The sequence below is a fragment of the Taudactylus pleione genome, unplaced genomic scaffold (assembly GCF_031769625.1).
Source record: "Taudactylus pleione unplaced genomic scaffold, aTauple2 ptg000095l, whole genome shotgun sequence".
NCBI lineage: Eukaryota > Metazoa > Chordata > Amphibia > Anura > Myobatrachidae > Taudactylus > Taudactylus pleione.
In genome coordinates, this window is record NW_028284497.1 from 17,323,156 (window position 1) to 17,467,334 (window position 144,179).

General features: G+C 42.9%; 1 protein-coding gene across 1 annotated transcript; it reads left to right on the forward strand.

Moving 5' to 3' along the window:
- The first annotated feature begins 8,808 nt into the window (after positions 1-8,808).
- Positions 8,809-83,831, forward strand: SPTLC1 (serine palmitoyltransferase long chain base subunit 1). Its single transcript, XM_088470040.1, has 15 exons — positions 8,809-8,968; positions 15,183-15,290; positions 19,057-19,151; positions 22,523-22,616; positions 30,863-30,935; positions 46,220-46,352; positions 48,664-48,793; positions 61,096-61,185; positions 63,574-63,681; positions 71,747-71,842; positions 72,878-72,974; positions 75,669-75,723; positions 78,174-78,291; positions 78,890-78,963; positions 80,090-83,831. The coding sequence occupies exons 1-15, from the start codon at positions 8,915-8,917 to the stop codon at positions 80,181-80,183; spliced, it is 1,419 nt and encodes a 472-aa protein (XP_088326166.1). The 5' UTR covers positions 8,809-8,914; the 3' UTR covers positions 80,184-83,831.
- Positions 83,832-144,179: the final 60,348 nt, after the last annotated feature.

Consider the following 144,179-nt stretch of genomic DNA (forward strand, 5'->3'; position numbering starts at 1 on the left):
GTTAGCACTGCACCTCCTCTAGCTACCGACTGATCTGAATGAACGATCGAGTCAATCGTAGTCAGGCGCTGTCAGTCGCTGAATGCTAATTATGTTCTGATGTTTGCGGCCGTATGTGCTGTTTTGATGGTCACATGTCATGTTTACATGGACTATCGATCAGCTTGTTATTAGCTTGTTGGCAATTATCTAATTAAGTGTTTAACTCTTGCTGTTATTTAAAACGAGTTTTTTCTGAAGTGTCAATAAACTTTATTGTTCATTTCGTGTTTGTTTTCTCCGTTCTTATTTTTTCACACAATCTTAAAAACAAAGTAAGGTTTATTAACTGTGAATGTCCGTTTGCTAATTGTGTTAACTTTATAAATGCATGTGCATTTTGCGTTAGGATCATTTGCACTCTTATGTTTGCAATTGCACACTGCGTGTCGTAGCCAATCAGATGTCACCTTATTTTTCGGCACACGTGATTAAAGGATTGGCCAATAGTGGTGTTTTTGATGAAAGTGTAAATATTTTAGCCAATCATATTTTTTCTACCCCATGTATATTTCATATTTTCTGTAAAAACGCCCATTGCCATCATGAGAGCCGCAGCGTTTACCAGGAGAGAGCTGCTTATCCTGGTGAACATTATGAACAGGCGGATTACCCAGCCTGTGCCGCCCACTACAAATAGGGCAAAACGGACCGCCTATGCGGAGGTGAGCCCTCCGATCAGCGGGCTTTCGCAGGACTATTGCTCAATTAGAGCGTCGCTGGTCGGACCTGGGCCGCCGGTCGCCAGCGCTCCTCAGTAATTTGCGTTTGCAAATACACAGATGTAAGTATGCGTTCTTTTAAGTATTAATTAGTGGACTGTTAAAAATGTATGTTCCTTTGCCAATTATTTTAGTCAATGTTAAAAAACCCTCCTGTATGTTGTCCCTATTGTACAGAATGTGTACTTGTATTGTGTAACCGAAATTCAAAACTTTATGTTTGTGTTTTTATGTTTACATTTTAGGAGCCCAGCGGAGACAGAGAAGGGCACGGCGACAGAGAAGACAAGCTTTAAACCATCAGCCCTCACCTGCATCTCCTCAACCCAGCCCTCGCTCCCCACCACCATACTCCCCCAGTAACCCTCCCTCCCTGTTCCAATCCCCCCCAAGTCTGCCTCCCTCCCCTGCCCACTCATCCCAAATATCCCCACCCTGTGATCTTGCCGCCTCCATTTCCCCTTCCACCATTCCCCCAACTCCAGAATATTCACCCCCCCCCGAAGCTTTGCCGGCACCATCTGTTGGTGTATCTGACCACTCTCAGGGTATGTTTTTTTGTTATTTATTTTTTGGGGTGTTGTTGTTAGTCAGGTCTTTGTTTTTTTAATTTGCTGGATGGATGTTTTACATCATTGCGCAGTAATGCTGTTTTTCAGACTTACAACCTTATGTTTATTGTCTGGCCCTTTTTTTTGTTTTGTGGTCCTCAAAATTTTTTTATTTCAATATTTTTTGTAGTTTGAGGAACTAATGATTACATTTGGATTAGTATTTTACAATGTCCAAAAACCTGTCACCAAACTTGCCAAGGTCCTAGGAACCAGACTACCCTTGTTGATGTTGTGTACACTGTGTTTAAAATGTACTAATGTACTTAGGCAAAGTGATGTTTTTTATGTTTGGTTTATCAACAACATTCTAGAAGTGAATACGTGCATTGTGTTTTAAGGATATGGCCATCATGACTTAAGAATACACCTCCCATTATTTGTAACATCATCATAGTGGATTTTGGATTATGCCACATCGTTAGTGTTTAAAATTTTTTGAACAACAGAAAAGTAGAAACCTATTAATAATGTTGTGTGTCTGATACTTTCAAAAACACCGTAACATCAGTGTGTTTAAACACTTTTTGGTACATTGAATAATGTGTAATGTTCAAATGTTTCTAATTGTAATGAAGTATTTAATCCGCATTTGTAACAATTTTTCAACAGATCTAACCCACATCCTGAGGGATATTCGGGCGGAGCTGCGCGAGACATCGGGCTACTTATTGCAGGCATACTGCTGCCTCCAAAGAATAGTGGGGCGTTTGGAGGCTGTGTAGTTTTTTTTTTTTGTTTACATTTTTTTCACATTTGTATTAAAAAAAATAAAAGTTGTGTTATTTCAAACATTTGTCCTCTTTTTTGCCAAACATTAAAGGGTGTAATTCTGCATGGGCAAAATTTTAGGAACAAAGGTGGGTGCCTTTCCATAGTGTAAGAACTTAAAACATGTATTATTAAACCTTAGGAAAATTTGCAGTAATGTTGTTTATTTGTCAATTATGGCTTGGCATACATTATACACCTCAAAATGACTTACAAATTTCTTAAAAAAAATAGCAACAATAATTTTTGCATCATTTAAAACATTTATTACATAACAAACATGTTGCCAACAGGCTTTTAATGGTAAAAATAAATACATAACAGATTCACACATAACAAATGTCCTCATGGTTTGGGCAAATTAAACATCTGGCTTAGTCAAACCTAAACAAGTTTAGTAAAAAACAAACTGATTTTGCAATGGAAAACATAACAATTACTAAAACAAAAGGCAAATTAACTAAACATGTTGGGGGATATCCGTTCAAAATGTGTTAGTAGTCCAAAAACATACAGGGTATTGCCAATGGGTTCCATTTTTTATCCATGTTTTGGAAAGTGTTGTGATTTTGTTGGTCGGAAAAGAAAACAAAAGAAAAAGGGCCACATTAAAATACATTTAGCAAAATTGTATTTTCTTTTAAAAAAAATGTAAATATGCATACCTAAAAAAACGTAAAACAACATCATCGCGTCTGCCCCTTCCCCCGACAGCATCACAACACCTTCCTCTGGGGGGCCATCCTCCGGCAAGGGCTCCTCTGGCTGCATGGGTACTCAACTCCTTATTGCAATGTTGTGGAAAATCCCACACAGGACCACAATACGAGAAACCATATCCGGCGAGTACATGAGTGCACCACCAGAGTGATGGAGACACCGGAACCGGCCCTTTAAAAGGCCAATACAGCGCTCCACCGCCTACCTGGTGGCAGTAAACGCGGCAGTATACTGAGTTTGGGGCCAGCAGCCAGGGCGTGCAAGGATATCCACTGTCACCTGATGGAAATGGGACACCAGAAGATATACATTTAACATGAGAACCTGTTTACACTATTACTAGAAAGACATACTGGATTTTTACTTACCAAGAATCCACGCGTCACCAGCTTGCAGTGTGCTTAATTTGGGCCAAATCACTGAATGCTGGATCACATACGCATCATGGCTGCAGCCTGGGAATTTCGCATTCAGGGAGAGGATCTGAAGGGAGGCATCACATAGCACCATTACATTTAGGGAATGGAAATGCTTGCGGTTCCTATATATTTGTTCCCTGCATGCAGGGGGCTGAAGTGCTATGTGAGTGCCATCCACTACCCCTATGACGTGTGGAAAGCCTGCAATTTCAAAGAACTTCTGCTTTACCACATCAAGGGCTTCCGTATCCAAAGGCATACTAATAAAATGTGCTAGATGATTGAAAAATGCATCTAGCACATGCCTCAGGATCCGTAAAAATGAGGGCAGGGAGAGGCCACCCACCAGCCCCACAGTGGTGTGGAAGGACCCTGAGGCGCAGAAATGTAACACCGCCAACAACTGTGTAAGTGGTGAGATTGCTATAGGAATGTTAATCTGACTTTCTAGATCATTCTTTATTATTGAAAGAGTGTCTAGGATAATATTAGAAGGCAGGCGATAAGTGGTAACAACCACATCATCAGGCATTCCAAAAAGGGTGACACGTGTTCTATATATCTTGGCCCTTGCATGCCTCCTATGCCTACGCCCAGGAGGAGGCTGAGGAAGGTTGGTGGGGGTCAATATGGCCACTATTAGCTGTCCAACATCGCTCTGTAAAGTTAAATTTATATTTTTAATTGGTTCTCCATAGTGTATTGTGAATTTTTGTGCAAAAATACTTAGCTTTATAATAATGGGGCATATTCTTACAGGGTCAGGCAGTGCCATCTTCGGAAATCACTACATGTGTATTTGTTGTTCGTTTTAAAAATGAGAGGGAAAAATAAAAATAAAACATTTTTTAAGGACAAACCAATATTACTACTTTTAGTGTTAATACCATGCTTAATTTTTAATCTAGCAAATATGAATTGTTGTTAAATGTACAAAATTAGAAGTTAAAAATAGAACAAAAAACAATATTCCACAAAAATGTTGTTTTCAAACATAGATTAAACTACAAAATAAGTGTATGTTTTAAAAAATAGACACTTACCGGATTCCAGACCAAAAAGGAGTGTTAAACACCTTTAAGAAATATTTAAAATAAAAATTAGATTACAAAACATAAAAAAACGAAGATTCACATTGATGATCCAAAAATAAAAACAAACAAAATGCAGTAGGCTGGCACACTTACTTGATTCGTCAAATAACGTTGGATTTAGGAAGACAAAAGGCCGGCCAACCAAACATAAAAAAAAACGGAACAAGCCCAAAAACTAACGGTGTTTTGCAAAATCCAAAGCAATCAAATTTGACTAAACCAAACCAAAAAAACACAACCCCCCCAAAAAAAGAACACTAAAACCAACACCACACAAAAACAAACACACACACAAAAACAAACACAAAAACACACACACACAAAAACACACACAAAAACACACACAAAAACAAACACACAAAAACACACACAAAAACAAACACACACACAAAAACACACACACACACAAAAACAAACACACACAAGCACCTCGCAATCAACTTCAAACAAACACCTCACAAACTACACACACAAGCACCTCGCAATCAAAATTAAACAAACACCTCACAAACTACACACACAAGCACCTCGCAATCAAAATCAAACAAACACCTCACAAACTACACACACAAGCACCTCGCAATCAAAATCAAACAAACACCTCACAAACTACACACACAAGCACCTCGCAATCAAACACCTCACAAACTACACACACAAGCACCTCACAATCAAACAAACACCTCACAAACTACACACACAAACACCTCGCAATCAAAACACCTCACAAACTACACACGCAGTGATTAGGGAATGCAGGAAAGGTGTGCATTGTACGTAGGCAAATAGGGATGCACGGGTAACCAATCCAGGGATGCGCTCACATCTAGCCCAACCCACGCAGTCATTAGGGAATGCAGGAAAGGTGTGCATTGTATGTAGGCAAATAGGGATGCACGGGTAACCAATCCAGGGATGCGATCACATCTATAAAAAAGTCTGCACAAGCAGTATTCTTCATGCTCTCTCACAGGTTAGCAGAATGGCAAGCGAGGAGCATGGTGAGCAGAGGCCAACTGAGCCAGGTAAGTTCCAATCACATTTTTTACACAAAACAAGAACTGGTCATATTTCCCATACAATTTAAAAAAAAATTGTACTATTTTATATAATTTGGTAGGTGCTGGGAATCAAAGTCCAGCTGTAGAGGAGGAGGAGGCGGGCCCAAGAAGGCCAAGAAACCCTCCATTTTCACGGATCGAGCTTGAGACATTGGTGACCATGACAATGGAGAACCTAGTCCATGCACCCAGAAATATGGGGGCTGGAGCCAAAGACAGGATTTGGGAGGAGATATCCAGGGCTGTTAATGCTGTGGGGACAACCTACAGAACACAGAAAGTCGTAAAAAAACGGTAAGAAATTTATATTGTGAGTGTACTGAAGGCCAAAGCTTGATCTTATTTCTTAAAAATAACACTTAATTTTTCAAAAATAACATTGACAGCTGGACGGATTTCAAATACCAACTGAAGAGGAAGCTACGGAGTAGGGTGGACCATGCTGCGGGGACAGGTGGTGGTCCCATCCCTGAGGAGCTGGCTTTGACAAGGTTGGAGACGTATTCTCAGGGATGTGTGACGGAAGAGGAGATAGTCGGCATGTCCACTATGGACACTGACATGGCCGACTTCAACGCTCCACATGTGCAAGAAGGTAATTTAATTTTGTAAGGCAAAAAGTATAAAGCTGAAACGTCTGTTTTTTTTGTGTGGAAAAACAAATAACATTTTTAATTTTATATTCCAGACTCAGAGGAGGTAGTGCCTGCTCCTGAGGGTCCAGCACAGATGGGGACTCTGCAGGGGAGGATCCAAGTACTCCATCTGGGGACCCTGTGGAGTCGACTCCAGGGCAAACATCAGACCGAGCAGTGCCTCTCCTCACCAGGTTGGTCTCCCAAACTCAGAAGAACAGATGTGTTCTTCTGAGGATGGAGACCACTCTGGTGAGGGTGGCGGTGGCCCTGGAGACCATTGCTGGGGCCCTAGATCGTTTGGCCAATACCCAGGAGCAGGCCAACCCACCTGCCATGATGGAGCGAGACTCCCTTCCTCCCAGGACCACCACCTCTGGCAGCCCAACAGCCACCCCCGCAAGTATGGAGAGCCCTATGCCTAGGCCAGAGGAAATCCCACCTACCTCTGGCCAGGCCAGTCGGCGTGTTACACGCCAGTCGGCTGTCCGTAGCTTACCTCTTCCTCTGAGCCGGCCCAAACGACGCAAGTAGCCCTGGATATCTCCTCCCTCACCTGTTGCCATATTTCTGGTCACCAATGTCTCAAGCTCTTTTTTTTTTTTAACCCAAAATATAATTTATTATTTTAATTTCTTTATTTTAATTATATACAAATGTTGCCTAAACAATTATTCTTGACATTGTGATAAAAGGCAAATTTCACAAAAATAAAAAAAATTAAACCCAAAAATGTCTATCTTTACCTATAACAATGTATACAAGGTTTAAACAGTGTGGTATCTGAAAAGGCTGCGACGCAAAACACAATGCTAGATGTTTTAAAAAGTGTTTGCTTAAAAAACTGTTTAAAAAGCACAAAGAAACATTTTGGTAACAAATTCCCTAATGCACACGCAAGTGAAATGAGTTACAAGGTAATTAGCAGTGTTAATAGTTACAATGCAGCAATCTTAGCTGCTTGGTTTGTGTGGTTCCAAATCGAAACATCGCAGGTAACATCAGATTAACGATTGTACTGTTGTGGCTTACGGACGCTTCTTGCCTACCTTAGCCTGGACGATCAGCCTGTTCGTAGAGTGACGTTTTCATGCATCCGCAATTCTTGGTCGTACGAAGCAGGTAATTTATGCACTCCCCTAAAATGCATGGAAACGCTGAAGAACACCTCCGTTTCCAGACCTCCACCCCCGTATACTCCCACAAACGGCCTTTCCTGTCAATCAAATTTAGCAATCCACTTCCGTGTCGGTAGCCCTACGCCCGACAGAATTTGTGATCGGTAGAGCTCGTACGCACATGCGCACTGCTAGCTGTGCGCAGGCGCAGAACGAAAAACATCGTATGCGTACGACCGTGCGGCCGCAACGACCGACTCTGAATGAGGTCCTAAGTGCTTGATTCTGGCTATGTTCCTCAGATGAAAGAATGATTTGATTGTGGCTGATACCTGATGTTTAAGTGTCAAGCCACTATCCAGGACGACACCAAGATTCCGCACGTTTAGTGTTTTGTAATTCTGAACCCCCAAGCGTAACTCCTGTTGGTTGGCTATGCTGTAGCCCTGTCCTGTGACCTATCATAAGGACCTCTGTTTTATCAGGGTTCAGTTGCAGGCAACTGGCACTCATCCACTCCTGAAGCTCAGCTAGGCAGCCATTTAGGGTTGTTATTGGGTCCTTTGTACCTGGAGCAAAGGACAGGTACAGTTGTGTATCATCTGCATAGCAGTGGTAGGCCAGGCCATGATGTCTGATTAATTCACCCAATGGTAGCATGCATACTGCAAAAAGCATGGGAGATAGTATAGAACCCTGTGGGACACCACATGGAAGTGGCACTGGTGATGAAGAGTTTACTCCAGAAGAAACTCTCTGGGACCTGCCGGTGACAAATGATTTGGACCAGCTAAGGACTGTGCCATCCAGTCCACAGAAATTTTTCAGGTGCTCAATATATATAGAACCCCCCGGAAAATCCTGCGTTTACCCCTGGCCACAAAGGGTCGGTGTGACCCTGCCGAGGCTCCGTGTGGCTTGGTGGGGGCCCCCACAACTTAGTTGCCTCAGGGCCCCCACAAGCCTTAATCCAGCCCTGCTGACCAAAGATATCATATGTTTCGTCTACGTTTACTTACAGTGAAGTGCGCTTTATAAGGGAGCATCTAGTTATGTCGCTTTGTTTGTCTAGAGAAAAGATACCTTTTAAGGAGTTATTTCACTTTATTTGCTGTGAGTAAGGTGCGTCCTGAGAGGGAGCATCCCGCTTTTCTAACATGAGACTCTGGAACGAGAGAAGAGGAATACAAAACAGAAATTAGAATCAATGCTGTGTTCAGGTCACTTTGAAGTAAGCACATTAGCAATGGCAACCAATTCACTAAGGAGGAACCCATAGTGCTATGTAGAGCACATGATAGGTTTCCATCCATGTCATAGTACAAGCACAGCTATGCTGCAGATGACATAAACTGAGAAGCCAAACATCAACTAACCTCTAGAGGGCGACAGAGACAAGCACACTATTAATTCGGCCAGATAACCAGGATCCACCCCCACACTCGGCTGTAACTATAGCAACAACACACCCAACGCTGAAAACGACTTCTGAGCAGAACAGTGCCCTCTCGTCAGCTGCCATCATTGGTCAGCTGCCGACAACGCACCGCCTTCTTTTACTACCAAAAGGAGTTGTCTCGCCATTCGCTACCTTCATCGTGACGCCTTTCAACAGCCACCAATGACCGCGAACTTCTCGCAGAGCCACGCCCTCCGACCTCTGTCACGAGAACTCCAGGAAGTGTCCTGCTCCTTGTAGGCGCTGCGGCCGTGTCTCCGGTGTCATGGCGGCCAGTCAGCAGTGGGTGCTGGTGGAGATGGTACAGGCGTTCTATGAGGTGAGTTACAGTTCGAGTAACCGAGCCCTACACGGGTGACTCTTGGTGAGACGGGTAGTCAGCGTTCCGGCCCAGCAGCTGCCTCGGTCTCTTATCAGTCACAGGCTCCGAGTCCGTGTGACTTCCGTGTCTGCTGCCCTGCACCTTCTTCCGGTGTCACTCGTCCTGTCTCCTCGTGTGTCAGTCACACAGCTGAGGGAGGCTGCGGCAGGTGTGTCGGGTATTGGGAGTCTGTCACTGTCACATTCATTAGTACATCATTTATTGCTGCAGAACTTCATTGACTTCTGCTTTGTTAGTGCCCCTAATATCGATAACTTTTCCTATATCTCTGTTGTGTGTGTGTGTGTGTGTGTATGTATGTGTATATGTATATGTGTGTGTGTGTGTGTGTATATATATATATATATATATATATATATATATACACACACACGGATAGAGAGTGTCACCACTGGACAAATCCTAATGTGCTGTCAGAGATTACTTACTCTTTAGTGTATGGTAAATGATATTTTGAGGTGGTCATAGCTGGTTTTTTTAGGGTTCTGGTCTATTTAACAGCCAGTGATAAAGCCTAAATTAAGTTTTTCGGTGCACCCTATTTATGAAGGGTTAACGCTGGGAAAAACGAGTTCCCCGATGCCATCCCAGTTTTCAATGATTATTGCTGTCCCCATAGAGCTCTATAGGGACAGAGCAAAGTGCCAATTTACAAGAACAAAAAATCTTATATTTCCTCCCACTTGGATTGCTGCTGAAAATTTCATGCAATCTGTGGTATTAACCCGCTTGCAATTTCAAATGAGTTATGCATGCTGATGATGTAGAGACGTCTTTAATGTGACTCCTCTCCAATGTTTCTGAATCTTCAGTGGGCATATACTGACCTAGCTTGGTGCGTGTGCATTTTCCATGAAGGAGGCTGTCAGGAAGATGGAGCTGTTGCCATAGTGTTAGGCTGTCTGTGAAAACCCCTTTTGATCACAATCTCGGGTCTGACCCGGGATTTGGAACATGCTTCCAAGCCAGGTCAGACCTGGGATTTGTCCCATTTCCACTGCGGCGCCGTTCACATGGCACATTTATTTATTTTTATTTATCAACAGTTTCTTATATAGCGCACATGAATGCAGTGCTGGCGTTTGGAGATGATGTCATCACCAAGCGCCGGAAACTCCAGATCTCACCAGAATGCCAGACCGGAGGGGATCCTTTCCAGGGGGGGTGTCATTCGGGAGGCTGTCTGTGACAAATGTCATCAGGGGAGGGAGCATTTTTTACTGAGCCGCTACCCGGGTTGACACTGCAATAACCCGGGTATTTTGGCTGGGACAGCAGTCTCTCATCGTCTGTCTGGGGAGGTAAGCTTGTTAAATAAGAGCAAAAAAATATTCTGTTTTCTTCATAAGTAGTGGAAAAAAATAAAATATGTTTTTGCCAAAAAACGGATATTCATAAATAGAGCCGTGTTTGACTTATATAAAGGACTAGTTTGAGGTCTTTGTTTCTGTCTCAGGTGGCATAGTTATTATGGTCAACTAATGAGTATTATCCATATATCTATTCATAATGTTATATTAATAAGGCAGATTAATGCAGCCTTCTGGTAGGGACATGAGAAAGCTGGCGCTAGTATGCCGGCAAAGCTGTAATTCTACTTAAAGCATTTTACCTTTGCGAGTATTATAACTTTAAACATGCTCATAAAGTGGCAAGCTTAAAGTTACAATGCCCTCACTGTTAAAATACTTTAACATTACAATACAGGAACATAAACATTTGTTTAGTGAGACTAAAGGGGCCTATCCATTACCCAACATTGTGAACAATCCTACAAAAATCAGGAGGTTTTGGTCGCATTGTTCACAAAGTCGGGTAATGGATAGCCGGCAAGGAACAGCGATGCGCATGCACGCCGGGTCCTTGCCGTCCCCGACTGTCTACTGAGCATGCCCGTCAACCTGACGACGCTCCTCAGGTTCGGCATGTTCAGGAATAGGTCGGGCTCCATCACTGAATGCCCGCACCTCGGCGACCTGAAGACGTTCAGACTTTCAGGTCGCCTAATGGATGGGCACCATAAGGGCCGTATTCAATTAGGCTATGAAAACCCGTTATCGGCGATACTTTATTGCCGATTATGTAATTTTCGCCGTTTTCACTTTCCCCATATTCAATTTCAAAGACTTTGCGAAAAGTCTTTGTCAAAAACCAGGGATAACTTTTCACCATAGAATAGGCGAAAAAAAGTGCAAAATTGGGGGTTTTTTTGGCTACAAACTTAAAAAAGTACCCTGCACCCCTTGGAACATATTCTGTGTAGAAAAAAAGTCCAACTCCCCAGGGATCCCCGGTCTGGGCTGACTAGTGGCCAGGGGTAATGCTTGGGCTGGACGACTCGGTGAAAGGGTTACACCCCCCCTCCCCCGCTAGAAAAAGTTTTGTGCTGGTTATGGCAAATACAGGGGGCTCCTGTGCTTTTTGTCCCCTGTATTTCCATAACCAGGACTGGATCAGAGCCCAGTGCTGGTTGCGCTAAATACAGGGGACCCGTACGTCGTTTGTCTCTTGGATATAGCATAACCAGTATTGGGTCTCTAAAAGCCCGGGGCTGGTTGTGCTTTGTGTGATATGTCCGTGCATCTGTGTAATTTATTTTTTTTTTTTTTTCAACACAGATGCAAGTAGCATGGATCTCCCTGATCCGTGGTATGAATGCTGTTCAGTCACTAATTTGCGGTGCACGTCGCTTTAGAAAGAATTGCTTTTCAGAAAAATCGTGTGGTTCCAAAGCACAAAAGTTATTTATGTAAAAAGGGGTAACACGATGTAAGTTTAACAATTAGAGTAAAAAGCAATTAAATAAATAATGAATACAGCCGATACATACGCGTGCGCACTGGTCCCAGTATACAGTCATTCAGTCCAGAAGTCTGAGGTCGCAAAAAAGATGTCTGTACACTGGGGTCAGGAAACAAGCCTATATACCATACAGGTTTCAGAGTTAACAAAGGGACAAATTGACAGGTTTTCATTGGTTCTTGCTTCTGGTTAATCTGGTCATTGGTCAGTTCATACGGTGTCATCAGGGGTATGGCTCAGTCTTCCAACAGTCACATTGTGTAGCTTCCCGCTGAATAACTGGTTAAAACTGGCTACAACACTGCATATAAGTAATAACATTCTATACAATAACTCCCTATCAGCCATAACTAGCGGACGCATGATGCGACTTCTTTGCCGATAGAAACGGATGTCTGCAAATAAACGGATTTAGTATGATACCAAACATGCAGGGGTGTTTTAAGAGAGGAGGGGGCCCGTGTGCACTCCCCGTGCGGGGCCTCCTCCTCCCTTCCCGGTGAGCTTCAGCCGACTAACGCGGCTGGCCAGCCACCGGAGCATTAGTAGACTCCGGGCACTAGAGTGTGCCCCGAGTCTATTGCGCATGCGCAGAACATCGGGAAAATGGCCATGGTGGCCATTTTCCGGTGTTCTGAGCAGCGCTGACACCCGCCGCGGGACCACAGACAGGTAAGTTTAAAATAATATGGGTGCAGGGTGTGCGGTGCGGGGCCCCACTGGACCCGTGGGGCCCGTGTGCCCCGCACACACTGCACCCATTATAGATACGCCACTGCAAACATGACATGACCACTGTATTCTGAACCTTAGATCTCCTTTTAAGTACATTTCACATTATAATTATTAGCTAACAATACGTTTAATAACTGGTCATTAACTATAATGTGTGGGAATCATTTTATATGTGTGTGGAATTCGCATATGTGCGTATGTGTATGTGAATACATGTGTGCATGCGCATTGTGCGCATTGGATTGCACCGACCAAAGTAGCATCCAAGTAACTCGTCAGACTATAGACGACTATATCGCCAGATAATAATTGTAAGCGATCATTCCCAATTATTTGACTTTGACAGTGCATGCTTCTGTCTATCGCACACGATCTAATGAATATGCAAATCATTAGATCGTGCACAATAGATCTGGTGTACATCATGCAGCTTTTGCTGCGCATTGTCCACTGGAGCTGCTGGGGAGAGTTCAAGGGAGATGGTTAATGAGATTGGATCGTTGCATACATTGCACCATGTATGGGGCCCTTAAGACTATTTTACAGATCATGTACAGTGCTTTGCAAAAGTATTCACCCCCTTTGCATTTTTCATGTTTTGTTGCCTCACAACCTGGAATTAAAATGGATTGTTTGAAGGTGTGCATCATTTCATTCACAGAACATGCCTACAACTGTGAAGTTGTGTTTTTTTTATATTGTGAATCAAACAACATTTAGTACAACATAACAGAAAACTTCAGCATGCATTACTATTCACCCCCATAAAGTCAGTACTTAGTCAAGCCACCTTTTGCGGCAATTACAGCTGCAAGTTGCTTTGGATAAGTCTCTATGAGCTTGCCACATCTTGCCCCTGGGAATTTTGCCCATTCCTCAATGAAAACTGCTCCAGCTCCTTCATATTGGATGGTTTCCGCTTGTGAACAGCAAGTCTGCCCACAGATTCTCAATTGGACTAAGATCTGGGCTTTGACTAGGCCATTCCAACACATTTAAATGTTTCCCCTTAAACCACTCGAGTGTTGCTTTAGCAGTATACTTCGGGTCATTGTCCTGCTGGAAGGTGAACGTCCGTCCCAGTCTCAAATCACAGGCAGACTGAAACAGGTTTTGTAAGAATATCCCTGTATTTAGCACCATCCATCTTTCCCTCGACTCGAATCAGTTTCCCAGTCCCTGCTGCTGAAAAACATCCCCACAGCATGATGCTGCCACCACCATGTTTCACTGTGGGTATGGTGTTCTTGGGGTGATGGGATGTGTTGGGTTTGCGCCAGACATAGTGTTTTCCTTGGTGGCCGAAAAGTTACATTTTAGTCTCATCTGACCAGAGCACCTTCCTCCTTAAATTTGGGGAGTCGCCCATATTTCTTTTGGCAAATTGTGTCTTCTTATTTTATCACTAAAGCTGCATACACACACAACGATTTTTTTAATGATTATCGTTTAACGATAATCGTTTGCAAAAATCGTTCACTTTCTGAGTCAAACTATGAACGATTATCGTTCATGCGCGTTCACGTTTGTAGTTTGTCGTTTGTAGTTCAGTCAGACTTGTCAACTCAACGATTTTCATTAAGGGAATATGCAAAAATCGTTTGTAGTTCATAAAAATCGTTCATGACATTTAGTAAATGAACAACTTTAGTAAACGATTTTAGTTAATTTTTTCAAGGGAAAAAATCGTTTACTAAAAATCGTTCATTAAAAAAATCGTTGTGTGTGTATGCAGCTTAAGTAATAGATTTTTCTGGCCACTCTTCCATAAAGCCCAGCTCTATGGAGTGTACGGCTTATTGTGGTCACATGCACAGATACACCAGTCTCTGCTGTGGAACTCTGCAACTACTTCAGGATTACCTTTGGTCTCTGTGCTGCCTCTCTGATTAATGCCCTCCTTGCCCGGTCTGTGAGTTTTGGTGGGCGGCCCTCTCTTGGCAGATTTGTTGTGGTACCATGTTCTTTCCATTCGATGGTGCTCCGTGTGATGCCTGTTGCTTAGTTGTGTTGCAGCCTCTGGGGCCTTTCAGAAAAGGTGTGTTTATACTGACCGATTATGTGACAGATTTCACACAGGTGAACTTCATTTCACTTATTATGTGACTTCTGAAGGTAATTGGTTGCACCAGAACTTTTGAGTGCAAAGGGGGTGATTACATATGCACATGCCAATTTTCAGAATTTTATATATAAAGATTTTTTTATATATATTTTTCTAATTTCACTTCACCAAATTAGACTATTTTGTGCAGATCCATCACAAAATTCAGATGAAATAAATAAATTACAAGTTGTAATGTAACAAAAAAAGGTAAAAAGCCAAAGGGGGTGAATACTTTTGCAAGGCACTGTACATCAAGAGTAACCTTTTTTTGTTCCCTGCTTACTATAACAACCTGCTTACTATAACCTACCTATCTTCACCTATTTCCCCAGGCTCACATTCATTTTCTATCATGCTTCCTGCACAGCTTTGTGAAATCCCCAACAAATACCATTGTATAGTAATTAATATAGTGTATTTTACAGTAATAGAAGTCACCTACGAGTTTTTGTGACATGTATCAAAACATGTAGAGTATTCTACAGACCTTTGTGTTTTACTCCTTAGGCACCTGCTTACCACTTGATTTTGGAAGGATTTCTTATCCTGTGGATTATTCGACTCTTGTTCTCCAAGACCTACAAACTACAGGAACGATCTGATCTCACTGAAAAGGTCATATGAAATGACTTTGCTTTTTGTTTGAATTCTGTTAGTCTATTTTATCAGTTGTAATATCATGTAATCGCCTTCGTTATGCAGTATGCAGATCATGTAGGTTTCTAAAGATTAATATGCATGTAAGTATTGTGCTTGCATTATCTTAAAATGTAGACCTAGTTTAATTGTAGTGATAATTATGCATTTATTTGTAAACAATGTGTATATTGATGTAAATGGGGTATTTGAAATGTAGAAACAAATATTGATGATCTCTGTAAAAATTAAAAACGACCTCCTTGACTCTGCCCATGACTTAAACATTTTCATAAGAACCAGATTAGAAAATGCAACTAAGGTGGTTGGTTTAAATATTTTTTTTACAAACTGTTGTAGTGGAAAAACATGCATTGTCATCATAAACAAGCAGAGGGAAAGCCAATCGCATGGATTAGTAGCAGGAAACTTTAGAAGTCACTAGTAAGCTTGATTGCCGGATTTCACAAATGTGTAAGGTACGACTGAATTTGTGGGAGACCTTCATAGAGAGCAGACAATTCTCCTGACTTGCCACAAGTTAAGCGGAATCATTACACTCCACCCAAGTCAGTAAGCACTGGTGCCGGTACGTATCTTGACCGCTGGAAAGACGAAACCGTTGGGTTTGGTTCTGACACAACACACCAACATGAAATGTCCCTCTCGAGACCTAAGTGTCAGAATTTTCTTTTATAAAACTCCAGGAAATTAAGACAATTATTTTTTTTGTCGGCGTCGAGTTTATCAACTATGCTGTCCTCCATATCCTGGTAATTTGAATTAAATATATTTCGTATGGAACAGAGAGTTTTCTACATTTCTAGCCCAGAAGGAAAGATGGATTGCTTAAATTAGGGTTTTGGTAGCTCGGGAGGTTTTCTCTGAGTGATCTGAGCCTTATGTATAGGAAGGTAGTGCAAAAAGTCAGGAGTCAGAGTAGGGAGGAGTTAGAGCTTCCTGAGGACAGGAGAGGATGTGTAATTGTGCGAAAGAAGGATGAGAACGAACTCCGCAGCCATATGTGATAAATATGTTGTAACATTGAATGTCAACATCAGTTGACAACAAATCTAACCAATAATCTTTCATAAATCTTCACCTTCTGGACTAAACCAATATTCCTTTGCAAGCAGTCCAGGCCAGAAAGAGAGTGACAGATTTGTAAAATCATGTTAAACCATTTCAGTGATCAAACAGAGACCCTATAGCAATTTACTAATATTCCTAAATCCTTATTCGAAGAAACCTATCTGTGGTTTCTTGTAGGGATCAAACCAGTCAACCCTATGGGTATGGTCCGAAGCCAGTTGTTTTATGGTCTCTGGTTGGAGCTAGGAGAATAAACTCTAAATAGATTAAGATATTTGTTGCTTCAGTGTATTGTGGCACATTCCAGTTGCTGAGATTATTGCACCTCGATCTGATCATGAATCAAGTAATTTCTAAGGTCTGTAAATTCTTAATTCATGATCTCTTGGAATTTTGAGAGCTCATCTGTCTTTGGTCCTAGTAGTGTATAGTTCTAGTTGAAGTTGTCCTTTTTTCAGACAGAACTCAAAGCTGCAGTTCAAGAAATAAAAACAATATTTTTTGCAAAAGTATGTTGAATTGGTTCAATTCTTTTGTAGGGTCTTCATTGCTTTTTTTTTTCTATTTTGTGAAAAATTATACAGTGGGCCTAATTCGGACCCGCTTGCAAGCGCGTCGATGGTGGCCCAGTGTGCACGCGTGAGCCCTGGAGCGAGCGCAAAAAGCGCTCACTCCGGGACTCACTACAAAAGGGGCGGCTGTCGATGTTGATCGACAGCTCGCCCCATTTTGTAGGCGTGGCAGGGGGGGTGCCTTCACAAACGGAGGCGTTCCCATGCGAACGCCTGCCGTTTGTGGGCGGCCCCATTGAAATCACCAGTGATGTCAGTGAGAGAGCTTCCGGCTCTATTTGAGCCAGAAGCTCTCTGGGGCTTGCGGACACGGGACCCTACCACAAGGGTCTCGTCGCAAGCCCGATGGTGACCAACGCGACCATCATCATGGCTGCTCGCAGTAGGTGTGGGTGGTAACCCACAGTTATGCGAGCGGCCAAGAGGCTGCAACTAAAAAACCTGCGCCCGCCCTCATTCAGAGCGAGCGTTCTCTTTTTGCGAGCGCCTCTGATTCAGGCCCTGTGTCTCCAGCATGAGTGTGTTTCTCTGGTGTCATGGGTTAAAGACAAGTCCTAGCTGATTTAGGGGGGCATTTATCAAAAATCGCATTTCCAATGCTCTCTGGGTGCAATGTTATCTCCCGAGAACACATTTCAGGATGCGATTTTACTGATGTCATGTATTAACTGGCACCCGCAGAGACAGGGTCGCAGATAGGAGCCCATCCCTGCGATGTCCTTCTGGTGCTACTGCGTAGTCCCGCTGGCTGCTTGGGAATGGTCCTGGGGGAACCCTCCGCCAGCTAAATTTGCGATGTGGCGCCTATAGCGGGCTGCTGCCAATCTCTGGAATGCATAGCATTCTGGAAGGTGGTAAATAGGACAGCATCACATCCCCCATAGAAACCGAAGGGGGTTGCAGCTTCCGATGGGAATGGATTGCAGCAGGTATTGGAGATATCTGCTTCAGTCCCTCTGTCATACATTTGTGGCATACTAAATATTTGCGGTTACCCCTGAAAATTGTGGGTTTTTTTCAGAATAAGTTGCAAATATTTATTGAGAGAGTACTGCAGTTTATGATTACTCTATGGTATTGTGGTTGGCTTGTTGTGCTCAGTTTCTCATCCTGAGGAACACAGGTTACATCACATTATTATGCTCTCTGATGGTTTAGGGAAACGGAATAAAAGCCACCACTTGGGTAAAGTGAGGTGGTTTTATTTATTTTTGTCTAGTGTAAAATCAGCGCTTAATGGAAGTCCTGTGGAATGTAGGATTGAAGAGTACAGCCTGAGGGCTCCCTCTTGTGGGAAAGGAGCAATATAATCCAGTAATTTCAGACCAACTGACATAAATTGTTAAGGCCTTAAGATGGTTATCTAGGCCAGAAGGTTTCCCTAGACGCAGAAGCTACACACACATGTTTATGTGGCTTATTAGTGTACTAAGTTGGCAAACTCACTTTGAAGTTTTGAGGTTATCTGTGAAAAGCTCTGAATTGTTATGAGTCCAAAAGCAGATTAGATACTTAAACATGACAGCTGTGTACCAGGTAGCGGGGTAAAGAGTCTTTAAGATGGTTTAGTAGATAGACTTGGCTGGGACAAGAGGAATCTAGCATAAGTTCTTATAATTATGTTAGGTAAGTTAGAATTTAATGCCGGCTTTATTATATTAGGCAGACTGAATATTATTTGCAGGTGGTATAACTGAAATGCATAGCAGGATAACGCTGGTTTGTATTTACAGCTTCCCTTGTTAATTTCTCTTTCATCTTCTGACTCCAGTGCTTTTGCTATCGGCGCTAACTATAATATACTGCAAATCAAAAGTATATGTACATTTTAGAAACTAAACTAACCACATCTTAACTATTTCTTTCAGCTTCACATATCATTCCAGTATTATTTATAAAAAAATATACTAAAATACATAAAGCAACAATTGCATTGTGGTGCATGGACTCCTGAACTGGCATAAATGTGTTGCCGTATGCTACTTGTGCACTATAGCTTTGGATGGTCATAGTGGAACATCTAATTGAGTTGGTATTTTCTCTAATTTGTCATTCACTATTGTATTGTGTTGTATTTGCAGGAGAAGGAAGAATTGATCGATGAATGGCACCCAGAGCCCCTTGTCCCGCCTATCTCTAAAGATCACCCAGCTCTCAATTATAATATTGTTACTGGGTAATTGACTCTTATTCTATTGCAGCCAAGAAAACTGTACTTCATGAAGCACTGTACGGGCTTATAGACCTTTCAGGTTTAGTTATGTATTTCTTAGGTGCAGTGGAAAGCTTTAAATGGCTCTAGTTCACAAAACCATAGTAGCTTGAAGGTATGTTGGAATTAACTATATGATGAAAGTGTGACTGGATGGAAGTTGGTGGCCATCCAATTGGTTGCTCCATGCATTAGCATAACACATCAGACCTGCATACTGTCTAAAACAAATGAGAAAAAAAATAGTGGCACAGTATATCTTCTTTCTTGCTATAATAAACTTGTTTTATGCCATGTTTTAGCTTATGGCATTATTAAAACAGTACTCAAAGCATCAAGTGTGTACGCAGTATGCGCGCTCCCTCGTCGTCGTCCGTCGCATCTTCAGATCTTCTGTACATGTTGCTCAATCTGCCAATCTCGTTAACGATTCCCTGCAGATCGTGCAGTGTGTACGCTCTACCGGACGACCAGGCGATATGGTTACATTATATAGATAACGATCTAACCACCCAATGATGCATGATATATAGTTTGGTAATTTGTTAGATTGCACAGTGTGTATGCAATAGATCATTTGCTTGAGAGTTCAAGGGAAATCATTGACGACATTGCATCATTTGGAAGCCGTCTAGTGTGTACCTAGCTTTAGACATAAACTTACCATTGCACTTTTGTTGTGGCTAGAACATCACAATGGAAATTCTTCATTTAAAACTCATACATAAAGAGCAAGTAATTTGTAAATGCGCACTCAGGAACTAATGTTGAGTTGGGCAATACTGCGACACATAGTGAAATGGAGTACATTTCAGTCTGTATGCAGGCTGAGACTTATCTCCTTGTCCCATCTCTTTACACTTAGGGGTATATTTACTAAAGTAAGAGTTTTGAGAAGTGGAGATGTTGCCCATAGCAACCAATCAGATTCTACTTAACATTTCACTAGCACCTTCTAGAAGACCATAGCTAGAATTTGGTTGCTATGGGCAACATCTCCACTTCTCAAAACTCTCACTTTAGTAAATATACCCCTTAGAGAGGTGGAACTCGATAGAGAAGGAGTGGTCACGCTCCCTACATAGAGGCGAAGAAGCTGCAGATCAATTTCTGCTGCTCCCTCTCCTGTGCAAAATCTGTGCTGATGGTAATCAAACTGCTGGAAAAACCATTGAGAATACAGACTTTATAATACAATAGAACATTGGTGCAACGCTTATGTTTTGACCATTAGAAGTATAGAAACCCTGTATTTGCTAAGTGGTGGCTTTAGAAACTGCCACCAAATCTGCCCAAGTGCCAGCATGCCCTGGCAGACAGGCACTGTTGGCACCAACAGTGTACCTGTAAAGGAAATATTTAAAATAAACACAATACAGACACCGAATTTCAAAATGGCTTTATTGAAATAAGACCTCCAGACCCATTGTTTATTTGCTTATTACATAATCCTATGAGATTGATCCTCTTTGGGCCATGTAGGCATCCAAGGGTACTTGTCAAAACAGAAAAGGGCTGCTATGTCTCCCTATGGAAGCTTGATGCGAATGAGAGGTCACTCGTTGATGCACTCATAGGTATGAATGGGGCTGCTCTGATTGGTCAGAGCACATTTGCTAATGCTGCTTTGGACAATCAGAGTGGCCCATTCATTCCTAATCAGAAAACAAATATTTGTAAATGAGGGGTCTGGCGGTGTTTTATTTCCATAAAGCTGTTTTGAAATTCGTATTTTTTATTTAAATCTTTCTTTACAGGTGCCAGTGGTCACTTTCCGCCAGGGCATGCTGTCACTTTATTATTAATACTAATAAATAATTATTACATCTGTACCCAAAGCCCTGGGGGTACAGAGAATGGTAGTATTCAAATGATAGTCAAATGGAAGATTAGTAAATAAACTATATTGATGCACAAAACCACCAGCGATTCCCATTGGTTTTGAATTTATGGCATAAGCACCTCTTAGCCCCTAATTCTGTAAGACCACAGGGAATCCCGAATCATATTGAATGTAGAGATATGGCTATAGTATACCTTAGGCAATTTGTCGAACTGTGTCAAAAAATAAAAAGTTAGCATTTTATGCAGTATCCAAATGCCAGCGTTTTTGTTGTAAACTGCTTTCAATTGAGCATGAACCTCAAGAGTTGTTTATAGGTTTCCTCCTCCTCACCTTTCCCACTTCTGTTTTATCTTCGCAATACTGTTAATACGCATGCCCCGCATTTGCTAATATCAGCGGTGACATGTAAATGTTTGCATTCGCATTGCGATCACAGCCTGACATAAGGACGCCCACTTCCCCTTACGCACATCCCTATACTAGGGCAATATCACAGAACAACCGGTAACATCGGACCTATACGCACAATTAAGGAAGGTCAGACCTCACTCAAGAATTGCTTACTTCAGCATCCACAAATGGCACTTCCTGTCAATCACTCTGTCTTGGGTCTGCATATCCTCTGCGATTGCTGTCCAGATCAGTGTCTGGCACGCACACTGCGATTTAATTTCCCGATTGCGTGAGTATAAGCAACTGCGTTTCTTGCTGAATAAGGCCCTGTGATATTTGACAGAAAGCATACCACTGACCGTTGCACAGAGAAATGGCTTTAGTTTCATATTTGATGCTATGCTGGACATTTCTGCTGCACTTGTTTGATCAGGAGGAGCGGTGTCCATGCAGTTATGTGCTTGCTCTGAACTTTTAAAAAGAACTTTAGAACAATACTAGCACCCTTGTATAAATACCATAAAACAGTGCTATTCATGCTTGAGTACAAATGGTTAAAATCAAATTGACTGACCTGCTAATTAAGCCACCTCTGCTCAGGTATGGATATCCTGAAAACCTTGACTGTTAGGCACCTTAAGGACTGATTTTGGAACCACTTCCATAAAACATTAGTGGGTATTTTTGCTAAGCCTGCCACTTGTAGGCGGTTTTGGCTGTGGAATTTAAAAGGGCTCTTATATTAAATGCCAAACGCACCTTTAGTAATTTTATTCCTAGGTCTCTAGAATTATAAACACTTAATTGCACAAAACTAATCTATAGTATGTTAAAAAAAATTTTTTTAATAATTTTGAAGTGCTGATCTAGGCTGTAATGTTAGAGCCGAAGAGGACACCCAGGGTTTTGGGATTTATTTGGTTTTGTTGTGCACACGGCACTGTGTAAAATTGGATTTTACACACCGTTACAAAGGTTCTCAACTTTCTGCATTTGTTTTTCTAAATGTTAATTTAAGCAAGTTGCAGATTAGGTTTACTTGTAATGTGAGTAATGGCTAATCCTAATGTGTTTCCCATTATGACTTGTTTTACAGCCCTCCAAATCACAAGATTGTTGTCAATGGAAAAGAATGTATCAATTTTGCCTCTTTCAATTTTCTTGGTCTTCTTGATAATGATAGGGTTAAGGTTAGTAACATTGTTTATTCTGTTCAGTAAATCAGGTGCAATGTCCAGGTTTCAAAAATGACTCTTACTCGTATCTGATTGGCTCAGTGAGTTGCTGCTCTGGTTATACAGCATACCCTGCAAATGGCTAGATCCATTATTTGACACTTATATCCGGTTCAGCGGATGGGCTGTGCATTTAAATGGGCAAACCATGATCTTTTTCCCAGAACAAAGGCTTTGCATTTGGGTCAATCCCCTTATCGCCAAACAGGATTTTTCATTCTGTCCTATCACTATCCTGAAGAAGCTTATCAGATTTTTATTGGATTGGACAAGTTAGTTTGTGCCAGGTTTATCCAAAACCGCTAGCTACACCAATATTTCTGTGTATGCCCAGTTTTAGAAATATATTGAATTATTTATGATAATAAATATAAATATTTCTTCAGGGTCCATAGGGCTCCACAGGGAGACAATGGGGTGTAGGTGGTACTTGGAGGACCGGACACCATCAGCAAAGCCCCTTTCTGTCCCAGGATGTTCCTCTCCTTCCCCCTATACCCCGCCCACAGCCTGAAAGCTCAGTGTCGTTGGTGTCCAGCAGGAGCTGAATCACCGTTGTACAGTGGGGCTGCTTTTAAGCAGCCCAAGCTTTATATTATGATTTATTTTTACTGTAACTGAGCAAGCAGTGCTAGACAGTCCTCTGGACATCTGCACTGCTGCTCCATCACCCCTCTGCGGCACCGCGACTCCAGCCATCGGCTAGGTACTCTCGGCGGGGCTTCTCGGGCCCAGACTGCAGCCGGGACTCAAGGGGACAGGTAAGGCGGGTTCCCGCTCGCGTCTATGTGCAGTCTTACCTCCGGTCTCAGGAGACAGACTGGAGGAGCTGATGTAGACACCGATTACACTAGACCACAAGGGCATAACTTATACTGGTGCAGGGGACAGCTGAGGCCAGGGACCTGGTTGTTGATTTCAGCATAGGGGAGACTGTCCTCTTCCTGTGGCCACTCCCCCAGCTCAGGGCACCATTCCACTGCAGTCTTGCTGCTCCTCCCTCACCCTCCGCCCCCTCACTCATGGCGGCCATTTTCTGCAACAGCCACAGGTCTTCGGGAACGCTGGGTCCAGTCTACCTGTATAAATCTTCTAGGAGCTAACTTATACAGTGCTATTTCCTACCAGCCACTGCGGTCTGGGTAGTTGAGTTTAGTGCCCCGCTGCAGTTATATTATATTCTCTGCATTGTATGTGACTTGTGCTAGCGCTGCTGCCGGTTTATTTTTCTCAACTGTCAGCTTATACCTTTTTTCCTTTCACTATAACACTGCAATACTGAGGTATAGGGGTTCACTGTACCTCACATCTACTTGTATTTATGTGGGCTGTCACATACTGTATATCTGTGTTGCGCACTGCACTGTGCCATATTGTACGTATATCTGTGTTGCTCACTGCACTGTGCCAGATTGTGTGCTATACTATCCTTGCAGCTATGTCTAGTAAAGGCAAGAGTAACAAGCAGGCTACTGCTCCCACTCTGGTTTCTTGTAAGGCCTGGTTAGCAAGTATAGCTTCAGAGGATCTAATTCAAGATGGTCTATGTGCATCTTGTTATACGGCACCTGGCCCATCGTCTCCTGCAGCCTCTCCTCAGGACCCCCACTGGGCTACTTTCTCACAGGTGTTGGCAATAATTGCAGACCACTTAGCGGTCCCTGTGGTAACTCCCCCTATGGTATGGCCACAACAGTTACTGCCTGCAAATCCAGTGCCTCCTTTGCCTCCTCCCATGGGTAGATGTACTTTCTACCTCAGTGCAGAGTCTGGCGGCTACCTCTACAGCCTTTCAACAAATGTTGCAAAAGGAGTGACTCTTACCTAATAAAACTACTAAGCCTGCTGTTATCTTCCCAGTCCACTTTAAGAACAATGTTCCTTATTTTCAGGCGCTCCTAAAAAAACAATTCCTATAGCAGCAGTCACCTGTGCAGTCTGTGTAGACTTGCTAATTAAAGAACTAACCTCGAAAAAACAAATTGGTACTGTGCTTTTAAGAAAAATACCTATTATAGCAGAAATAGTAGCCTCCAAGACACAATGGTGTATATATTTAAAAAAGGGAACAGTTTTATTCCATCAATCCAAATATATCATATGTATCAAATGCATATAAAAAAGTAATTACACATATATATGGTTCTCTATTAGTCAATTCTATAATTATAAAAACAGCACAATACACGTTTTAATCTACCGGGGAATTAATGAAAACTTTTTTTTTTTCAAGGCTAATAATTGTCCAGAAGAATAAATGTGATGATAAAGAATCCTTTTTGTATCAAAATTCAATACGCTGTGATACTGTAATAGGTTTCAACACCCAAACTCTCTCCTTAAGATAATGTAAAAGGTGCTCCTGGGACAAACAGTATTATTTCCGCAGTCCACGATATTAAACCGAGCCACAGTGATGTGAACATGCAAAGGATCAGTCCCGGCTTATATAAGGCTCAGCTCTTAAATGGTAAGTTGCATTCGCTAGCAAGCTAGCTGCATAGTGGCTAAAACTGTTACTGTTACTATGTCTTGGAGTCTACTATTTCTGCTATAATAGGTCTTTTTCTTAAAAGCGCAGTACCAATTTGTTTTTTCGAGGTGTTAGCTGGGTGGACTGGGAAGATCTATCAGATTCTGAGTTATCATCCGTGGAGGCAGAAGACACAGAGCTCTCTCACTCTGACTCCCCCTCGGGGGCAGAGGAGCGCCCTTCTAAATTGAATACACCTTCACTAGTGAGAGCTGTAAAATCAATTCTTCAAATAGAAGATTTAAAACCCAGAAGGTAGTTTTGCTACAGTTTCCACACTCTGATCAGCTATCTGATCTAATGAGTGAAGCATGGAATACGCCAAATAAAAAGTTTCAGCTGCCTAAACACTTGATTTCTTTTTACCCTCTTCCAGCTACTGATTGCACTAAATGGGAAGTTCTCCCTGTAGTAGACTCCTACGTGGCATGCCTGATTAAGAACTTTACCTTACCTATCCATACAGCAACCTCCTTAAAACTATGGATAAAAGGATTGAAGCTTGCCTGAAGTTGTCTATATACTATCTTACAGAAGCTATTACTCGTCCTGTCATGGCTACGACCTGGGTGGCAAAAGCCATTGAGAGTTGGGCAGAGGCCCTAGAAGACACATTTCCTTCTGATGCTTCTCGGGAACAGCTGTCCTACATCTCTCACATTAGGGATGCAGCCTCCTAGTTAGGAGAAGCGGCTTTAGATACTGGTCTCCTAGCTTCCAAAGCATTTGCTACTTCTGTGGTAGCCCGCCGTATCATTTGGCTTAGCTCATGGAAGGCAGACTCCGACTCTAAAAAGTCTTTGTATTGTCTGCCTTATCTTAGCAGATTCTGCTTGGCCCAGAATTGGACAAGATTGTGTGACTATCTTGGCAGCTTCTAAGACTGCGTTCTTGCCCTCTGCATCTACCACGAAGCCTCGGATATCATTCTTTCGGCCCTGTCATCCCCAGGGAAAAGCTAAAAGTCAGTCCTTTCCACGGCAGTCGGCATCCACAAAGGCCTCCAAGCCTAGGACCAAAGAGGCCTGGGCTACTAGATGCCCACTTACCAAATCTGAGGACAAACCTTCAGCCTGACTGGGTGGGGCTCCCAGGGCGGGAGGCTGACTTTCAGTTCTCTCAGTTCTGGCGTTGGACCACCACAGAAGCCTGGGTAGAAGAAGTGGTCTCCCACGGGTGTTCCCTCATTCCTGAGGCTGCCCCCCCAGCAGTTCTTTTGTACAGGACCTCCATCGGACCCAAGCAAAGCCCTGCTCCTCCAGAAGGCCATTCAGTCCTTGCTGCTCTCTGGGGTAATAATTCCGGTCCTGTCATTACAGCCATGGATGGGTTATTACTCTAACCTATTCTTGGTTCAGAAGCCCAACAGGTCTCATCGGCCTATCCTCAAACTTGTTCAGAGACCTGAGGTTATCAAGGTGCCCAGGTTTCATATGGAAATCCTATGCTCTATTGTCCTGGCTATGGAGCCTGGGGACTTTATGGTGTCTCTGGACATTCAGGAAGCTTACCTACATGTACCTATAGCGCCCTCTCATCAGTGATATCTCTGGTTTGCTGTCCTACAGCAACGTTGCCAATTTCAAGCACTGCCTTTTGGGCTTTCTACAGCTCCACAGGTCTTTACCAAGATCATGGCAGTTATGGCGACCTATCTCCATCGTCAGGCGATCAAACTGCTCCCATACTTGGGCGATCTCTTGCTCTTAGCCAGCTCTCGAGAGATTCTTCATCGCCATTTACAGGTAACCATTGTTTTTCTACAAACGCACAGCTATCTGATCAACTAGAAAAAGTCTTCCCTGACCACTTCTCAAAGGATGGTGCATCTGGGAGCCTTCCTGGACTCTCAGGCTCACTGAATCTTCCTGACAGGAGACAAAATCTCTGCACTACAGCACCGAGCACGCAGGTTACTCCACAGTCCGCTGAGTGTCAATTCATTCTGCAATGCAGACCTTAGGATCCATGGTGTCCACCTTCTATATGGTGGAGTTCGTTCAGTTCCACTCCAGGCCCCTACAACACTCGATCCTCTCCAGGTGGCATGGGCTGCCCCATCTGCTCAGACGATGGGCGCCTCTCCGGACGTTGGCCTGTCCCCATACTGTTGGCTACAAACTCCCCATTTAAACAAGGTTTGCCCATTTTGGATCCCGGACTTGGCACTCCTCACCATGGATGCAAGCCTCTGCAGGTGGGGCGCAGTGACTGGCCAGCACTCCTTCCAAGGATGCTGGACTCCAGCCGAGGCAATCTTATCAATCAACGTCTTGGAACTCCGAGCCATCTACAGAGCCCTCACTCTGGCTCAGGATATTCTTAAGGGTAGGCCAGTACAAGTACAGTCCGACAACGACACCAGCCTAACGCAATCACCAGTCTGTTTGCAATGGCAAAAATGTCCCGCATTCTCACATGGGCCGAACACCATCTCCCTGCCATCTCTGCAGCGTTCATCCTGGGAATTCTCAATTGGAAAGTGGATTTCCTCAGTCATCACGACGTACATGCAGGGGAGTGGTCTCTACATCCAGAAGCCTTTCAGCTGCTGGCTAAATGGGCTATACCGGACCTCATGGCCTCACGATGCAACCACAAACTTCCAGTGTACGGGGCCAGGACAAGGGACCCAGACGCAACCTTCGTGGATGCATTGTCAGCGAAGTGGACCTCCATTTAGCATGTCTCTTTCTTCCAGTCTCCATTCTTTCTCAAGTTCTTCTGAAGTTCAAGGGGGCACGGTCCTGTTGGTAGCCTCGGCTTGGCCCAGATGCCATTGGTACTCTATTAATCTTCAAAGTCTCTCCATAGACTCTTCTCTCCAACTTCCTCAACGACCGGACCTGTTGTCTCAGGGTCCCTGTCTACATCTGGACCTGGCACGTCTGTCTTTGACGGCTTGGCTCTTGAGAGAGCCCTCCTAAGGTCTAAAGGGTTTTCTAGCTCTGAACCTCATTCAAAATGCGGCCGCTTCTCTGTAATGAGCCAGCCTCCTGGCCGCTCGCTAAGCTGTGGGTGACCACAGCGGCCAGGTTGATGGTTGCGATGGTCAAGACCCCCGCGACCATCGGGGCTTGCGACGAGACCCTTGTGGTAGGGTCTCGTCTGCCACAAGCCCCAGTGAGCTTTCGGCTCTAATAGAGCCGGAAGCTCACCACTGACTTCACGAGTGATGTCAGTGGGGCTGCCCCCAAATGCCTCAGTTTGACCAGCCACCCCCCCCACCCCGTCTACAAAACTGTGCGAGCTGTCGATCACCATCGACAGCCGCCCCTTTTGTAGTGAGCCCCGGAGCGAGAGAATTTCTCTCTCGCTCCGGGGCTTGCGCACGCATGCGCAGGGCCTCAACATCGACCCGCTTGCGAGCGGGTCTGAAAGAGACCCTCTGTGTGGTCCAGACCATGCTCAGAGTGCATAAACTGGCCTCTGCCTGGATTTATCACTGGATGTGGTATACATATTTCCAGTGGTGTGCTAGCAGAAACTATGCCTCTCAGGTTTTTAGGTTTCTAGAATCCTTGCTTTTCTTCAAGTTAGATTGTATCTCGGACTTCCTGAAAGTGCAGGTTCCAGCACAGAATTGCTCTTCTGCCGCATGTTCACACCTTCTTGCAGGGTGTTCTCTGTATACAACCTACCTTTGTCCCTCCTGTGGCTCCTTGGGATTTGTCAGTGGTAAGGAACCTCCATTTGGACCCCTGGATTTAGTAGACATCAAATGGCTCACTGCGAAGACTTTTTCTTCTGACTATAGCGTCTGCCTGTAGGGTATCTGATATAGGGGCGCTCTTCTGTTGCTCCCCATTTCTGATCTTTCATCAGGACATTGCTGTTCTTTGAACGCGCCATGGCTTCCTTCGCAAGGTGGTCTCTAGTTTCCACCTTTTTTATAGAGGAAATTTTAGTTCCGGCCTTTCAATCACCAGACCTCTCGGCAGAAGAGTTCTACGTGGACCGTACTGGTTCCATCAGGAAAATAAATTCCCTCTTTGTCCTATATGGATTCAACAAGAAGGGATGGCAAGCTAACAGACTCTGGCCAGATGGCTTCGTATGACTATTTCACAGGCTTACACGCAGGCTGGCCTTCCTGTGCCGGATATATTATCTGCTCATTCTACTCTGTGGGTCCCTTGTGGCCAGCCCGCCGTGGTGCGTCTGCCGAACAACTATGCAAGGTGGCTATGTGGTCTTCTGTCCACACCTTTCTTAGGTTCTATACCTTTGATACAGTTGCCTCTCAGTTGCCTTTAGGCTGTTGGTGGGGTAAAGGGGGAAGGACCGGAGCATCCTGGGACAGAAAAAAGCTTTGCTGTTGTTGTGCGGTCCTCCCGTGTACCACCTACACTCCATTGTCTCCCTGTGGACTTCGAAGAAAGAGTTTTACAAAGGTAAGTTTTAACATAACTCTGCTTTTTAGGACATACACACATTCTTGCTGTGTCCACTGCAGTGAATACAGCTACATACACAGGGCATTAAACACTATTGTTATACCTATATTTTGTACTGTTGATTGTTTTCTCAAACTTACAGACAAGTATTTAAGGCCGTTTTCAATTAGGTGCGAAAAGCCGTTTTCTGCGATAAAGTATCGCGAGTGATGTCATTTTGCCATGCGATAAGTTTCCTCCGTATTCAATTCCAGAGAATTTTCGCCAAACTCAATGCAATGGAACCTGCGAAAAAGTTTTGCCTATGAATAGCTGTCGAAAAAAAAAAGTGCAGAATTGGGGTTTTGGGGTGCAAACCTCGGAAAACACCCCCTGCACCCTTGGGACAGTCCCCCAAAGGTAAACTGCATCAAAAAAAGTTTTAAAAATACTTTAGATCACCCCAAAAAGTACTTTCATTTTGGGGGCGAAAAAGTCCAATGTTGGGGACAGATTTAAAAACTAGCGAAATAGACTCCAGGGGGGTCCCCAAGTATTCCCCAGGTGTTTTTAAGTTTACAGGTTGTTGCGGCCGGTGTATTTTTTTTTTAATGTTTTTTTTTTTAAATCTTCACTTTAGCAATTTTAAATTTATGCTTACACCCATTTTCGTGTACCCCAAATTCGCTGGGACTACTTTTTTTCTGCCAAAAAACCTGATTCAATGCTATTCTTCACCATTTCTGCAAAGATGCTAATTAGCAGCTATTGAGAGCATTTAAGTACCCCAAATACCTTCAGCAGGGCTATTCTGAGGTACCTATAGTGATCTCCAATGTCAGTGCAACTTTTGGGGGGGGTGTCAGGATTTTTTCCCCAAATCCGACAGCACTTTTCGCCTGTTTGCGTTTCGCCGGGTCCCGTTGTGGCCGATTTCTATTTGAATAATGGGATGAGCGGGGACAAGCACGATATTTTTTCGCATGGAAAACCAGCGATGTTGGCGAAAAGTCTGGCATGCGAAAAGCACTGGACTTTTCGCACCTAATTGAATGTCCCTTAATCTTATTTTAATGTTTGTATTTTCTGATGCTGGCTTTTCAGCATGGTAACATTGTCTGTTTAGTATATTACCTATTTGAAAAGTTGTAGATGTAACACTGATAACATGTACAAATCATCCTATTTTGTAATTAAGTACTGTAGTTATGGTTAGTTTAGTTATTTGCAATAGTGTTGGGGTCAATTTTTTTATATTTATTTTTTTGCTTTCCTTCTCTCCATCACTTCAGAGTGCAGCATTGGCATCGCTTAGGAAGTATGGTGTTGGGACATGTGGTCCGAGAGGGTTTTACGGTACATTTGGTGAGTAGCCCCTTTTGTGACTTAAGGCAAATACAGAACAGCAAGGAGCAGTATCTTCTTCCACAAATTTTTTTTTTTTTTTTTTTTTTTACAAACATGGTAAAAAATTTATAGTGAAAAATGCCTATCTGTACTGACAGAAGATAATTCTCACCAGACAGCTCACCTGGAGTACAACTTGTGCCAGACCACACCTCTGCGTTTCTTACGTGGACTTTGTTATGGCAGGTTTTACTTAATTCTGTATATTTCCACTTTATTTTTGTGCCCCTTGTCTTTCTTTTTTTAGTTGTTTGACCACATATGGTTGTAGTGCCTGCCTGGGGGCGTTAATTATCTTGCTGGAGTGTCTCCACTTGGGAAAACTGCCTGGACATTTTAAACACATTTGTTATTTTATTGGGACCAATTTATTTTACATAATTAAGGAAGTGAACCACACTGCAAATCTGTGTATAGATCTAGTTAATGTAAGGGATACAAGAAGACCACTGCAAATTCATACGTTTAGTCAGGGCTGAAAAAAGTATTTAAAGAGAGCTCCACACTCCCTCCCCCACTCCTATTATGCCCTTCCCCCTGGTTGTTTCATCACATGCAAATAGTTTTGTTTGGCTGCCTGAGAAGTTATTCATAAGTGGGTATCTTCTATCATGTATTACTGAATTATTGATCCCTATGGTATACTCTGGGTATATTGGAAAATGGATTTTATAGAAGATTTGGAAGCAAAGCAATTACCAAAGCTGTTTGGTATGGGCAATATATTTAGGGTAAAGCCACTTAAATGTTTTTTCGGACAATATTTAAAGTTTATTGTGCACTTCTTTAGGCTCCAACACTGCATTTACAGTCACTATCCCCATTCACTCGCATGAAAACACAGAAAATGTCCCTAAACTTGTTATTGCTTTGATAAACAAAATGCAGCCTCTATGCTTAATATATATTTCTTCTTCGGGTTTCATGGGGTCCACAGGAATATCATTGGGTATGTAGTTGGAGTAATCCGTTGCACCAAACGGCTACAGCTTTCAAGCTCCCAGCATGCACAGGACCTCCTCCCTATATACCCCGCCCCCAGCCACAGGCATTCAGTTTTATTTGTTTGGTCCTCGGCAAGTATCCAGACGCACCTTTTAGAACAGCGGGACTGCTTAGGAATTCCCAGGCTTAGTTTTTGGTTTTTTTGGGGGGTTAAGCAGTAACAAGCATCCTGGGGAAGCTTGTACTGCGACTCCTTCTACCTCCGCTGATTCCGAAACGTCAGTAACGCTATATGCCTCTGGGATTTTGGCGGGTCACAGCGAAGCTTAGCTAGTAGCAACTCTGGGGCCCGGACTGCAATAAGATCCAAGGAGATGGCAAGGTAAGGTGATTCCTCGTTTTAGGGGAATTGTGCGCTGCAGTCCTGCCTTTCGGTGTAGGAGACTCACCAAATTCTGCTGCTAGTGAGGGCCTGCGAGCCGCTTCCTCACTATGACCGCCAGGGCCTTATTGTCTGACGCCGGGGACAGGTAGTAGACACTAGCAACGCACTAGTAGTGTCTACTACTGTGAGGCCAGCATACCCGTGCCGTTAAGCAGCTTAGGGGAGATAGGCACTCCCCCGGCTGCTCCTCCTCCAACCCAGATGCAACTTCCTGTGTGAATTCCCACGTTTGGTTTGTTATTTCACACCACCTCGTGTAGTGAGACGCTCACAGTCCACCTATGGTGCTCTGCTGAAGACGGTTGGTTCTCAGAAGGTCTGGGTCAGTCTTCCTGTATACCTCTCTTGGGTCTGGTATATAGTGCTCTATATATAACCAAGCCTCTGGGGGTTTGGTCAGTTGATTCAGAGCCCATTTGCATTTATATATACCTTGTATGTCACTGTAATGCTAGCTGCTGTATTCATACTGCAGTTTATTTCTAAACTGTCAGATATATCTATCACTGTGTTTCTCCTCATCCTTATGAAGACAGGTGTGTGTGGGGTTTTTCATTTGTCTTTTTCACATTTACTTGTGAAGACTGTCAAATTGGATTTATACCTTATACCCATTATACATTGTTATGTCTAAAGGCAAGGAGAAAAGGAAGGTTGAGCCTTCTGTGCTGGTATCATGTAAATCCTGTTTGGCAGGCCTGTCAGAGCAGGATTTTGTGCAAGATGGTTTGTGTGGTGCCTGTTTTATACCGCCACCTCTCCAAACAAGCACCTGCACAAGAACCACCTTGGGTGGCTTCTTGGTCTCAGGTTTTGTTACATTTAGTGGACCGTGCAGCAGCTGCACAGGCTCCGGCAACAGTACTGACTCCCACTATGGGGTACCCACAGCATTTACATCCTTCTATGTATGTCTCCCATGAATCGTTTTTGGTTTGATGCTTATGCTCACTCTAGTCAGAGCTTGCTGCCGTCTATAGCCGGTCAGCTAGTAATGCAAGAGAATAGACCAGTTGCAGTAAAACAAGGGCATAAAAGAGTATCCCTTCAGGGGTTGCCTCAGGATCCTGACACTGCATCATCATCACACTCTGATACTCAGAGTTCTGGTTCTTACTCAGTTGAGGAAGACCACCAATCCTCGGTGGATGTCCCCTCTCTGGTGAGAGCGGTTAGATCTGTCCTGTATATAGAGGAAGAGGAGGTACCATCTAAGTCCAAGACTCCGGTCTTTAGCATGGAATACTGCAGATAGGCGTTTCCATGCTACTAAGAATTTTACTTCTCTGGACCCTTTTTCACCTGGTGAATGTAACAAAGGGAAGTTTCTCCAACAGTAGATGCTCATGTGACAAGATTGATCAGGAGCTCTACATGCCTCACTCAAGGAGGTTACAGATAAAAACACATTTCAAATAGTTTTCTTCATTATCCGGAGCCATTACCAGACCGGCTATGGCAGAAGGGACGACATCTCTGGAAGATAGTGTATGCCAGATGCTACCAGAGAACAGCTGTCTTATCTCTGCCAAATGTGAGAAGCAGCTGCGTATGTTGAAGAAGCGGTTATTGATGCAGGTTTTTTTGGCTTCTAGAGTGTATGCAGCTTTGGTTGCTGCTCGGAGAACACTTTGGCTGAGAACCTGGAAGGCGGGTACAGGGTCCAAGAAAGCTCTTGAATCCTTGCCTTTTTCCTGGGAAGGTACTGAATTGGATAACATAGTGACTACTCTGGCAGCATTTAAATCTTTAGGGTTGCAATCTACAACTACCCCTAAGTATAGGCAGTAGGCAGTCGTCATTTTGGTCCTTTCGCGCGCAAGGAAGGGCAAAGGGACAGTCTTTCTCCAGACAGGATAATTCACGCAAGAAACCGCAAACCAAGAAATTTTGGTCAGTCGGACGTCCAGCCTCCAAGCCGGATGATAAGCCCACTGCCTAATGGAGCGGGCCTCCCCCTGTGGGATCTCTGGGTAGGAGGCCGACTTTTCCAGTGTTCTTACACCTGGCATCAGACAACTACGAATGCTTGGGTTCGAGAAGTGGTCTCCTGGATACGCCCCCACGTTCTGGAGGCATCCACCACAGAAGTTTATTTATTTATTTTTTTTGTACAACTCTTCCTTCAGACCCAATCAAGGCCTTGGCCCTCCAAGAGGCTATTTGTACCTCCTGAAGTCAGGGGTTATAATCCCCGTTCCTGTGACGCAACAAGGAAAGGGTTATTTAAATTTGTTTTTGATTCTGAAACCAAATGGGTCTCATTCCCTATTCTGAATCTGAAGTTTCTCAACAAATTCATCCATGTGCCCAAGTTCCGTATGGAAACCCTACGGTCAATTATGCTGGCAATGGACCCTGGAGATTTCATAGTTTCCCAGGACATACAGGATGCGTATCTGCATGTACCGATTTGCACAATCCTACCAAAGGTTTCTGCGGTTTGCTGTGGGTCAGCAACATTACTAATTTCAGGCTCTGCCCTTCGGTCTGTCCACAGCCCCTCGGGTGTTCACCAAGATAATGGCAGTCATGGCGGCTCATCTCAGATGACAAGGAGTCTGGATACTACCATACTTGGACGATCTCCTGATATTGGTGCAATCTCCGGAGGTTTTTACGACAGCATCTCCAGATGACCATTGCCTGTCTACAAGAGCACGGCTGGATAATCAATTGGAAAAAGTCTTCTCTTTCTAAAACTCAGCAGATTGGGCAAAGGATTCCCTGGGGCAAAGGATTCTTCTACCAGTGAACAAGATTGCTGCCCTACAATTACGTGTGCAAACTGCTTCGCAATCAGAGTGTCAGTTCACTTAGCAATGCAGGTACTGGGGTCCATGGTATCCACTTTCAACATGGTGGCTTATGCCCAGTTCCATTCCAGGTCCCTGCAACAATGGATTCTGTCTCATTGGGATGGTCAGTATCATCTGAAACGATCCGCATCTCGCCAGAAGTTCGGCTCTCCCTCGCATGGTGGCAGCAAAGATCCATTTAAACAAGGGTCGCTCGTTATGGATCCCAGATTGGGTACTCCTCACCACGGATGCAAGTCTGTGAGGATGGGGCGCGGTGACAAGTCATCACACCTTTCAGGGAAGATGGACAGCTCAGGAAAGTCACCTGCCCATAAATATTTTGGAGCTTCGTGCAGTGCACAGGGCGCTCATTCTGGCTCAGCACCTCCTTCACAGCAGGCCTGTCCAGATTCAGTCCAACAATGCAACTACAGTGGCCTACATCAACCATCTAGGAGACACACGAAGTCAGGCAGCCATGAGGAAAGTGGTGAACATTCTGGTTTGGGCAGAACGCCATCTTCCAGCTATCTTGGCAATAAAATCTAAAATCGGAGAAAATCTCAACTGGGAAGCGGACTTTCTAAGTCGTCAGGACATACATGTCGGAGAATGGGCTCTTCATCCGGACGTTTTTCAGCTCCTGGTGGACAAGTGGGGACTACCGGGATGTAGACCTTATGGCTTCATGTCACAACCACAAGGTCCCCAGGTACGGGTCCAGAACACGAGATCACTCGGCCGCCTTCGTGGATGCTCTGGCAGTGAGGTGGAACTTCAGGTCGGCATACCTGTTTCCTCCAATCTCCCTCCTCCCAAGGGTCATCAGAAAATTCAAGCAAGAGGGCGGCAGGATGATACTAATAGCTTCGGCCTGGCCTAGGAGACATTGGTTCATGGATCTGACATGTCTATCCATAGACAGTCCGCTTCCGGACGGATTTGCTAGTGCAGGGTCCCTGCCTATATCCGGATCTACCTCAGCTGGCTTTGATGGCATGGTTCTTGAGTCTTCCATCTTAAATGCCAAAGGTTTTTCTACTTTTGTGATCCAGACGATGCTTAGGGCAAGGAAGCCTGCTTCGGCCGGCATCGATCACAGGATTTGGCATTCATTTTTTCGTTGGTGTGCCCACAGAATATATGACCCTAACGTTTTCAGGGTCTCCCGAGTTCTTGCTTTTCTGCATGCTGGACTAGACCTCTGCCTGGCTACTTTGAGAGTTCAGATTTCTGCATTGTCAGTTTGGTTCCAGCACAGAATCTCTCTCCTGTCGGATGTCAACTTTTTTTGCAGGGTGTTCTCCACCTTATGTCCCTCCGGTGGCACTCAGGGATTTATCCTTTGTCCTCAGGGCGCTGCAGGCTCCCCCCTTTGAACCCTTGGACACAGTGGACCTCCAAATGGTTGACAGTGAAGATGCTTTTTCTACTCTCTATCTCCTCAGCTTGCAGAGTTTCTGATTTGGAAGCACTTTCATGTCGCTCTCCATTTTTGATTTTTTTTTTTTTCACCAAAATAGAGCTGTACAAGGACGGGTTACCTTCTGAAAGTGGTATCCCGTTTTCATTTGAATGAAGAGATTGTAGTCCTGGCCTTTCAGTAGGCGAAGCTTCACTGGATGTGGTTCAAGCTCTTTGTATCTACGTGAATCGTACCAACTCCATTGAGAAATCAGATGCGCTTTTTTTATTTATGGTTTCCACAAGGGAGGCTGGCCAGCTAACAAGCAGACACTGGCTCGCTGGCTGCGTATGATTGTTTCTCATGTGTATACTCAGGCTGATCTCCCTGTTCCGAACACGGTGACAGCACATTCTAGTCTGACTGTGGGACCATCGTGGGCGTTTAGACATGGCGCCTCTGCAGAACAGTTGTGCAAGGCAGCGACTTGGTCTTCGGTCCACACTTTCATCAAATTCTATGCATTTGATACTTTTGCCTCCCAGGATGCTTCCTTTGGGCGGTGGATTCTCCTCTCTGCTCAGGAGCGTTCCCACTCTGAAGGGAACTGCTTTAGGACATCCCCATGGTATCCCTGTAGACACTATGAAACCTGAAGAAGAAAATAAGAGTTATGGTAGACTTTCTTATTTTAACTCTGTTCCTTTCTCTTTTGTCAATTCCCTCTTTGTTTTTTGAGTGTTTCTTGTGTACATTGTACTTCCTTCTCCACTTTCCGTCTCTTGCCATTAGGCTTGTTTACAAACGGAATGGCTGGGGGCAGGGTATATAGGGATGAGGTCCTGTGCATGCTGGGAGCTTGAAAGCTGTAGCTGTTTGGTGCAATGGGTTACTCCAACTACATACCCCATGGTATCCCTGTGGACCCTATGAACCTCGAAGAAAAATCGTTAACAAAGGCAAGTCTTCCGACAAACGTCTGAGTGTATGGTCAGTTCCTATGGCTTTGTCTCGTCATTTCCTAATAAGGACTATAAACACTATTACCACATTTTTCAAGTGCAGGTATCTAATTTATCACTTTATTATTGCCATATTATCGCTATGATCCATGCTTCTTTAGCCTTTATATAATCTGTAGTTTGCAGCAATTCTGAAGCATTATCAGCATGCCTGCATGGTCTCAAAAGCAGGAGCAAATGCTAGGAAACCACACTCATCTGTACCAGCCTGTACAGATTTTGGAGGTTGCTGGAACATCCTAGCGACCACTGTAACGACATTAAGCAAAGTTGGTATATTGACCCTTTATTTAAGAGAAGACATTACATTTATATATTTTTGAAACACCCGTGATTTAGCCATTGTCTGCTTCTCTGTTGCTCTGTGATGCATATACTGCAGGGGGTGCAGCATTTGTACACCTTTAAATGGTCAGCAGCCATGATTTCACTGTGGGTGCATAAAGTGTAGTGAATCCTCTCAGCAGAGATAATACAAGAGGAAAAAAAAACCTTGAGATGCTGCATCTACGACCATAGATACTAAGTAGTACTCCTTCATATACAGTCAGGTGGATAAATATTGGGACATTGACAGAATTTTCATATTTTGGCCTCTATTCACCACCACAATGGCTTTGAAATGAAACAAACAAGATGTGCTTTAACTGCAGACTGATTTAATTTGAGGGTAATTACATCCAAATCAGGTGAACGGTGTAGGCATTACAACGGTTTCTATATGTGCCTCCCACTTTTTAAGGGGCCAAAAGTAATGGGACAAACTAAACAATCCTAAATCTAACTTTCACTTTTTAATACTTTGTTGCAAATCCTTTACAGCCTGAAGTCTGGAACGCATAGACATCACCAGACGCTGGGTTTCATCCCTGGTGATCCTCTGCCAGGCCTCTACTGCATATGTCTTCAGTTCCTGCTTGTTCTTGGGGCATTTTCCCTTCAGTTTTGTCTTCATTAAGTGAAATGCATGCTCAATCGGATTCAGGTCAGGGGATTGACTTGGCCATTGCATAACATTCCACTTTTTAGCCTTAAAAAACTCTTTGGTTGCTTTCGCAGTATGCTTCGGGTCATTGTCCATCTGCACTGTGAAGCGCCGTCCAATGAGTTCTGAAGCATTTGACTGAATATGAGCATATAATATTGCCCGAAACACTTCAGAATTCATTCTGCTGCTTTTGAGGTGGTATGTTTTGGATCATGAGCAGTTCATTTCCTTCTCCATACTCTTCTCTTCCCATCACTCTGGTACAAGTTGATCTTTGTCTCATCTGTCCATAGGATGTTGTTCCAGAACTGTAATGGCTTTTTTAGATGTTGTTTGGCAAACTCTAATCTGGTCTTCCTGTTTTTGAGGCTCACCAATGGTTTACATCTTGTGGTGAACCCTCTATATTCACTCTTGTGAAGTCTTCTCTTGATTGTTGACTTTGACACACATACACCTACCTCCTGGAGAGTGTGCTTGATTTGGCCAACTGTTGTGAAGGGGTTTTTCTTCACCAGGGAAATAATTCTTCTGTCATCCACCACAGTTGTTTTCCGTGGTCTTTCGGGTCTTTTGGTGTTGCTGAGCTCTCCGGTACGTTCTTTCTTTTTAAGAATGTTCCAAACAGTTGATTTGGCCACACCTAATGTTTTTGCTATCTCTCTGATGGGTTTGTTTTGATTTTTCAGCCTAATGATGGCTTGCTTCACTGATAGTGACAGCTCTTTGGATCTCATATTGAGAGTCGACAGCAACTGATTCCAAATGCAAATGTCACACCTAGAATCAACTCCAGACCTTTTACCTGCTTAATTGATAATGAAATAACGAGGGAATAGCCCACATCTGTCCATGAAATAGCTTTTGCGTCCCATTACTTTTGGCCCCTTAAAAAGTTGGAGGCACATATAGATAACGTTGTATTTCCTACACCGTTCACTTGATTTGGATGCAATTACCCTCAAATTAAATCTGAAAGTCTGCAGTTAAAGCACATCTTGTTTGTTTCATTTCAAAGCCATTGTGGTGGTGAATAGAGGCCAAAATATGAAAATTCTGTTAATGTCCCAATATTTATGCACCTGACTGTATAAAAGACCTTTATGGATTGAAACTGTTTTATTAATGTGTGCGCAATACCGTACATGCCCATTAGAAGGCGATCCTTAGCCACTTTTCTCTATTATGAAAGCACATTTAATGTTTGATTTTTTTTTTTTTTTTTTTTTAATATAAACTCTCTTGCCCTTGAATTCCTTGTTATGCTTCAGGTCAGAAATTCTCACTCACTCTGAGAAGTATCATTGGTAATGTGGTGTAACGGCTTAAGAAAGCAGAGGTGTGCATCTATCAATACTAAAATGCACCTAATAATTTGAACAAACCTAAATTAACTGGCTTGTAGCTTATGTCCATCCCCAAGTTAATGCTTTTTGTTATTATTTTAGTAAATCTCACAGATTTTTTTTTTTTTTTCTTTGTAAAGATGTTGCGGCTCTAGTTGCAACTCACTATTCAGTAGTTTTTTAATATTTTTAAGGAGCATATTCAATTAGGTGCAGGATTTACCGTGAATGGAAAAACTACGTATTTCACTAAGCTATAAAATTATTTAGCTTTTTCCCCGCACAGTAAAACCTCTGGTAATGCGCAGTAACCCACTGATTCACTCTTAAAATGTGGAATAAAATGCATTTTCCTACACTTTAATTATCAGAGGTGCATATGCTCAGTTGATGTTAATGGGCCTGATGTGTGCCAAGAAAACATTGCCTTCACCATAACATCACCAGTCGGACATATTGACAAGACTGGATGGATTCAAGTTGTTTATGCCAAATTCTGACTCTACCATTTCCATGTCACAGGAGAAATTAAGATTTGTCAGACCAGGTTATTTATTTTTTTACAATGAGCCCTGTACCCACTGTAGCATCAGTTTCCTGTTCTCAACTGACAGAAGTGGAACCTGTGTGGTCTGCTGCTGTAGGCCCTCCACTTCCAGTTTCAATGTATTTTGCATACATAGATTCTCTTCTGCGTTACACTTATGTTATCCCATATTTACCATATGTTTGGCTGAGAAAATGGGAGAAAGTAGAGGAGGGAAATACTTGCTATGTTGTTCAAATTCAGAATGACAGGGAGAAAGTCTATTATTCATGGGTGTGTGTAGCCTGACCCATTGAGTCCATTATCTACATATGAAGGGCAACCTACTACTACTACCCTAATCTCGTTAATAAATTAAAATAATACGTTTAATTAGACTACACATTCCTTAGAAATTATTCCACATGTTCTCCAAAGGGGTTGGGTACGGGATTTCGGCGGTGAGAATCCAGACGCCGGAATCCCGAATGGGTGACATTGCCGACCCCAATTGGTAAATACCGTAACCCTCCCACTAGTGCCCCACCCTAATACGTACCGTCGGGTTGCTGGTGCCGGGATTTTGTCTGCTGTCGGGATTCAGGTGCCAACATTCCAACCGCGGGATGTCAACTACATCCCCTTCAAAGCACCCATCAGATTTCTACACTTGCCAAAAAAACCCTCTTTGCACCATAATGCCCATTCCTCCAAACACCTCTCATACCTGCCACTTGCTCTAAAACAAAATCCGGATACCAATATCTCTCAGACTCCAAACAAAACTCTCAATCCTCCATTGTGACCAATCATTAATATATTAATAAAACACTGCCATAAAATAACTGATTTGTTCTTTAGTGTATGCAGGAGTCTTTCAGCTTTTTCCCATGGAAGGAGGTGGTACACTGACCTTTCTTTGATTTCAGAAGTACTGCTTGTGTGTTGTTCCTGTATTGTGGAGGCCACATGATGCGGAGGTTATTTGGTGAGGAAGTCAGCTGCTCTGGGCAAATCATGATATCAGAAGCAGTCTTCTTCTCCACTTTGACTCTCCAGGCTTCACGTTTAGCCCCAGCTTATTATTCATTACGAACTGGGCCACGGTTAAAGCTTGGTGGGACATAAAAAGAGATCACTAGTGTTTGGGCATCAAGTGGAAAGAAACTGGGGCCACAGGTGGTCTTGCAGGGCTGCCTGTTGCCCATCATGTGTAGGGAAGAAGTGAGCAAATAATAACAAAGCTACTAAGCTTCTAACTACAGTATAAATACTATGTAGAAGATGTTTAATAATACTCTTCATTGTTCTCCCAAGAATTATTTACAGCTGGGCCGCATTATGAGGTAGCGGGGTGGATGGGTGTTTGGGTCATGTACTGACCCGATCAAAGGAGGTAAGTGGCAAATCGTGTGTGTCCCCCCCCCCCCCACCCGGCATCTCACTTACCGCTAAGCTGTGTGTCAGCAGCGCTTGCGTCTAGTAATAATAATAATTTTATTTATATAGCGCTTTTCTCCTAAAGGACTCTAGTGCGGGCTGAGGCGGCTGGGATGCTTCTTTCGGCGGGGGCGGCTCCATGCAGTAAGCATTTCTGTTGCTCTCAGTGCCCTCTGGCTGGTGCCAGCATACTCTTGTATAAGTCGGGCCGGCCCTGGGTGTCTAATGTTAGCTGGCTGGTGTGTATAAAATGCCAGGCCTGTGCACATGTGAAAAAAGCCCTGGGGAGGACACTGCTCTTTGATAGATACCACTAATCAAAAGCTGGTCCCATTGATACATTGGACCATTATTTTGTAAACTGTAGGAATGTGGTCCAACTGCTACCCCATCTATCCTGGTCTTTACTAAGGGCAGCTGATTGCTGACAAGAAAACATGCCTTTTACCAAGCAGTGACTCCTACTGCCTGCCTTCTCTCTTATTCCTCTAATTTCCAAACTGGTGTAACAACATCTCAGGTGTGTGAGCATTTCTGTTAGTGATACGTACTTAATACATTTTATGGAAGATTAGCTGAATCTCAAGCCAATCTCCTAATTTTCCTATTGAAAAAGCAGGCAATGATTTAAATGGTGAAGAGATTCAGGGGTCTATTTTACTAAGCAGTGTTAGGAGACAGAGTGATAAGGTGCCAGCCAATCAGCTCCCAACTGTCATTTTTCAAGCCGATTGGCTGGCACCTTATCACTTTCTTATCACTTTTAACTCTGTCTCCTAACACTGCTTAGTAAATAGACCCCTAAGATATGTTCTTTTCATTTCTGGAAACTATATCTAGTGGACAAATCTAGGTTCAGTGCATCCCAACAATAAATATGGGATCGGGGCAAGTTATTCCCATATGGTGTGACTTCTACCTGATCATGCTGCACAGAATGGTCAAACTAATAAATTATTTCAAAATTAACTTTAGGGAAGTAACTAAAACATATGAACATTATCTCTGTTTCCTCTGTAGTCATGTCCTTGAAGTGTAGTGTTGGATGAGTAATTTAGGATGGTATGTTCTTCTGGTCAGGATAACGCAGCATTTGGAGAATAAATCTTCTGAGTGTAATATTAAAGGGAATTGGGATCCCCCATCATACCGGTGTGAGTTCACTCTCAAGGCGCACAACTTTACTAGCTGAATCACTCTGGTATCACAGAGGAACAGCATTCCTCATTGTTTAATGTTACACTGAGGAAAGAAATGGTCATGTGAGACCGCCCACCACTAACCCTACTTCTAAATATGGAGGACTGGTAACTATTCATTACAAATTTACTGTTTCCAAAGTGACTCTTGCAACTTAAATAACTTGCAGCCCAGCAAGTGGAAATCTTAATGTACTTTTTTTTTTTTTTTTTTTAAAATGAAAAAGTTACATGTTTGCTGTGGTTTGTCTAAAGCTTCCATTTGAAAGCTAACTTGGGAAGTGAAGTCATGGGCTGCATTATTATTGCAATGTGCGTACATATGGTAGGGCTTAGCATTTGGAAATGAGGATGGACTGCTGTTTAAAGTATGGTTACAATTATATGCCGTATATGTCTGCTCATAAATTATCAAACACAGATTTGCAGTGCACAAAGCACAACAAATAATGTTCACAGGAACAATTGAAGTTTGAATATATGCTTCATTACTGTATAACAAATGGATGCAATATAGTAATGCCCAAATTCTGTATAAGTAGTATTCTCATTGCATACTGGAGAGAATGGAAGCTGTAGAGAATGGGCAGCCTCTTCTACAGATGATGGTGCAGGCTTTGCCATTTTTATAGCTTTAGGTAATGACCTTATTTCTAGCTATGTTTAGCCTCTATAATGAAACACTGAAGTTCCATCTCTGCATGTATACCCAGTATATACCGAATAGAAGGATTACAGTAAAGGAGTTTTCTGAGATTTAGCCTATATGTGTTTAAAATGAAAGGAAACAAATCGTAACTGCAAAGAATACCTAAAGATACTGCACTGTAATGACTCCTGTTTCTATTATAGCATGTCTCCTAAAGAAAGGAGCATACAAGTCCATCCTTTATCTATTTAGCAAAGCAGTTTTAATATTCATTAATTTTAGAACATTTACAGACTGACCCGGTCAGTATTACTTGACTGATATTCCTAAAAACAACAATTATTTTACTAAATATAACACATTACAATGATTACACTTGAATATATTTACATGTGTGAATAGTGGTCCTGATTCTGAAATTTACACTAATGCAGTTGCAACTGCAATCTCTTACGGATCGCAATTGCTAAAATATGCTAATGCCTTCCAAAGCATAAGCGAGCATAGCGGCACCCACTGCTGCCTCCTAATGTCCGACAATGTATAGCAGCATAAACATTGGTAACCTCAACGCAGATGGCCACGCAGTTTGTCTGACCTACCTCGAGCACTACGGCTCTCCTAACATGCAGAGAGCTCTCATGCTGCAAAGGAGATCGCAATGGCTAATTTATGCACGCCCATGTAATGGTGTTTAACCAGTCCTGACATGCCTGCGATTTTCTAACACCCCCCCCCCCCCCAAATTCTCACTTCATGTGTCTCATTTTGCGAGTGAATCCTCAATCGCTGCATGTGCACAGTGTGGCCTTAGCGCATGCGCAATGACTACCAATCGCTCGATCTGCGTAAATATCAGCATTTTGTAAATCTCTGAATCAGGCCCAGTGTCCTTACTGCCAGACACTATTTAATTGCTCTTTCCTTTTTTTTTGTTACTAGCTTTGAGGCTGCAGTTACCTCCTATTTAGGCACAGCGTTTTGTCTGTCATTGGATATTTTATACTTTTGTGGGGTTAATATACACTGTGACCAAATTATTATGACTACCAGGTGATATTATGCAACTATTCTACAGATCCTGCTGACGTATGATGTGTATATATCTGTATAAGAATGGAAAGGCAACGGTATGCAGTGACTGACGGATATTGACGTGGAATGATTATTGGCGCTCTCAGCAGCGGTGTGGTGCGCATTAGCAAAGTGGCTGCTCTGGTGAATTGTTTGGTGCTGCAGTTATTACAGTGTACAGAGAGTGCAGACTAAAAACTGTATCTGAGCACAAAGCTTGTGGTTGCAAAAGGCTACTGGATGCTCCAGCGGAGAGTTGGCAGACTTGTTCAGTCCCACAAACTGTCAGTAGTGCATCAAATTACGGGTAATCTGAATTTGGGGCCAATACATATGGCCTTTCAATAAACTGTATGCTGCACATTACATCATATGGGCTACGGTAGCAGAAGTCCTGTCCGTATGCCATTGCTATCTACTGCAATCAGGCTGAAACGCCTCCACTTTGCTCCGTAGCACAGGAATTGGACAGTAAATGATTGGAAATGGGTCATATGGTCTGACAAATCTCGTTTTCAATTACACCATGCAGATGGTAGGGTGAAGATATGGAGACCAATGTACTTTGTTGAGAGGCCATTTGAATTGGACTCTGATTTAGATTAATGTAATTTCATGCGCTGTTGCCCATCTGTGGGACCGAAAAAGTTTGCCCACTCTGTTCCGCTGGAGTGTCCAGTAGTCGTTTATGGTCACAGATCTTGTGCTCAGACCCAGAATTTTTTGTTCTGGTCCACTCTGTGTACATAACTTCCTCTCTCTATCAATTCCCAGTGCAGTCGTTTTTATAAAGCTTACACTACTGCTATGTGTGACAAATCTCATTCCATGTTCAAAGTCCGTCAGATTATGTCATTTTAACCATTATTTCATGAGTGACATGCATTAGTCACTGTATACCTTTTGCTTTTCCGTCAGCGTAATCTGCCGAATAGCTACTTGCATAAAATTATCTCATGGTTATAATACATATGCCACTTAGTGTATAATCTAGTTTTAAAAAAATTATTTTGTTTGAAGATGTAATAATAGATTCTTGTTAGTGATCCTTAACACCTATATAGTGTTATTTTCTGGTCACTAAATGCTGAAGTAATAATGGATAATGGTACAATGCTTTTAAAGAGGGTAGAAAATATTTGATATAGATTCTGATATATACATGGATGAATGATATTCAACGTCTGAGCTTATTTGTTTTGTTTCTTTTAAATTAGCTTTGTATAAACTACAAGAAAAAGGGAACTAATTATAAAATTGATGTAAAATGTATGGCATTGGCTGAGTCTGCCATACTGAAAACCCATGGGTGGGCATTGAAAAAGTTCTTCCACATGTTTTGTTGGAAACGGGAGTTGAACATACTAACTCTCCCCTACGCCCTTTTCCACCTTTCTTGCAGATGTGCATTTGGAATTAGAAGAACGATTGGCCAAATTTATGAGAACAGAAGAAGCAATCCTGTATTCCTATGGTTTTGCAACCATTGCAAGTGCTATACCAGCTTACTCAAAGAGAGGAGACATTGTATTTGTGTAAGTACTATTACTTGTCAAAGTACTTCAGTATTACCTCTCATTGTTCCTCTGTATGTTTTGGTTTTAAAAGTGACCTGATAATACAAATGTATATAGCAGTTGTTTAGAATATATATTTTTACTTGTAGACCCTTCTCTGTGCTGTAGGAGATGCTGTTTGCAAAGGGCTGGACGTGTTCTCAAGGCGTTCTTCTTTCCTCCCATTCAGCTCTATGGTCCTGATATCACAGAAGAGAATTGCACTAGACCTGCTCCCTAATAGGCAGTTTTATAGCTGTATACCGAAAATACACAGTGCTATATTTAGGCAGAAGCTGTAGTACTCGTAAAAACTTAATTTTATTAAAACTCACTGGCAATCAATTAATGATCACTTTGTTCTTTGGCAGGTGTTTCTTTATATCATCTGGATACTATAAATCACAGTAATTTATTGCTGTGAGCTATTAATTACTTCGGAGTGGGTTTGAAACATTGTAGCAATACTGTCTAAAACTGGAATAAGTTACAATTGCAGATTTGGCTATAATTTATTGTTTCTCAATAGATTTCAATGAGCACATTCAGCTTGAAGTTAAAGGATTATTTGTATAAAGTATTATTTCAGATAAGTGGATATTTAGTGGATCAATTGTAAATTAATTGGCATATTATATTTGCGTTTTAATAAAATTTATTATTACATAATTATTACTATTTCTGTCGTATTATAACGCTGTGTATTTTCTGTATACATTTTTGTACTTAGTTGGCAACCCTCCACAGCTGCTTAAATTAGATAGTAAGAGTAAGTTATCCACCCCAGCGTCGGGTTATTTCTATATTCATTTTATTGCTGTGTATAGTGCATTTCTCTTGTGTAGTCCATAAAGACAGCTTGAGTGTCTGTAAGAATAGTTATCAATAGAGCATTGTATTGTGAGGGTGATATAAAATATTTTGCTTAATTCAAGTTCAGTATTAACAGCATTATTGGTTAATTGTCTGCGCTACACTTTAACGTACATTTTGGGCGTTTTATCTAAATGGGTCTCTAACCTAATCAAACTTGGGCAAGTGATTTTTTTTTTTTTTTTTTTTTTAATGCAGGGTAGATGGTGAAACTACTCTCTCCCTAATTGCGCCCCCACCCATGCTTGTTTTGTTCCCCCTTTTGCTTGTTCTTATTCCCCCCTCTTTTTTGCTCTTACTACCCCCTCCTCTTGCTCTGTTACTCCGTCCTCCTTGCTCTGTTGCTCCCTCTCCTCCACTTGCTTGCTCTTACACCTCCCTCCTCCTCTTGTGTGCTCTGTCCCTCCCCACCCACCTGCTCTTGCTTGCTCTGTTCCTCCCCTTATTCTTACATTGCTTATTATGTTTCCCCTTCTGTTTGCTCTGTAACCCCCTCCTCCACTTGCTTGCCATATTTAAATTCAGTGTGTGAATTGCAATACAAATTGGCTGTAAACACTTAAGCACGCTCTGCGGAAAATCTGAACTTTCAGGCATGTAGCCATTGAACTGAAAATCCCAGCAAGTTCTGTCAGCCAACATGCTGGAATTCACACATCAGAATTTCGCGGGCAGAGCTGAAAGATGGCTAAACCTGCGCTGCAGCGTCCTTTTTCTTTTTTTTTCGTTATGTTTTTCATTCTCTGTAACCTTACAGTATATACTTTTATTGGTCAAGTGCAGCTGTGTTGCTCTGGGGCAAAATTATTTTATTTTATATATGACTGAAACCATGTGTGTGCACATCTTACAATCTAAACTCCCAAACATATTTTAATATACATGGATAATGATCCAGTGCTGGGAGAGAATTGAACTAGTGGGAGCAGGGAACTGCCAAAAAACCTTTAAATTCTACAGTTTTAATATGTTTTACTAGAATAGCCCAACTGTGAGTTCAGGGTGCAAAGTTTGATCTGTGTATTTTCAGATCTGTTTTTTTATAAAGCTTATTGAGCTTTGAGTTCTAGCTGACATCACCATGAGTCCATAGCAATGTTTTGTAACAATCCAGAGTAGTTGATGTGAGGATACATTAATAGTGTGTTACAAATTGCACAGTTGTGCTGTAACCCTTAGTAACCACTCATTAAAGCAAACCAAATATCAAATTTGCTAGTAATGTGGAAGGGAAGGGTGGTGGCTGTAATTTAATTGCAATATACTGTCCACTCCACCTTTTTTATATATTAAAATATTCTATATTCTTTGCCGCCACAACTGGAGTAAGTGTTAGCAAGGCAATGACACAAATCGGCCTCCTCATGTAGAAAAGTTAATATTTTCCCTGTTGTAAATGTGTGCTTCGTGTTTCCAGGGATGAAGCTGCATGTTTTGCCATTCAGAAGGGATTGCAGGCCTCCCGAAGCAGCATCAAGTACTTTAAACACAACGATATGAATCACTTGGAGAAACTGTTAAAAGAACAGGAACTTGAAGACCAAAAGGTGACTGCTTTATTGAAATTAATTACTAAAATGCAGCAAAATATAAATTTGTATGTTGTTCTTCGTTCTTTCTACCCCATGAATGTATTGGAAAGCTTTAAGCAACCCACTTAAAGAACAGTAACCCCAGGTAACTCATAGAAACCTTATTTATTTTTGTGCTTGACAAATCCAGCAGCCAGGCTTACAGTGGGCCTATACACTTGCTGATTATGCCTAACTTTTGGGATTCGTTTTTTTATGTCTGTCGAGTTGTATCTCGGCCTCATCAAAAACCCTGCTGGCTCTTAGATTTGCTGACTGGCTCCTAAAATCCTCTCTGTTCACTCCTGCCATATCTAAAATAACTACTATGTGTATATGTGTATATATATATAGATAGATAGATAGATAGATAGATAGATAGAGATAGATATATATATATATATATATATATATATATATATATATATATATATGATGCCATAGTGAAGCTGCTGGGTCCCTCAATGGGATTGCTGCCTGGTATTCTGCTGTAGCTACAACTTTATCCCAAATATTGTCAGTTCTCAAATTTTCACAATTAGGTTTTTAAAAGTTTTATTAGAAGCTTTTTTTATTTATTCAATCAATCAGTCTTTCTCTCATTTTATATAGATAAAAACAGTCTGCCTGTCCTTTTATGCATGGCCAGAGTTTTGTACCTATCTCCACCAAATTTGGCATGGTGGTGTAGTTTGGCCAGGATTAGGTTTTTGCCTAGGTTTGAACCTCGTCAGGGCCACACACTGCCTAAAAATGAGAACACTTAAATTACGCAGGTTCCAGGGTTGGCTCCAGTGGAAAATTGGTGGCGCTGCCTCTCCATGTCTGCCTGGCGGTGCATCTTTCGGGCTGGCACCAAATCGACATCACTGCCGCCCCCCTTCTTGGCCTATACTGGACGAGCCTACCGTGTGTGTGTTTGTGTGAGAGAGACTGAGTGCAGGGGGAGCAGCGGGCCACAGAGGCAGCTCGGGCTCCATAGCAGCAGCACTCCTTGTACCCACGGTACTTACGCCACTATTTGCATGCATGTTAGCAAACAGTGGGGTCCTTTTCAGGATCAATGGAATAGTTATAGGCGAGGACAATGTAAGCAAATATAGGCTGCAGGTGTACTTCAGGGTCCAGTCTTCAACCCAGGCAACACCTGGTATCCCAGCTAGTTGAAAGCATGAGAAGTTATAAACCTTCCCATAATCTTGGGAAGGATGTATAAAGAGACATATGAGGCTAGAAAGATCCTATTATATACCCTTAGGATTACAATTAAGACTTAAAAGGAACCAAAGAGGGGTACCAAAATCAGGAAAACTGGGAATGAAGAGGGAAAGGGAGGTGAGAAGAAAACTTCATCCCCTTTTAGAATTCTAATCACAACTGATGGAGAATTTCTACTGTGAAGCTGGTATGCAAAAGCTGCATGACCAAGGGGATAAGGAATAATTACATGGTCAGAAGCACAGAGTGGTATTTATTAACATAACTCTTATAACAATCTGTTTCTTTGAACTCCAGCCATTGTTGCCAAGTGGCACAAAACAATGTGATTTGATCATTTGCAGATGGTATTGTATATTCCAGTGGTTCCCAAATTCGGTCCTCAAGGTGCACGATCAGTCCAGGTTTTAAAAATATCCGTAGTTGAATAAAGATTAAAAGGTTAAATCAAAATGACTGAGGTAGTAATTATTTCACCTGTGCTTATGCTTGGATACCCTTGATTCTCAGCAAAATACTTTTTGCATTGAGTAGGAATGCTACACAAGTTTAAGAGGCAGAACTTTGGTCCATCTGGAACCTCCATCCCAAGAAGTCTGCCATGAATGGCCTCTTCCAAAAGGGAGCAGTTCACTATATGTGTAGGAAACTGCCTAGAGTGGTGTTACACCTCCAGGAAAAGATCTTGTGTAAAAGGCTTGACTGTCTGTACCATCTAGCGATGACCTTGTAGTAAGTCTCTATTATACATTAACTACCAACTTAACTCTTCCTCGTGTATTACTTAATTCCCACATATTTGTAAAGTGGGGTAGAGAGCCCAATTGGTTCCCTAATATTTTATCCGTGGATCTATGTCCTAAGTAGGAACACCTAAGTAATGGTGTAGTTGTAAATATTTCCAAAATTCTGACTCGTCTCGGCTTGTATGTCAGAAAATGGCCGAACCCTCGACTAATTCACCAGTTGATTCACCTGTATGACCCCCACTATGGACCATTTGCAGAAATTTAGCTATAGACATACCGGGGTAAATTTGGAGGTGACCAGGAACACTCTTTAAGTGCAGACAGAAGAGAAGAAATTCAATTGAGGCTCCTCAATTATTTCCACCAAGTTCTTAAGTCTAGTAACTAATACAGGTTGAGTCTCCCATATCGACTAGAAGTATTTTGGATATCTGATTTGTCCGTATTTGGAATATATGCATACCATAATGAGATCTTGGGAGTGGGACCCAAGTCTAATTACAGAATGCATTTGTTTTATATACATCTTATATACATAGCCTGAAGGTAAGTGTATACAATATTTTTTTAAATTTTGTGCATCAAACAACGTTTGAGTACATTGAAACATCAGGAAGCAAAGGTGTCACTATCTCAGTCGCACTCAAAAAAATTCTGTATTTTGGAATATTTGGATATGGGAAAATCAACCTGCACAGGGTAATTGTACCCTGGCCATGTGTGTATATCCATGTACAATATCCTGCCTAAGGCGAGGATTTTTCCCTCCCATATGAACCAGCTCTGAACTCTTCGGAATCAGTGGAGGGGTATATGAGTATACAATGTATTTGTCAGATCTTTGGTAGGTTGTTTATTTTGCCTCATTAATACTTCCAAACCAGGATACTCTTTATATCTAGCCAAATTTAATTTGTAAATGTTGACAGATCTTTATTAATCTTGATTCCCATATATTTAAGATGGAAAGAGTGCCATGCAAAGAGGTAAGTATGCTTCAGCCTCTCATATCTTTGGTAGATTAACAGATTCATCACAATCTATTTTGAGTGATTTGTTAAAAAATGTGTTACTCTATTGCTGGTTTGGAAACTCCGGTATGAGGCTACCATACAAGGGAGCAAGGTGACCATGTTAGAGACATTTGCAAGCAGATTGTAGGAAAAGATGATGATATTTATTCTTTCATCCCCAGTGTAAGATCATAGATATTTTAATTAGACCTAATTGACCTCACCATGGTCTCCTTACAGAGACCAAAAAATAACTGTGAAAATGAGTGCCTGGTCACGTTATGTCACATGGATCAGATAGGGCACCATTCAGGTTTTTGTCAGATGGGGAATTATATAGAGCCAATATTCTCTATAGACAAACAGGACCCAGAACGCCAGTCATAACTTTCCAGCCCACTCTGTTGTAGGCCTATTCTGCATCTGTAGACAGTAGAATACACTGAGTGTATCTCTGAGAGATGTGGTGGATGATCTTAGCAGTTCTATAGATGAGGCCCAGGATAACACAACTAATGCTGCCCATCCACTAGGCGATTAAACCTAGCGATGGAGAGATAACGACGGTCGTTATCGCTCCATCGCTTGGTAATCGCCCACAAATCGGGCAGTAAAAGGTTAAAAACCACCAGCGATGCACGCGCCCGCTGGTCGTTTTTAACATCGGGCGATGATTGAACATGACGGTCAACCTGACGACCGCCGTGTTCGGGGATGATTGATCTGCATACACTGAATGTCTGAACGTTCAGTGTATGCAGTTCACCCTGCGGGAGACGACGGCATCGTAATCGTGCCGTCGTCCCCGCATCGTTAAATGGATGGGCAGCTTAACATTTCTAATGTTTTGCAATCAAAGCATATTGCAATTGTTTGTTGTTATAATTAGTGTTTTAGTGTTGACACTGCAAATATTAAGTAAATAATACTGTAACAGTTGCACAGTAGTTAGCATGGACCTATATGTGTGTAGTTTGTATATTTGTGGGTTTCCTCCGGGTTTTGTTTTTTGTTTTTTTTTGTTCTCCCACACGCCAAAAATATTGGTAGGTGTATATAGCTTCTGAAAAAAATTACCCACAGTGTGTCCTATTTAATTTAGAACGTGAATGACTATGTATTCTCTGTACAGTCCTGGGTAATATAATCAGTGCTACGCAAATAAACAATGATTCTAATAACTGGCTACAGCCCCCGTGGTGATGACCAAACTCTGGAATACTGGGAAGGGTTGAGAACCTCTGTACTCCTACTAGTAATTGTGAACAAGGGTCAAAGGTCAAAATTAACTCTACATATCATTAGCCACACCTTGTTTTTCTTTACAAGTTAGGTTACTTTATTTTTATATTAATTTAGCAGATCAACTACTAGGTCAAAGGTCTGGATTAATAAATGCAATAGACTTTGTGTTGGCAAGTTGCTAATAAAGGAAATTATTTTAAAGAAATCTGTTCTAGATTGCTACAAAGTTGCTCCACCAGGGAAAATTATCTTTTATGGAAACCTCTATACTAAACACACTTTTACTGATGTCAGTTTATGGCGAGTCTCTCTGCTAAATCTTGTATCCATGTAAATCTCACTTGTGGCAATATATGATAATTATTTGACTACTTTACAACACTAGAAAAATGAGGCCTAGTAACCTCAACTGGCCAATAAAACTAGAAGTAATAATAACTTCTTTGGATATAAGGTCAGTCTCTCTTTAATGTGGTGTAACAAATTGCATACAAATGTAACATGAGGATTTAATGTACACAGCTCCAGTAAAGAGGTAAATTATCCCACTAGGTATATAGCTCACGCATCCAAATCACAGAGAATAACTAGTAATAGCCAAATTGTAGATAAAACTGTGTTTTATTTGTTTTTCCTTTGCAGTAAGAGCAGAAGAAAAACAAAGGTGATGGAAACCTATTGGCCTACACTAAAAGGGATCACACACATTTTATTGCACATTTTAAGGGTAGCAGACTTGTGGATTCCTATGTATGCAACAGTACTTGCAAAAGCAGTCAATTAAAGAAAAAATCCTAACAAAAAGTTGATTAAATAAATGTACAGAAATCAGTGTGTTTGATCATGTCTTCACTCTATTTTCTTGGCCATTTCCAAACTGATTTTCAAGTGTTACATGAGAAATGACCACAGTGATTTATGCCATTAGGGAAAGCTCGACATTATTTGTGGCTGACAAAAATGCACAAAGCCCCACATGGGAATGTTAAACTGTAGTAAAGGAATATTTGTGAAAGATTAGACAATAAAGACTGTTTCTACTTCAGGGTCCATAGGGGGTCCACAGGGTTGACCTTGGGGTATAGGTTGGGAACCAAATCTGGGCACCACGCAGTTAAAGCTTTTAGCTCCCAGGATGCACTTGGGTCCACTCTCCCTATAACCCCGCCCCCCAGCCAGAGGCACCTCAGTTTAAGTTGGTGCCCGGCCGGAGTTGGGTCACCGTTACTGCAGGGGGGCTGCTTAGCAGCCCCTAAGCTTAAAAGAGTTTTATTTTATTATTTTTTACTACTCTTCAGAGCGGCAGCATCAGACTGTCCAATGGACGTCTGAGCTGCCGCTCCTACACCCCGCCGGCGCTGCGACGCCAGTACAGATCTGGGGATCGCAGCGGTACCCCAGAGTCTGTACTAGCCGGGCTCTGGAGGAATCCCTGGGCTGCTGCCGGATCGACGGGGACAGGTAAGTCGCGTGGTCACCGCTTGCGGTGATCCACGTGTGTATGCAGCCTTATGCCTCCGGTCTCTGGGGACAGACCGGAGGCGCTAGCGGTGGCGGCGGGCTCCCCCTCCATGGAGGCATACCCCGTGTGTCCACAGCCCACCAGGGATTATAGCGGCAGCGGGAGCCGGCATCCCGGGGGGTTAATTGCTAGCCAGGGGAGGAAGCCTTCCCTGTCTAGCGGCTCCTCCCCTCAGCTCAGCGCGCCTTTCAATAATACAGTCTGGCGTCGCTGAGCTGCTTCCTCCGCGGGCCACGCTTCTTCTGAGGTCTCCAGTGGCCATTTTCTCTCTGTGGTGCTGCAGAACTCTTAGGATGTCAGTGAGCCCAGTCCCCCTGCGTACCTGGCCATTTTGGGTGAGTGTACACAGCGCTTATAGCCTTCCCAGACACTGAATCTGGGCAGTTGAATGTAGCGACATTGTGCAGTATATTATATGTCATGCTTATGTATGTATATATATTTTTCTGCATTGTATGTGACTTATGCTAGTGCTGACTGTCTGCTTTTTCTCTCACCTGTCAGTGTATATCTATCCCTTTTCTTTATCTGCCCTAATACAGGTGTACCTGGGGTGGTTCTGAGACCTCACATATATATATTTGTTAATATCTGTGAGGTTTGTCACATACTGTTGCGTGCTGCACGTTGCCATATTTTAGATGGAACTGTGAGTTGCATACGCTGATAATGGGTCCCTGCAGCTAATCTTAGCGTCAGTCAGGACCGGTATGGCGCTGCTTAATATTTCCGTCAAGATAGTCAGATATATCTGACCAGGAGATTGCACACGATACTGCACCCATTATTGCTATCCTGCAAGTCATAGCCTGCAGGAATTAGTGCGGAGGATTTTAACTCAGAAAGGTTTCTGTATGCGGCACCATCTGGTGCGGGGCCCCTTGCACGACCCCCTTAAAGGGCGGTTTATTTCTCAGGATCCTCTCCTTTGAGGATCGCCGGGCGGGCCCCATTGTCGTCACTCGCTTGGAGTTACTTCACCATACTGCCCTTTTGAACTCGGGGTATCTCGCAATTTCTTGCAATTTACCCCTGTGCAACAGACTGTCGCTCCCCGCCGGGGTTTTTCACAGTACATGAATTACCTCCGATACCACATCGGTCTGTCATTCCCCTTGCAGGGATTGCCACAACGGCCACCCAGGTGGATGTCGTTTTATACGAAATACTAATTGGCGTGATATACGCCCTGTGGTTACTGACCAGTGGCTCTGCCGTGAACTGGATGGTATATTCGGCTCTTTCCCTCTCATATGGGGGGAGCCGATTTCAAGTATTATGTCCCTGCTTTGGGGCTGGTAGCCAGGTTCATTCTGGATATAGAGAATGTCGATCCTGCACCTGTATCATACATCTCCCGTTTTCTGCCCAGCGGGTGGATCTCATAGCGGGAGTCTGGCTGTCGCCAGATACGAGGAGTCACAAAGGCCTCCTGTTTCCCATTCCCTGAGGGTCCTCACAAGTAATGGAAATCCCCTTCTGGGATGGATTTGTATGTTAATCATCGGGTTACAGGCATTAATACGCCTCCCATCCCAACCTGGACAGATTTTACGGATCCGTAGGTGGTAACTTTGCCTGAAATCAATGTACTCTTTTTCAGGGCCTGTTGCCCGTCCTACCATGGCCATCGCATGGTGATGCTTTTGTGACGTTTTTCCCCTCCAACACGTCTGAGGTTCAAATATCTTTTGCCGCTCAAATAAAATATGCAGTGGTCATATGTGGGATTACCTCATGGGATGCCGGTCTTCTAACTTTCAGGGTTTCGGCGGCGTCTGTATCCGCCGCAGTACCCTATGGCTGCGTTATGGGAAAGCAGAGGTGCACACTCTTTCCATGGGGAAGTTCTTGTTTGGTCCTGACCTTGACAAGATCGTTGGATCATTGGCAGTATCACTAATGGGGAGATACCGTCTTTAGCTACTCCCACTACATTCGGACTAACTCTGTTAAGTCTTTTTGTCCTCAGGGTCAACCTAAAGGCCTGTTTTTTCCTAGGCTGTAGGCCTCCATGGGGGCCACCATATCCAGTACCGAGCAGTCCTGGACTTCCGGACGACCCTGTTTCTACACCTGAGGATATACCCTCAGCCTGACGGGACAGGTCTACATCTGGGGAATTTCCAGAGTGAGGTTCTGATTCTCAACGGCCTCTCATTGCTCAGGCAGCCTCCTCACAGGCATTGTTACACGGGCCCTTCTTCAGACCTGATCAGGGCCTTACAATCCCAGAAAGCTATACAGTCTTTGTGGTAAGCAGAGCTATTTCGGCCAACCTCACTATCTCAGTGAGGGACTGGTTATTCTACTTTCTTTCTGGGGCGGTGACCGACTGGTCCTCCTTTGCCTATACTCTTGTCTCAAATCCCTGAATCAGATTCCAACGGTGCCTTGACTCAGGTGGAATCGTCCATGCTCCATCATCCGATGTTTGGAACCTGGGGATTTTATGGTATATCCGAGTATTCAGGATACGTACCTACGGGTACATACAGAGCCCTCTCATCAGCATGGGTTCAGGTTTGCTGTGCCACAGCAACACTTGTAAGTTTCGGGCTCTGCCTTTTGGGGCTGTCCTCAACTCCACCGGGGTTTACCAGCTTTATGGATTTTCTGACAGTTCACCTGTTCAGTGTATCCGAATGCTCCTTTCTCTGGACGGTCTCCTGCTTTTAGCAGGATCACCAAGGTACTTTACCGCCAGGTCAGGATAACCGTGGCTTCTTCTCGGCACAGATAATTAGTCAACGGAGAAAAAGTCCTCCCTGCATCCCTCACAGGGTTTTCTTCATCTGGGAGCACTGCTGGATTCTCAGAATCTGAGAATTTTTCTGGCGTAAGACAAGATCTCCACTTTTCAACTTGGAGTGTGCGGATATCTACGCAGTCGACATATGTCATTACTCTTTGTGATGCGCGGTCTACCAGAGTGTCTACCTTTTGGTAGGGTGGAATGTGCTCAGTTCCATTCCAGGCCTTGCCATAATTGACTCCCCTCCAGATGGATCGAGTTTTTTCCATCGGATCGCTGTTCGAACGATGATACTTTCTCCGGAGGCGAGTTGGTCTCTGTCCGGGTGGCTATGGCCATCTCGTCCAGGGTGTTCTTTGCTAAAGACAGTGTCTGGTCCGCATTCGTTTCGGGGCAGTTGGACGTCTGTCGCTTCTGCTCTGCCACTTAACTTGTTGATACTTTAGGCTGTCTTGGACTTTCACTCTGGCCTAACCCATATGTCACGGTAAACCTGAATAGGTTTAGTCCTACAGTGTCACAACAGTGGCTTCCATCTAGGCAACACTGGTAGTTGGGTGGCAATGTCAGGAATGTCACCCATTCTGACGTAGTCCAAGGGTCTTCTCCTGGCCAACTCTGCAGTGTTTATTCCCGGAGCTCTCCATTGGGAAGCGGGCTTCCTCAGCCGTCACGGCGTGCATCCCGGGGACTAGTCTCTTCTCCAAGAGAGGTTTCAACTCCTGGTGAACAGAGGGGGCCTCCCTGAGGGGATTGATCCCCATGGCCTTCTGACTCGATCACACATTACCGGTGTTACAGTCCAGCTCTAGGAGTACTGAAGCTACCTTCAGTGACTCTTTGTCAGTGAAGTGGTCCTTCCACTTTGTGTACCTGTGTCCTCCGGTCTCCCTTCTTCCTCGAGGTCTTCGGAAGTTTAATTCGAGACGGAGGGGCTTTCCTTCTGGGGGCTCCAGGTCGTCCCAGACATCACTGGTACTAAGATTTTCGGAGTCTCCTCATCGATGCTCCGTTCCTACTGCTTCACTATCTGGACCTGTTGTCTCAGGGTCCTTGTTTTTCCCTGGATCTGGATTGCTTGTCTTTAACTGCGCCCCTACTGTGGTCCTCGGGCTTCCCTGGCTCTGTCTTCATTGAGATGTTTAGAGCAGATAGGCCAGACTTTGCTGGGATCTGCCACTGACTGTGGCATACATAATTCTTATGGTATCGTACCTGTCGATACGATCCTCCGGTGTCCAGGATTTCCAGACATTCTGGCATTCCTTCCGGCTGGCTTGGGTTTCACCCTTGGCCTGGCCTTCCTGACAGTGCGGATCTCTACACTGTCGGTATGGTTAAGATATGGAATTGCTCCGCTCTGGTATCCAGTTCATCCTTTGGAGTGTTTTCTGGATTATGCCTCCACTTGTCCTCCCTAGGGACTCCTGGGGAGTTAGTAGTGGTTCTTTGTTCCCTCCGGGGACAGTCAATGGAACCGCTGGTTGTGATAGGCATTACATGGTCTATTGTTTAATCAATCAATCTCTCTCTCTCTCTCTCTCTCTCTCTCTCTCTCTCTCTCTCTCCTCTCTCCCTCTCTCCCTCTCTCCCTCTCTCCCTCTCTCCCTCTCTCCCTCTCTCCCTCTCTCCCTCTCTCCCTCTCTCCCTCTCTCCCTCTCTCCCTCCCTCCCTCCCTCCCTCAGAGTGTCTGAATTGGAAGCGTTCTCATGTGGCTCCCTCTTCTGGAGGGCATCATGTCAGGGTGTGAGTTGCTCTCGCCCTGTGTTTCTTCTTAAAGTAGTTTTTAGGTTCCATATTATTCTGGAACTTATGGTATGGCCATTCAGTTCCCAGTCCTCTCAGCTGGTGTGGCCTCATGGACTGTGGTCCGGCCTCTTTGGCTTTATGTGATCCGTTCAAGTTCCTTATGGTAATCGGACTCCTTATTGGTGGTCTGCGGTTTCTGGTTTTAACAGGAAACGATGGCCGGCCTATAATGAAAGGTTGGCTGGATGGCCTCGTATGTCTTCCTCAGGGGCCTACCCATGGGTGGGCATTTCTGTCGTTGAGGCTTGTTTTTTTCTCGGGCCGTGTAACCCTCGTGGGCGGCTCGTCGTGGCGCCTCGGCTGTTTTGCCTTACTAGGTGTCCACGTGGTCTTCTGTCCATACCTTTTTAAGGTTCTAGGCATTGGTTTCCTTTGCCTCTCAGGATGCTTCCTTTTTGGCGACGGATTCTCCTCTCAGCACAGGAGCGTCCCCACCCTTGGTTGAACTGCTTTGGGACATCCCCAAGGTCAACCACCCTGAAGTAGAAAACAAGAGATATGGTAAGAACTTACCTTTGTTATCTCTGTTTCTACGAAGTCCATAGGGTCCACAGGGCGCCCGCCCTTACGCACCTGGCTTCATATGGGCTGTGTTACTGGTCACTGGTTTCCCGTCTCCTTTTCTGTGAGTATGGTTCTAGAGTGTTCCAGTTTTCTCTCTCTTTTTCTCTCCTCCTCCGGCCTTTTGGCTACTTACAAACTGAGGTGCCTCTGGCTGGGGGGCGGGGTTATAGGGAGAGTGGACCCAAGTGCATCCTGGGAGCTAAAAGCTTTAACTGCGTGGTGCCCAGATTTGGTTCCCAACCTATACCCCAAGGTCAACCCTGTGGACCCTATGGACTTCTAGAAACAGAGATAACAAAGGTAAGTTCTTACCATATCTCGTTGTATGCAGTATAGATTATATAAATGTCTGTATATATAGAGCTAGACAAAGGTGTGTGTGTGTGTGTGTGTGTGTGTGTGTGAATTTTCTTAGTTTCAGCACTCACAAAAATTATTAAAATTGTCCAATCAAAAAGTTTGCAGCCAACTCCTACTTCTGATCCATTACAGATCACATATAAATGCACACTGGTGCAATATCCTAAAACGATGCAGATTTATTCCATAAATAGCACTCCCAAATAAAATGTGACATTGGGTCAAAATCACGTGCAACTCAATATATGTAATTTTATATGATGACTTGTAGCTGTAATCTTTGTTACATAGGCAAGACTGAATGCCAATCAAAAAACTGAATACAAGAGCATATATGTAACACAAAGCATGATTGAACAACTCATAGTTTATCAAGGTGCTTTTTGTTTTTTGTTAAAGCAATTGCGTTAAGCCAATTGAGATGATAAATGCACATCCCAGTGGAGATGATGGAAAACTTAGCTTATTGTAGAGAGAATCCTTCTGGGTAGGAGTCTAATAAGATTGTTCCAAAGGTGTTAAATGAAGTGATTTTATATAACATCGTTTTAACAGAAATAACATAAGCTAGGAATGTAAACTGGTACTAACATTTGTGTCGGGATCTCCCAAGACCAGGGAACCTGAGCCAAACCTCATTTTCCATTCTGATAGTGGTACAAGGAAATGGAGCCCACATCCGCTTGAGATCTTGTACGCTGATGGCATAAAGTAGAAACATGCAAACTTTGTGAGAGTTATCCAGACAATGGGCCTGATTCAGAGATGTACGTTCATCATTTCCAATGTTTCCGGGTCTGTGCCTGCGCAGGACCTGTTGTGCGCATGTGTAGAACGGGTCCTGCGATTACGCTCGCAGACCCCATACAATCCCCAAGCCGCAGCATGATTGACACGCTGTGGCGTTTAGGGGGACGAAGTAGGGGCGTGGCTGTTCACGTGTATAATTATGTATGTGCATACATATACATTTCTATTATTAGTTTGCTATTTTGTTTCATATTTACACAAAATGACCACTTATGTGTGATTAATCCCAATAGAATCTGCGTAAGGCCAGAGTGACCAGACGATTTATTGTTGCTGAAGGACTATATATGAACACTGGAGATATTTGCCCTCTACCTCAACTGGTATGTGAATTATCTTTGTTTAACATAACGATCTTCCATTTGTAGTCATCGCTTTCTAAAAGAACTTCTCTCCAATGTATTTAATGCTGCATTAATACTTGTTTGTCCTTGTCTTTTTTTTTTCTCTTTCTGTTCCTCTGCCTTTTGCAGATGCTATCCAGAATCATAATTTATCATAAACCCCAATGGCAATGGCAAAGGGGATATTTCACCTCTACCACAGGACCCTTTTCTGCACAGTGGGCCTGATATAGAGATTTACCTAAATCTGATATTTATGTAACTTTCCAATGTTTGCAGATCTGCGGATGCGCAGGAACCGCACTGCGCATTTACAGATCTGTTTCTGCAATGACCATCTCAGTGCCCCAAAAGCTAAAGCATAATTGACATGCTGCTGATGTTTTGGGGGCGGTGACAGCAAGCGTTCCAGAAAACTGCTGCCAATGGCGCTTCATTGGTCCCAGCAACATGATTTACCCGGACATCCTGAGTAACCTGAGGGTTACTCAGATGTCCGTTGTTAACGCAGTTAATCCGATGCATCTTCTGACTTGGCAGTGGATCAGAGAAGCCGGCAGGAGGCGTCTTTTTACGCAAGCTGCTTCCTGCTGCATTTACATTTTGTAGCATGGCTGCTGCGTACAAAGATGCAGCGGCTGCCGCAATAGCGTCCATCTCTGAATTAGCCCCAGTGTCTTTAACAGGTGCGCTGCAACATTTTTAGGTTGAGGGGGGCAAAATATAATTTCATTTTGGCATTATGTCTGTATGCATGTGTGTGTGTATAATATGTATATTGCAAAGGGGGGAGTACAAAGGGGAAGCTGAGGGGGGAAGAGGGGAGGAGTATATGAAGTGGGAGGGGTGAAGGGCGCAGGGCTGGTCCCAGGGGAGGGGCTAGCCCACAGTTACTAGCCACTTTAGAGGGAGGAGGGAGTAGGTGGGCAGAGAAGGGCTGTGGAATGGAAATGGTGGAGCAGCTGAAAAGGGAATATCTCCGCAATTTGCCCCATGGTAACCCAGGGCATATACTGGCGCCTTTCAAATGTTTGGGGGAGGGTGGGTCACCCCCTTGCTCCCTCGTTCAAGCGGCTATGATTGGGCATTACAACTTTATTATGAAAATTAAGCAAATAATAAAAAAAATAAATTGTCACACATTGGGGGGAATTAAATTCAGCGCGATGAATAGGAGGGAGCTCCCGCAGCTATTCAATTCAATGCGCTGTTTGCCTTGTCGGGAAGCAGGTAAGTCATAGAATGGCGGTTCTTGCGACTTAACCTGGGTGTTAAGACGCGGTAACCGGGATTCTTCAACTAAAGTGGCGGGCGTGCGGCTGTTAGTGCCGCACTAAGCAGGCAAACAGCTGCACGCCCGGCACATTTGTCAGATTTCTCCTTGCATCCCCAAGGGGGTGCGTGAGGAAATCCTTCAGCCGCCTAAACAGCGCGTTGTATTGAATAGCTGCGTGAGCTCTCCCGCGGCTATTCTACATCGCACTGAATTGAATTCCCCCCATTGAGGACTATTTTGGTGATATATTAAAGTAGATAGCTTTTCACTTTGTGTCCACTTGGTAGGAAAAATAGATAACTATTTAAAAAAAAAATAAAAAAATAAAATCAACTATTGCCAAATGTGTGCTTTTAATCAAGGTCTTTACTATATGAATTGTCTTGTACAATTACTGTTCATATTTCTTTTTTTTTTTTTCTGTTTTCTTTTTTTTTTTTTTCTTTAACACTTTAATGTTTTTTATGGTTTATGGAAAGAGTTCATAATTGAATTTACATTTTAAACCACTGGCCTGTTTTTGAAGTGCATCGATTAAGAAGACCATTTGTGAGAATGAATGCCATTGTATTGTTTGGCACAAACCTATCTCTCAAACTACATTAGCAATGGCTCGCTGCCGACTGCAGTTTACAATATTTCATCTGATGACTCGTAAAGTGCGTAGTGTTTGATTCAGGGGGCAACTTACACAATTAACTTAATAATAAAACCGTTATCAGGAACGTGTCTGTTTACTTGCCCATACCATTCCGAATGATTTGAGAACTATTCTGAGGGCTGTAGCCTTCCATAAACTGATACACTGTTCACTTATATCTTTCTTTAATTGGCGTGCAACGGTTGCCTTGATTCTTAAGGGAGTCGAGGGAAGAAAATGAATAATATAGATTTGCATACATTTCTTTTATGGTTTATGCAGTAGTTATTTAAGGGTAATCACAGGTTGCAAACATTTCCTTTGTTTTTTTTTGTATATGTACTTTAATATATAGCAGCGCTTCTAGACTATTAGAATAATTTAACGGTGTCCTTTAATTCATGTACATTTTTGTGTAAACATTGTGTATTGATGTCTTTGTAAATTGCAGGTTGAGTTAAAATACAAATACAAAATAAGAATATTCCTTGAAGAAAGCCTCTCGTTTGGCGTTTTAGGGGAGCATGGACGAGGAGTCACTGAGCATTTTGGAATTAGTGTAAGTATGATCTTCTGAAGAAAAGCTTTCTGCCACTACAGCAATTTTTTTTAAATGTCCTATTGAGAAATTTTTTTTTTGTCTTCAGCCTACTTAAATATATAGTTTTGTACTTCTACTAAACACATTGCTTTACCTCTCTGCCTTTTTTCACCAAAGCCTCTTCCTCTTGAATACAGTGCAGAACAGCTCTGTTTATGCAGTTATATTCAGTGTACACATTTGACCCATGTCATATTTAAGGGGAGAAATAAATGGTCTAGCTCATGTGAAGACTGGTGACCGTTCTGAAGGAGTCTGAAAAGGAAAAGCATTATATGAAAATACAAAACCTTAAGGCAATTGTCAGAATTAAAGATATTATAAAATTGCAACTCAGCGGTAAACTTCAAGGGGTAATGCTGGATTCTCAGTAGATAAGAGCTCCCACATTAGTTATACTAAAGCTTTATGCTTAAGCTATAGAAAAGGCATGTGTCAGCCCTCTGTCCAACCACGGAATGGTTCAAGTATATTGGTTTTATGTACTTCAGTTATTTCCCAGGGAGTAGTCTCTCATTAATATATTTGGGAATGTTAAATTATATAATTTAAATGTTGGGTCATTACACCACATCTCAGGTTTACTCATTAAATAAAAACTGTACACACCCTGCCACAGTGGCCATCTCTAGATTCCATATTCAGGGTGTCGGTGAGTTTGGACATGGCGAGGGCGATGTGGGGCTACAGTGAAAGGTAAGGCCCCAATTTTAAACTAATACACCCTGTTTACCATTTTATTTAATGCCTAAATCCAAAGAGAATTTCCATTGTAGTTCAAATGGAATTGTTTTTAATCGTTTGTTTTTGTGTGATTATTTTTGTATTACTAAATATTCCAATGGGCAAACTCTGCTGGGACATTTAGTGTCACAATAGTTTATACTCTGTTTTTTAAATATTTTACACTGGCACCCACTGTACATGCAATGCTTTGATGGGCATCGGCACTATTCGCAACGGGTCTGGTTGGCCTTTGGGGTGGGGCTCACTTTTTTTTTTTCACTTTAGCACCATGCTCATCAGGCTGGGGCTGGTTCATGTTATATAAAGGTTATAGTACAGCTTGTTGGTTTTTTTTTTTTTTTTTAAATATGCAGTAAATGGACTTTCGTCTAACTCTTAATTGGTAACTATATGCAGATCTTATACACCCTTTTGTTAACTTTTTTTATTTGCATGCAAAATGCATTCATTTGCAGAGGGAAGGCTCAATACTACAAATAAACAGTAGTAATTAAACACAGCTGACACAATTAACAAAACAGTTTGCAATCAGTGGGGACTGCAAAAAGGGAAACAGTCTAAAGGCCACCATACATCAGTCGACGTATTGTACGATCTTGCGATGGGATCAGAAACTGCAATCCGCTGGTCAGAAATGCCGACCATCAGACATCAGTGTTCTCCAATCAATCAGAGGGTCACTGAAATTATACATAAATTTTACAGATTTGCAAATCACTATCCTATTTTGATTATGATCGGCAAATCTGTGAAATCTAACCTGTTGGATTTTACCAATCCTCCAACTCTGCATCACAGGAACGCACCATCGCGGCAGTCTGTCGCTGGTGTAGGGGCCCTTTACGTACAAATGACAATTTTATTTTTTATTTCATTTCTGTTACAAAGATGAAGTGCAATACATATGAAGGCATCCTCTCTAGTATGAACTGAATGGGATGTCCTATTGACTACAGCAAAGGAAATCCATTTTATGGGCAGTAAATTGCTTTTCAGACCATTTACTTTGTCAAGTAAAATAGTTTAGGCCTAAGCACCGCATGAAATCTGTTACAAAACTGACTTTGTGCTTTTTAGATCCTTCATGTAAATGAACCGGTATTTAATACATGAACCCTAGATGCAAATTCTCGGTTAGTGTACAATAGGTCAGCAGTGCACTCTTCAAAGGTGTATTCTGTAAGTGTGTAATTCAAGGCTGCCAGTATTAATATAGATCCTGGTCAAGTAATACAGATTTATAGCATTATGTATTACAGGTTGAGTCTCCCATATCCAAATATTCCGAAATACAGAATTTTTTTTTACCTTGACTGAGATAGTAAAACCTTTTTGTTTTTTGATGGTTAACTGTACACAAATTTTGTTTAAAGCACAAATTTATTAAACATATTGTATAAAATCACCTTCAGGCTGTGTGTATAAGGTGTATATGAAACATAAACAAATTTCATGTATGTGCGCAAACTTTGTTTGAGCCACAAAATTATTGAAATATCGTATAAAATTACCTGCAGGCTGTGTGTATAAGGTTTATATAAAACATAACTGGATATGGATATGCTGTGTTTAGATTTGGGTCCCATTCCCAATATATTTCATTATGATATGCAAATATTCCAAAATACAGAATATTCCGATATCCAAAATACTCCTGGTCCCATGGGTTTTGGATCTGGGAGACTCAACCTGTATACAGAACTGACCGTCCTATAGTGTTGTCGCTGATTTCCTTTTCAACAAGAAATGCTGGATCTGCTTGTTAACAGGTATTTTCACAGATCAGCTGCCATAACAATGTTTAATTGTCTGTTTAAATCCCGCCTTGAATTTGGCCGATTTTAATAATTTTTTTGTGTGTGTGTAATGCTACATTGAATCCATTGGCAAAGCGTTCTTTATGTGGTGTTGAAAAGCCTCTTGATGATTAAATAAGAACAAAAAAGTAAATTGGTGTTCTGAATTAGTGCTAACATACATGTATGTACATTTTATGGACTGCCAAAAGATGTTGTATTCTTAATCACAAGTCCATGAAATTGTGCACTTGCATTAGTGTGAATTAGTGCATTAATTTGCTGATAGTGTAGTGACAACTTGTGAATCTCTGGCCAAAGTATAATGCGAGTATCAAATTACGTGCTATTCCTCTGCCAAATGACTCCTAATTTACAGTATAAATTGTATTAAACATGGATAAATAGAAGCAGGTGTTTTGTGTGTTGCAAACAACATTTATATCTGATGGGAGGTTTACAGAAAGACTGATCGATAAAACCGTACTATGATGACATATCTTTGACTAGCAACTCTGAATCAGGCCCATAATACATAAAACAAAATGATATCTTATGAGATGCAGAGTTGTACCCCAATAGCATCGCTGCTGAGTCTTTGGACGTAGCAGTGCTAGAATATGGAAATGACACAGGAGGCACCTGAAGAAAGTCTCCTGATTGCTTCATAGATCCGAGTGCTGCATCCAATGGTCGCGATGGCTGCAGTCATCACCCATCTGCATAATGCTGGGTACACACTCGCCGACATATCTGCGGTTCAATTGAACAGCTGGTATATGGTGTGTTCGTCAGCCAGTGTGTACCAGCGATATGTCTTTGAACGGAATCGGTATGTAATGCCGGGATGCCTCTTGTCACAATACTGACAGCGGCATCCCGATGGTTGCTATCCCGCAGCCGCCGGTCTCATAACTACTTCCTGCTGTGTGTACGGGTGGTCAGCCGACCGCCCATACACTTGCTGCAAGGGCCGGCGGTGATTGACAGCTCAACTGGGCGGGCACGTGTAACATCAGTTGTAACATCAGCCACGACAATTGTGCACACTGTATACAGAACATCTGTTCTGCACAGACTGCAGATATATCTACAGATCAATCAAGTATCAGATCAATCTATCAGGTATGTACACAAGTTAAGTCTAATCTAATTGAGAATGGGCGGAGCCAGGAAATCTGCATCGGAAGATGCAGACCATGGCATTGGCACTCCCACTAAATGGAGGCGATACGCCTCCATTTTGGGGACAGATCCCCATCCCCGATATTCCCCGCCTCCAAATTGCTGCAGCATCCAGGCACTATTAGTATGGAAATATTTGACTTAAATGGAATGAATAAGGTAGAAGAAAGATGAACAGCTATGAAATAGAAGGCTGCACATAATGATCCCCACTGTCTAGTGGTATCTGGAGCTGTGTATAGACATACCTGGGGTGCATTGTGTGGCACTAACTACAGTAGTTTTAGGACTGGATTTATAGGAACACAGAATTGATATTGGCGGATGTGAATTTCCATCTCTAGAGGAAATAATGGCCTCCAATATTTGTTTCTCTTATGTGACTGTATTTACCATATAATACAGTTCCACCTCTTCACCAGGGTATAGCCCCATCAGTTATTCTTATCTTCATAAAGACATATGGAAGGGTGGTGAAATGGATGACCGGAGGTATCTGTATCAGCAAGATCTCGCCTTCTGGCACCCATCTGGGACATAGTGCTAGGTTAAATTTAAATGATGGTTTGGGTCACAAGAGCCACCTGGCCCTTTCCTGTTCCAAGTGACTCATTAAGGTTGGATACTTTATATAAGTCACTATATATTTATTTATCACTACATTTAACTAATCAAATATAGTTTAATTAAATGTTTTGTCATGTTATGATAAATACCAGTGGTTGGGCTGTGTGCACTCTAATAAGATAATTGAGGGGACTCCCAAATATGCTTACGATGCACTCTGCCTCACACATACATCTTTAAGTAGCAAACAATACTGCATGCCACACACACTAGAACGGCGCTTTGTGACCTATACCTGGCTGAGCAATCCATTGACCACCTAAAGTGGTGCACAAGGAATGTCCTTGCAATACTGTTCTTTCTAATATGTCCCATCAAAGTGTAACATGACCACGGTACTATACCACTATAGTCGTTTTTCTAATACAATATAAGGGAATCTGTATTTGCGACCACCGGACTGAAGTCCGGCGGATCAAATTTCCGACGCCAGAACGGCAACAGCAGATCCTGACAGGTAAGTTTTTTTTTTTTTTTTTTCACTTTCCCTAACCCTCTTCCCCTCCCAACCCTCCTTTAGGGGTGCTAACCCTATTCTCCCCCTCTAGTGCCTAACCTTAACTTCCCCCGGTAACTGCCTAAACCTAGCCCCCCTCCTGCCCCCTTAACCCTAACCTCCCCCTGGGGGTGCCTAACCCTCCTTTCCCCTAGCCTGACCTTAAGTCTAACCCCACCCCGCCCTCCTCCCCGCGGCTTACCTTCGTTCGGTATGCCTGGCGTCGGGATTTCGTCGGGTGGATAATGATAGGAATTGGGATTTCGACGCCTATCATGAATCCCCTGCGGGATTTGGCAGTCTGGAAGCAGTCGGCCGGCATTTTGACCGCCGGCGTGCTGACTACATACCAATACGAGTCACAATGCTGGACTAGGTAGAGTAGGGCAAACTATTTACAGCTTATTCAGCAGGGGCTATAATAGACTGTGGCGATGAGTCAGCATTAGCCAAACCTTACATTAGCCGTTCATGTAGTAGTGGTATCCTGACCAGGGTTGCACGATTTAAATCAAATGATTAAATCATGATTTAAATCAAAACTCTTTGTGACTGATCATGCTGCCGATATGGCAAAGATGAAAGCAGACCTGGATATTATTGCACATGGATGTTCTTCACACTTAATGAATCTTCTTGCACATGACCTCAGCATGTCAGGAGTTAAGGAACATATCATTGCTATTATTAAGCACTTCAGAAATTAAAACTTTTTAGCAGCTAAATACAAAGAAGCAGGTGGGAAAAGGCTTATACTATCAAGTGACGTACGCTGGAATACTATGGCAGACTGTTTGGAGTCCTTTCTGAAAAACTGGCCCATTCTTGTTAGAGTATGTGATGAAAACAAAGATGATATCCCACAAGACAATATTAACAAAGTTAATAACTTATTAATACTTAATCGGAGTGCTGAAGATTATTTGGATCGACTGAAAGCTGTAGCCCTGGATCGTGCACAAACGTAACTGCACAATCAGTGAAGTTGTGTCGTACAAGTGTGGAAGAAGCTATTAGATGATCTTGAAGAGATTGGACACTATAGCAAGGTAGTAAAGATGGCAAAGGCAAGAGCTAAAATTGCACTCACAGATGCCCACTTGCTGCCTAATCTACTTGATCCTAGGTACAGCGGAAAAAAGCTTAGTCCTGCTGAAATTGAGACTGCTATAGAGTTTGCTCATGCCAATAATCGTCAAAGTATGCCGGTCATCATCAACTTTCGTGCATCCATGAAACCATTTGCACTATACATGTTTGAAGTGGACACTTTACGCCAAGTATATATGTAATAAAAATAGAGTAGTGAGTACAGGCGCCTAACACTTGTATTGCTGCAGATAGGAAGTCACCGCAGTACCACCCTTAGATACTGAATAATAGCCAATAACATAGGTTGTGACTACTGTATGTGTGCACGGTGTTATGATAGAGAACAAATATATAATACTTCCCAAATATAGTAGATATTGCAAATAGATGTCAATAGATGGTATCTCCGTGGACATGAAAAACATCAAACATATGTACACATAGTGTGATATAGTACAAACAAATTTATTTCAAATTCACACTGAAGAAAAAATTAAATTAAATAAAATGAATAGTGTGTCTTACAAGACAAACTTGATAAATCCTTCAATAAGTTGTATACCAAATGTATGAAAAAATGATATGCATATATGATATCCTTTTGTGATATTCAATATAGACTTACCAGAAGTCCCACTTTCTGAGGGCTCGTAGATTTAAAGGTGGAGGTTTTCCGGATAACCTCACGTCAACTCCTCGTCAGGGGGTTTCCTGTGGTGCGAGTCTCACAAGTCAGATGATCCTGCCACCAGATGCCAACGTGTTTCGAGAGCTGCACTCTCTTCCTCAAGCAGCTCTCGAAACGCGTTGGAATTTAGTGGCAGGATCATCTGACTTGTGAGACTCGCACCACAGGAAACCCCCTGACGAGGAGTTGACGTGAGGTTATCCGGAAAACCTCCACCTTTAAATCTACGAGCCCTCAGAAAGTGGGACTTCTGGTAAGTCTATATTGAATATCACAAAAGGATATCATATATGCATATCATTTTTTCATACATTTGGTATACAACTTATTGAAGGATTTATCAAGTTTGTCTTGTAAGACACACTATTCATTTTATTTCATTTTATTTTTATTTTTTCTTCAGTGTGAATTTGAAATAAATTTGTTTGTACTATATCACACTGTGTACATATGTTTGATGTTTTTCATGTCCATGGAGATACCATCTATTGACATCTATTTGCAATATCTACTATATTTGGGAAGTATTATATATTTGTTCTCTATCATAACACTGTGCGCACATACAGTAGGCACTTTACGCCAAGTATCTCCTCTAGCCTGGAGGATGTCCTACGCAGCTCAACTTCGGTTAGACACTTCTGTAGTAAATCTTCTGAAGCAGATGGTCACCGCAGTTTCATCAAGTGCAGGAATTGAAAGGATTTTTTTAAACATACGGTTTTGTACAATCCAAAACACGCAACAAATTGGAAAATGAAAAAGCAGCTAAGCTGGTTGCATGCTACAGAGCCTTTTCTGTTGAGGACAAACATGAGGACGTGGACAAAGACATGTACATATTTGAGTGAAATTCAGAGCCTAATTGTACTACTTGATGCAACTGTTTAGTGTGTATTTATTCTATTACTGTGTTCATTTTGTTACTGTTCTCACTTCAAAAATTGTTTATGTATTACTAAAACAAGGTGTAAACATCTAAAATTAAACCGTTTACTTTTTATTTTTAAATCCGGTTTTTATGCAACCCTGATCCTGACACACAGGTGGCTCCATATATGTTGAATATTATTGCAGATCGCTTGTGTAACAAAATTTGAATCAGCAGTTTTTACTAATGTGGCAGTGACTGACTGCCTCTTACCACTGCATGCAACAACAATGCATGTGAGCAGGTGGACCAATCACAAGCTGCAATTTCTTCTTTACGACTTGAGAGAGTGCCCCTCCCATAGGCTCAATCTGTTCTTGTGAGTCTGAGGGGAAAGTACAGGACTCTGGCATAGGTGGAGCAGTGCATTAGTAAAGATTTTCAGTAGGTGGTACTGTGAATATATAAATATGAAAAGTAATGGTTGAGTAATCTGTCATTCTATTTACTCTGTACTTTAGATTGACGACATTGACTTGATAAGTGCAAATATGGAGAATGCACTAGCTTCCATTGGAGGGTTTTGCTGCGGCCGATCATTTGTTATTGATCACCAGGTATTTACCAGTTTATATCCTGATTATGTCATACGCCAACATATCACAAAAACTTTTGAAAAGCAGATAAAGGTCACACATGGTGTGAAAATGGTTTACATTTTATCAATAATATTTTGTTTTATTGGCCGTTACCATTGATTCTGTTTAATATATGTGTGTGTATGTATGTATATATATATAGATAGATAGATAGATAGATAGAGATATATATATATATATATATATATATATATATAAAAAATATGGGATGTGCAGGCTCGGTTCTACTCGGTTCCGTTCGGTTTTTTAACCGAATCTTATTGGCTATCCAAAACTCGTGACAGCTGAAACCCAATAAGATTCGCTAAAAAAAATGAATGAACCGAGCCTGCACATCCCTAATTTTATATATATATATATCTGTATTCATCCACTGTAACAGCCCAGTGATTTATGTCTGTAATGATTGCACTATTCTAGAATCTCCTGAACTGCATGATTGCTACTTATCTCATAATATTTACAAGCAGGGGTCTTTGAGTTATGGTTCTGAGATCAAATTTAATTTTTGCTTCAAATTTGTACACAAATAATTGCATTTAACGGCGTTAAGCACTTGCAATTCTGGCATCCTCCCCTATGACCATTCCGCAAAGGACCAGCGTTTAAACTCTGTTCTACTGTATTGAATAGGGCTGGGAAGGTATTAAGCTCCCCTTCTGCTTAATGACACTCAGCCTTTCCTATTTTCTGTGGGAAGGCCATGTACATACCAATAAGGAGTGTCCAAAAGGGAGACCACACCATTTATTTCTACATACTAAGTACTTGGAACAAGAGTTTGTTTCTATATCAATACTACAGACATGCTGGTTCCTGCAGCTGGGCACATCGCTATTGTAAACTGGAGCTCCAGCCATATAAGTGCATGCTTTTAAACAAGTGCAAGTTAGGGCTCCAGGTGAATGTATACAACTTTCATTTCATCATGTGTCAATGAAACCTAGACTTCTTGGATTGCGTCTTCTCTCGTGTGTTATCTATTTCTTACAGAGGCTATCTGGCCAAGGCTACTGTTTCTCTGCTTCTCTTCCACCTCTGCTGGCTTCTGCTGCCATTGAAGGTCTTAACATTATGGAGGATAATTCAGGTAACCTATTGCTTTTTAACCATTATTGGATCTGGTGGTCATCAGTGCTGTGACTTAGCATTATTATTCTTTATAAATGATCCGAGTACAGAAAGTCTGTAAAAGTGTCTTTTTACACTTTATGGTATCTAGAAGTTAAGAAATGTCCTTTCTTACAAACAAGAGATAGTATGAGAAGGTAGACCTTCGTGACTCAATCAGTGCGGTTGTTATAAGTGAAAGGGAGGCAGAGGGTAGAAGCAGCTAACCTTACCTCATATTAAAGCATCTGTTCACCCAAACTTCTAGAGGGGTATTCAATATGAAACAAACTTTGCCGTCTATGCGGCTCGAAGTTTTCAATGCACATCGGAGCTTTTGCCGGCGAAAAAGTATCGGGCGCGCCCCCGATTATACCCGTATTCAATATGAAATCGTCCAAAACAGCACCCAGCGAATGTGAAATCAGCGAAAACTTTGCTGATATTTGGGGAAATTACCCTAACACCCCCAAAAAGATGGTCTGACATGGGGGATCACTCTGGATACCCTGGTGAAGATTTTTGGGGTCTTTAAACGGGCTCAATAGCTGCTATTTTGGGGATTTGGGAAGGTGGTGAAGAATAGTATTTAGAAGGTTGTTTTTTTTCAGAAACTAAGTAGTCCCTGCAAATTTGGGGTACTTGAAAATGGGGGTGAGCATATTTAAAAGTTGCTAAAGTGAAGTTTTAAAAAACGTGAAAAATCCACCTGCCGCAAACACCGGCAAAGAAAAAAACACCTGGGGCATACTTGGGGACCCCCTTAGATTGTAGTTCGCTAGTTTTTAACTTAGTACCTCCCAATTTTTTTTTTCGTCCCCAAAATGAAAGTGCTTTTTTTGGGGTCTCCTGAGGTTTTTATTAAAAAATGTTTTGACACATTTTACCTTTGGGGGACTGTCTGAAGGTTGCAGGGTGGTTTCCAAAATGTTGCACCCCAAAACCCCAATTCTGCACTTTTTTTCGTCACCCATTCCTTGGTGATACTTTTTCGTAGGGCCGAATGCAATATACTTTTCGCACCGGTGAAAATGACGTTCGAGCGAAAACATCGCTCCATATTGAATACCCCTACTAATGTTCCAGAATTATCTACCTTACAGCCAGCTAGAGCAAACACTGCGGTAACAGTCACCGCTCCAGGTCTGATACCTATAAGGAATATTTGCACAACTGTGTAGATAAAGCGTCATTGCAGCAGTCCATTCAGCTTTATTAGTACATATGGGCAAATAACCATTTTCTAGATACGCAACAATCCGTATCTCTGTGTGTTTTCCTGAGAGGCGACCCTTGAAGTTCTGCTATTTGCAGATGACTGGATAAAATATGAGGTGGACATCATCTTTAGATATATATGTAGTAATAAGTCTGGACTTAATCCAGTCTTGTGCTGATGTCCTAAGTTCTATTTTTATTTTTTAAATACAAATGATAGTTATATATTTTTTGTTTTCTGGAAAACCATTGAATTTCTAAAGAAACTACAAATTAAACTACACCTAGCACTAAACCAGCGGTTCCCAAACACAGTCCTCAAGGCACCCTTATAGTCCAGGTTTTAAGGCTATCCATGCTTGACCACAGGTGACTTAATTAGTACCTCAGTCAATTTGATTTAACCACCTGTGCACAACCATGGATATCTCTAAAACCTGAACTGTTAAGCTGGCCACACATCTAAAGATTATCTGTCCAAACAGCCAACTAGTTGATTGGTTGGAATGAAAATCTGGTAAGGTATACAATCAGCAATTTGCTCCCAAACGCTGGAAAATGGACAAAAACTATTGTTTGAACAATTGTTTAGATCAAACATATAACAAACTTGTCTGACGACCATTTTCATCTGTTTCCTGGCATTTAGGAGCAAATTGCTGATCATCATTTACTCCCATATGTTACCAGATATTCATTCCAACCAATCAACAAGTTGGCTGGTTGGATGTAAGTTGGTCTAGTGTGTGGCCAGCTTTAGTGTGCCTTGAGGACCATGTTTGGGAATCTCTGCACTAAATGCTAAATATTCTGAAATTGATCTTCTATGAATATCGCATTTTTTCGGGTTTGGCCAGAAACTATCAAAATTCTTGCTCATTCTTCAGATAGAGTATTTGCTAGGTATTTATTGTTCATTAATTATCAATAATTGTAATAGTAATTTCTTTCATCATTGCAATGGACAGAAAATTGCTACATGTTTTGCGAGCATAAGGTTTTATTTGTAAGGGCGATGGTGTGGGCCAAACTTCTTGAATGCAAGATAAGTGTGCATTTAGTATAATCCACTTAGTACATAGCGCTCCCATGTGTGCTGGTTTTATTTTATTTTACTTTTTTTTTTTCCATCCAAGATCTTTTACATTACCTGTTTTGCCATGACACAATCGCGGGATATGTGTGAATAGATTCCTATAAGTGCTTTACCTTATTTACCACCTTAAAGTAAGCTTGGATTAGATTGTATGACAAACTTCAGGTCACATGAGTGTTGGGACTTTACTTCAAATTTATGGGAGCCCTACTAGTATTGTAACCTACCAAAACCACTTGCTGCTTGATTACCTCTAATGATTATTTATTTTATTTTTTTACATGTTGTGGTTTGTACATTGGTGACAGCAGAACTTGACAATCGATATTACTTACCAGGCCGCCTTTCTTTTTCTAACAGAAATTTTCCACATTTTGAGAGAAAAGTGTAAAAGGATGCACAAAGCCTTGCAGGGGTAGGTATGTGTGTGTTAGAGGGAAATCCGCTTTCAATATTGTGGTGTTAATGTAATACTTTAAGCTCATTGAAGGAGAAGACTTTTACCAAAACTGTATATGAAGGGAGATCTGACAATGTACTGTAGCAGGGGTTGCACAAAGGTGTAAAACACTTTTAAATACTCCCCAGCAATGTTTGATATCCAAGTCCTAAAAAAAACTATGGTTCTTAAACTGACAGGTATAAGTCACTATGTGACTGGACTTGTACATTTCATATAGTGTACATATTGGCGCTTATGTGGGATTAGGGCTTTCTCAGCCTGCTCGGCACATAATGAGACTATAATGAGAAAGCCTTCTCTTGATCAGCTACGTACGTACGAAATTCCTGACTGATGCTCTGATATAAAACATCATGCACAGGAAGCAAGTTCTGAGCTTTATTTTTCCCTTTGTATGTGACCTTTTCACTTTCTCATCTTATGTGCAGTATGACAAAGAGCAATAAGATCTGTGCGTGGAACACTTAGGCTGCACACATTAGTGTCACACATTCTTTTGAGAACTGAAAGATCATCTGTGTAAATGGTGTTCTCCGCATGAGATCGTTTTGTGTCATGCCCTTGGGCAATTGCTAGCTTCACAAGAACTGTGGCAGATGTCTTCAATCCCCTGTGACCCACCAAAGACATCCAGCAGTCCTCACACGTTCTCAGTATGTTATTTGAATTTATTTTCTTCTTGGAGCTTCTTTATATGACAATGCATTGCCTTGGGATAGTAGGGAATCTTTAAACTGCTTCTAGCATTAATGGACTATTGTTATCCTTTAATAAGTACATCAACAGTATGAACAGAACAAGAAAAAAGTGACTTATGCTGGGTACACACTGGCCGATCAATTGATCGGCCAATATATCGTGCCCCCGTCGGCCAGTGTGTATAGACGATATGTCTGTGAACGATGTTGTGCACAGACATATCGCATTGCCTGTGCTGCACAGCCATTGAACAGATATGTCTGCAGACGTATCTGTCCATCGGCAAGTGTGTATGGGCGATCAGCCGATCGCCCGTGCACAGGGCTGCAGAGAGGGGGGGGGGAGCCACGAGCGGGTACTACTTACCCGGGTTCGGCACAGCTCCCCATCCACAGCAGCCCAGCACACGCTGCTGTGTGCTGGGCTGCACTGGGAGACTGTCCGAGGCTGCTAATGCAGCAGCCCAAGCAGTCTCCTATGCCAAAGGGGGGGAGCAATCATGCTAATCGTGCCCCCCTTTGGCTGTGTGCCGGGCTGAGGGGCATCGGAAATGTGTGGTTTGTTTTCCTCCCGAAGGGGGCGTGGCCATGCCTCCCGCGATTAGGCCACGTCCCCAGTCCGGCTCGACCCGCTGCAGCAGCAGATGATGGTTGTTCAGTGTGTATGAACGACCGACATCTGCAGATATATAACTGCAGATCACTCTATCTTCAGATATATCTTGTCAGGTGTGTACCCACCTTTACAGAACATTGCAGGACAAGCGGCGGGGCGGCCAAAGCCAAAGATTTGGTACTGTTGGCAGTGTGAAGGTGATGATGGTATAAATGAGTGAATGAAAAGCACATGAGGGAAGAGGGCCCTGCTCATGAGAACTTACAGCCTAAAGGAGAGTGGCAGACAGACAGGGCTGACACATGGGAGAGGCAGTGAGCATGGAGCCACACACGCTCCAAGCAGTATGGAAAGAGGCATAATAATATGGTGAGATAAACATCACAAAATCCATTTTTGGCAAAATTTGAAGTACATTATAATTTTGTAATAAAAATTGAGTTTGTATTTTTTCACATTTGTGAAAAAATAAAAAACATTTATTACAAAAATTGTTTGTCTGAGCAGACGTGTTTTCCACCATTTGGCCATACAGTAGCCTTTTTTTTTTTTTTCTGAGAAATTTATTTCTCATGGTGAGACTGACATCAGCGATCCTAAATACCATGATCTTTATGAATATTGTTCCTAGAGGTGTAAAAATATCTTTCTTGGTTAGCTGTGTCATTAACAAGAGTGCCACAGCTGTAGGGAAGGGGAGGGGGATCCTATGCAGGTCCTAGCTGTCACCACTTTCACCAAAATCGTCAGGGACATAACCTGTTTATATAAAATCTTATTAAAAGTTTCCTCAAGTGCAAAACCAGAAGGCAAACCTTGGGTTGTATAGGGGACTGAACAAGCAGTATCTCTATCACAATCCAAACTCCCGTCTAGAACTGAAAGGCGCGTGGACGCTCTCAGTGTCGCCTCTCTGTTATATGGATTCAAACATCCTAAATAAGCATCTTCTCTGAAATAGAACTTGCATAAAATTGCCTGGTGGGTATAATTTGTCCATTCGGTGTCTAATTTTGGTGTCCTTGATGATTATATTTTAGATCATTTTTCTTTTTGTAATCCTAGAATCCTGTATTTATTTTATTTAGTGTTCAAGGTTTAAAAGTTGTTGGTGAGAGTTTCTCCCCCGCATTACATCTGCAGTTAGACAAAAGTACCGGAAGCCGGGAAAAAGATATGAGGCTACTACAAGATATTGTAGATCATGTAAGTGCTATAAATGACCACTGATTTATTCCTTGTCTGATTTTAAACTCCTGCATATCTGCAAATGTAAAGTATTATAATAAATGCCGGTAATTCTATCCAGATCCTGCAGACTTCTCCTTGACCCTTTCAACCAATCCCTTGGAGACTAGTGTTGAGACTTTTATACAGTAATAAGCCTACTATGCAATGATGAAATTGTATCTTTGTGTAGTTTTTATGTCAGCGTGTGTGATTACTTAGTTATACCAGTGACAAGAACAAGGAAGTGATGGGAAAAAAATTGTATTCATTGAAGTCTGATTCTCTGATAACTATAAACAAAATGAGATGGTTTTCTTTGTGTCTACAAGGCTTGATTTAGTCACTTCACAGAGGCCTCTTGGAATTTTCGGTTTACTTAGATATATGCTCTTTTCTCCTAGTCTATAATCATAAGTGTAAGTGGCTTTAATAAGGCCTGATCATCTGATATAACCAGATCTATGATGGTAGTACAGTAAAAGGTTTAGTGAGAACAGTTATAGGTTTGGCATGCCAACTATTTAAATGCATAACATATGGTCTTTATACTAAACCTGATTCATTCATGTTTCAGTGCATGAATAGGAAAATTGCATTAACTCAAGCTCGTTATTTGGAAAAAGAGGAGAAAAATCTCCCACCACCAAGGTAAGTCACACTGTACAATTTTCATTTGCAGAATTATGTAACAGGAATTTATTTACTTTACTTCCTAGGTTTTAGCTGTATTTGGGAAATCTTACTGTAGCTGACATCATAGCTTCCCCGGGATATATTGCAAATATTACTCAGAGTATTGTGTGTGAGTTAACAACCTGTTACTAAGTAACTAAACCAGTGGTCTTTTATGGTATGGATGTCTGTAAACGATAATCCCTCCATCCAAATGCTCGCCTCTTGGAGCAGTGCAGAGAAATTAAATTGAAGATTGTCAAACGAATGAAAGGCATAATGTCTTCAATAGTTTTGCACATTTTGCATTGCATGTTACGATTATTTTATTCTACCCATTACATTTTCCACCCCAGCCATCTTCTGTCCTTAGTGCATTGGTGTTCCTCTCCTTTAACAATTACCTCTTATTTTATTTAGCAAATCCTGACAAGCTCATGCAATGGTTATGCCTTGCATTCTTCGCTGCAGTGTCACACATTTCATGTTGCACAGGGCAGCTGCCCAGGTGTCGGCATACACCAATATGGGGCCAGAGTTTCCTGCAAGGTCGGGGTGTCTGCATATTAAGGTGCCCATCCACTAGCAGACATGAAAACGACTGCCCGATTACGACATTGTAACCGTGCAGTTGTTTGTCAGTCTGTGATGAGCCTGCACTGAACGAGCAGTCATTCAGTGCAGGCTCATCAATCATCTGCAAACATGCTCAACCTGACGCTATCGTCAGGTTGACCAGCATATTTGCACGATGATAGATGTCTAAACGACCAGCGGGCACACACATCACTGGTCATTTTAGACATTTTTGCAAACTATTTGCAAACAATTTATGAACGATCATTCTCATTCAATCGCTCAACTTAATTGTCTAGTGGATGGGCACCTTTTACACAGGAGGAATTGGTGTTCTCTCCTCTGGGCTGAAGAAGAGCAGAACAACGAGTTTTATACATTAACTGTAAATAGACAACTTTCTGATGTTGGTTGATTTAGTTATTTTGTTCTTAGGAAGAATATATACATGTCTTATTACTCAATGAGCTATGCTTAGATTCGCTATACTCCGTGAATCACCTGCTTTCTGTTCTATGTCTTACAGCATTAGAGTGATAGTGACTGTAGAGCAGACAGATGAAGAATTGGATACAGCTGCCTCAGTGATCAAGCAAGCAACATCTTTATTACAGAATTAATTCTTTTCTTGAAGAACATACATTTACATAAATTGATGGCATCCTAATGGTACAGTGTGAGGAATTCATACAGAAGATATTACATATCTAATATTAGAGCAGCATATATTACAGGACTGAAGGAGAAAAGATTCAGCTGAGCCGAAAAAATGTAGATGAAAACCAAATAATTTCATGACTTATTGTCATGTGCCTTTTTTACTATTATTACGCTGTGACTTTTTCTACTTTTTTTTTTTAATCCTGTTTACTTGCAAATAAAAAGTTATTCCCTTACATATGTCTAGAAATGCATGGAAGTATTTATGAATCCGTTTTCATGTAAACTGGAGCAAAAATACCATGTGCAATGAAATGTCATGTTTGTGTTATTTCTTTCTCTGTTAATACAATCTACATAAGACATATATTTTCTAGAAGCGTAGTAGGTGTGTGCATATTGCAGTGGTGTGTGTACACATATACATTACATAGCCAAAAGTATGTGGACACCTGAACATAACACCCAATGTGCCTGTTGAACATCACATTCCAAAACCACAGGCGTCAACTTTGAGTTGGGCCCCTCTTTGCTGCTATTGTTGCTTCCATTCTTCTGGGAAAGCTTTTCACTAGATTATGATACATAGTTTTGGCGATTCACATCTATGCAGCCACAAGAGCATTAGTGATGTTAAGCACTGATGTTGGGTGATGAGTTCTGGCTTGCAGTCTGTGTTCCAATTCATCCCAAAAGTGTTTAGTGGGGTTGAAGTCAGGGCTGTGTGTAGGCCCGTCAGGTTCATCCACACCAAACTCTGCAAACCATTTTTTAATGGACCTCACTTTGTGCATGTTGTTTTGCTGATACCATGAAAGGGGATGTAGTTTATGTGCCGGTGGACGGGATGCCGGTATTTCATACCCAACCCCATGAAAGGGCCGTGTGCAGGCCACAAAGTTGGATGCCCAGAATTCTATAGACTGTCACTATGCCATAACATTTTCCTTTACAGCCCAACCAGTGAAATACTGCCCCAGACCATTATTTCTCCCTCCTCAAATATTATAATTGGCAGTACTCATTCATGCAGTAATTGTTCTCCTGGACACCAAGCCCAGATTCGCCCATCAGACTTCCAGCTAGTGAAGTGTGATTGGAAACTCCCAGATACTGCATTTCCATTGCTCTAGTGTCCAGTGGTGGTGTGCTTTACACCACTCCAGCCAATGATGACATCCTATGACAGTGCCATGTTGAAAGTCACTAAGCTCTTAAGTACGATTCATTCTGCTGCTAATGTTTGAATATGGAGGTTGCATGGTTGTAAGCTTGATTTTTTTTTTTTGTTGCTGAAATAACCAAACAAACTAATCAGAAAGGATATCCACATACTTATGGCCATGTAGTAACTGCGGTCCTCAGGGAACACTAACAGTGCATGTTTTCTATAACTCCTTGCTGGCACACAACTTTATTCATTAAGCTGGGTGCACATTATGCAGATCAGATAAACGCTCTGGTCCTCTGAGTGATTACCTGATCAGTGAGCACCCCTTTCACACTGAGCTATTTTTTAACTCCATGTGTACTTTCTTCAAATGGATTGGGAGGTTGTTTATCTCAATTTTTAATCGGCTGATAACATGCAACCTCCGTATCGGAGCTCCTGTAGCCATTTATCGGCTAACGCTCCTGCATATACAGTACATTTATGCAATTATCGGGCCTATTGGCCGATATCGAGTAATCTTCCCAGTAATTCCATAGGTGTGTACCCAGCTTTACTCACTGACACATTTTAAAAGATCTACAGGTGGAGCTAATTATTTCACTTCTGATTCTGTGAGGAGACCTGGAAAACATGCACTGTTAGAATGCCTTGGGGACAGCAGTTGGGAAACCCTGATGAATTGTATAACATACTCTTTAGTAAGTTACATGCAGACATTTAATTTTGGCTCCAATTATTTCACATCTTTAACAAGAAAAAATTACAACATTTTTTAGAGCCAAGCTATCACTATTTTATATTTGCTGACCGTATTTAGTACAGTGTATAAAATAATAGAATAACTGATTTGTATAAACTAATATGCATTTTCCTATATCTCTAAACTTGTATTATAACTTTTTTTTTTTTAAATAATCTTGTAATTTACATTTTTGTTTTATATTAATCTGATTACATAACTGAAATATATATATATATATATTATCCTCCAGTGAACAAAATGTGGTGGTCAACACTAATGTACGTATAGCCGTTCTACCTATAATTACAGGTCAGTAGAGTCCTCCAGGGCAGTAACCTATGGTATATCACTAAATTGTATCTCTGAAGGGGGTTGGTGCTATACACTTCTGTTAAGCAACATTGGCTATTTTATGATTGTTTGTGGAGTGTTTTTATTTTGTCTCTTTATTTGCCATTATAGCTATTAACCTGTTCAGTGCCATATCAGATCATTACACCCAGACACTGCAGATATCATTATCTATAGGTTCTTGATGACTCAAGTGCAGTATATCTGCTTTAGACGCCTTGATTACACAGTTTGCCTAGGTATGACGTAGTCCTAGTCGCTGTGCAGATGTCAGTCTTACACATCATGGTAAGGAACTTCACAATTTGCAGCTGGACAATTTTCAAGTGTATCTATGCCATGAATGCATGATGAGAGTAACATTAAAGTTTCAACCCGAAAGGGCAAATCATTCCTAAAACGCACTTTGATTTATATGAAAGAGCTGTATATGGAAAAGTGTTTGCAAGTAAAAGCACTAAATATGGAGACCAGCAAATAAAGAAAAAACTAGAGTGTAGCAGTTGCCTGTGCAGTGGAAGCAGCAGTTTCTTGTGTTAAGCCAACATTGTTATGAGCCACACTATACGGCCCATCTGTTCACTAGGACCCTGTGACATCACTGGGGCATGTGGATTGGTCCGTTCACAAAATATCATGGCAAATAAATATATTTCGGCGACATGGTTTCAAATTAGGTGAGTGACAATGTAGAATGACTGAGAATTTTATTTTTATTTTTCTCAATTTATAAATACTAACATACAAAGAACACAAGGTTGGCAATATAAGTAACAATATGTAACCAATATTCCCGAAAGGGCCATATGATTTAGTCACCCCACTGTAAGACAGCCTGCCATACTTGCAGCATGCTGTTATTTGGTCTGCGTGTACCTGTTCCAAATGATTGATTGTGGCCATTAATGTGATGCATGGCTATGGTAACACAAGCCTAGAAAGAAATGCTACTTCCTGCCACTGTGTTATATCAGGTGATTAGTTGCACTTGACCTATTGCCTGTACTCTGAACTTAAATTGAGCACAATGGGTTTTAACTACTGTATCTAACAATGTTAATTTATCTTTAGTTTAGTTTTGTCTTGTTGTGGGCATTTTGTCACAGTTATAATACATCTTATACCAGCTTGTGTGTCATGTTTTATAGTGCTTTAATGATGGGAGTAAGGAAACCTGTCCATCTGATACACAACCCTCATTTATAACCAAAATATGATATATTATTGGAATTACTTGTATATTAACTAAAGGAATTATAATGGCAACTGTTGATAATTGTAACTTTTGAGATTCTATCTTCCTAAATAAGCTTTTTAAATAAATAATAATTTGTAACAGAATGTTTTGTATTGAATTTCCTTTTAAGATTTTTATTTAAATGTGCCTTTTTGTTGCAGCTAAAAGCTACACTGCTACAATTGGGATACAACTTTGTTTATATAAAAGTTTAAAATAAAATCCTTTGTTTTATCTTTACATACACCTGTGACTCATGTTTAACTTTGTGAAGATTAAGTTACTCGTTGCAGTCTGTAAATAAGGGCCTGATTCAGAGCTGTGCGGAAACCTGATGGTTTATGTACAGTGCCAGTTGGCTATCTGCGCTTGCACAGGATCTGCACTACCGTCTCCGTGCCCCTAAGTCGCAGCATGATTGACATGCTGTGGTGGTTTGGGGGCGGGGAGTGGGCGGTGTCAGCCACTGTTCCCGAAAATTGGGGCACATCGCCCCAAATTTCTGGGTGTACCAAGGCAAGTGTTTGCGTCTTCTGACGCAGATTTACTGACCTCAGCTATTAAGCTGTAACTGCCATTCTGAGTAGCTTTAGGCTCACTCAGATAGCCGATCCTGCCACCGATGGTCGCAATGCTGATACGATGTCTTGTCATTGAACGCAGCACTCTAATCTGCGGTGCCGTTAGGAGGCGTCTTTTTTCCTCCACCACCTACAGCTGCATTTCTATATGTTGGCCACGCTGCTGCCGCCGCATAGTCTTTGTTAGAATATGTGTGTTAAAACTTTTGGACCAGTAGACTTAAATATTTAAGCAAATAGGAAAAAATGGCTCTTGTTATGAATTTCTTATTCTGAAATATTAAGAAATCTTTAGGAAAAAGCAAAAAATAAAAACTTTCCCTGGGGGTGCAGCACAGCTGGAGCCCTTGTCCTAACTTGTCACAACGCCAGAAAAAGTGGGCTTCTGCCAGAATAACGGCTTTGCAATGGTGATCCTGTGGCTGAAAATTAACTTCTTCTGTCTAATCACGGCAAGTGTCTAATGACAGGCGTCAAAATCCCGACTCCTGTCATTAGATCTACGCTGGGAGCCCGACTCCTGGCATATCGATCGAAGGTAAGCTGTGGAGGGGGGGGGGTTAGGTTAGGGGCTCCCGGGGGGGACTTAGGGTTGGGCACCGCCCCCCCAGGGAGGTTAGGATTATTCTAAGGGAAGGGGGGGGGGTTAGGGTTAGGCTGCGGGGAAAAGGGGGTTAGGTTTAGGCACTTAGAGGGGGCTTAGGGTTAGGCCATGCGGCCGGCGGTAAATCATATGTAGAGTAGTATTTCTTAAACCCTGGTCACATGGAACCCTAACAGTACTTGTTTTACAGATCATCTAGCTGGAGTACAGGTGTGTTAATTGACTAAAACAATAGATCTACCGGTGGTACAAATTATTCCTGAGTGTGCTCTTGGTGCCTTCCTTGAATATTGATAAACCCAATGTACACACAACGAATGGCGGCAGCACTCCGATGCTTGTACAAGGTGAAAATGTGTTTATTTAGTTCAACGTTTCGAGGACTGTATCCTCGTCATCAGGACAAGGATAAGGTCCTCGAAACGTTGAACTAAATAAACACATCTTTCGCCTTGTACAAGCATCGGAGTGCTGCTGCCATTCGCTGTGGAGATATATACAAAACCTTACGGTTTCACATCTCCCATTAAGGCTGCCTAGACATGATCTGAAAATTCACGAAACCTATAGAATTTCTGCCACTCAAAACTCCAAAAAGCAATGAAATTACGATCATTTAGGCTGACGCCTTAATGGACTTGTTCCTTGCGTAATACAGATATGGTTTGCCATGACACCATGTGGTTAGCTGCAGATTCAGCACTCTCACAGAGTGAGATTGCTGTCACTCAGAAAATGGTAGAGCTGCTAATTCACAGAATTGTGTGCTCATTGGAATACACACATGCAGTCTATGCAACTGAGGTCTGAGCAGAATATAGAGCTGCGCAGCTAAGAGAGTATGGTGGATGAGGGGAGAAGACAGTTGTGTATGGGGCAGACAGAAAGGCGTGCAGGCTGTCTGATGAAAATGTGAAATGATCAATGTCCAGTATTAACAGTGCACACCAGTTGTGAAGATGTAACTGTCAGGTATATTTGTTGTGCACATAACAAGGACAGCATTTAAATTCCACAAGATATTGTTACTGGTCATGTGTATTGTTTAATGCTGGAAGTGACCTACCTGTGGATAAGCATTGTCAGCTAGATATTGTGCTTGGCCACAAGTAATTGTTCTAGGGACAAATAATTCAGTTTAGTGCATTGGCACCATCAGTTACTAGATTTAAGGACTAAAGGTGCATACATACACAACGATTTTTTGAACGATTATCGTTTAACTATAATCGTTTGAAAAAATCGTTCACTTTCTGAGTCAAACGATGAACGATTATTGTTCATGCGCGTTCACGTTTGTAGTTTGTAGTTCAGTCAGACTTGTCAACTCGACGATTTTCATTAAGTTAATATGCAAAAATCGTTAGTAGTTCATAAAAATCGTTCATTACATTTAAATGAACATAGTAAATGAACAACTTTAGTAAACGATTTCAGTTCATTTTTTCAAGGTAGAAAATCGTTTACTAAAATCGTTCATTAACTCAATCGTTGTGTGTGTATGCAGCTTATCTCTTGTGAGGAGATTGAGCAAGCTGTGCTGAAGCTTTTCACCAGATAATGTAACTTGCCCCCAGGGCTGTAACTAGGGTAGTGCGACCAGTGCCATGGCACAGGGCAGGGGGTGCTGTTTGGACCTGTCAATTTCCTTTTTATTATAATTCACACTTGTAGCTTCCTCTTTTATCCTCAGCATCTCCTGGCCGACCCTATCTCTTTCTCTGCCCTGGCCCTTCCCCATGAGGCCATGGCCCTTTTCAGGTGCACTATCTTATGTCCCTTTTTAAAAAATGGGGCAGAGGGCGCCAATGTTCTCTCTGGCACAGGGCACCAAAAGGTCTAGTTACGGCTCTGCCTGCCTCATTTGTATTTAAGTTTGGAACATGGGGGGCCAATTTACTTTTTGGTCGAGGTTCCTAATAATAAATATCAACAAGTTCCCTTTTTTTCAATGCATTTAATTTTTCAGAGATTAGGAGGCAGTAATCCATGTAAGAATTACTATCAACAAGAAATAATACTTCTAAGTATACTATGGGGCCAATTTACCAAGCATTGTTTCTTCAGGGTCCTTAGGGATCCACAGGGATACCATGGGGTTATTATGGTTGGACAGATCCAGGCACCAAAGAGTTAAAGCTTCAGCTCCCAGAATGCCTCTGGTCCTCCTTCATATATTCCCCGCCTCTAGCTATAGGACTTCAGTTGTTTGTTTGGTGCGGCAGGATCAAGACGCACCTTTTGTAATGGGACTGCTCAGGCAGCTAAGTTTTTATTTTATGTTTTTTATTTTATTTTCATCTTTTGGGGTTAGTCTGTATTCAGATGCAGATAATGCAACTCCATCTACCTCCGCTTGACCGCAACACCAGTAACTGGACTGGTGATTCCGGCGGGTTGTGGCTGAGCTTGCTAGCAGCAATGCTGTGACCTAGACTGCAACCGGTATACAGGGCTCTATATCCTACCATTCATGTTGTTTGTGTAGTTGATTTAGAGTCCATTATAATTATATTACATATGCATTGTATGTGACTGTTTGCTATCTGCTACTGGCGTGCGCATGCGCGAGACCCGGCCAGCGACGGGCTCTCCGGAGAGCCCGTCGCTGGCCGGGTCTTGCACCAAAGCGGGGCAGCTGTCAATTGTGATTGACAGTTTGCTCTGTTTTGGAGGCGGGCAGGGGGGGGTGGATGGCCAAACGGAGGCGTTCGCCTGCCGTTTGGAGGCAGCCCCACTGACATCACGAGTGATGTCAGTGATGAGCTTCCGGCTCTATTAGAGCCGAAAGCTCACTGGGGCTTGCGGGAACGAGACCCTGCCACAAGGGTCTCGTCGCCAGCCCCGATGGTCGTGACCATCGCGACCATCACCTGGCCGCTCGCTAAAGCTGTGGGTGGTCACCCACAGCTATGCGAGTGGCCAGGAGGCAGTCTTTAAAAAAAACAAAAACAAAAAAACAGGGACGTCCTGATTCAGGGCGTCCGGCTCTATATCAGGCCCACTGTAGCTTCCTATTTGGGAGGAGCTGCAGTAGATGCTGGAATTTTTGCTTCGAAAGCATCAGCAGCTTCAATAGTGGCACGCAGGGCCCTTTGGTTAAGATTCTGGAAAGCTGATACAGGATCAAAGAGGGCGCTGAAAGTCTAACCTTTCTATGGAAAGGTACTTTTTTATGGAGCAGAGTTGGATAAAATTATTACTCCAAAATCAGCAGGTTTGCCATCTATGGCGACTATAAAGTGTAGGCAGGTTTCATTTCGGTCCTTCTGTCCTCAGGGACAAGCAAGGGAACAGTCTTCCTCTAGGTCGACTAGTTTTCGCGAGACAACAAGGTGACAAACTAAGGGGTCTGGCCCGGCAAGAAGTCCAGCTTCTAAACCGGACAACAAACCTTCGGCCTGATTTGGGTGGGCCTCCTCCTGGGGGATCCCAGGGTGGGAGGCTGACTACTTCAGTTTGCCGATTATTGGCATCAAACAACAATAGCTGCCTGGGTCCGAGAAGTGCTCTCTCAGGGGTATGTCCTCACTTTCAGGAGGCATTATCCCCAGAAGTTCTTTTGCACAGATCCTCCATCAGATGTGGTCAAGGCCTTGGCCATTCAGGAAGCCATTCACTCCCTGATACAGGCGAGGGTAATAGTTCCGGTTCCTGTGTCGCAACAGAGAAGGGGTTATTATTCCAATCTATTTCTGTTTCAGAAACAGAATGGGGCTTATCACCCTATACTAAATCCCAAAACCCTCAACAAGTTTATCAATGTACCCAAGTTTCGTATGGAAACTCTCCTGTCAATCATTTTGGCAATGGAGGAAGGGGATTACATGGTTTTCCTGGACATTCAGGATGCATATCTGCATGTTCCTAATATATCATTCCACCAACAATTTTTACGGTTTGCTGTTCAGCAGCATTACCATTTTCAGGCTCTACCCTTTGGCCTATCTATGGCTCCCTGGGTATTTACCAAAATAATGGCAGTCATGACTGCCTATCACAGGCGTCAGAGAGTCAGAATTCTGCCATATCTGGATGACCTTCTGATATTGGCACAGACTCCCAGTTGTTTTACAAAGCCATCTTCAACTGATCATAGCCTGCCTACAAAAGCACGGCTGGATAATCAATTGGAAGAAATAATCACTTTCGCCAACACAGGAGATGGTACATCTGGGAGCGTTGCTTGATTCTCGGGTACAAATGGTGTTTCTGCCAGAGGACAAGATTGTGGCACTGTCATTATGAATACGCAAGCGAAGGGTATCCATTCTGTTAGCAATGCAGGTCCTGGGATCAATGGTATCCACCTTCAACATGGTGGAATATACTCGGTTCCATTCCAGGCCTCTGCGAAATTTGATTCTCTCAAAGTGGAACGGACAGTATAATCTAATAAGGGCTCAGAGGATTATTCTCACTCCAGAGGTTCAGCACTTTCTCCTATGGTGGAGTAAGGATCATCTGAACAAAGGGCACCCATTCTGCATTCCAAATTGGGTGCTTCTTACCACAGACACCAGTCTTTGCGGATGGGGGGGCAGTGACAGGTCATCACACCTTTCAGGGAAGATGGACAAATCAGGAAAGTCAACTGCCAATAAACATTCTGGAACTGCAAGCAGTGTACAAGGCACTTATTATGGCACAGGACCTGCTCCAGATTCAGTCCGACAATGCGACTACAGTGGCCTACCTCAATCATCAGGGAGACACAAGAGGTTACGCAGCCATGGAAGAAGTGACACAGGTTCTGGTTTGGGCAGAATGTCATCCTCCAGCCATCTCGGCAATATTCATACTGGGAGTACTCAATTGGAAGCAGACTTCCTGAGTCGCCCGGACATATATGCCGGAGAGTGGGGTCTCCATTCGGGAGTGTTTCAGCTCCTGGTAAACAAATGGGTTCTACCAGAGAGAGATCTCATGGCATCACGTCACAACCACAAGGTCCCCATGTACGGGTCCAGGAACCCATCAGCAGCCTTCATGGACGCACTGGCAGTAAGATGGGACTTCAAGCTAGCGTATCTCTTTCCTCAGATTTGTCTCCATACAAGAGTTATCAGGAAATTCTAGCAGGAAGGCGGAACAGTAATACTGGTGGCCCAGACGTCATTGGTTCACCGACATACAGAATCTGTCCGTAGACCATCCGTATCCTCTTCCTCTATGGCAGGATCTGCTAACGCTGGGTCCCTGTCAGCATCCGGACTTACCTCGTCTTGCTTTGACTGCGTGGCTCTTGAATCTTCCATCTTAAGAGCAAAAGGTTTTTCTAGTTCTGTAATTCAAACGATGCTTAGGTGCACGGAAGCCTGCCTCTGCTCTCATCTGTTACAGAGTTTAGAATTCTTTTGGTCATTGGTGTTCCCATAGGAAGTATGATCCTAAGGTGTTCAGGATTTCCAGAGTACTGGCTTTTCTTCAGGCGGGGTTAGACAGCGATCTCCGCCTGGCCACTGTGAGAGTTTCTGCACTGTCGGTATGATTCCAGAGGAAGATTGCCTCATTACCAGATGGTAGAATTGTTTTCCAAGGAGTTCTGTGAGTTCAGTCTCCTTTTTGTTCCACCAGTAGCACCGTGGCATTTTGTTTTTAGTTCTTAAGGGGTTACAAGCTCCCCCATTTGAACCTCTAGACTCGCAGAGTCTCTGATTTGGCAGTGTTTTCTTGTCACTCTCTATTATTGATTTTTCACCAGGATAAAGCTATTCTTCGTACAAAGGAGGGTTACCTTCCTAAGGTAGTGTCCTGTTTTCATGTAAATTAAGAAATTGTAGTTCCAGCTTTTCAGGATCCAGATTTTTCTGTAGGTGAAGCCTCCCTGGATGTAGTTCGAGCTCTCCGTATCTATGTGGAGTGCTCAAACTCTGTTAGAAAATCAGATGCTCTTTTTGTATTATATGGTTTTCACAAATGAGGATGGTCAGCTAATAAGCAGACTCTGGCGAGATGGCTACAGATGACTATCTCTCAGGTGTACACACAGGCTGATCTCCCTGTCCCAGTCACGGTGATGGCAAATTCTACTCTGTCTGTAGGGCCATCATGGGCATTTAGTCATGGTGCCTCTGCTGAACAATTGTGCAAGGCAGCCACGAGGTCTTCTGTCCACACTTTTCTTAGGTTCTATGCCTTTGATACTTTTGCCTCGTAGGATGCATTATTTGGGCGACGAGTTCTCCTTTCTGCTCAGGAGTGTCCCCCATCCTAGGGGAACTACTTTAGGACATCCCCAAGGTATCCCTGTGGATCCCTATGGACCCTGAAGAAGAAAATTAGAGTTATGGTAGACTTGCCTAGATAACTCCTTTTTCTTTGAGGTCCACAGGGCACACACCTGATGCACCTTTCTGCATGGGTAATATTATCTTTCGGTCACAGATTCCCTCATTTTGTGTTTCTAGTGTATGATTGCTGTTCCTTCTCTTTCCTTCTCCTGCCTTGAAGCTTTTTAACTAAACTATGGCTATGGGTAGGGTATATCTTGAGGAGGACCCAAGGCATCCTGGGAGCTGATGCTTTAACATTTTGGTGCCCATAATATCCCCATGGTATCCCTGTGGACCCTATGGACCTCGAAGAAGAGTAGTTATCTAGGTAAGTCTACCATAACTATTTTTCATACAATTATGTAGAAACTGCAGTTTCTGTATAATTGTATTAATTGCAGGGATAAAGTAAAGTGTCAGCGTTCAGAGGACTACCTGTCAATACTTAGCAACCATCCAAGAATATATTTATGGATGTTGGTTGCTATTTCTTTGGGTGGGTTTTATACTCATGTTTAAATAGTCTCAAAGTTATGTACCCAATGTAAACTGTGGGGTAAAGTTTGTTATATTAACAACGTTCAATGGAAAAAGTCAATCATCTAGTAGTGGGTCACAGGTCGGCAACATCTTGGGGCAGAGAAATTCATCTGTATGACACGTGTCGGTGGTGATGTTAGTCTATAGTAGTTGTGTGTTGCAGATATATTTCTCCCCTCTCCAGCTGGTCACTGCGCCAGAAAATGCTGCCACTCCGCCCAGGGTCCGATGTGTTCTTGCTGGTCCACCTGACGTCCTCCTCTGGCTTGAGTGATGCGTGTTAGAGGTATGGGTGGGGTGGGGAGGGGGGGAGAGAGATGAGCGGAGGACTCTCTAGTCCAGGTTTTACAATAGCACTATATGCTGGATAAATGAAAGTTCCGTTTATTATCCGTCCACATGCCAGGCTTGGCCTCTGTGGTAACTTGATATAAAATGCTGGTATACAGCTGAATACAGGTGCCACAAGTGGTGGCATATACATATAAACAAATGGTACAGATCAATGGGTGGTATTGTCAATGTGTCCCAACGCGTTTCATCCCATTTAGGGACTTTTGCAAGGGTACCCTTGAAAAAGTCCCTAAATGGGATGAAACGCATTGGGATCACATTGACAATACCACCCATTGATCTGTACCATTTGTTTATATGTATATGCCACCACTTGTGGCACCTGTATTCAGCTGTATACCAGCATTTTATATCATCTGTTACCACAGAGGCCAAGCCTGGCATGTGGACGGATAATAAACGGAACTTTCATTTATCCAGCATATAGTGCTATTGTAAAACCTGGACTAGAGAGTCCTCCGCTCATCTCTCTCCCCCCCTCCCCACCCCACCCATACCTCTAACACGCATCACTCAAGCCAGAGGAGGACGTCAGGTGGACCAGCAAGAACACATCGGACCCTGGGCGGAGTGGCAGCATTTTCTGGCGCAGTGACCAGCTGGAGAGGGGAGAAATATATCTGCAACACACAACTACTATAGACTAACATCACCACCAACACGTGTCATACAGATGAATTTCTCTGCCCCAAGATGTTGCCGACCTGTGACCCACTACTAGATGATTGACTTTTTCCATTGAACGTTGTTAAAATAACATAAACATTACCCCACAGTTTACATTGGGTACATAACTTCGAGACTATTTAAACACGAGTATAAAACCCACTCAAAGAAATAGCAACCAACATCCATAAATATATTCTTGGATGGTTGCTAAGTATTGACAGGTAGTCCTCTGAGCGCTGACACTTTACTTTATCCCTGCTATTACGATAGGAGGTTGGGATACCCTCCATGTGCCTAGCAGCTAGAGGCTATCTTTGTGCAAACACAACCTTGAGCGCAAACTTCCCTTAAACTTTTAATTGTATTAATTGTTGTACTAACAGCCTAATGCAGGAGATTCCACAGAGATCTCCTGAAGAATGGTAATTAGCACTGCAGATCACAGTCCCCCATTATTGTTAATGAGGACTACGGTCTGACCCCTATGTACCAAACTCTGAATATCGATGCTTTTCAAGTTTGACCCTGTATGTTTATGCCATCCTCAGATGGTGTAAACCACTTAAATTCCTCTCCTGCAGCCGCTGGCTGGCTCCCAGATCTGACATAGCGGACATGCACAGTGTCAGATTCTCCTGGAGGAGTCTTTCACTAACACTCCTCCAGTATGCTGGCATGTAACTCACAGGGGTTGGGTACAGGATGCTGGCGCTGGCAAAATCCCGATGCTGGCCTTTCTGATATGGTTAGGATACCGACACCCAGGGGCGAAGGAAGGGTGGTTCCGGCTGAGTGCTGGAATTGTCAGAGGGTGCCACGCCCGCCTCTTGTGAGGGAAAGTCCATTTCCACTTCTCAGCTCTTGCCGGAGGTGCTGGTAGTTGCAGTGTCCCGCTGACAGGTGGAGTAAAGTTACTCTGGTCCTGTCACACAGCACTGCCGCCTCACTTCACAGCCACCTGTCTCCTCATGGACACAGGTCTGCTCCACTGCGCAGAATGCTACCTCAGACAGCCAGACCATTGGGGGTGAGCAGCTATTTATAACCTCTGCCTTTTTCTTCCTGCTCGCTGGCAGCTTTTCTTCCTTCCCGCAGCCTAAACCTAACCTTAACAGTCCCATCCCCCAGCAGCCTATCCCTTACCCTCCCCCTAGTGCCTAACCCTAACCTAGGGATGTATCTAGGGGTCTGTGTACCCCTGGCAAAGTAATGGACTGGTGCCCCCCTCCCCCCATATTTTCTGTACTTTTAACGTCTCCCCAGCCAAGCCCCTTCTGTCTCCCCAGCCATGTCCATCCACACCCCCCCTTTTCCCGCATCCAGCCCCCGGAGCTCACATACTTACCAGCTCTTTGTGCTGGGTAGTGGATAGTTTCCCTTCTGGCTGTAGCTGGCTCCTCAGTCTGACACGGAGCTATGTGATGCACGTGGCGAAGTCACGTGTGCCTTGTCGCAAAGAAAAATTAAAAACTTTATTCACTTATTGTACCGGGCAGCCGCCAGCAAGCTCCAGCGGCTGCCCGGCTCTGGACATCTAAACTGGGTAGGAGCCAGGGGCGTTCCCAGGACTCCAGTCTTGGAAGTCCTGTCCTCATTCTATCCCCTGGCTGTGGGTGGCACCGCGGATGGCGCCCCTGGTGAGTGCCATCCTATCCAAGGGGTAGAAATGTCACTGCCCTAATCCTCCCCCTAGTGCCTAACCTTAACCCCTATACTTACTGTCGGGATGCTGGCTCCGGCATTCTGACTGGTGACCGGATTCCTGTGCTGGCATCTCGACAGCTGGGATATAAACTACATCCTGTTAGCACTACTTCTGTTACTTCGAGTTAGTTAGTACATAGCAGGGATATTTTCTTTCAAAATGTAAATTTCTTTTGCAATACAGACTAAATTGCGGCACTGCCATGAATATTAATAGATAGGCCCCTATGTCTTTTGTTTTGAATAGATTACAAATTATATACTTCAATTGCGCAGAAAATATCTTCACAGTCATGTTCCTTCCATAAGCTATCAAAGTAATTTTGACAAACCATTGCCATGGCATCATTAAAAGTGTAAAATAGCAAATCATCTGGTTACTTTATATGAATTGTTTAATCACTAGAAATGCTACCCCAGCATAATGAGGCATTTACAACCCTAAATAATGACCAATTGTTACAGTTCTGTTAATATGATGAATTTACCCTGCTTTCTCGAAGTATGTTAAGCCAGTTTTGATTGGGAGACATCATTATTTGCAAGAAATGCATGAGGTATTTATTATAAAGGAACAGTTGTTTCAGCTTTGATTTTACACTTTTGAAATCTGATCTGGGCCCAATCACAAAAGGGTATATTGTCTCTCCTTATGTCACTGCATCTGGACATGATTACCCCGCTTGCAGGGGATTGGCATCTAGTGATCTATGAAGTGTTGGGTCTCCAAATTTACTAACATAACTTCAGAAATTCATATAAATGTACTATAAATATTGCTCAAATCAAGGAATATATTGGTGGAGTATAAAAGAATGTGTGCCCACAAGTCTCATTAAGGGCTGAGAGCAAAGAGGAATGTTGTGGCAGTAAGTATTTGTCTTCATATACACTATGTGTTTGAATGGTGACAATAATAATAATTAATATATATATATATATATATACATATATACATATATACGCTCTCTCTCTCGTTGTGATACATCAGGGTGTGTTTGTACTTTATAGCATTTACACTTTGGATGCTTGTTTGCGTCTTTATTTGAGATAGGATGATTACACAGGCTACTGTTACCGGCCACATGAAAGCACATGTAAGCAATCATAATATTCACCTGAAGCTCTTGAATGCCAAACACAGGTAATAGATCTGAATTTATTTTGTAATTGGAGAAAAGGCAATTTTGAACTAAACAGTGTTTCAGGTATGAGGTGCATGAGTAAATGGCTCACCTATCACAGAAGCATCCCACCTCACTGGCTAGCTTATGGGTGTGGGCAATTAGTGATTAAGTGTTCCCTACTCATGCAGGCTTAGCAGCACTGTGTTTTCTTGTATGATGTTTTGTGGAGGTTGTGCAGTGTAAAGGGCATATGTATCAAAGCTTGATGTGAGATATATATCACCAACAAATCCGCTTCTAACTTACATTTTGCAGGCTGTGTTTAAGAAATGATAGTTTGGAGCTGATTGGTTGGTGATATATATTTCACAATTTTAACTCACATCAAGCTTTGGGGAAACAGTCGGGATGCCGATGGACGGAAGCCCGACCACCGGCTTCCCGACTGTATAATTCCGGCAAGGGTTAAATGACAGGCATCGACATCCCTACGCCGGGAGCCCGACACCCGGCTTACCGATCGAAGGTAAGCCGGGCGATGGCCGCGGACACCCACGGGGGGGGACGGATGGGGGGGGAGGGTTAGGTTTAGGGCTCCTGGGGGGGACTTAGGGTTAGGCTAGGGGAAGGGGGGTTAGGGTTAGGCACTCCCGGGGGGGAGGATAGGGTTTGGCACCCTCCCTGGGGACTTGGGTCTAGGCGGGGGGGAAGGGGGGCTTATGTTTAGGCACTTAGAGGGGGGTTTGGGTTAAGTACTTAGGGGGGAGGTTAGGGTTAGGCACCCCTAAGGGAGGGTTAGGGGGTAGACTAGGTTAGAGAATACTTACCTGGGGACGATCGGGATTTTCAGGGATGCCGCTGTCGGGATTTGAACCGCCGGCCATGTGGGACATATACCCCTAAATGCAGTAATTCGGATGGCAGGCCTCTATTTCAAAATATGTTCTCTTTATTTAATGACTCCACCAGAACATTTGTTGCAAATTGATATATGATAAAGGGAAAATATCTCCTGGACAGTACTTGGGTTATAAGAGATACATTGGTTTATCGCTTCCAACCTTAACAACCTTCTTAACTAAACTTAACTTAATAATAAATAACGACACCGACAAAAAGCAGCTTGGCTAAAAGGTCACAGCTTTTATTTAATAATTAATTAATTAAATTAACCTAACCAAGGCGGCAAGAGACGCTGCAAGCTCAGTTCTAGCTTTAAAAATACGAATGACTCGAGGGATGACTAAAACGACCCTCCTATAGACGCCCTTACGATGTGGGGGTCTCGCTTCCCCCCTGAGCCAATCCAAACGCCTCTGTACAAAAGCGTTCGGGTCCCTTCGTACAGAGAAGGACAAATTCGCCACGCACCTTGAGGTCAAGCGCCCCCACAACGTTCTATTGCGCCACATGAAGCCACTGAGCTGCAGCGACCTCCCGCCAAACCAGGCAACAAAGGAAGACTGGCCCGCCACCAAGAAAACTAATCTAGAAAGGAAAAAAGATCTTTGATGAACAGCCCAAGGCCAAGGGCATTTAAATGCACACCATCCGGGCGAAAATAACGATCCAGGTCACCATTCAAAAAGCTGTGACGCACAATCACGCCTCCCAAAGAAAGCACATGCCGGTCCACCGCTACATTCACCTTCTTTCTCGTTCTATCCACAGCCGAGTAATTCTGGGTGCCCCTCCAAGTTAACCGAGGAACCATTTCAGACCAAACAATACGAACTCCTGGCCAACGCATTCGCACCTCCTCCAATAAACCACGCAACCGCACAATCAACTCCACACCTTTCAGCTGACCCACATCATTGCCACCAATGTGCAACACCAACCACTCCGGCACTCCCCAAGAAGCCACAGATGAGATCATCAATTCAAGAACTGCCTCCACACGCAAACCCCTGACTCCAATCCATCTCACGCTACGTCCACCAAGCAACAAACTAGCACGTTTGGCCAGCCCATGCTTCTCTGCCCAAAAAACATAGGAATGACCCACAAACCAGACCTGTCCATCTTCCTTTGTAGGTGCTGAAAAGGAAAAAGAAGCCTAACTATGAGAAACTGAAGGAAACCACCACCACGACACAACTTATGAAAGAAAACATAGCAACTAACTAGCAGGGATGCGTAAAAAAAAAGGGGAAACAAAGAACCCGAGTGAAGAAGAAAAACTAAAAAACCCTACCCGTGAACCAAATTGGTCAAATCATGGCTCCCGGGGGGAAAAACAAAAAAATCCTTTCACACCCCCAATTGTTGAACGCTAGCCGTTCATCAATTGGCGGGTAAACAACGTTTTCGGGTTAGCAAGGAGCGCACTATAATTTATCGCAGCGAACATAAGACTTGTAAGCCGCAGATTTCCATCTACCTACTTGTTGAATAGCTGCAGGCGAAGCCCCTGCTAAAGCTTCCCCAATGCGAAAAGAATGAGTCCCAAACGCCAAGACGTCTAAACCTAACTCACCTAATGCGCGCTTAAAAATAGCCGTAAATTGGATTCTAGTAAGGGGTGTACCATCAACATGCACCAGCCACTGTGATCCCCCAGATGGGCGCACACCCATGTAGGAGGATGTCAACTTAACGGGGCACACTAAATTGCTGTCCTGACGATGCAGAGTAACCCATCTACCTCTTCCTGTCTGATCTGTTTTGGAGAATCTTAATTTACATAACACAGAAGCATCCCTAATGACAACATCCGATAACAGGCCGGAGGAAGCCGACTTTTTACTAGTCGCCACTAACTCAAAAACGCGGAATGCACCGTAAAATGCGGCCGCAAAAGCCAAACTGAAAAGCGCCACTTCAAATGAATCCGAAGTTACTTTTTCTAAAACCGACAGCAGAGACTGCAGCAACTGTTGGTCCACCGGCCTGCGTGAGTCGGCGCGAGCGGGTCGCTCCCTGGCCCAAACTTTAAGGGCTCTCGTTAACATAAATGATTTAGTAGGGTCGTAATGACCTTTAAGTTTACAAAAGAATGATATCCCCGCAAGCGCCGCGACAACGGAAGCCCTGGACCGGCCCTCTTGATGTTTTAACCATACAAAAGACGAAATCAAGTCCTGGTCAGACTTACCCTCCATGGCAGGCTGGGCGCAATAAGCCCGCCAATCCTGCCAGGCCGACGAGTATGTTCTGAGGGTTGACGGTGCAAGTGAATGCCGCGCCAAACCTTCTAAGCCGGCCTGATGATCTGCCATACAAACGAGGGGCAAAGTAAACCTTCAGGAGAAGAAAACGGGGTTAGGGAGCGGAAACGCGCAAACTGGAAACGGGACAATGCGTCAGCAATCTCATTGGCTGCGCCAGGGACATGGCACGCCGTGAGACTAATATTCGACTCCAGGCAACGCAACAGCAAGTGACGCAATAGGCGCAGAGCAAAAGGGGAAGACGTTCTCTGGTTGTTAATGGCGTGTACAACACCTAGATTGTCACACCAAAATTTAACGTTCCGGTTGCTCAAGCGATTTCGCCAAAGCTCGACAGCGACCACTATTGGAAATAATTCCAAAAGTAATAGGTTGCTGGTAAGGCCCTCGCTGCGCCACGCTGCAGGCCACGGGGCGGCGCACCAGTCCCCATCAAAATAAGCCCCGAAGCCAGATGACCCAGCAGCGTCAGTAAAGAGCTGCAACACCGTGTTGGCCACAGGGGGCGAAGGCCAAATGCGTTCGCCGTTAAACTGAACTAGAAATCTGGCCCAAACCCGTAAATCATCTTTAATCTCAGCTGACAGACGGATGTAGTGGTGAGGACGGAGTACCCCCGCCGTGGCCCTTTCAAGTTTCCTGCAAAAAACCCTGCCCATCGGGATCACCCGGCAGGCAAAGTTGAAGGAACCTAACAGCGATTGAACCGCACGCAATTTAACCTTATTAGCGGACAAACAACACGCCACCATGTCCAGTAATTTTAACACCTTGTCTTGGGGAAGTCGACAACAACCTTCTAATGTGTCAATCTCGATACCCAAATACGACAAACGAGTACAGGGACCCTCCGTTTTATCCAATGCTACTGGCACTCCTAGAGTCCGAAAAAGCGCTTGAGCGGAAAAGAGGAGGTCTGCACAGACGTCGCTCCCTCCTGGACCCATAAAGAGAAAATTGGCCAAATAATGCGCTACCCCATCCCGACCGGTACCGGCCCGGATGCACCAGTGCAAAAAGGAGCTGAAACTCTCAAAATAGGAACAGGAAACCGCACAACCCATGGGCAAACATTTGTCAACAAAATAGCCAGTGGGCAGACGAAAGCCCATATAGCGCATAGCTTCCGGATGCAGCGGCAGCAGACGAAAGGCCGACTCAATGTTGAGCTTCGCCATCAACGCTCCCTGACCAAAATGGCGAACGAGGCCTAGAGCCTGGTCGAATGACTGGTATACTACTCTGCATGCTGACGCTGGTATGGCATCATTGACAGAAGTGCCCGGAGGGTAGGACAAGTGCTGAATTAATCGGAACTTGCCTAGAGCCTTCTTGGGAACAACACCTACAGGGGAAATGCAGAGATTCCGCAAGGGGGGAACAGGGAAAGGGCCTTCTATCCTCCCCAACAGAACCTCGGCCTGAACTTTGGCGTGCAAGACTTCCGCATGATCTAAGGCTGAACGCAAATTATGCTGAGCGCAAATGAATATAGGATCCGAAATGGGCAAACGAAAACCTGTTGTGAAACCTTCTAACAAGAACTTAGCCTCCACGCGAAAGGGGTACCAACCTAACCAACGGGAAAGAGCCTCCAAGCAAATAGGGGATCTGGCCTTAGTTAGCGTTCTTAGTTCCTTCGGGGGGGTCGGATAAGTTGGCTCCTGGTGCCTGGCGACAGTCTTTGGCCGGATGATCACCACTGCAGAGTCGGCAGGAGTGACGAAAGCGACACAAGGCGCCTCTGGTGCACCTGGAGTCATTGAATGCAAAACATTTGCCTCTCGCCGAACCCGTTGCACCTGACTTAAAAGATGTCGAGGACTTGCGTGTCTGAAACCCCTCGTAAGGTGGGCGACGGTTTTGCGACACCTCCAACCATACCTCCACGTCCTTCACACGAAATGGCAGGATGCGTCTACCTTCGTGCTTCCTGCGAAATTGAACATCATACTCACGCCATGCCACACCCTTGGAACGCACGAACATGTCATGCACCAAAAATATATATTTCAGAACATTGACGTGCTCGTCCGCCCGTGCGTGGAGGTAGCATGCCACAAACACCAGCATACCCTTCAACCAGGCATTAAAATTGCAAAAAGCCTCCTCGCCCAATCCCCCAGGTTTCTTTGCCTTCGCTAAACCTTTCTTAGTTTCCTCTGTGAGGGAGAAAAAATCCACAAATTTTCCTCTGCGGATCTTTTCCCGAACGCTTTTTCGCAATCCGCGCAGGATCGCTGTGTTCGCACAATGCACGGCATCCGAGCCCGGTTCAGGCTCCTCGGGCATTGCTGCCTCGACCCTCTTGCTGCTATTATCTGTTTTCCTAGCAAGGCGGCGCGCAACCAACCTGGCGATTTTTCGCGGGCGCGCAGGAGAACCAGAGGAATGAGAAGAGGAACTGGAAAAAGAACACGAGGAATTAGACAAATCACACTCACCATCCTTTGAGGGACCCGGAACCGAGCCATCCTCTTCCGCACGAGGAGAAGCCGCCGGCCGAACAGCCGGGGTTGCTTCGTGACGATCAGCGATAACAGCCGTACTAGCTGAAGACCCTTCTGTCGCGGATCCAACTGCAGCCGCCGTACCTGAAACCCAGGTTGGGGGGTGCCACGGAAATGGACGGATAGACCGGAGGGGCAAAACCAGAGCTCCATGCAGCTTGACCCCAGGAAGGGCCTGATATAGAAGAAACTGGGGCCGATGAAAAATAGGGAGGTTGAGAGGTTGCATTATGCAACCATGACACTTGAGAGACCCCAGGGGAGGGGAAGTGGCCAGGGGGACCGGGATTCGGAAACGTACGCCAGGGGGCAGCAGCTGCATAACCCAGGCCCGGACCCTGCAGTAACCCATGGTGTCTGGGAGGTGATGTCATTGCTGTATGTAAAATGGCCGCCACAGGAGAAATGGCCGCCGGGCCCGCCGCACAGGCAAGGGCGCCGGGGCCATCACTGCTCCCGCTTGAGCCCTGAGCCATTGGGGACCCCGCCGCTGGAAGCCCCGCTGTAATAAGCGGCGCCTCCCAGTTAGCAGAGTGTCCGGCGGGAGGCGCGCACAGCCGCACACCCGCCAGAGCAGCGGAAGGATTTAGCGGTGACACGCGACCCGCGGGAGCCACGAGAGGAGGTTCTCCCGCCGGCGCGGCCAGTATGGTGAGTCACCCACCGCCGCCGCACTTGACACATACCCCGGCGGCTGGACGCCGGACGGACGGGGGGCCGGAGCAAGGCCGCCGGGACCCACGGGATCCCCGCCCAGGGGGGTCGAAGTCTGGCTTGCCGAGGTGAGCGCTGGGGTGGTTATGCCCTGCGGTGTCGGGGATGCGCACACTATGGGATGGGGCGGGGGGTGGCCACCCGGCCGCATATCACTGCAGAGCAGAGCGGGCGGGCAAAGTCCGCCAGCCGGCGGGGGGGGGGGGGCAGCACGACGTGGACGGGGCATATTGACTTCTTTAACAGTATGGGTACTGATTTCTTGAAAAGATCACAGCAAAGAGGCTGACCCCTGCCTTTTATAGCCTAAGCTAACCACTCCTACAAGAACCCCTGATAGGCTGAAAACCAACCTCCTAACACACTGACATACCAAGTCACCTGAGCCAACAAGCCTGTCAATCAAAGCCATCAGCAGAAAAACCAGTTCCCTTGTCTTCGCTCATACTTAGGCAGTCTTCGCTTGTTATAATGATTAAAAAGAAAATATACAGTATGTATACGGGGCACTCCCCCTCTTTAATGTGGGTCTTTTATTTCTTTCATAACTGGGCTGATGCCCATTTATTTTAGAGGATATTTTCCTCTCTTCACATATGGGATCTTTGCCCCTGCTTGTGTCGTATTTCCCACTAACAACATGATTGATCATCTACAGTTAGCCATCAGTGCTCGATGGTTTTGCAATCCATGGTGGAGTTCTGATGGTTTTAACTATCGATGGCATACAGAATTTTTTTATTTCCCACCCCTCTCCCTGGTGCTGGGAGTTAGTGAGCCCCTGATGCGGGCCCTCACCCATGTGTTCTGCCTCCCATTCACTGCTGGTTCAGTTGCTCTGCTCCTAATGTGCCCACATAGCCATGCCCCTCACTGCCCATGTTACCCGCCTTCCAGATACTGCTGGCACTATGATGCAAATGGTCACCCGTGGTTTCCAGCCATTGATGTAAAACACTGATATGACCACCAATAGTGGACCTTTCGATGGTCTTGCCTAGTTAAGGCTGCTGTGGGACCCCAGGAACTCCTACCCTCCTTCCTGGGGCCCTGGTTGATATGTCACTACCTGTTCTCACTGACTAGAATCAACACTTTGTCTCACTATGGGGGAGATGTATCAAACCTTTGAGCGATACAGTGGAGAAGTTGCCATAGCAGCCAAACAGCTTCTGTCAATTATCTAGCACACTCTCTAAAATGCCAGAAGCTTATTGGTTGCTAGAGGCTACTTGTCCACTTTATCTCTCTCAAACGTTTCATACATCCCCACCATGGAGGATATGAATATAAACTACATGAGTCAAAAAAGATATAATAGAGTCATGCAGTTTATGGCCCAAGGCCTGAGGAAGGACCTACTGGTCAGAAACGTGTTGGTGGTAGAAAGGGGTTATTATTACTTTTATTTATAGGGCGCCACAAGTGATCCGCAGCGCTGTACATACAGTAAAGGGTACACAGAACATTGCATTACAATACAGTAACCAAAATATAAACAGAACACAAGTAACAATTAGCAACACAATTCTCCATACACAGTACAGCTCTGAAGGTGAAGGCTGTCATAGAAGTGCTAGAGAAGATGGTTGTGAGACAGTGGGGAGGAGGACCCTGCTCCTAGGAGCTTACAATCTAGGGGAGAGAGGGGACAGACAGATGACATGAGGCATGAGTATGTAGAGGGGGACCTGAGTGCAGGGAGTAAGCAAGGTAGAGATGGCGGGAGGGACAGATACCTGGTAACATGGTTATGTGGTGAAAGGGTATGCTTTGGTGAACAGGTGGGTTTTCAGTGCACGTTTGAAGCTCTGCAAGGGGTTCTCTGTATATGTGGACTTATTCCACTCATATTGCGCAAGTAAAACAGAGAGCAGATATTATACTTGCAGTTGTCTTATACTTAATGGAACAGTACAATAAAACACCAGAGTGCATTGCTCTGTCTTGTAATACACCTTTCAGACCTGAAATCCCAACTTCAACCCGGCTCGGACCTGGGACACAGAGCATGGGTTGAAGTCGGGACCCTTCACACCGGACCCAGTTTTTCCAGTGACTCGGGTCTTCTGACACTCAGTGGGAGCTTGGAGATGATGTAATCTCCAAGCGCTACTGTCCCCAGCCAATCAATTTCTTTCAGGCATGACTCGGGTAATCCAGACCCGGGGTCTCACCTTTCACACATGAGCAGGATCATTGACCCAGGTTGCTAGTCCCGGAAAAACCCTGATCAGGTCAGACCTTTCAGACATGTGCCAGACCGGAGTCTATGCACGTTCACGTGCAAAATCCTGGGTTTTTGGCTAATGTCTGAAAGGGGTATACAGTAAGTCTGCCGACATCATGAGCACATTATGCTGATCTCTAATATGTTCTTGACGAGTAGCTTTACACTAAGCTGCGTGATCTACTTTATCTAGTCTAAACATCATAAATAGATCTCACCAATATAAATATAAAAATGTTCTCTATTATCTTATTTTTTAAAATTGACCTTCATATACTGTAAATGATAATAATGCAAATTGTGTTATCTGGCCACACATCTAAAAGAGTTGGAATAAAAATCTGGTAATGTATGGGGAGCAAACAACAATTGACCGTTTGCTCCTAAATGTTGGGATGAAAACAAGAGACAAGTTAGTTAAATGTTTGATTTAACCAATTTGTCTGAACGGCCGTCTTCATCCATTTTTCACCGTTTGAGAGCAACTCCCATACATAACCAGATTTTAGTGCCAACTTTTTTTTTTTTTTGGAGGACCTCTCATTGCTTTTATCTAGTGCTCAGTATGTGGCCTCCAGCTTGCCTCCATTCTCTTCCTTACAGTACATAATGATACTGCCCTTCGCATGCAGCCCACCACTTACATAATCACACAAGTGGTTGGATAATTAACTTGCACAAACTTTGTAAACTCATTAAATTATATTTGCTGTTGTGAATAATCTACCCCAGCCCACATAAAAATTGGGGATATCCAAATGAGCTCTAATAAATGTATCATACAATTTTGTTTCTCAATATGTCTATTATAATTTATGCTCTCAGCGACACCACTTTTCCAGCCTTCTTAGCCAATTGCTAAGCAAACCAATTCCCGTGGGCTTTTTAAAAGGTGCCAATGCTTGTTCTGGTTAGTGAGCTGATATCAAAGATCCACACCTTTTGGTTACCTTAGTCTGTATTAGGGTACATTTTCCACACATCTGTTCAGGAAATAGTTTGTTGACAAAGGGGTATATTCAATTGGCCGCGAGGTTTTGCGAGGAAAAAACCTTGCGCCCCTCGCGGCCAATTTCAAAATCCCGCGGGTATGCGTGCTCCCGATACCCGCGGGTTTCAATCAAAAAAACAGTGGGCGCGGGGTTTTCATCACTGAAAACCAGCGCCCATTCCGGGGGGCCACACACACTCATGCACTCATACACACACACACACCACACAGTCACTCATACACACTTACATACAGCACACACACTGACATACTCACCGCTGCTGCAGAAGAGCCGGCTCCCGACGCTGGATGCAGAAGAAGATGAGAAGACAGCGCTTCGGAAGGTGAGTAATTAAGGACTAATTAAGCTAATTGGATACTTCCAATTGCTTAATTAGTCCTTTGGGGAGGGGGGGGGGTTGTCAGAGCAAGTACACGTGATTTTTCCTAAGAACATTGATTTCTGGAAAAATCACGCTTGCTCAGGAGGTGCGCAAAAAAAAACCTCCCGGCACGTGTTTTTAAAAAAAACACGCACCTAATAGCAAAAAACCCGCACCTGCAGGAAATACCTCGTAGGTGCGGGTTTTTGGCTTTTCTCGCAGCCTACGGAATATGCCCCAAAGTGTGCTGAACATGTGCTTCTGGGAATATTTTATTTTTGTTACCCAGAGAGCCTTTGTATTCTTCTTTGTCTCCTGCCCTGACCTCTATCTGTTATTTGGTCTATGCTCTTGCCTGTTGCCTGCCCTAATCTCGGCTTCTTAACTAGACTTTCCTTTCTACCATCACCTGCTCTGTTATTGGGCCTGATTCAGTATGCAAATGCCGATGTTTACGCAGATTGAGCGATTCATAGCCATTGCGCATGCGCCAAAGTCGCACAGCGCATGCACAGCTATTTATTTGCAATTATGCTTGCACAGAAGATTCACTCACAAAGTGAGTGACAACTTGTCAGTGTTTGGGGAGGTAACGGTGTGGCTAGGCAGGTGTGTCGGGACCATTTAAACTCCATTTCATGGGTATACATAAATTGGCCATTGCTATCTCTTTCGCAGCATGAGAGCGCTCTGTATGTCAGGATAGCCGCAGTGTTTGAGACAGGTCTTACTTACTCAGAAGCTACATGGCTGCCAGATCTGCGTCGATGTTCCCGATAGTCGCGCTGTTGCACACTGTCGGACAGGTGTCAGTAGGCAGCAGTGAGCATCTCTATGCACCAGTAAGATTTGTAGACATTAGTATATTTTTGCTACTGCAATCCATGAGAGATTGCAGTTGCGATGGCATTTGCGTGTGGATCTGAATCAGGCCCATATTTTTCGTCTGAGTGCAGCTCTGATACCTCATGAACTGATCAACTGTCTGTTCAATCCATTAAGTTCACTTCCAGTACCAAGAAATAAGAAGTCCCTACTATCTGGAGCTTAAGGCCATCCAAATACCTTCTACAGGAAAATCAGATTGCTATAGGTGAAAACATTGTGAAGCAGTTTGAGGGATACCATTATTTCTACAGCATTTTCTGTGCTTTTGTTAATTTTTTAGCTGGGTAGTGAATATAGTAGAATAGCAAGAAATATGTTTCAAGCATGTAGTGTGACCTTGTCATTCACAAAGTTGCAAGTATAAGGAATAGAGAAGATACTTATACAGCCAATACTATCGTAAAGTATTATGAGCAATAATAATTATCAAATTGCACATATGGAGCAATTTGTCCATAGAGCATCACATCGCCGGAAGGTGCACATGAAGAATTCCCTTAAGATTCCCAATGGAGAGAAAAAGTGAATCCTTGCAATGGTAAATCCTGTCAAAAGTGCCGAGCTCACCTTTTCTCTCAGGCAGCAATTGCAACTCAGCAAAAACAAACTTTATGGGATAACATTACCACACCACAAATCTCGATTGATCAAGCAGAAAGTCTTACCCGTAAAATTACCACTTTGGAAGTGGACCAAGCTATTAAAGCACTGAAAGTGTTGAAAGCACCTGGCCCTGATGGTCTTAGCGGAGAATCATATAGTGGAATCCCTAACTAATGTATTTAACTCAATACTAGATAATAAAACTCTCCCCTTACACTATAACTCAGCCACAGTGAAGGTCCTTCCTAAACCGGGTAGGGATCCTCTTCTCCCCTCCTCATATAGACCCATCTCTCTACTTAATGTAGATTATAAGTTACTGACAAAAATAATAGCGGAGCGACTTAAAGTGATACTTCCATCAATAATACATCATTACCAAACTGGATTTGTGTGGGGCTGAAGTTCGGTTTCTAATATTAGGAAGGTATTGGCTGTAATAAAATCATTACAGGGGTTGGATGTGGATGATCCCAGGTTCCTATTATCCTTAGATGCGAAAAAAGCGTTTAACCTGGGATCATCTATTTGAATCTTTACGCCGCTTTGGAATACAGACCTTTTGATTAAGTTATACTCCTCTCCCATTACTCGAGTCCTTACTAATAGACATCTGTCGTCTCCTTTTTGTATTCAAAGAGGGACATGACAAGGATGTCCACTCTCACCACTGCTATTTGCCATAGCCCTTGAACCATTGGCAACTGCATTAAGACAGAAGTCTAGTTTTAAAAGTATTGCAGTAGGGAATCAGGACTGCAAGTTGTCTCTCTTTGCTGACGACATGATGCTCTTCATTTCAGATCCGTTACATTCCATACCTGCAATTTTAGATACAATAGCTATATTTGGTTCCTTTTCAGGATACCGTATAATTATAGAAAAATTTGAATTGCTCCCTATCTGCAAATCCACTTTCCTATCTTTACATCCTCAATTGCCTCTCTTACTGTTTACTGTTAAGACTCATGTTGAAGCCGGATAATTGGCTGAGACAGGATCGGTGTAAAATTAGATCGGGGCGACGCCATATTGCAAATGGCAATGAGATGCCATTTTGCGACTGGCCGCCCAGCGCCATTCTAGTGAAACTCGCCATTATAAGTACATACGGCGATGCTATTATTTAGCGTTGTATGATTCCCACGCAATAGAAAGAAGTTAAAAGGTCCTCACCAATATATAAAATGATTATCCCTGCAAAACACGTACCATGGTGTACTCCACAAAACACATAGTCGCACAGCGGTAACTAGCGGCTTTTCCCAATTCCCCAATACTTACACACTGCACACTTACATAAAAGGTTCCCTAGCATTAAAGTGTAATATCCAAGGTTTATGCAGTAATTATTAATGTTGTGTAATAAAGGTTATTTGATATCTAAGGTTTAGTACATGGTAAGCAGACCGTGTTTGGTGTTGTACTGATCCACTGTGTCTCCACAGATTTCTGGTATCATCGGTGAGAAGATCGCAAAATGCATCTGCAAACTATGGACTATAGAGAGTTAAAACACTAAAATGTACTCTGTAATCTTAGCATCTTAGATTAGTATGTAGCGGGAAAAAGGACACAAAGGGTTGTTAAAGGCTGTTTGTGTCCATTCGAATTGACCTATGAACTATCCTGTAACAGAAGCACCTTTAAGAAGAACCAACGGAATCATGTCAAACTTGTCTATTGTATTGCCTATCCCTGAAAGAGTATATATGTGCGCTCTCTGACCCCAGTCTGGAGTCTTCTTGCTGTGCTGTTGACGGAGGTTTCTAATGCTGATGCCGGTATCTGGGCCCAGAGCGCGTGCGCATATAACAACTGTACCTTGGGTCTGTATGATTTATTTGCGCTAATTGTCTTTAGATCACAGCGTGTAACCATCTGTTTTTATATTGAATAATAACTTTTTGTGCTTTGGAACCACATTCAAAGTCTGAAAGCATTTATTTACTAAATAGCGAAAATTTTAGAAGGTATAGGCAGGATTGCGTAGAGGTTTTAATTAGGTATCCATACTCAGAATATCAAATATTTAGGTATCCGTATCCCTGCCCAGTTATCCAGTTATCCTCACTTTATACTGATAATTTTTCTCCATTGCTGAATAAATTGCAGTCCCAGATTCAGAATTGGAAGGATCTTAGCCTTTCTCTTCTAGGTCGAGTAACTGTAATTAAAAGTGTAGTCATCACGAAATTAGCATACCTCCTGCAAACATTATCCATTACTTTGAAAGAAGCTGATATATTGCGATTCACACAGATCTTCTTTAAATTCATCTGGAAATACAAAAAACCTAGAATGCCCCACTCCAGGACTTATTTACCAAAGACCAAAGGAGGACTCAGTGCCCCCCATGTGGTGGCTTTTGCAAAATCTGCTTTATTTCGATATATTGCAGACTGGTTGCTCCACACCGACCATTATACTAATCCAGCCCTGGAGGAAGCCTTATTTTACCCGTATGCCCCAGCGGCTTTACTACATACCCCAAAATCTCAAATCCCCTTGAACTTCCGTTCCAATATTTTATTTTGGGACACTTATATTGCATGGATAAAAATTAACACGCATCTAATAAAAAATCCTCTATCCTCTCCTCACATACCTTTTGGGGTAATCCGACTTTGCTCCCCTCACTTAGTAACCCGATCTACAGAAATTGGAGCCGAAAGGGCATCATGTCTATTAAAGACATATTCGATCCAGGTGGCACTATATACACATTTATCCAATTACAAGAAAAATATGACCTCCCACGTTCTCAATTTTTTTATGTTTTTACAGGCACGTCACTATGCCCAATCACTTGATAACCGTATGTGGATCTCAGCTACTCCAGACCCCTTGCCAGGGGTACTATCCTTTTGTTGATTAACTAAATTTAAGATATGTGACCTCTACAGTTATTTAATTGACTTGTCATCACAGGTGTGGTCTAGTGTTTCACAGGCTTGGCACAAAGAAATTCCTGAGTTACCCAATTTCGAGTCAATTATTACAAGTTTGAAATTTGTTTTACCCTCACTCAAATTGGCAAGGTTACATGAAATTCACCTTCGGATATTAAATCGTACTTATGTATCCCCAGCTCAGAGGAAACACAATCCACAGGAAGTTGTACTAAATGTAATTTTACTAATGCCGCCATGTCACACTGCTTGTGGAGTTGTGGGAAGATTAGTAAGTTTTGGAACAAAATTTTATATTATCTAAACTCCACATTTAAACTTAACCTAACTAAGAATGCTGCCGCTCTGATTTTTGCTGATTTTTCTGAGTGGTGAACAGATTCTTTAGATAGATGGAAGCCTTCCCTAAGGGTGATGGTGACGGTAGCTAAACAATTAATTCTTAAGCACTGGATTCTCTACGAACGTCACCCTCTCTAAACGAGTGGAAGGTAACGATACTCGAGGTGATCTATTGTGAAAGACGTATGGCCATCTTTAATATTGATAAGGGAGTTTTAATATTTGCAAGAAAATGGGAACACTATATAGAACACCTACCCACCCAGACCCAAAATAATATCTGGAAGGTCTTTGAGAATACGGAGTGGTTCATGTTGCGGCAAATCACTTAGATGAATCTACTCAGGTTAGTTATTGAGATAACCCCCCTCCTCCCTTCTTTTTATCATTCCTCTTTTTCTCATCACCTCCCCTCCCCCCCTTTTTCCTACTCTGGACCATCGAAACTGCGAGCCGGAGCCTGCGGTTGAGGTTTTCTACCGCAAGCTCCGGAGTGATTTTGGCTCTATCAGAGCCAAAATCACTCCCACTGACATCACTAGTGATGTCAGTGGGCCGGCTTCTGACGGGAGGCGTTCCCGTGGGAACGCCCCGTCAGGGAGGCACGCCCCCGGCACGCCCACCAAAGGGGGCGTGCTGTCAATCAACATCGACAGCACGCCCCCTTTGATCAGACACAACGAGCGAAGGACTTTCCTTCGCTCGGCGCGTCTGGCGCATGCGCACGACGGAGCTCCCTCCGTCGTGCGCATGCTCAGTGCAGAACATTGACCCACTTGCGAGCGGACAGCCGCTCGCGAGTGGGTCTGAATCAGGGCCTTTATCCAATACCTCCATTCAGCTGCAAAGGTCTCACTGGCTATCCAGAGACCATAAGGATTTACCATTTCCTTTGGACATACCAGGAGCTACCATCTATGACCCTCACAGACCGTAGTGATACAAAAGTATAATTACCAAAGACAGGGGACCGGTTATCTTCTAATTGGGACTCCGAAAATCAGCACACTGCATGAGCTACCTTAGCCTAAAGGCTCCATGGTAACATTACATATTACAAGTTAGATTGATCTACTATTCATTGCTCCCTATTTATCATAAAATAAAACAAACATGTTTAGTATAAATTAATTATCTGTACATGCAACAACCAGATGTAACTAATTTTAATTTCCATCCTCTCCAGAAGACTTTTCCATATATATGTATTGTAATCATTAGTACATGGAATTGAAAGTTCCCAGACTATTGAACTGAGACATTTAGATGGTGTACACATTTTTATGCCATCATATATATTCTTATACGTGTCCTCTAATTTATATATGTAATTAAACATATTTTATTACTTAGAACTCTATGAGGGGAATTCAATATGAAATGTAAACTTCGCTGTCGAAGTTTACGTTTCATATCGGAGCTTTTACCTGGGATAAAGTATCGGGCGCGCCCGCTTATCCCCGTATTCAATATGAAACTAACGAAAATGGGAGCCTGCTAAGTGGGATTTGCGTAAAGTTACGAAATTTTCCTTTAAAAAAATTGTAAAAAATGGGGGATCACTATGGGTACCCCCGTTTTGGCCTGTAAATGAAAGTCGGGGATTTAAATAGCCATAGCAGATGTTTTTTCCCGACATTGAAGAAGTGATGCAGAAGAGCACTTAGGTTATTTTTTTCATTTTTTTAAGTGGTCCCATCAAATTTGGGGTACATGAAAATGGGTACTAGCATATTTTGATGTCCCTAAAGTAAGTTTTTAAAAATTCTGCAATTGTGCAGCTGCCGCTATAAATCTATTCTAGAAAACATCTGCCGCATACTTGTAGAATAGCCCTGAACCTATTTCCGTATTGTTAAACAATTTTTTCCCATTTTTGTTTTTCACCCCAAATTTTAAATAATTTTTTTGGGGTGTCCCTATTTTTTTTTTAAAACTTTTTTTGACACAGTTCTTTTTTAAATGTCATTCCCAGTGGTGCAGGCTATTTTTTTTAAGCCTGCACCCCTAAACCCCAATTCTGCACTGTTTTTCGACACCTATTCAATGGTGAAAAGTTATCCCCATTTTTTATCAAAGGCTTTTCGAACCTGCGAAAAGTCTTTGAAATTGAATACGGTGTAAAACTAAAACCTGCGATAATGACGTCATAGGTGCGATATTAACGCAAAAACTGAGTTTTCGCTCCCATATTGAATACCCCTATATATTTGTTATGGTGTTGAATGTGCAGTTTGGCTTTCTTCAAGTCACAGCTGCCCTTGCTGCTCAGGACAAGCTATACAGAAGGGGCTTGCTACACTCATGAGCGAGTGGGTGGAGCCAAGCAATAGCCAAAGCTCGAGAAAAGGGCACCAATGAGGAGACCTCATGCCACCCTGGAGTGCCTGTATGGAGCTAAAGGCTAGCGCAGGAGTCCAGTCAGAGAGTGTGAGTGAGACAGAAGGAGGAGGCAGTTCTGTGGGGGGTAACGGCATGTCTGAGGGTAAGTAGAAAGGTAGTCCTTAACCACGTGGTCACATCAGATGAGACCATGCCAGGCTGAGCTTTCCCTGATTTGGTCGCATCTGATATTACCAGTCTGACACACTCACTGGGTGCCTGCTGGAAAATAATCTTCCAGTAGCTGCCAAGCTCTGCACCCCGGCTTCACCCCCAGTGTGTCCTGATCACTGATGGCCACAGTGATCAGGCAATCCGGCAGCACCTCCACCTGGTGGTTGCAGCACTGTCAAGGCTGCAATGTAAACAGAGCAGCCTTGGCTCACGGTAGCCACAGCTTCTCTTCCAGTTTATTCTATTCACTGTGGCCAGCAAAGTGATCAGAACACACTGGGAAATAAGCCACAGCCTCCTCCTGTCTGATTTAGTGCAGCTGAGTCTGCACTAGAAACACAGCAACTGTGTCTCTGCCACCAATGCAGCCCCAGTGATTGGGCAGTCGTGTCACCCGCACCCAACAGGCCCCCTTCCCAGACATCACCACAGAAGTGATTGGCGATCCTTAGGGATGCCCACCCACCGCTGCTGGCTTCTCTTGCATGTATATGAAGTCCTGCCAGAAGTAGTTTTAAGTTATACAGAGACTTCTGCTCTGTGACGGCATTGTCCTTACCGCTCCGGTTCCCGTACTGACCCTGTTCCTGGAGGCCAGGTCTCCACTTCTAGTTCTGTCCTATCTTCCTCGCAATGGGAGCCGTTGGGGCGCCTAGGCTTCTACTGCATGCACATTGAGGAGCTGGAACAGACCTTCTGAAATTATTATATAGATGTAAATAATGTATGTCTGTGTGTGTAAATATATGAAAGCTAATACGGTAAAAACAACAAAAAAACTTTCTGCTTTTTTTTTTTTTAAAGTATTTTTTTTCAAAAATGTCCCCAAAATTGTGGGGGGGAGGTTTAGGGGGGGCAAGCGTATAAGACTGGCCCTTGAGGAGCTACCCATCCTTAAAAAATGGTTTAACATATAGAACACAGGTATTGAAAATGGATGGGGTTTTCATTATTAATAATATTACTATTATTATTAACAAAAGGACTTTTTGACAATTTCTCTTTACGTCACTTACGATTTCCTCCGTGGGACATCACCCCCAGGGGCTACTTAATTATCAAGCCCAAACTCTAGGAACCTTCTGGAGGTTTCATTTACCACAGAGGAAACCGAAAGTGATGACGGACCCAAACTTTCGTGGCGACATTATTTTTTACAATGTTTTAAATCAGTTATTTATTGGAAATTATATTTTTTATAACTAACAGCAAAGTCCCACACCTTCAGTATCCACAGGGCGGACATACAAAGGAATTTCCCTTATTCCAATTGATTTAGTTTACTTCCTGTTTGACACAGGAAGTACTGTTAAGCTTAGGTATTTAAGCTGACTCAGTACACATACCAGCATGCTTTCACAAAGACCACAGGAGGTCGAAACAAATCAGTAGTAGGGGTGTATACTCATCCAGAACAGAGATCCAGAGGCTTTCACTTATTGGGACCCTATGAAATTATCGCTTAAGTCAATTGGGACTTCTAAGGAACCAGTTACATAAGGGTCCCAGTGTCCACCCTCTGGGTATGTGTCTGTCTTCTGCTTTATGATCTTGATTATTTACTCCCTTTTTCAGGGTAATTGCATGTGTTTCTATTAACTATAATTTTATATTCCCTTGGTCCCAAGGGTAATTGTATTTTAAAGAATCTCTTCAATAAATGTGTATGTTAGAAGTTACTTTGAAGTCTACTTTGCACAAATATCTCTGATAAACATTGAGGATTACTTTGCAACCCACATTCAGTAGCCAGCATAAGCTTTGTCAAATTGAGTTGCTCAGAGAACTACACTATGTGGAAATTCGCTATGGAGGTGCAGCTAAAGCAAGAAAAGTTGTGGAGGATCATAAATGATTCTTGTGACAATCCAAATCCTGGATAGAGCCATGGGAACTATTGGCCTAGCTATAGAACAGCACGTGTATTCCATAATTCATGTGAAAATGTCAGCACATGACATGTGGATAGCTCTGCAGGCAGAGGTCTGATGAGGAGAATAAACCTGAGGTGTATACTGTACTGTACCAAACTGAGTGCATGCAGAGACACAAGTACATTGATAAGATGTTGTCCATAGCTCAGCAATTGACATCTGTAGGAGTCCAGGTGGATGATGAGGAGGTTGCAATAGTGCAAAATCTGATGCCTGAATTTGATTTCTTAGTAGTGACTAAGCTATCAATGGAAATTGTGGGGGCTAAGTTGCTGCAGTTTCAAGAATGCATACCAGTTGAGATTAATGCTGAGAGGGGATGTAGTTTAAATCCCGGCGGTTGGGATGCTGGCTCTCAGAATGCCGACACCAGTCAGAATCCTGACTGGTGTCAGCATCCCGACCGCCGACATCCCGAAGGTATTTGTTGGGGAGGGTTAAAATACTTATTGACAGGTGTCAGTATCCTAACCTTGTTGGGATTCTGAACCAACCCTGCTGAGAAGTATGCTTTACTCATGAATGACACTAATCCCAAAAGGCCTTAGGACAAGTATTTCCTTTGTAACAAAGAGGAATATAAGCCTCTGAATGTGGACTGAGAGATTCAATCAGTGCACAAAATAAGCGTGATAAAGGAAACAAATCATCTTAAATGTCACAGACAGTCGCAGGATGGATTGCTGGTACATGGACTTAGGAGCCACGAGGCATTTCAGTTGCAATCAAGAATGGTTTAGATCATTGAGCGCGTGACCATATATCAGCAGTGGCGTAATGTGAGGAAGCTATGTGCCCTCGGTGCCATGGCAAGCCAGCAGAGGCGGTGCAGCCGACCAAGGCAGTGTACCCATACTGCCCTCCATTACGCCACCGCCTCCCACACCAGTCAGACCCGCCATTGCACTGAAATAGACCAGCTGAGCACCATGGGCCTGCACCCCCCACTTTGCTGCTGGGAGCGTCACACCGGAAGTGTCATGTGTCCTCCTTGGAAAAATAGCCCTGGCGCCTGCTTGGCCTCAGTTTGCTGGCTTATCCAGACAGGTGAGGGTGGCTGACAGTTAATGGGGGAGGGGGGAACACAGAGAGAAACACACAATGCCAGGAGGGGGACACAGAGACACACAATGACGGGAGGGGGATTCAGGAAACCCAAAGAGAAACACACAATGACTGGAGAAGGAAACAGAGAGATACCCACAATGACTAGAAGAGGGAAACACTGAGAGATACAGAATGGGGGGGAACACACAGAGCCCGCTCTAGCCAATTTGGTGCCCTAGGCAAAATTTTGACTGGTGCCCCCTACCCCTACACATATATATATATATATATACATATATACGTACTGTACATAGTAATGCCCCTGTAGTAGTGCCCATATACAGTAGTAATACCCCTAAGTAATGCCCTTGTAGTAGTGCTCCCATAGTAATGCCCCTGTAGTAGTGCCCATATACAGTAGTAATACCCCCATAGTAATGCCCCTGTAGTAGTGCCCATATACAGTAGTAATGACCCTGTAGTAGTGCCCCATAGTAATGCCCCTGTAGTAGTGCCCATATACAAAAGTAACACTTTATAGTAATGCCCCCCATAGTAATACCCCTGTAGTAGTGCCCATATACAGTAGTAATACCCCCATAGTAATCCCCTTGTAGTAGTGCCCCCATAGTAATACCCCTGTAGTAGTGCCCATATACAGTAGTAATACCCATAGTAATGCTCCTGTAATAGTGCCCATATACAGTAGTAATACCCCCATAGTAATGCCCCTGTAGTAGTGCCCATATACAGTAGTATTACCCCCATAGTAATGCCCCTGTAGTAGTGCCCATATACAGTAGTAATGCCCCTGTAGTAGTGCCCATATACAGTAGTAATGCCCCTTTAGTAGTGCCCATATACAGTAGTAATACCCCCATAGTAATGAGGGCGAAGTGCCGTTCATGCCCATTAAGGCCAGCTAAACAAGTAAGTTGTCCCCTCGCCAGCTCGCCACAAGGTTATATTCCTCCTCTATGCCGACTTGGATGGTAGGGAATGACGCTGGACACTGGGAATGATGCTGGACACTGGCTGATGACGTCAGGGTCCTCTCCAGGAAGGGGATTCAGACATTACCCAGGGAAAAGGTATATAATTAGGGCTAATTGTAGAAGGTGTGGTATAGATATAATAAAAAGTAAAGGGAGACAGTCAGTGGGAATCAGTATAATTTACAGCTGGCCGCATGGCCGGCGGTTCAAATCCCGACAGTGGCTGCCCGACACAGGAGGAAATCCCGATCATCGGAAGGTAAGTATTTGCTAATCTAATTCCCCCCCTAACCCTCCATTATGATGCCTAACCCTAACCTCCTCCCCAGTGCCTAACCCTAATCCCCCTTCTTAGTGCCTAAACCTATCCCCCATCTTCCCCGCCGCCTAAACCTAAGTCCCCCATGGGGTGCCTCACCCTAACCTCCCCCCAGTGATTAACCCTAATCCCCCTCTAAGTGCCTAAACCTAACCCCCCGTCCCTGCCGCCTAAACCTAAGGCCCCCGGGGGGGTGCCTAACCCTAACCTACTCCTGGGGCTGCCTAACCCTAACCCTCCCGCTGCCTAGCCTAACCCTAAATCCCCCCCCCGGGAGCCCTAAACCTAACCCTCCCCCCCCCGCTGCGGTGCCCGGCATCCCTTCGACCGGGATGCCAGGCACCGGTCTCCCAGCATAGGTAAAATGACAGGCGTCGAGATTTTGACACCTGTCATTTAACCCTTGTCGGGATTAAGCAGTCGGGAAGTGGGAGTTCTGCATTGCGTCCGCCAGCTTCCTGACTGCTTCCCAGTCAGAGTGAGGAAAAAGAAAGCATCATGTTTGTAGGTACAAATCATGAGGAGTCAGAGAGACATGAGGGGGGAGGTGATAGAAGAATGCACACTGGGGGAGGGAGGGGAAAGAATTCTACATACAAATTAATTAGCTGCAGAATAAATGAAACAGGGAGGATGAGAAGAGGTGCTCAAGAGCTGAACAGTCAAGGGGTAGCATAGGCACAGGAAGAGCTGCGCCCCCAGTGAAAGAATGGATGCTAGCAGGGGTGTAACTAGAACTGTTAGGGCCCCATAACACAATTTTGAAAGCCCCCCCACCCCCCAGCTGCTAAACAGTCACCTCTTTCCACAGCATTCCCTCAGACTATAGTATACCCCCTGGTCAGGCCCACCTCCCAATGTGAGCTCTTCTGAAGTCTGCACTGCTGCAGACTATCACAGCTATGTGCAGGTGCTGAGCGCTCACCTCTCCCTTGGGCGTCGGCTTCTGTTTGGCTGCATGAGCTTCTGCAGTCAGAGAAGTGTTGGCTCCTCTAGTCCCGGCCCAGTTTATCTCTCTGATGCTGGGAGGATGGGGCTGCCTGGAGCGGTCCTTCACTCTGATGCTGGGAGGATGGGGCTGCCCGGAGCGGTCCTGCTTCACTCTGATGCTGGGGCTGCCCGGAGCGGTCCTTCACTCTGATGCTGGGAGGAGGGGCATGCCCGGGGTGGCCCATGGTTATCATTCAAAGGGGCATTGTGATTGGGTGCAGGGGGAAAGGCGGGCCCTGGGAGGACTGGTTAGGCACCATAGAAGCAGGACCGCAGGCACCCACGATAGAGGGATGCATACGGCTAAGCTATTGTTTAGTCTCCACTCTGCCAGGGACCGATCCCCCGCCCACGCTATGCCCCTGCTTATAGTGCCACTTATACAAAAAAAAAAAACACTTACCTTAATCCCCGCTCCTGCATCCGCCGGCGTCCTGTCCAACCGGCTGCTCCTCAGAACTATGGGAGAGACGTCATGACGTTCCTCCCATAGTGCTCTCTGCAGCAGCCGGAGCTCAGGAGTGAGCTCCAGTTCCTCGGATCTATGGGAGAGACGTCATGACGTCTCTCCCATAGTGCCCGTGGGGAAAGCTGGAAGCTAGAGTTCAGGAGAGAACCGCGATGCTGCAGGGAAGGAGCCGGGCGCCCGCTGGTAATAACATCACAGAGCCCCCCTGCGGTGCCGGGCTGGAGGACACTGGCGCCGGGGGCAGTGGCACACCCGGTGCACATGCTCCTCCAGCCCCCCCCCACCTAGTTGCGGCCCTGCCAGAATGATCCTCTGTACAGAAGCTCATTCTGACCTGGCCAAACGCTGAGCTGCCGATCGAAGCTGAGCTCCGATCACGGCAGGTGGGGGAGAGCAGCAGTAGAGCCGTTGGATGCCCCTGGGTATTTCAGTTGCCCCTAGGCATTTGCTTATAATGCCTATGCCTAGGGTTGGCTCTGGGAACACATAATGAAGAATGGGCACAGAGAGACACAGAGTGAAGGGAGGGGGAGACTGGGAGATATTGAGTGAAGGGGGATGGTGAGAGATGCAGGCAGAACATGATGGTGTGACAGAGAGACATAGGCAGAACATGATTGTGTGGCTGAGAGAGATGCAGGGGGGAGATGATGGTGTGGCTGAGAGAGATGTGGCTGAAAGACGCAGGGGGAATGATGTTGCTGAGAGATGCAGGGGAGGATGGTGTCACTGATAGATAGTGCAGGGAGGAGATGATGGCATGGCTGAGAGACTACACAGGGAGGAGATGATGGTGTGGCTGAGAGATGCAGGGAGATGATGGTGTGGCTGAGAGATACAGGGGACAGGAAGGGACACAGGGGGTACAAGTCTGGTTGATCTGCTGTTGTATGATGATGACCTTGGTAATATTCCTACACAAACAGGCATCTTTCGGACCATGTGATATCCTACATGAATAGTAAAAACTGACTGAAGACGCCGTCTGTCTAGGAAGGATACATTTCTTCAGCGGTTGCCCATTGTGAGAAACCACCATATAGGTAAGGTGCATATGGAATGGAAAGGAATCTTCCCAGTGTGATGACAAATGGGTGGCATGTCAAGTTGAGATGGCCCCATTTTGCAGTAACCATGCCCCATGTGACACATGGCCACGCCCATTTTTATGTGCAAGCTTTCATTGTGTATGGCAGTGGGGGCGTCATTCTTCATCTTGCCCTGAGCTCCAAAGACCCTAGTTACACCTCTGTATATCAGTCAAGGGGGTTGGAGACAAAAGGTCAAATGTAATAGGGTGAGAGTTTAGAAAACGTGAGAGTTTAGCAGTAAACTCTCACACTATTACATTGGTCGAGTTATATCTTCAAAATGGGAAAACATCTGGATGAGAGTTTAAATTGTGACAGTTTTTTGAGTCGAGTTTGCATGTTCTCGGACTCTATGACATGACCAGCTTCAAAATTTGGGCCAATTGGGTGCATCTGAGAATTAAATGTGTAACCATAGTCACAGACAGCAAGGATGTGTTATTCGTACTGCATCGTCCTGTACACTTATGACCATATTATATATTTAGATATATTTTAAATATGTTAGCATCATGAATATTTTTAGTTATTCAAGTTTATCGCCATAAGTATCCTAGAAAGAAGAGGATTAAAGGTCAAGTTCGCAGAGGGCACGTGTGTTATGCAGAACAAAAAGGGGACTGTTATATCAGCAGTAACCTGGTGCCAGCAACTATACATTCTAGACATTCTATAGGAGTGTTGCGTAATGATGGAGTCTATGCTGAGCGATGCAGGCCTAGAAAACAGTTTTTGGGAAGAAGCAGTGTCTGTCGCAGTATATCTAAAAACAGTGCACCCATGGTAGCTGTGAAAGGCAAGACACTGCTAGAGGTGTGATCTGGAGGAAAGCCAAACATCAATAATCTCCAAGTATTTGGGTGCAGAGCATATGCATACATTCCTAAGGTGAATAGGCATAAACTGGATTCCAAGTCAGTCTAGTGTATCATGCTTGGATACTGCCAGGGAAGTAAAGGATACAAACTATAGGACATTATAAATTTAAACCTTATCAAATCCAAGGATGTGGTGTTCCAGGAAACAGTTCCACGTAGTATGAAGCTGGAACAAGAACCGTAACACAATTTTTTTACGCTGGCTATGCTGACAGCTGGAAGCATGTCTGAGTTAGAGACTGCCAATATGGATATCGAATAGTAGAGCAGGAGTTCTGTGAGAAGCAATAAAGGAAAAAACCCTTGGAGTTATTATGAGGAGCTCGCAAATATCGCTTTTTGTGATCTACAAAATATCCAAGAAGCAAAGTCAGGCAACAACTGGGAGGAATGGAAATAAGCAGTAGATAAAGAACTGGCATAATTGGATGACAATGTTACATGGATTGTCACTGCAAGACATTCAAGAACAAGTGGGTCTTTTGTAAAAATCTAAATACAGATGGAACTATTGCCTGTCTCAAAGTCCGCCTTGTCGCTAAAGGACAGGGCTGACTCCTGACTCGTTCTGTCAATGCAGCCGCACAGGGGCACTGGGTTCGATTGAAGAAAATCCCAGCCCACCACCCACCTGCTGCAGATATTATTTTATGGTCAGGGGGAGGAAGCAGGGAAGGAGTGAGCGGAGGGGAAGCATGGGATGGCGCTGGGTGCAGAGACACCTAATGCCGGCCCTGCTAAAGGATACACACAAAAATCTGACTGTGGGGACATTTTCTCAACTGTTGCAAGGTACAATACATTACCTTTAGTCATTAATATATTTGCCATGTATGATATACTGCTGTACCAATTTCACTGTTACTCAGCTTTCTTAAATGGAGAATTAGTTCAGAAAATTTATATGGAACCTCCTTACAATGAGGACATGTTACAAGAAGGAAAAGTCTGCCTATTGAAAAAAGCCATAATTACTAAGTATGCAATGACAGGTTCAAAACCAGTCAGTACTTCCACTCACAAAGGCACAAAGTAAGGCAGAGAAAGAGGAAATTAGGAAAGTTCCTTATCAGAGCACTGTTGGCTGCTTAATGTTTGCAAGCATTGGAAGTCATCCAGACATCACACATGCTGTGAACTGTGTGATACAATTTGCAATTAACCCTGGGAAACAGTACTAGACTGCAGTTAAAAGAATCCTGAGATACTTAAGAGCTTCAAAGTCCTTGAAATTAAAGTTTTCACAGTCTGTAAAGTCTGTATTGAAATCTTTCTATGATGCCGACTGGGGATCAGATGAGGATGACTGTTGTTATATACAGGATACCCATTGGTACTAACAGACACAGTTGTCAGCTGGGCAAGGAGGAAGCAACCCACTGTTGCCTTATCCACCACTGAGGTGGAGTACATGGTACTTACAGAAACCACCAAGGAAGTCTTATGCTTTAAAGAGCTTTTTGTGGAGATTTATCAAACCTTAGAGATAAAGTGGAAAGAGGTAAAGTACCAACCAATCAGCTTCAAACTGTAATCTTTCAAACACAGCGTGTAAAATGATAGTTAGAAGTTTATTGGTTAGAACTTTATTTCTCTCCATTTTATCGCTCTCCAAGATTTAATACATTGTCCCCCTTTGTGTGAATTAAGGGCTTAATTCAGAGATGGACACAGAGCCAATATTTACACAGTTGAGTGATGTTTTACTACTGCGCATGTGCAAAAAGTCTCAACAACCCTTACTGCAAATGCACGAAACAATGTGAGTGATTGTGTATGGAACTGCTAACACTTGAGAAGGGCTTTGTGATCCCTGGGCATCTCAGCGTGGAGACTGGGAGGTGACCTGAAGTTATTGCAAAAAGGTTACGTTTCATGGATGTGCCTAGGAATGCTGCTGCATTCCCAATAGCAAATACAATCCTTCAGAGGTCATATTTAGTTGGATTAGAGGAGGGTAGCTAGAGTAGACCATAGGCTCCTGCAAATGTCGATCGTGCGACCAATGTTGCATCGATGTTTACAATCGACACAATGTGTTTACAATCTTCATCGCATATGTGCAGACCAGGCAGCATCCCACCGCTCGTACAACCCAATCGCACCGTCCCACAAAAAAGCAAAGCCAAGATTAGCATTTGTATTATCACATTAGCATTTGTATTAGCACATTGCTATTAGACATCACTTCATCCGTGAATTAGTGGAGAAAAGGTCTATCAGCTTAACCTTTGTAGCAGCAATGATAATGCTGATGATGTGCTAACAAAGGGACTAACATCACAAATTTGTTGTGTTCCTAAAAAGTGTGGACTGGAATAGATTTGAAATGTTAAATATGCTTCACTGTTTATTATTTGTTACATAGCCCCAAATGTCTTTGGTTGCAGGTAGACTTTGCTGGCAAATGCTTACGTATAATATATTTTATATAACCAGTGACAGACCTGAGCGATGGCTGGTGTTAGTGGGGAGTCTGCTCCTGCGCTGTCTCCTCCTCTGGAACCCAGTTTTCTCCTATACCTAGATTGTCATATGGAGCACTTGTCAACAACAAGGGAAATAAATATTTCCTTTGATGGCACCATCTGCTGGTATAGTACAGACAGGGAGGCTAAGAGCTTAGACCTGGGTGTCACAAGCCGCCGATGCGTTTTGTCTGACACTGGTGCTCTGGGTGATCTTTTCAGGCCCGTTGCTAGGAGCCATGAACCCCGGGCTGCCACTCCACGAGGTCTTCCTGGCTGACTGTTCTGTCTCCGTCTCCCTGCGCTGATTGGATCCCCTTCCTTTATTACCCCTGCTGGTTCTCTGCTCTGACGCCGGCTATAGCGTTTTCCTATGTGCTTCCGGGTTCTAGTGAGAAGTATCCTCCTGTGTGCTTCAGCTCTTCATGTTCAGCGTAGGTGTCACTCCCTGCAGGCAGTATCTAGCAGAGGATGCCACTTCCCAGTGTCTTTGTGGATTCCCGGCAAGTAACACCAAGAGCAGTGCCTGCCATACCGCAGCGTCTGTGTAACTCCCTGCAAGTAATATCTAAGCAGTGGTTGTCGCTTTTCAGCATCTGTGTGAACTTAATACAAGTAACACCAGAGCAGTGCCTGCCACACCTCACAGTCTGTGCAAGTAACTTCTAGCAGCGACTGCCATTTCCCCGTGTCTGTGTGGATTCCCCGCATGTACATCTTAGCTGCACATCAGTACTGTGTGAACTTTTGTTTATTCATTTCAGCAGCCTCAGTCACTCCTCTGTGCTTGTGTGGTTACTCAGATAATTGACATTTAGCAGCCTTTACTGCCTTTCTATGTTTGTGTACACCATCTGCTATTTACAACTCATCACTCAACTCATCTGTGTATACAAGCAGCAATTTACATTTACAGCAGTATCTGATATACCTCAGTGCATACCAACCCTCAAGGCTGCAATCAGCCAAGTGCATACCAGCCCTCAAGGCTGCAACCAGCCAAGTGCATTCCCGCTTTCAAGGTGGCAACCAGCCAAGTGCACACCAGCCCTCAAGGCTGCAACCAGCCAAGTGCACACCAGCCCTCAAGGCGGCAATCAGCCAAGTGCACACCAGCCCTCAAGGCTGCAACCAGTCAAGTGCACACCAGCCCTCAAGGCTGCAACCAGCCAAGTGCATACCAGCCCTCAAGGCTGCAACCAGCCAAGTGCACACCAGCCCTCAATGTTGCAAACAGCCAAGTGTATATCAACCCTCAAGGCTGCAACCAGCCAAGTGCATACCAGCCCTCAAAGCAGCATTCCAGTCAAGAACCACCCAATCTTCATAACTCCTTATCAATTGACTCCTCAAATAATCTTTTATTAATTGACTAAATTAACTCCTCAGAGATTCTTTATCAATTGACTCTTAATCAATTGACTCTCTTAAAACTCCATAATCAATCGATTCACTGTAATATTAGGAGCTTCATTTTCCTGGTAATGGTTCAACTGTGAATCTTCCCTGAGATTCATAACACTGGGTCCTACTAATGCATCAGGCAACTGTAATCAGAGGTATTAGTGCCCCCTTTATGAGTAACCAAGATTTCACCCCAGGAGCAGTGAGTAGACTGGCCAAAATATTAGACCAGATTGCTAATGAGTTTATTACATGCAAGAGCTGAATTACAATAGTATTATGTAATACAAGATAGCAATGAGGTAATTGAATGAGATAGTGGTCTATTCATCATCCCATAAATAATTCAAAATTTCCCCTACTTTTGTAAAACATTAAAGGTCAAAGCCATTCATTAACAGTGTAACGCAGGAGATATCACTGTTATCTCCTGGTTACAATTCTCCCCCAATAATTTCCACAGTCCCCATACTTTAGTATGGGGACATAGACATTATGTAATTCATCAAGTTCAGAAAATGCATTTTTTTCTAAACTTGTTATTAAACAGTATCGTATGCCATCCTGAGATGGTGTATAGCACCCAAATGTGTTCTCAAGCTGCCTAGTCTGCTTGCCTCCAGCGTCTCTGGGCTGTCAGTTGCATCCCTCCAGGCTCCTCAAGCAGCTCCTTCTGGGTTCGCCTGCAGCTTCTGATGCGGGCACGCCAGGGGAGCTTGCGCTACAGACCACGGCAGGATTGGTGGAGGCGGGGGGGGGGGGGGGGTGCTGGTATAGGCAGTGGCAGGGTTGACGGAGGGGGGCAGGTATAGGCAGCGGCAGGGTTGATGGAGGGGGGCTAGTATAGGAGGCGGCGGCATGGGGCGGGGAGAAGAGGTGGTTACAGACAGTGGCGGGGGGCTGCAAAAAATACCGGCGGAGACAGAAGGAAAATGTTGTTGCAGGCTGCAATGGGGTTGGCGGTGGGGGCCAGCTGTGACAGAGACCAGCACGGGGGCATGATGGGGTAGTTGGGTACAGGCAGTGGTTGGATTAGTGGGGGACACAGTGTCAGCGGGTGTTTGTGGTTACAAACCGCGGCAATGTTAGAGGGGGAGGGCAGGCATAGTGAGGAAATCCTTATGGATACCTCACCTGTACGGACAAAAGTATTGCAATAAAGAGCAGCTTTTCGGAAGTGATACTTTTGTTAGGGAGGCATGATAAATGCCTCTGAAAGATTTTTTAAACACGCAGCGGGTTTAAAACATAATTATCACCAGTGATAATTATGTAATGATGAGTGGGCCCCGTGGTCTTGTAACTTTAGATAACAATGTACTGAAGGAGGACTGAGGGCCTGATTCAGAGATGGATGCAAATCCTGTTGCAACTATGTCTATGTGTGCAGTGACTGTGCGAAAATATGCAGATTTCGCAGCCAGCGGGATTTGTGTTAGGATGACCTCTGGTAGCTACATAGATCGCAACCATCGGACAAACATCGGTTGATCATCAGACTTCTGAGTAACCCTATGGTCACGCATAATGGGAGACGGAACTGAGAAGTCAGAGCCTTAACATCTGCATATGGGTTCGCAGCCGCAGGCTGCCTCATTCCCCTGAAACATTCACAACATTTCTGTGTTTCAGTCACCACCCTGCTACCGCCAACAAATGGTCCCTGATTGTCAATCACTTTGCGTATAAATCCTTTCTGCAACCGCCGCTGCAAGACTTTCGGGATGCATGTGTTGTGCGACTCTGACGCATTACGTAGTAGTTGAAACATCAGCCAACTGTGGAAATATCAGTTTTGCGTCCATCTCTGAATCAGGCCCTGAATTAGTGCGTGAATTGAGGCAGGAATTTCTCTACTGTGTTAGCATATAGAAACACCTATAACGCATTGCTAAACCATCGATGGCCTCCCCCATCTCATTGTTTACTGACTTTCCACCTGGCAGATCCACATTACTCACTGCCTCCATGAATTTTCCTTTCCATTGTGTGTGAAGGAGTCCTTGCACACATAAAGACTCTCTCTTCAAAGCAGGACATGCAGACTCTTGAGTCTTGGCTTCAGCAATCTGTGCGGTCTCAGGGTCTGATTCTGACCCGCTCGCGAACGCTGAGCGCTCGCAAGCGGGTCGATGGTGCCCAAGTGCGTATGCGCACGACAGAGGCGGCTCCGTCGTGCGCATGCGCGAGACCCGAATAACGACGGCCCGAATAATATGGCCTACTATGTGCACCATTCTGTGTCTCTATATGCTACCACTATCAGCAACACAACTGCACAACCAGCACCATTTACCTAGATATTTGTACTGTTATCATAATTCTAGTGGTTTGACAGAGTTTCCTAACCCCAGGTTTTCCCCACTGCAACAAAGTTTTCTAAAACATGGTCTCCTTGAGACCCCCTGCTCTTGGTGTGGTTTAATATATTTTTTGCAAAGTTTTATCTGTTCAGCAGTTGTTTTCACTCCTCAAGGCTTTCACTCCTCCTTTATCCCCTTTCCCTCCATTCCTCACTCACCATCCCTCTCCCTATCCCCCTGAAGTTGTATTTCTCTATATTTATGACCATACTGACTAGCCATTTACTGTCTTATGTCTAGAACTTTACACTTTCTGCCCTCTTCTTCCCACCTACCCGCACCTTACCAATCCTTACTTCCCTATAGCACCATTTTGCATTAAATTCCAAAGCAAATACATGGGATTTTTTTATTTTATTTGCTAAACGGCTATCTTTGTCTAATGTCACGGTACAGAGATTCGAGGAGAGGAGGTGTTTGCTCATTATATTAGTGATCTTTAATCAACTCTTCACTATTTGGCATATCTATGCTCCCAACTGGGGTCAATTGGTATTCTTGAAAGAGATGCTAGATAAGGTCACTCTCTGCAGGAGGGCATTTTGATTGTCGGAAAGGGACTTCAACTGGGCTATAGAGCCTCAACAGGATACATCTTCTGGCTCAACGGCCTCTTCAGGCTGAGCTATCCACTGGGTAAGGCGCATGTTTCACATCCACCAGCTATTTGACATTCACCCAAAGGTTAGAGATTTCACACTCTTGTCACACCCTCATTTGACCTAGCCTTGCATTTTTAGATTACTTGTTTCTGGGTCTTAGACTTTTACATATAGTCAGACAACATGACAATTTCATCCTTCCTCTGGGTCCAGCAGCTCCAGCTGATAGCGGCAGACTGCCCTAAGGAAACAGGCAGCGGTATTTGACATTTATACCTTCTACAGGCTTTACCTATTTAGGTTCCATCTAGTGGTTCCTGGATATACAGGAACTGATTCTGGACTTTATCTGGGTGGAAGGCTTCCTTGACTGAAAAATAGATATACTCCATAAATACAAACATCAAGGAGGCCTCCAACTCTCTAATATGCACAGTTACTACTAAGCCACCATACTCTAAAGAGATGCTATAACTAAACAGTTGATCTGGATAGAGGAGCATATGGCACACATTCATACCATGGTTTCTAGTCCCACCACGACTCTCACACCATACCATCATTCCCACCATTTACTGTTGGAAATCTTTTAGGGTGAGACAGTTAATTTTCTTTGCGAGGTCTCCCTTGGTGTAGCTTCTTTCAAATGTGTGGAATGTGGGGGTTTTGCAAAAAAGTAACTGCACCCTTTTCATGATTTTAGGGCTGGGGAGTTGAGAGACCTGCAAAACTAAATATATCACTTTTCCAGTAAGAAAGTTATGCTCAATAATTGCTATGACATCTTTTGAGCAGCTCTTTACTGATTGACGTGCTCCTACCCATATTATCGCCCAGACATATTAAATCCTCTTTGAGGACTACCACTCTCATTTACTGCCCTTTACCAGATCATGGGGGCGGGAACCTAACCGACACCAGGGAGAAAATGTTTCAATTGACTCATGCCAGTACCTCCAGTTATACTGTAATAGAGAGCCTATATAAACCTCTCACACTAGTATAAATGCCCTGAAACACTATGTACTGGTGTACCCAACACCTTCTGATGTGCTCCTATGGCTCTCCGTTCCACATCTTATGGGTTTGCTCTCAAATCAGATCATTTTGGGATGCTGTAAGACTCTTGGTGAAGATTCTGGGGGAGGAAGTCCCCTCCGACCCCATATTTTGGCTTTTTGATTTAGTTCTATCTGTAGGTGATGATTACACCACCTTCCGAGATACATCTTCCGATCCTAAATCTCATCTTAATGCCCCCCCCCGTCCCCCCATTCCCTCCCTACGGTTTTGTAACCAGTCAGCACATAATTTTCAGCATGTTCAGCCCCCTGGCTTTCAGCCCATAGCACTCAGCTGGTGACCACGTAGCCCTCTATCCCTCCAGACAGTTTCTATTGAGCTTACCTATCTCTAACTGGTGACTAACAACCTCCTCCCTCCCTATCCCCTTTACCCACCCTCCCATTACCCTTACCTTCACATACGCACTCGACTTGTTATTCTCCTTCTTGTTCTTTTTGTTCTGTTGCCAGATTTTTTTGTTACTAGGTATTTAATGACCTGTGTACTTGCTGGCTTTCTTGTCTTGTATGTATGTGCCACTCTTTGAAGTCAATAAAGACAGTTTACATGATCAACAAAGTATCAACACAGTATGCAATTATTACACAGATTGATAGCAGTTTATTCAACAATTGAAGAGCTTACAAGTTACTATGAGGACCATAATGCCATCCTAAAAGATGGCACTGGTGATGTTATATATTTGAACTGGGCTACAATGGAGCTTGTAGATATATGGCATAATGAGAAGCTAAAGCATATGAAGATCGTGAAATATAAGGTTCTTTTCCCCTCTAATCCAGGAAGAATATAGTTAAAATGAATGTTGAAGTTACAGTACTGAAGAGGACAATCAGAATACACTAGATTCTAAGAAGCCTCCAGATGGAGACTGACCCCCTGACCCCTTTGCATAAAACCCATCTATGATACCAATTATACCATCTGTTGGTCATAAAACCTTGTACATTATCTTTGCTTGGCTCTTTTGCTACACAAGAAGCTGAAGGGTGATGCACAGTACTGTTTTGCTTTATATGTGCTGTTTAATGCAGAACATATTTCCACAGCAAAAGAACAAAGGACAATAGCATTAAAGTTCAATTTACATTCTCAGTCGGCACAAAATAAAATGAAAATAGAAAACAGTTGTCAGCAAAAACAAGACAAGAATACAAAACAAGTTGAAATGGGAGTTTTCCTGAGGAATTTGAAAAGGAAATTTATAAATAGCAATTATTAGAGGACCATAAAATTACTAAGAAAGCATTATCCTGTAACTAACAAAAACATCTAGTACATCAGTGGGATCTGCCAACATACAAGGATTAAAACCCACACTAAAAAAAAGCACATGTTATAAGTGAGATGTACAAAACATGAGTTATGCTTAGCTCCTCTAAAGGACTGGAAAATCCAATCGGTCTGTTTTTACTTTTTTTTAATATTTACTTATTTTATAATTGTATCATTTGTTAGGTCTACAATACTAATGACAACTTGTACTTTTTTTCTCCTATTAAGTGTACATTCAAATTGAAGTGCTTGTTGCTTAAGTAATATCATGTCCAAAGCGGCTTCATCATGCTTGCAGAACATAGCTGTTAGAGTGATCACTCAGCCAAGTGCATTTTCCCATTAACAACTTAATGTTAAACTCTAACAAATGTAAAATATAAAATAAAGCGCATCTAGCACAACAGTGTTAATGCTCACTAAACTGAGAATGAGCAATATAATCACTCAGATGAAAACATTTTGCAAGCAGTATAAAATTACTTTGGATATGAAGCATGGCTGGCAGTAAAAACGGTGATGTAAAGATAATGATCTAATTACATCCAAGGGTTAATGAAAACGAGCACTTTGTCTTGCTATGTACTTTAGACTCAGGAGTGAAAGTCCTGCGTCCATTTCACGTGAGAACTGTCATGCAGCACAGTATTGTTCTTTTAGGCACTGCTTCTACTAACCTCTTCAGTACCACACACACCTATATCATCCACTGATGCTTTACATGGTCTGACTAGTCATATATGAAATCTTTTAATTCTTAATATTAGCAAAAGAGCTGTGCTAAACAGATCTACGGCATCTGCAACAGAGGGACACAGACACAAGCAATATCACACAGGACTCACGTAAGCTTACTACTACACAATAGCTGCGGCTAGATCCCCTTTACCTAAAGGACCCTGACGTCATAATTTACTATCCATGTGGACATCTATTGGGAACAGTAACATGTGGCAAGCGGAGTGGAGCGAGACACCATGCCCAAAGTGTGGTCAGATACTACATTTGAGACAACATAACAGCGCTTTCAGGGCATAGAACCACACTTCCGTCCTTACCCGACGTCACGTCTGGGTCCATTAGCTAAAGGGTTCTAGGTTCAACTACTACACAATAGTCATATGTAATAGTCATAGTCATATGTAAATATGCCCATATTTGTCTGCAGAGCACCTGCCAATATGACCACCACAATTGGCAACATGCAAACACTATATACATAGGGCAAAAACTGCACTCCCTGAGCCCACACCTCTACTCCTCCTCCACTGGGTGCCTGGCTCCTGAGCATTCTCCTCCTATTGTTCAGCTGGGATGTAGTTATGTGACCATCGGCCACAAGGCTGCCGTTCACAATCCCGACAGCAGAATGCCGGCTAGGGATTTATGATAGGCATCGAAATACTGACGCCTATCATAATCACGATGCCGGAATCGTCGAAGGTTAGCATACTTACCTGCCTCTGATGGGATTTTCATCCTGTCGGACAGCCACTTTCGGGATTTGAACCGGCATTTCAATCCCATTCTATATACAATCTATCCTCCATCTGTGTGTATGTCTCCATCTATTGCTCCCCTTTCTATTTCCCCCTTTCTGTTTTCCTCTCTGCCTTCAATTTTATATGTGTCTCTTTCTACCCTCATGTGTGTATCTGGTTATAGGAAAATAAGGGGCACCCCATGCTGTTTTTTCCCTATATATTCTAATATAATGATAGGCTCAGGGGCTAGTTATTGAAGAACAAAAATGTACAACTTTTAAACCTTATTAATAAAACAAAGCTTGCACATATCATAGTCCATCTCTAAATCAGGCCCTCTATTGGACACGGATAATCTGACAGGGTTTTAGATAGAGATGAGCGGTTCGGTTTTGGCTCGGATCTTCTCACTAATTTGGATCTCAAAACGAGGCCAAGCGTCATCTTTCACGGATATCTCAGCACAGATGTCCGAGAAAGATGATGTTTTGTCTCGTTCTGGGATCCAAACTCGGCGGGAAGATCTGAGCCAAAACTGTACCTCTCATCTCTAGTTTTAGGCAAACTATATGAAGAACATCACTGTCAGACTTCAATTGACGCTTAAATCCGATGTTTCGTAAATGCTGGTTTCTAAGATGGCAATCCGATGGCAGTGTCCTTGGGTTGCAATAGACGGCAAACCGATTCTTAGTCAATTTAAACCTCATGTCTTGCGCATGCATCAAGGTACATTACCGTAGTCGCTCGCAGCACCTCTTTACTTGCAGTGTGATTGACAATTAGTGAGCGTTTGTAGGAGGTAAAATGGAGCAACATTTGCATGTTTTGCACAGCAGTTGCGTACACAGATGCAGCAGAGTACATCTCTGAATCAGGCCCATTATACCTTATTGAAGGCAGCTCTTGTCAGTGAGCTTACAGTCAGAAGCCTCACATACTGTATACTACTTTGAATAATAAGCATCAGCATTGTAGTGATTGTCACTAACTACTGGTTTCATCACAGAGCTGTCAGTGCAATACTGTATATCAGATAATGCTGCAAAAGCAGAGTGGTTTGTGAAAGATATATTACACTGATTTTCTCTCTCACCACACCAAGGACAATGAGAATCTACTGAAATAACATCTCCGTTCAGCTTCTGGACTTAGGACCTGATTCAGAGATGAATGCAATGGTGATTACATACGCAGATCGAGTGATTGCTTGTCATCACGCATGTGTATAAGCAATCACTCAATCGCGTGTGCCGCGATCGCACTGCGATTACGGACGCACAGAGGAATCCATCGCAAAGTGAGTGACAGGCTGTCAGCGTTTGGGGGTGGTAATGGTGAGTGGTCATAAAAAACTCAGTCATGTCTGAACACCGGGCGTGTATAAATTAGCCCTTTGCGATCTCCTACGCAGCTCTGCGTGTCAGGAGAGCTGCCAAATCTGTGGCAGGTCAGACCTTCCTCAAGGGCAAGACGGCCACTTGATGTGCGTCATGTTACCGATATTTACACAGGTAATTGACATCATACGCATGTGAGAAGGCAGAAGTGGGCATCCTTATGTTCAGGTGCTCTGGAATCGTTAGCATATTTTCGCAGCTGCGTTCCGTGCAGAATCGCAGCTGCGATCGCATTAGCGTCCATCTCTGATGCAGGCCCTTAGTGAATTCATCCTCCATTGTTGAGGCCTCCTTAAGATAAAAGGTGATCATCAGCCATGGTTGCCACCAATTGATTGTCTTAATAGTTCTACAATGACTAGTTTATCTTTCATGTCTCCTCTTTCCACTGTCCTCATTCTAACTGTAGCACACCGACCATAGTCGCACAAAAATGCAAGTCGCCAATGCCTGCTTTGAAATTGGTGGCTGATCATGCCTTATGGGCCTGATTCGGAGCTGCACACAATCCACATGCTGATGTTCCCATAGTTGAGCAATTTTATACAAATTTGCATGAGTGCAAGTTTCTAAAATCTTGTATAGCGTATTTATTACAGAGAGTGTATTCACTAAGGCACTGTTGCAATTGAGATGAACAGTATAAAAAAATGTTGTAGAAAAGTAATGGTTGTTAATGCACTGTGACCGGGAGATGGCTAGGAATGTACATGAAAAAGTATGCTATGGGAGAGTCACGAACGTGTCAATGCAATGCTGCTGCGTACACAGATACACAGCCGCAGGGATAGGAGGCCATTGGCAGACAGAGAAACTGCACCTGCCATAGAGCTGGAGGAAGTTTCGATGGTGCGATCGTTGGTGGCATATAAGGATGTTCCAATCTGTATTGCAGTGAGCACGGGCACTAAAAGTGGGCATCTCAGTCCTTGCACATTTGGCTGCACAGATATACACAAGGGAATGAGTTTGTATCGCTATTGGCATAAAGTCGCAGGCAGGCGACTCAGAATCAGCCCCTATATGTCTGTGAGTTATATGCTTTACCTTTTAGATTGTAAGCCTTCTTCTGTTTCATGACTTCAATGTATAAATGTAAATACTCTCTGTCCTGGTATATCTGTAGGTAATTTAAAAAATAATATGTTAATGCTTTATAAATAAAGTATAATAGTAATGACTAAAATGTGTGGGATTGAGGGGTCTATTTACTAAGCAGTGTTAGAGAGTGAAAAGTGATACGAAATTGATAAGGTGCCAGCCGATCAGCTCCCAACTGTCATTTTTCAAGAGATGACAGTTGGGAGCTGATTGGCTGGCACCTTATCACTTTCTTATAACTTTTCACTCTGTCTCCTAACACTGCTTAGTAAATAGACTCCTAAATTTCAAAATTCTTGCAATAAACAGAACAGCGGTAGTTGTGGTCTTCACCTCTGGCAGCCACATTTCCGTAAAAGCAGAAAGTGCTCACTGTTAATTGGCTGCCCCCAGTTCTTAGGCATGTAGTAGTAGCAGTAGTAATAGTAGTAGAATAGCAGTAGTAGTAATAGTAGTAGTCATAGCAGTAGTAGTAATAGCAGTAATAGTAATAACAGTAGTAGTAATAGTAGTAGCCATAGCAGTAGTAATACTAGTAGTAGTAATAGTAGTAGTAGTAATCGTAATAGCAGTAGTAGGAATAGTAGTAGTAGGAATAGTAGTAGTAATAGCAGTAGTAGTAATAGTAATAGCAGTAGTAGTAATAGCAGTAGTAATAGTAATAGTAGTAGAAATAGCAATAATAGTAATAGCAGTAGTAGTCATAGCAGTAGTAGTCATAGCAGTAGTAGTAATAGTAGTCATAGCAGCAGTAGTAGTAGTTATAGCAGTAGTAGTAATAGCAGTAGTAGTAATAGTAGTCATAGCAGTAGTAGTAATAGTAGTAGAAATAGCAGTAGTTGTAATAGTAATAGCAGTAGTAGTAATAGTAATAGCAGTAGTAGTAATAGTAATAGCAGTAGTAATAGCATTAGTAGTAGTAATAGTAGTAGTAATAGTAGTAGTAGGAATAGTAGTAGGAATAGAAGTAGTAGTAATAGTAATAGCAGTAGTAGTAATAGTAGTAGTAATAGTAGTAGTAATAGTAGTAGTAATAGTAATAGCAGTAGTAGTAATAGTAGTAGTAATAGCAGTAATAGTAATAGCAGTAGTAATAGTAGTAGTAATAGTAATAGTAGCAGTAGTAATAGTAGTAGTAATAGCAGTAGTAGTCATAGTAGTAGTAGTAATAGTAATAGCAGTAGTAGTAATAGTAGTAGCCATAGCAGTAGTAATACTAGTAGTAGTAATAGTAGTAGTAGTAATCGTAATAGCAGTAGTAGGAATAGTACTAGTAGGAATAGTAGTAGTAATAGCAGTAGTAGTAATAGTAATAGCAGTAGTAATAGTAGTAATAGTAATAGCAGTAGTAGTAATAGTAGTAGAAATAGCAGTAATAGTAATAGCAGTAGTAGTCATAGCAGTAGTAGTAATAGTAGTAGTAGTAATAGTAGTAGTAATAGTAATAGCAGTAGTAGTAATAGTAGTAGTAATAGCAGTAATAGTAATAGCAGTAGTAATAGTAGTAGTAATAGTAATAGTAGCAGTAGTAATAGTAGTAGTAATAGCAGTAGTAGTCATAGTAGTAGTAGTAATAGTAATAGCAGTAGTAGTAATAGTAGTAGCCATAGCAGTAGTAATACTAGTAGTAGTAATAGTAGTAGTAGTAATCGTAATAGCAGTAGTAGGAATAGTACTAGTAGGAATAGTAATAGTAATAGCAGTAGTAATAGTAATAGTAGTAATAGTAGTAGTAATAGTAATAGCAGTAGTAGTAATAGTAGTAGAAATAGCAGTAATAGTAATAGCAGTAGTAGTCATAGCAGTAGTAGTAATAGTAGTAGTAGTAATAGTAGTAGGAATAGTAGTAGTAATAGCAGTAGTAATAGTAGTAGTCATAGTAGTAGTAGTAATAGCAGTAGTAGTAATAGCAGTAGTAATAGTAGTAGTAATAGTAATAGCAGTAGTAGTAATAGTAGTAGTAAGAGCAGTAATAGTAATAGCAGTAGTAGTCATAGCAGTAGTAGTAATAGTAGTCATAGCAGTAGTAGTAGTAATAGCAGTAGTAGTAATAGCAGTAGTAGTAATAGTAATAGCAGTACTAGTAATAGTAGTCAGCATTAGTAGTAGTAGTAACAGTAGTAGTAGTAATAGCAGTAGTAGTAATAGCAGTAGTAGTAATAGCAGTAGTAGTAATAGTAATAGCAGCAGTAATAATAGCAGTAGTAATAGTAATAGTAGTAGAAATAGCAATAATAGTAATAGTAGTAATCGTAATAGCAGTAGTATGAATAGTAGTAGGAATAGTAGTAGTAATAGCAGTAGTAGTAATAGTAATAGCAGTAGTAATAATAATAGTAGTAGTAGTAATAGTAATAGCAGTAGAAGTAATAGTAGTAGAAATAGCAGTAATAGTAATAGCAGTAGTAGTCATAGCAGTAGTAGTCATAGCAGTAGTAGTAATAGTAGTAGTAGTAATAGTAGTAGTAATAGTAGTAGTAGTAATAGTAGTAGTCATAGTAGTAGTAGTAATAGCAGTAGTAGTAATAGTAATAGCAGTAGTAATAGTAGTAGTAATAGCAGTAGTTGTAATAGTATTAGTAAGAGCAGTAGTAGTAATAGTAGTAGTAGTAATAGTAGTAGTAATAGTAGTAGTAGTAGTAGGAATAGTAGTAGTAATAGCAGTAGTAGTAATAGTAGTAGTCATAGTAGTAGTAGTAATAGCAGTAGTAGTAATAGGAATAGCAGTAGTAATAGTAGTAGTAATAGTAATAGCAGTAGTAGTAATAGTAGTAGTAAGAGCAGTAATAGTAATAGCAGTAGTAGTCATAGCAGTAGTAGTAATAGTAGTCATAGCAGTAGTAGTAGTAATAACAGTAGTAGTAATAGTAGTAGTAATAGCAGTAGTAGTAATAGTGATAGCAGTACTAGTAATAGTAGTCAGCATTAGTAGTAGTAGTAGTAATAGTAGTAGTAGTAATAGCAGTAGTAGAAATAGCAGTAGTAGTAATTGCAGTAGTAGTAATAGTAATAGCAGTAGTAGTAATAGCAGTAATAGTAATAGCAGTAGTAATAGTAGTAGTAGCAATAGTAGTAGTAGTAATCGTAATAGCAGTAGTAGGAATAGTAGTAGTAGGAATAGTAGTAGTAATAGCAGTAGTAGTAATAGTAATAGCAGTAGTAATAGTAAAAGTAATAGTAGTAGTAATAGTAATAGCAGTAGTAGTAATAGTAGTAGAAATAGCAGTAATAGTCATAGCAGTAGTAGTCATAGCAGTAGTAGTCATAGCAGTAGTAGTAGTAATAGTAGTAGTAATAGTAGTAGTAGTAGTAGTAGTAGTAGGAATAGTAGTAGTAATAGCAGTAGTAGTAATAGTAGTAGTAGTCATAGTAGTAGTCATAGTAGTAGTAGTAATAGCAGTAGTAGTAATAGTAATAGCAGTAGTAATAGTAGTAGTAATAGCAGTAGTAGTAATAGTAGTAGTAAGAGCAGTAATAGTAATAGCAGTAGTAGTAATAGTAGTCATAGCAGTAGTAGTAGTAATAGCAGTAGTAGTAATAGTAGTAGTAATAGCAGTAGTAGTAATAGTAATAGCAGTACTAGTAATAGTAGTCAGCATTAGTAGTAGTAGTAGTAATAGTAGTAGTAGTAATAGCAGTAGTAGAAATAGCAGTAGTAGTAATAGTAATAGCAGTAGTAATAGTAGTAGTAGTAATAGTAGTAGTAATAGCAGTAATAGTAATAGCAGTAGTAGTCAAAGCAGTAGTAGTAATAGTAGTAGTAGTAGTAATAGCAGTAGTAGTAATAGCAGTAGTAGTAATAGTAATAGCAGTAGTAATAGTAGTCATAGCAGTAGTAGTAGTAGTAGTAGCAGTAGTAGAAATAGCAGTAGTAATAGCAGTAGTAGTAATAGCAGTAATAGTAATAGCATTAGTAGTAATAGTAGTAGTAATAGTAGTCATAGTAGTAGTAGTAATAGTAGTAGTAGTAGTAATAATAGCAGTAGTAGTAATAGCAGTAGTAATAGCAGTAGTAGTAGTAATAGTAGTAGTCATAGTAGTAGTAATAGCAGCAGTAGTAATAGTAATAGATGTAGTAGTAATAGTAACAGTCATAGCAGGAGTAGTAATAGTAGTAGTAGTAATAGAAGTAGTAATAGAAGTAATAGTAGTAGTAATAGCAGTAGTAATAGTAGTAGTGACAATAAAAGACGTATGGTCTCAAGAAGCCTTACAATCAAATATTAATGTTCTAGATGTTATGGCAGTGAGATTTGCCTTTAAGCCTGTACTATACTGTGAGTATATGGTACGCACCCACAGCTTCAAAGATACCGTGTTATGCTTAGTGTATACCTTACCTATGTAAGTAAGGTATGCACCACCACCCATTAAGAGGATACATATGTTTATATATACATTGTTTTAAATTGAAAAGATACCTTTTGAGGATTGAGATATAGTGCTGGGATATAAGCCTAGGTACGAACCATAGAAACAACATAATATAAACATCCTTTTGAGGCCGAAGCCGACCCCCTGTTTGATATTTTATAAAGAGAAATATCCCACAATATTCACTTAATTTTTCTTCATGATTAACTGGACCCTAAGATAACACCCATTGTGTTCTTATTAAATTTTGTCTTCACATATCAATGAGAAGTCATCCACACTTATCCGGAGAACCAAAAGAAGGATACCAATCATCTTCAGGATAAGTATTATTCCATACCCCTGTTTCTTTTGCACAGCATCAGCGCCATCTTCCACACCGACCTCCATTTGTTTATCCTGCAATGTAAGTGGGAGAAATTTAAATTATGCAGCTTTAAAATTCCCTCCAGTTGCATGTTAACACAATCATTAATTACACATCCTGTGGCCTATTCATTATGATTTGCAGTGGCTCCATGGAATTGAAGTTTCTAACAAACTTACTGCCTGCAGATACTAATGCATCGGAGCAATTCAGTATTGGTCTGGTGCCTGGTCAGGTGGTCCAAAATGCTGCTGTACTGCAATCCCTAAAATACAGACATTCCTCACTTGAAACTGCTGTTTCCGCATGTATAATGGACCAACTCGCCTTGATGAATAATCCCTTAACACTCATGTCCTCCTTCATTGTAGAACAGAAGCCAACGAACTGGAGCAGGACTCCAATTGGACAAGACACAAATAAGCACACGCTTATGGTAGAGACATAAGCCTCCAGGTCTGGAATCAACCTGAGGTTTATGTCATAGGTTGCGATTTGCAGCGAGAGCTTCTTTGAGTTCCTGTGTTTTTAAAGTGGCAATCACACACTCAAGTTCTGGAAAAATCTGTCCCTCCAAGGGATTTTGATAAATTCCTGTGATATTTCCCAAATTCGCAATGCAAATTTAGTAGGAAATATCACACTACAATCGCATTTTAAATGCGGATTATAGTAAATAGGGGCCCTAACACTTAATTTTTACTAAAGAATGTGAACATTTTATATTTCTCCTGCTTTTGTAGAAATTAAGTGATGATGAATAGACCCATAATCTTAGAACAAATATTTGACTTGTTACAATGAAAATACTGAATTAATATGTACTGAACGTTCCTGGGAGTAGTGTGTCTTTATAACACAGTGAACTGCTTGTCATGTTTATTTAAATTGTTCTATATTTACTTTTGCCTGTGTTTTGGAATTATTTTATTCATTACAATGTAATTAATCACACATTAATATGTAGAACAGCATAAATTGGATTATTGTTGAAATACAATTTCCCTGTTACATTTTTGTACTTGGGTTATACACATTCACCCCGTGGTAGCACAAGGTTTTGATATACGTGCTCAATTTAATTTACATAACAGTATTATAAAAAAAAAAAAAAAAAAACTTAAGTGAAGATAACCAGAACTATTTTGTGTAATTCTCAAAAGAATGTGGATACCTTTTTATGTCCCAGAAGTAAATATTTAAAACATCAACATTCCAAATGTATCTCGCTGCATACATATGACAAAGCAAATTAGTAACCACAAGATCAGTGATGGATTTTTATCTAATAAATACTTAAATATAATCGTATAATATCTATAATATAAGAGAACTGGACATCTTTGTGGCTTGTGCAGACAAAGTTGCAGCTGTAATGTATACATAGAATAAACAGTTGAGACTTCAGCCTAGACTAGAGCTATTTGCTCGTAAAGCGTGCTGGGAACTCAGATGTCTAATTTACTAAATATGTAGGTTTTTAATGTGTAAGACAGATGCAGTACATATTTATTTATTTTGTTTATTTTATTTCATTTATTATAGTTTCATTATGTTTGCACAATCAATCCTGCGCTACAGACTGCATGTGCATATACATTTAGAATTGTTTGTGTATGCTTCTAATTGGTTTGCCTACTACATTATGTGGCGGCAGAGAGGCTGATTCGGAGATGCATGCAGCGGCGTCCAGGTCTGCATCTTTTGACAGTTGTACATCTGTGACTTTATGCTAACACTAGCAAAAGCCCTTCCCCCCCATACGTCTGACTGTGCAAGGACTAAGATGCCCACTCTGAGCATCTTTAGATGCTCAAATACCGCTTGGTGTGCCTTTAGGCGCAACTACTTATTGCACCATGAAAAATTGCACCAGCCCCATGCTAGGTGCATGTTTTCCATCAAAGTATGGCCTCCAATCTGAATTATTGTGCATCTGAGATTGCAACCACTACAGCAATATGCCTGTGACACTCACATAGCACATACATAAGACGGATGATATCCATGCGTCCGCTTAGCTACACCCCTGTCACCACTCAGGATTGCGCATAACATTGTGTGGCAACAAATTCACAGCTGCTGCCACCTAATCCATCCCAGTGAAAGGGATAGTTATCCCCAAAACCCACTGTGTCACCACTGCTACCTTTATTAAATATCCACTGCCTAATCTGCATATAAAGTGAGTAAGAACTGACACACCGCAATGCCCCAATACCCTGTACAACTACAACTAGGTTAATTCTTGCATGCTGTACCTTCTGCATATTACTGTTAGCCCTGTGTTATCATGCTACATGATTGTACCTGGCTAATAAACCAATAACTGGAGTTTATCTGCCATGCGGACTGACCTCCATCAGACACTGCTGCCACCTACCACCACCATAGGGTGGCTGAGCAGCAGCAGTCTCTTCTGTGTGTGCAGGGGTAGGGAAAAGTGATAACATTCATCACGTCCCCCTGGATGTTTCCCTTACTGAAGGGCTCACAGCACTCACCTGTTCAGCATTCTATTTTTTCTACTTTTTCCCCCTAAGTGGGGGCATGGCTATCCCTCCCGTGATTAGACCATGCCCCCAAAATTACCAGGGCCCGGACCGAATCTCTACAGACCTGGTAATATGACTTATAAACACAGGATATTGCCAAGGTTTAGGTATAGACAGGACACTATACAAAAAGTCCAAGCACATAATACTACCACATACATAGGAGACCGTAACAAACTATAGATTTGGGCAATATATTATCAGGGCTGGCAGTAGACAGATAGGAGAAAAATAACAGTGCCAGAAGGCTGGGTTAGGTCTGGCTCCAGACAGGCAGATAAAATAAAAAGGAGCTGGGCCAAGATTGGTGGCATAAAGGCAGTAAAGGTTAAAAAGAGCTGGGTCAGTTACTAGAAAAGCAGAAAATATAAGCAACACCGTTGAAAGAGAGATAAAGGAAGTTATTTAAGGCTGTGTGGACCAATGAACAGACTTCTGGAGAACCAGTCTCCTCTTAAAAAAATCTACAACACCTGATGTCAAGGCAACAGTCAGTGGGGTAAGTTTACTAAAGTGAGAGGTTTTAGAAGTGAGTTTTAAAAGTGATGTTGTCCATAGCAACCAATAAGATTCTAGCTATTATCTTCTAGAAGGTGCTAGTTAAATGTTAAGTAGAATCTGATTGGTTGCTATGGGCAACATCACTTTTAATACTCCCTTCTAAAAACTCTCACTTTAGTAAATTTACTCCAGTGTGTAGTAGGGATGGGAACTGAATGATGTTTCATCAGAACCATTGATGGTTTGGTTTTGAAGGCCGATGGCTAACCCTGCAGTGGTGGGGGTCCAATGTTTCATCACCATTGCAGGTTTTTTTCCCAGATGCTCTACTGATGTATTTGGGGGCAGGTGCAGGCACACAGACTCGATTGACTGGCTCCCACGTATATACTGTAGATATGGTTATTTTAAGTTAATTCCCCCTGTATTTAAAACAGATAATTATCAGCATACCATACACAGGACTCAAATTCACAACCTCATATACTACAGTCAGACACTTAAAACATGAGTTATTGCTCCTGCATTGGAAGCCTTATAATTCTAACTATATACAGCTAGTTGTAATTGTTAGCTTAAACCATTGAAGCTAAGCAGATCTATATAGTGTGTGGCTGGACACACAGATAATATATGGTACCTTATACTCTTTGAACAGTATACTTACTGAGGGCCTGATTTAGCAAGGAACGCAGTTGCTTATACGTACACAATCGGCCGACTGTTGCTTGCTGCGCATGCATCGCAGTGCGCGTGTGCGAACTATCCACTGCGATTGGGACAGCGATCGCAGAGGATATGCAGACCCATGGCAGAGTGATTGACAGGAAGTGCCATCTGTGGGTGGTGACGGGGGATGGTCGGGCGAACACAGGTGTGCCAGTCTGTTTCAAAGGCGTTGCAGGGGCGTGCATAAATTAGCCACTGTGATATCAGAGGCCGTCTGGGGCCTCATAGCGCGCGCTGAAGTAAGCAATTCTAGAGTAAGGTCTGTGCTTAATAACTGTCCGATGTTACCGATTGTTTCTCTATGTTGGCCAAGTATACTGATGTGAGTATGGAGAAGTGGGCGTCCTTATGTCAGGTTGCGATCGCAATGCGAATGCAAACATTTAAATATCACTGCTGATATTAGCAACTGCATTGCGTGAGTATAAGCAGAATAGCGATCCATAGGGAATCAGGCCCTAAGTTTGGTGTATTACGCCTATTAGTTAGGGCCACAGACAGCTCTGAATAGGGAAACTTTTAATTATGGACGTGTTGTATTTTGTTGGCTGTATAAAACCACTCCATATAAGATTATATTAAATCCTGGGGATAGTGTTTGTGTTTGCACTGTATGCATGTGAGACATAGTGGGCACAATTTGTATCTGTCACTGTTCAGTATGATGTGTATGTTTATACTGTTGTATATAGTGAGCATGTAGTCACTGCTGGGCACAGGTGCACATACGACTATGATGATAAAAGGACATGTTTTAGGGGCTATTTAAAAAGTAGGCATCCACAGTATACAACTGGTTTCTGGTGCTCATTGGTGGACCCCAGCAGCACTGGTGGCAACCTGAGCTGGATTGGGTATGTCAGGGCCGTAGCTAGGGTAGTGCGGCCGATGCCATCGCACAGGGCACCACAGGTCAGGGGGCGCTGTTTGGGCCTGTCAAATTTCTGTTTATTATCATTCTCATTTGTAGCTCTCTCTTATTTAATCTCCAGCATCTCCTGGCCTCTCCTATCTCTTTCCTGGCCCTTCCCCATGAGTAGATTCCCCTTTTTTGGGTGCATTATGTCCCTTTGAAAAATGAGGGGGGCACCAATGCTCTTTCTGGCACAGGGCACCAAAGAGTCTAGCTACGGCTCTGGGGTATGTAACAGTAAAACAGCTGGATTAGGGTGGTGGCAGACACTCAGTAACGGTCAAACAGAGCTTGGACAGTGTCTAATGAATACCTGCTGTGGGCACCTCCGATAAAGTGCTGCCTTACTGTAATTGGACTGAGCCTTGAAGCTTATTTACATGTCCTGCTATGCTACACCGAGTCTAGGATACAGCCGCTCGTTTCATTATAGCCGGCACAATACTTATTGTGAGCTCACACCAGCAAACTGTATGTGAAAGTGGCTAAGGACCATAGCTTCCAACATCTATTGATCCTTACCTTAGGAGTTGCTGTAAGCATAATTTCAATGGTATTATTATTAATTTAATATTATAAATTTGCTTTATTAAATTAAAATGTATGTATTGATGAGTGATGTATTAAATATTTTTACTTCATAATTATGTATCTTGAATGGTCCATCTGCCATGTCAAATTGTTAGTGATTACGGGGTAGATGTACTAAGCTCTGGAAAGTGATACATTGGAGAGTGATAAACTGCCAATCAATCATCTCCTTACTGTCATTTTTCAAACACAGGCTGTGACATGACAGTTAGGAGCTGAGTAGCTGGCAGTTTATAACTCTCTCCAATTTATCACTTTCCAGAGCTTAGTACATCTGCCCCATATGAAAGCAGAAGTATATCTTATACAGATTGTTAAACAGAGCTAGGTCAGGACTGGTGGTAGACAGGCCACGACCAA

Excerpts from the sequence above, each read along its gene's own strand:
- SPTLC1 (XM_088470040.1), top strand. The coding sequence starts at position 8,915 with ATGGCGGCCAGTCAGCAGTGGGTGCTGGTGGAGATGGTACAGGCGTTC. Across the intron at positions 19,152-22,522 it reads AATTATAATATTGTTACTGG|CCCTCCAAATCACAAGATTG; the intron begins GTAATTGACTCT and ends CTTGTTTTACAG. Across the intron at positions 46,353-48,663 it reads AGAGGAGACATTGTATTTGT|GGATGAAGCTGCATGTTTTG; the intron begins GTAAGTACTATT and ends TCGTGTTTCCAG.